The 144,179-nt window shown below is 42.4% G+C and overlaps 3 protein-coding genes across 7 annotated transcripts; 1 reads left to right on the top strand and 2 right to left on the bottom strand.

Annotated features, from left to right (window-relative positions):
- Window positions 1–14,367: 14,367 nt before the first annotated feature.
- Window positions 14,368–19,563, bottom strand: LOC115115751 (cell surface glycoprotein CD200 receptor 1-A). Its single transcript, XM_029644241.2, is given in 8 exon segments — window positions 14,368–15,993; window positions 16,088–16,121; window positions 16,227–16,335; window positions 16,722–16,940; window positions 16,943–17,005; window positions 17,170–17,475; window positions 17,841–17,921; window positions 19,080–19,563. Coding segments are annotated over 8 exon segments (975 nt in total). The 5' UTR covers window positions 19,150–19,563; the 3' UTR covers window positions 14,368–15,900.
- Window positions 19,564–48,382: 28,819 nt separating this feature from the next.
- On the top strand, window positions 48,383–66,890 carry nr1i2 (nuclear receptor subfamily 1, group I, member 2). 3 transcript variants are annotated; one of them, XM_029644234.2, is made up of 9 exons: window positions 48,383–48,602; window positions 53,701–53,873; window positions 55,358–55,488; window positions 56,849–57,015; window positions 57,110–57,495; window positions 57,582–57,727; window positions 63,394–63,510; window positions 64,143–64,248; window positions 64,395–66,890. In XM_029644234.2, the coding sequence occupies exons 2-9, from the start codon at window positions 53,707–53,709 to the stop codon at window positions 64,540–64,542; spliced, it is 1,368 nt and encodes a 455-aa protein (XP_029500094.1). In that variant the 5' UTR covers window positions 48,383–48,602; window positions 53,701–53,706; the 3' UTR covers window positions 64,543–66,890. The 3 variants fall into 3 exon arrangements, with proteins under 3 accessions (XP_029500094.1, XP_029500093.1, XP_029500095.1); XM_029644233.2 differs by having other exon boundaries at window positions 48,383–48,731; XM_029644235.2 differs by having other exon boundaries at window positions 48,383–48,731; window positions 64,180–64,248; window positions 64,395–64,483.
- Window positions 66,891–67,401: 511 nt separating this feature from the next.
- Window positions 67,402–143,922, bottom strand: LOC115115749 (glycogen synthase kinase-3 beta). Of its 3 annotated transcripts, none has more exons than XM_065014853.1 (11): window positions 143,002–143,906; window positions 116,162–116,355; window positions 91,891–91,974; window positions 76,422–76,532; window positions 76,193–76,323; window positions 75,900–76,006; window positions 75,643–75,740; window positions 75,124–75,231; window positions 71,310–71,496; window positions 70,988–71,086; window positions 67,402–70,818 (listed from the first exon to the last, which is right to left on the bottom strand). In XM_065014853.1, exons 1-11 carry the CDS (start codon window positions 143,087–143,089, stop codon window positions 70,748–70,750), a joined length of 1,278 nt encoding a protein of 425 aa, XP_064870925.1. In that variant the 5' UTR covers window positions 143,090–143,906; the 3' UTR covers window positions 67,402–70,747. The 3 variants fall into 3 exon arrangements, with proteins under 3 accessions (XP_064870925.1, XP_064870929.1, XP_064870932.1); XM_065014857.1 differs by having other exon boundaries at window positions 75,136–75,231; window positions 143,002–143,905; XM_065014860.1 differs by lacking the exons at window positions 67,402–70,818; window positions 70,988–71,086; window positions 71,310–71,496; ... (4 more) ...; window positions 76,422–76,532; window positions 91,891–91,974 and adding an exon at window positions 112,678–115,601 and having other exon boundaries at window positions 143,002–143,922.
- Window positions 143,923–144,179: the final 257 nt, after the last annotated feature.

Genomic DNA, 144,179 nt, shown 5'->3' with positions numbered 1-144,179 from the left:
AAAACGAGTCAAAAACTCGTCCGTGCACGATTTTCCAGCGTACTACTTCCAGGCACAGAGAGGGATATTTTAGATCCGGCTCGAAGGACCAAATTGATAGAGGAATTCTAAATTCCTTTATGCTTTAATTGCCAAAATCAATTAGCACTCATTTCTAATTCATTAATGAATTGTAAGTTCATTAATTATGCATGAAGTAGATCGAGACCAGTCTTAAAAGCCAGGTAAAGAGCGTTTAATTCCAGAGAGTACTGACCCAAAATACAAAGAACATTACATTTTAAAGAAAGATAACATAAAATGACGTCATCAGTTTCACACCCTCTCCCAGCCTTACAATGGCTTAGTATTCAGTCCTGGAGATAGTTTCACTCCCCTCATAAACTACATTCCAACCTGTCTAAAGGATATACTTCTCTCCACTAATGGAATCCAACCAAAACATTCTTATCTGTTTGAAAAACTATCTTATTCCGCCTTCTTAAACTCTCCCAGGAGACACAGACAATTAATTCATTTCTGCTTACATTTTCAGTAACAGCTCAACTAAAAACCCATACTTTTCAAATCATAACATAATAGTATTAGAATAAATGGTTCTAATCATTAATGTATACATAATTGATCATCTAAACTATAATTTCCTCTAACAGAAACAGAACCGATCTGTCTCAGTATGTGTAGCCCATGTATCTGATGCTGCCAACCAGAAAGTATCTAGGAAAACGAAGGTTATCAGTAGTGGTGTAAAATCACTGAGGAGGCCAAACCAGTAAAAAAGCCATATTACAACGTATGTTGTGATAATTGCGTAGTTTCCTCTATAACCCATTTGTTCATACTAGGGTTGAATGGCGGGAACCCGGTTACCAAGATTTACCAGGATTTATCACCCTAAACCACTCCCTTTTCCAAGGATACATTTCTGCGAGAAACCGGTAAATTATAATAAATGATTTATATGAACAGCATGGCGTGAAATGGAACTGTTAAATGATATGTGATGTCCAAATCTGGCTTCTCTACGGCCTCTGCATGATGAATCATCAACGCTCAGGCTGGGGACAGACAGCCCATCTCAGTATGGAGCGCAGTTCACAATACATGTAGACCTATCATCTCATCATGGTTACTTTTTTTCTTGTGGCAGGTACAGTGGTTCCTCAATTAAAGGTTTTGAGATTATGCCGTGGGATTTAGGAGATAATTCGTGGTTTAGTACATTACCCTGCGTCACTACATTGCTCCTGACCACCGCAAGGGAGAGTTAGAGCACTGATTATGCTTTTGGGCACCAAGGCACTAATGTGTCTCTACCAGATTGAATGCTGTCAATAAATGGGCGATATAAACCAAATAGAAACTGATAATTGTGCACGACTTCAAAATTCAATTTCAATGAACTGAATGATGAGGATGAAGAAGGTGATTGAATTTTGAACACTAGTGTAAGAATTACTATTCCTCTGTCTTTGCACGCACACCCGAAAAAATACACATATTTTTTGGTTTCTACTTGGTCAGAAGAAGCTGGAACTGGACTGTCGCGTATTACTTCCTAAAACTGTTGTTACACTAAGGTTTTTCATCTAAGAGAAAAGAAAATGTTCTATTATATTCCATGATATTCTTAATTAAGATATACAGTTGAAGTCAGTAGTTTACATACACCTTAGGAAAATACATTTGAACTAATTTTTTTCACAATTCCTAGTAAAAATTGTAGGATCACCACTTTATTATAAGAATGTGAAATGTCAGAATAATAGTAGAGAGAATGATTTAATTCAGCTTTCTGGTTGTTTTTTTTTGATCGACCAGTGGGTTCAATGGACAATTATAGTCTCCTCCTCAAACACAGAATGGTGTCTGTAAATTGATCCCAGCTGGACATGCTTGCCATACAGGAAGTCAGTAAAAATAACATATCTACCTTCAGAATCTATAAAAAATCTTATCCAGTGTGTAAGGGATATTTTTGTGGATAAGAATGGTAGCCCCTCTGCTTTTCTAATTATACGACGAATAAAAGACTTTGAATATTCAGTCTCACTTTCATTTCTAATGTTCCAAGTTAGTCACATGTGTCTCCTCTAGAAGTGAAATCTATACCTTTTCTCTTTTAAGCTGAGACAATATTTGTTAACGTTTGAATTCTTCTTCAAATCTTTCAAATGAATTGTAGTTACCTTTAAATCACTCATGGAGGTTTGTCGTTGTTACAAGATTCGCAACAAGCAATGAAAGAGCAATGAGATCCATCTGAGAAAATTTCACACAAACTATACAAAGATAATTATATAAATAATGACAGTAAAAAGTTTTGGAGCACCTTAAATTACATTTTTGGCAAAAATGCAAACTCAGCTCCATCATTCATTGAATCAGATGGCTCATTCATCACAAAACCCACTGATATTCCAAACTACTTTAATTATTTTTTAATCTGCAAGATTAGCAAATTTAGGCATGACATGCCAGCAACACACGCTGACACTACACATCCAAGTATAACTGACCAAATGATGAAAGACAAGGATTGTAATTTTGAATTCCGAAAAGTGAGTGTGGAAGAGGTGAAAACAATATTGTTGTCTATCAATAATGATAGGCCCACCTGGGTCTGACAACCTGGATGGAAAATTACTGAGGATAATAGTGGACGATATTGCCACTCCTATTTGCCATATCTTCAATCTACTCCTACAATAAAGTGTGTGCCCTCAGGCATTGAGGGAAGCAAAAGTAATTCCGCTACCCAAGAATAGTAAAGCACCCTTTACTGACTCAAATAGCAGATAAGGATTAGAGAAAAAAGGCTACCTAAATTCTACCAGAACATTCAAACATGGAAAGATGTCGGGGAATTTGGCAGAATATAAACAGTGCAGTTATTCCCTCCTCAAGGCAATCAAACAAGCGAAATGACGGTATAGGGAAAAAGTGGAGTCGCGGACTACAAAAAGAAAACCAGCCACATCACGGACATCGACATCTTGCTTCCAGACAAACTAAACCCCTTCTTTGCATGCTTTGAGGATAATACAATGCCACCGACGCTGACCGCTACCAAGGACTATGCCCCCACCCCTCTCCTTCTCCACGGCTGACGTAAGACATTTAAACGTGTTAATCCTTGCAAGGCTGCTGGCCCAGAAGGCATCCCTAGCCGCATCCTCGGAGCATGTGCAGACCAGTTGGCTGGTGTGTTTATGGACATATTCAATCACTCCCTATCCAAGTCTGCTGTCCCCACATGCTTCAAGATGGCCACCATTGTTCCTGTACCAAAGAAGGCAAAGATAACTGAACTAAATGACTACCGCCCCATAGCACTCACTTCTGTCATCATAAAGTGCTTTGAGAGACTAGTCAAGGATCATATCATCTCCACCTTACCCTGCCACCCTAGACCCACTTCAGTTTGCATACCGCCCCAACAGGTCCACAGACGATGCAACTGCACACTGCCCTATCCCATTTGGACAAGAAGAATACCTATGTAAGAATGCTGTTCATTGACTACAGCTCAGCATTCAACACCATAGTACCCGCCAAGCTCATAATTAAGCTTGAGGCCCTGGGTCTCATCCCCGCTCTGTGCAATTGGATCCTGGACTTTCTGACGGGCCACCCCCAGGTGGTGAAGGTAGGAAACAACATCTCCACTTCGCTGATCCTCAACACTGGGGCACACAAGGGTGCGTGCTCAGCCCCCTCCTGTACTCCCTGTTCACCAATGACTGCGTGGCCATGCACGCCTCCAACTCAATCGTCAAGTTTTCAGATGACACAACAGTAGTGGGCTTGATTTCCAACAACGACGAGACAGCCTACAGGGAGGAGATGAGGGCACTCGGAGTGTGATGTCAGGAAAACAACCTCACACTCAACATCAAACAAAACAAAGGAGATGATTGATCGTGGATTTCAGGAAACAGCAGAGGGAGCACCTCCCTATCCACATCGACGGGACAGTAGTGGAGAAGGTGGAACGTTTTAAGTTCCTAGGCTTACACATGACGGACAAACTGAAATACTCCACCCACACAGACAGTGTGGTGAAAATGGCGCAACAGCGCCTCTTCAACCTCAGGAGGCTAAAGAAATGTGGCTTGTCATGTCATAGGAAGGCCAAAAAGATCATCAATGACAACAACCACCCGAGCCACTGCCTGTTCACCCCACTACCATCCAGAAGGCAAGGTCTGTACAGGTGCATCAAAGCTGGGACAGAGAGACTGAAAAACAGCTTCTATCTCAAGGCCATCAGACTGTTAAACAGCCATCACTAACACACAGAGGCGGCTGCCTACATACAGACTCAAATCACTGTTCACTTTAATAAATTAATCAGTAGTCACCTTAAATAATGCCACGTTAATAATGTGTAAATATCTTACATTACTTAACTCATATGTATATATTGTATTTTATACCATCTATTGCATCTTGCCTATGCCGCTCGGCCATCGCTCATCCATATATTTATATGTACATATTCTTATTCCATCCCTTAACATTTGTGTGTATAAGGTAGTTGTTTTTGTGGAATTGTTAGATTACTTGTTAGATATTACTGCACTGTTGGAACTAGAAGCACAAGCATTTCGCTACACTCACGTTAACATCTGCTAACCATGTGTATGTGACCAATACAATTTGATTTGACCAATCAGCCTGTTAGCAACCCTTAGTAAACTTTTGGAAAAAAGCATTGTATTTGGGACAAATCATTCACTAAACCTCAACTAAGTGTAGTGAATGATGTGGAAATTGAGCAAGTTGAAGTGACTAAACAGCTTGGCGTAACCCTGGATTGTGAATTGTCATGGTGAAAGCATGTTGATGCAACAGTAGCTAAGAGTAAGCTGTCTATAACAAAGCACTGCTCTGCCTTTTTAACACAATCAACAAAGCAGGTCCTAGTCATGTTCCACCTGGACAACAGTCCAGTTGCATGGTCAGGTGCCACAAAAAGGGAAAATTAAAATTGGCTCAGAACAGAGCAGCATGGCTGGCCCTTCAATGTGCACAGCGAGCTAACATTAATAATTTGCATGTCAACCTCTCATGGCTCAAAGGAGAGGTAAGATATACTTCATCACTACTTGTTTTGACATATATTGACATGCTGAGCTGTCTGTTTAAACTACTAGAACACAGATCAGACACCCATGCATACCCCACAAGACATGCCACCAGAGGTCTCTTCACAGTCTCAAAGTCCAGAGATGATTATGGGAGGTGCACAGTGCTACATAGAGCCATGGCTACATCAGGTAACTGATGCAAGCAATACAATTTCACATTTCAGGTAAGACCCAAATGCAGACTGTGTGAAGTAACAATGTTTATTGTAACAACAGGGGCAGGCAAATGACAGGTCAAGGCAGGCAGGAGTCGATAATCCAGAGTAGAGGCCAAGGTACAGGACAGCAGGCAGGATCAGAGTCAGGTAGAGGTCAGTAATCCAGAGTAGAGGCCAAGGTACAGGACAGCAGGCAGGATCAGAGTCAGGTAGAGGTCGGTAATCCAGAGTAGAGGCCAAGGTACAGGACAGCAGGCAGGATCAGAGTCAGGTAGAGGTCGGTAATCCAGGTTAGGGGCAAAGGCACAGGACGGTAGGCAGAGTGGTCAGGCAGGAGGGCTTAAAGACAGGACAGGCAGAGTGGTCAGGCAGGAGGGCTTAAAGACAGGACAGGCAGAGTGGTCAGGCAGGAGGGCTTAAAGACAGGACAGGCAGAGTGGTCAGGCAGGAGGGCTTAAAGACAGGACAGGCAGAGTGGTCAGGCAGGAGGGCTTAAAGACAGGACAGGCAGAGTGGTCAGGCAGGAGGGCTTAAAGACAGGACAGGCAGAGTGGTCAGGCAGGAGGGCTTAAAGACAGGACAGGCAAAGGTCAAAACCAGGGGCGCGAGAAAACGAGAGACTGGGAAAAAGCAGGAGCTGAGACAAACCGCTGTTTGACTTGACAAACAAGACGAACTGGCAGCAGACAAACACAGAATGCAGGTATAAATACACAGGGAATAATGGGGAAGATGAGCGACACCTGGAGGGGGGTGGAGACAAGCACAAGGACAGGTGAAACAGATCAGGGTGTGACAACTTATGGAACAACGGTGACTGTGAAGACACAAGCCACAAAGACACAGAGACATGCATACACATGATAACACACTCACTCTACACACATACACATAGATTTTGTATTGTAGATATGTGATAGTAGAGTAGTGGCCTTAGGGCACACACTTAATGTGTTGTGAAAAGTGTTGTGAAATTAAATGTCATGTAATATTTTTTATTGTATATGGCTACCTTAATAATGTCGCTGGACCCCAGGAAAACTAGCTGCTCAAGGCAACAGCTAATGGGGATCCTTAATAAATACACATTTGTCAAACATTAAGATGTAAACAAAACATATACATCCAACTTTACATAAGTTAAAAACACCTGACAAAGATTGAATCAGTACATGATACTGAAGCCGGCATGGAAGTGAAGTCTTGAAAATTCAAATAATTTCTCCCAAACCGTTCACTGAGCTGAGACGCATGGACGCAACCTCTCAATCCTCCCAATTCTAACCTTACATTTTGAAACCATGCATAAGGTAACCAATTTTAAAAATTTAATAAAAAGCTACAAGACATTGACCGCATCTGGAAATAAATATAACGTGGTCTAGGTCATTGTCTACTATGAGCATCTTCCATTGTGTCCAAATAAATGTTTAGATTTTATCATTAGCTACCATGTAACCATCTGCCTTCCTGGAGACATTTTCCAAAATGAAAGTGCAATTAAAACAGGTAATTTACTATTTGATAAATTAATTATAGCCTAATAATACCAATGATAAAGTCATAATAATAACATTGGGCTTGGGAGGAGAAAGGAACATGCACTATTACAAACTTCCCTCAAACAAGCAAGCTCATAGTTTAATAAGAACACAATAAAATTAAGAAAGAAAAGAGATTTGTTCATAACAGCTGGCTTCTTAATCAAATATTAGTGAAAATCCAATTCTGCTCCATACAAGTTGACAGCAGGTGCGCTCGACCCCACCCGCCTCGAGACACCGGGCATGGAGACGAGTGCAACCACAAACCCCACTCCAAAATAACATTTAAATAAATAAAAAATGACAAATAAATCAGTCAGTTATTATTTTCATCAACACAAATAATATATATGCAGTTAGCCTATATTTTCCTATTTTAATGACATGAAGAATGTGACCAGAGTGCAACAGTCACCGTTTGAATACCTCGCCAATAATTCATATCTAATTGAAGTATATAGTCGTATAACATAGAGTTGAAGTCGGAAGTTGACATACACCTTAGGCAAATACATTTAAACTCAGTTTTGCACAATTCCTGACATTTAATCCTAGTAAAATTCTCTGTCTAAGGTCAGTTAGGATCACCACTTTATTTTAAGAATGTGAAATGTCAGAATAATAGTAGAGAGAATGAATTATCTCAGCTTTTATTTATTTCATCACATTCCCAGTGGGTCAGAAGTTTACATACACTCAATTAGTATTTGGTAGCATTGCCTTTCAATTGTTTAATTTGGGTCAAACGTTTTGGGTAGCCTTCCATAAGCTTCCCACAATAAATTGGGTGAATTTTGGTCCATTCCTCCTGACAGAGCTGGTGTAACTGAGTCAGGTTTGTAGGCCTCCTGACAGAGCTGGTACAACTGAGCCAGGTTTGTAGGCCTCCTTGCACGCTTTTTCAGTTCGGCCCACAAATGTTCCATAAATCCTTTTAAGGATGTTGCGAATTTTCGCAGCTTTTTGTTAACCTCTTCAGTCGACCCTCTACTTTTTTGAACATTCTGTTAAAAATCGCGCAACATTTCAGCGCCCTGCTACTCATGCCAGGAATATAGTATATGCATTTGCTTAGTCTGTGTGGATAGAAAACACTCAGACGTTTAAAAAACTGGTTAAATCACTGCTGTGGCTTTACCAGAACGGCATTTACATCGAAAAGCACAGGAAAAACTGATCACTGAAAATGGGGAAAATATATCCTTCATGCTACTTGAACAATTGATAAACGTGAACCACAATTAAATGACTGAGGTTGCAGTACCTACAGCTTCCACAGGTTGTCTAGAGTCTTGTCATTTGTTTCAAGTTTTTTTTTTGGTCAAACACAAACAGGACACTCCTTCTAACTGTCTCCACCGGATATTTTCGTTGAGTTTCTAGACACTTTTTTCCAGACGGACAAGCTAATAATCTTTACATCGCCTCCTGATGAATTTTATCGCTTATTAACGTTTACTAATACCTAAAGTTGCATTACAAACGTATTTCGAAGTGTTTTGTGAAAGTTTATCGTCGACTTTTTGAATTTTAAAAATGACGTTACGTTTGAAACGATTTTTTTTCGTTTATCACACAGTATTCTATAACGATATCTAGGCTTTATATGGACCGATTTAATCGAAATAAAGACCCAAATAGTGTTTATGGGACATCTAGGAGTGCCAACAAAGAAGATGGTGAAAGGTAATGAATGTTTTCTATTTTATTGTGCGTTTTGTTTGCTAAGGGTAATGCTAATTATTTTGTTTACGTCCCTGTGGGTCTTTTGGGGTGTTGCATGCTATCAGATAATAGCTTCTCATGCTTTCGCCGAAAAGCATTTTAAAAATCTGACTTGTTGCCTGGATTCACAACGAGTGTAGCTTTAATTCGATACCCTGCATGTGTATTTTAATGAACTTTTGAGTTTTAACTAATACTATTAGCATTTAGCGTAGCGCATTTGCATTTCCAGAGCTCTAGTTGGGACGCAAGCGTCCCGGGTAGAAGCAACAGGTTAAAAATCGCGCAACATTTCAGCGCCCTGCTATTCATGCCAGGAATATAGTATATGCATATGATTAGTATGTGTGGATAGAAAACACTCAGACGTTTCCAAAACTGTTTAAATCACGCCTGTGGCATTTACAGAACGGGCGTTTCATCCAAAAGTGCATGAAAATCTGTTCACTGAAAATGGAAAAATATATCCTTCCGCGACTACAGGCAATTGTTCAAAGTGAACCGAATTAAATAGAGCCGAGTTTACATTGCCTACAGCTTCCACAGGTTGTCTAGAGTCATGTCATTTGTTTCGCAATTGATTATTGGTCTAACCCAAACAAGGGAACTCCTTCCCTACTGTCTCCACCCAGATTTTTGGTCGACCCTTTCCAGACATCTTTTTCTCCACGGACAAGCTAAACATTTCACATCGCCTCCTGAGGAATTTTATCGCTTATTAACGTGTACTAATACCTAAAGTTGCATTACAAAAGTATTTCGAAGTGTTTTGTGAAAGTTTATCGTCGACTTTTTGAATTTTAAAAATTGACGTTACGTTATGAAACGCGATTTTTTTCGTTAATCACACAGTATACTTAGATCGATATCTAGGCTATATATGGACCGATTTAATCGAAAAAAGACCCTAAATAATGTTTATGGGACATCTAGGAGTGCCAAGAAAGAAGCTCGTCAAAGGTAATGAATGTTTTATATTTTATTTCAGCGTTTTGGTTTGCTAAGGGTAACGCAAAATCTTTCGTGTTAGGTGACGTTGCAGTATTTTGAGGGTGCATGGTATCAGATAATAGATTCTCAGGCTTTCCCCGAAAAGCATTTTACAAATCTGACTTGGTGGATAGATTCACAACGAGTGTAGCTTTAATTCAGTATATTGTATGTCAATTTTAATGAAAGTTTGAGGTTTATCAACCTCTATGGGTGGCGCTCTTGAGCATTTCCGCTGATTGTGGTCCCCACTTCGGTACCACGTCCTTAAGAAGTTGCTTTTTCAGTTCGGCCCACAAATGTTCCATAAGATTGAGGTCAAATCAAATCAAATCAATTTTTATTTGGCACATACACATGGTTAGCAGATGTTAATGCGAGTGTAGCGAAATGCTTGTGCTTCTAGTTCCGACAATGCAGTGATAACCAACAAGTAATCTAACTAACAATTCCAAAACTACTGTCTTATACACAGTGTAAGGGGATAAAGAATATGTACATAAGGATATATGAATGAGTGATGGTACAGAGCAGCATACAGTAGATGGTATCGAGTACAGTATATACATATGAGATGAGAATGTAGACAAAGTAAACAAAGTGGCATAGTTAAAGTGGCTAGTGATACATGTATTACATAAGGATGCAGTCGATGATGTAGAGTACAGTATATACGTATGCATATGAGATGAATAATGTAGGGTAAGTAACATTATATAAGGTAGCATTGTTTAAAGTGGCTAGTGATATATTTACAACATTTCCCATCAATTCCCATTATTAAAGTGGCTGGAGTTGGGTCAGTGTCAATGACAGTGTGTTGGCAGCAGCCACTCAATGTTAGTGGTGGCTGTTTAACAGTCTGATGGCCTTGAGATAGAAGCTGTTTTTCAGTCTCTCGGTCCCAGCTTTGATGCACCTGTACTGACCTCGCCTTCTGGATGATAGCGGGGTGAACAGGCAGTGGTTCGGGTGGTTGATGTCCTTGATGATCTTTATGGCCTTCCTGTAACATCGGGTGGTGTAGGTGTCCTGGAGGGCAGGTAGTTTGCCCCCGGTGATGCGTTGTGCAGACCTCACTACCCTCTGGAGAGCCTTACGGTTGAGGGCGGAGCAGTTGCCGTACCAGGCGGTGATACAGCCCGCCAGGATGCTCTCGATTGTGCATCTGTAGAAGTTTGTGAGTGCTTTTGTTGACAAGCCGAATTTCTTCAGCCTCCTGAGGTTGAAGAGGCGCTGCTGCGCCTTCTTCACGACGCTGTCAGTGTGAGTGGACCAATTCAGTTTGTCTGTGATGTGATGTGTATGCCGAGGAACTGCTACCCTCTCCACTACTGTTCCATCGATGTGGATAGGGGGGTGTTCCCTCTGCTGTTTCCTGAAGTCCACAATCATCTCCTTAGTTTTGTTGACGTTGAGTGTGAGGTTATTTTCCTGACACCACACTCCGAGGGCCCTCACCTCCTCCCTGTAGGCCGTCTCGTCGTTGTTGGTAATCAAGCCTACCACTGTTGTGTCGTCCGCAAACTTGATGATTGAGTTGGAGGCGTGCGTGGCCACGCAGTCGTGGGTGAACAGGGAGTACAGGAGAGGGCTCAGAACGCACCCTTGTGGGGCCCCCGTGTTGAGGATCAGCGGGGAGGAGATGTTGTTGCCTACCCTCACCACCTGGGGGCGGCCCGTCAGGAAGTCCAGTACCCAGTTGCACAGGGCGGGGTCGAGACCCAGGGTCTCGAGCTTGATGACGAGCTTGGAGGGTACTATGGTGTTGAATGCCGAGCTGTAGTCGATGAACAGCATTCTCACATAGGTATTCCTCTTGTCCAGGTGGGTTAGGGCAGTGTGCAGTGTGGTTGAGATTGCATCGTCTGTGGACCTATTTGGGCGGTAAGCAAATTGGAGTGGGTCTAGGGTGTCTTAAATGTAAATGTAAGGTAGGGTGGAGGTGATATGGTCCTTGACTAGTCTCTCAAAGCACTTCATGATGACGGAAGTGAGTGCTACGGGGCAGTAGTCGTTTAGCTCAGTTACCTTAGCTTTCTTGGGAACAGGAACAATGGTGGCCCTCTTGAAGCATGTGGGAACAGCAGACTGGTATAGGGATTGATTGAATATGTCCGTAAACACACCGGCCAGCTGGTCTGCGCATGCTCTGAGGGCGCGGCTGGGGATGCCGTCTGGGCCTGCAGCCTTGCGAGGGTTAACACGTTTAAATGTCTTACTCACCTCGGCTGCAGTGAAGGAGAGACCGCATGTTTTCGTTGCAGGCCGTGTCAGTGGCACTGTATTGTCCTCAAAGCGGGCAAAAAAGTTATTTAGTCTGCCTGGGAGCAAGACATCCTGGTCCGTGACTGGGCTGGGTTTCTTCTTGTAGTCCGTGATTGACTGTAGACCCTGCCACATGCCTCTTGTGTCTGAGCCGTTGAATTGAGATTCTACTTTGTCTCTGTACTGACGCTTAGCTTGTTTAATAGCCTTGCGGAGGGAATAGCTGCACTGTTTGTATTCGGTCATGTTGCCAGACACCTTGCCCTGATTAAAAGCAGTGGTTCGCGCTTTCAGTTTCACGCGAATGCTGCCATCAATCCACAGTTTCTGGTTAGGGAATGTTTTTATCGTTGCTATGGGAATGACATCTTCAACGCACGTTCTAATGAACTCGCACACCGAATCAGCGTATTCGTCAATATTTTTATCTGACGCAATACGAAACATGTCCCAGTCCACGTGATGGAAGCAGTCTTGGAGTGTGGAGTCAGCTTGGTCTGACCAGCGTTGGACAGACCTCAGCGTGGGAGCCTCTTGTTTAAGTTTCTGCCTGTAGGCAGGGATCAACAAAATGGAGTCGTGGTCAGCTTTTCCGAAAGGGGGGCGGGGCAGGGCCTTATATGCATCGCGGAAGTTAGAGTAACAATGATCCAAGGTTTTACCACCCCTGGTTGCGCAATCGATATGCTGATAAAATTTAGGGAGTCTTGTTTTCAGATTAGCTTTGTTAAAATCCCCAGCTACAATGAATGCAGCCTCCGGATAAATGGTTTCCAGTTTGCAAAGAGTTAAATAAAGTTTGTTCAGAGCCATCGATGTGTCTGCTTGGGGGAGATATATACGGCTGTGATTATAATCGAAGAGAATTCTCTTGGAAGATAATGCGGTCAGGGCTTTGTGATGGCCACTCCAATACCTTGACTTTGTTGTCCTTAAGCCAATTTGCCACAGTTTTGGAAGTTTGCTTGGGATCATTGTCCATTTGGAAGACCTATTTGTGACCAAGCTTTAAATTAAATTTAAATAAGTTTTGAGATGTTGCTTCAATATATACACATTCTCCTCCCTCATGATGCCATCTATTTTGTGAAGTGCACCAGTCCCTCCTGCAGCAAAGCTCCCCCACAACATGATGCTGCTACCCCCGTGCTTCACACTTGGGATGGTGTTCTTCAGCTTGCAAGCATCCCTCTTTTTCCTTCAAACATAACAATGGTCATTATGGCCAAACAATTCTATTTTTATTTTATCAGACCAGAGGACAATTCTCCAAAAAGTACGATCTTTGGCCCCATGTGCAGTTGCAAACCGTGGCATTTTTTATGCCAGTTTTGGAGCGTTGGCTTCTACCTTGCTGAGCGTCATTTCAGGTTGTGTCGATATAGGACTCGTTTTTACTGTGGATATAGATACCTTTGTACCTGTTTACTCCAGCATCTTCACAAGGTCATTTGCTGTTGTTCTGATTTGCACTTTTCGCACCAAAGTATGTTCATCTCTAGGAGTCTTCCTGAGCGGTATGACGGTTGCGTGGTCCCATAAATACCAGCATTCATAAAAATATATACTCCCTTGGCGTAATCAGACTTACAATATTAGCGACACATACTGTAGGCCTAAGTTACCTACACTGCTGTCTCAGTGTCTGAGCCTCCCACATAGCTGCATAGCCATATACAGATCCGTCCTCTGTGTTAGCTAGCAGATCAATTTTATGATTAAGTAATAATAGTATTATAAAAAACCAACCTTGTTAACGTGGACTGAAGGGCATCAGGTTCAGGATTATCGGAGAGCAGTTTCCGAGTGCAGTAATTTAGGGTATGTTTGAGTGGATAAAGAAGTTCCTTCTCACCATCTTCAATTGTGGTGTTGTTGCATCAAACTGACTGTACACCGATTTAATGAAAGGAGGAGCTAGGGAATTTGGCTGGTAAAATTAGCATATTAAAGAACGCGTTGAGTTAGCATGTGTAGGTGTATTTTTAGCAGCTGTAGGCGTTAATTTGGTTTGTGCAGGACCGCTTGCAGCTGTTTATTTAGCACGTTTGCACACGCTAATTTGATGCGTATAGGCGTAAATTTAGTATCACTACTCTGGACGGTCATGCTGTCAAACATACCCTCTAAAACTGACTATTCTACCGATCCCTGACTTTGGCGATGTCATTTACAAAATAGCCTCCAACACTCTAATCAGCAAATTGGATGCAGTCTGTCACAGTGCCATCTGTTTTGTCACCAAAGCCCCATAAACCACCCACCACTGCGACCTGTATGCTTTCGTTAGCTTTACACATGCAATACAACATTTACAGGAGTTTAGTAGTCTTTAGTATGATGCATAAAGACATGTAGGCTAGGCTCATTGAAGCAAATTACAACAATGTTGACTACCAACGCTCCAGACATAGGCTATTGAGTACTGGATTATTCTTTTTTTACTGTTGCTATTATTTGTTTCTTGTACGCTAAATAATAAACTGTAGTATCAATCCACAATGGACCAGAACAAAAATATTCCGTGCCCCCAGTTGAATTGGAGTTTATGACAATGCAAAGACAGTCAATAACCTACGAAACTTGAGAAAAACACATGCAGTATTAAGCCATGGAATGTGTTGATTGTCCAGTGAGTGTCCAAGCCCTCATCACACCTACAGCTTGTTTATTCATCAAAAGTCAGACCTTTTGCACCACCTCCAGCTATTGCGCTTATAATTATGGCTGTGAAAATGGCCAAAAAATATTTCTGACACATCCCTGGAAGTATAGCACTACCAATAGCACTACAGATGTCTCCTTCCATGAATCAAATGGCGCGAGCACAATGCACTGTTTGGATTCTGGAATTTTGGGGGATGAAGGTGGGCAGCCGCAAGTAGCTTACTTTTGGAAGTGATTTGTTTGACAAACAGATGACAACATGGTTGTTGTTGTGTTCATTACTATTAGGCCCAGGACCATTTTAAAAAGAGGCTCCACCGAATGTCACAGTATAATTGGTACTCTGCAACATGCATACACATTTTCTAAATTGAAAGCAACTGACTCAATTAAAAAGCTTAGTTGTAAAGTTAGTTCTCAGATTCAAAATATTCTCTCCTGAATCAAACCACAGAGAATCGGGTGTGTGCTTCACGTCCTTTTCCCATCAGCTCAGGGTGTAAGTTTCTAATGTAAATAATCTGTTGTTATTATAAAGAAATATAATAAACATGATATTTTTAAATTCAATCATAAATATTAACTCAACAAAAACAATGTAATCATGCTTCAGTGTAATATACATTTTGATTTTGATTAAACATCTCAAAATTGCACTCTTGCCCACGAGTAGCACATGATACACAGGGGTGTGGGAACAGTCAAACGTGTGTGTTATGAGAGCTGTGGTATACAGACTACACACGGTCATAGTTCTCAGTGTGCAAATTAGGAAACTGGAAAGATCCTCTCTGATCTGCCCACATGTCACTTTGGTTGTAGAAATCTCTGTAGAACTGTCTAATCTTTGGTCATCTTCTCACGTCTCCGGGATGTCATTATTATATAGTTATCTGTAAGGAAAGTTTAGGAGTTGTGAGGCAAGTTCTCAAGGTTATCATTGAGACAGAGGCCTGTGGTTCGGTAGAGATGCAGGGGGAGTGGGGGCTGTGTCTGCAGTGGTGCCACACGTCTGCTGGGTGGAATCCCTTTTCATCTGCCTCCACAGGCCGGCGTGATCTGTGAGGGTTTCCTCTCCTACCTGAAGCTCTGCGTCATGTCCTCCATTATCTACCTGTGTCATTTACTGGCTCATTGTGGCTTTTCTCAGTTTCATCAACCTCCAACTTTGTAAAGAGTGGTGTCTGTCTGTCTGTCTGTCTGTCTGTCTGTCTGTCTGTCTGTCTGTCTGTCTGCCTGCCTGCCTGCCTGCCTGTCTGTCTGCCTGTCTGTCTGCCTGCCTGCCTGCCTGTCTGTCTGCCTGCCTGCCTGCCTGCCTGCCTGCCTGCCTGCCTGCCTGCGTGCGTGCGCGTGCGTGCGTGCGTGCGTGCGTGTGTGTGTGTGTGTGGGGGGGTGTTATGTGAACAGGTCTGCAGAGGAGTTGTAGATGGAGTTGACACGCTGCACGTAGCTGGCATAGGGCTCTACTTCCTCCACATAGTCCTGTGACTGAGAGAGAAACACACACAATCATCACCATTTACAGTAAACTGCTAGCTAAGACATGAAACATAATGCAGGATATGGTGCATACTCTACATACCTGAGGAGCCTTGGACTCAGATGGTGTGGCGGGGCTGTGAATACACAGATAAAGCTCTTTATTACACAAGCAATGATATTGAAAAAAACATGTGTATTCATTAATGATGTAAAAAAAACAGAATCATTTGTATTCATACCTAATTCTGCAGAGGTGTTTTTGTGTGAAGTATAAACCACCCAGAGTAGCCATAATGACACTGATGGTTACCACGGAGATGATGACATGTAGCCAGGGTATTGAGGCCGCTGAAAGGGAGATACAATTATAAATAATAATAGTCATAATAAACCTATTATCATCCCATTGTATTTCAATTACATTCAATCTGATAAACATTGAGATTTCACTTCTAAGTCATGTTCACAGTGAAATTCACAATGCATTAATTTCAAATAATATGCCAATGCAGTAACGTCCTCTAATAGACATTTGAGAATTGGGGTTAATTATCTCTCCCAACTCCCATACTTCATAATGCCTCATAATAATAATCTGATCATTCTGACAAAAAAAAGCTATGATGTTCACTCCTATTCTAAAATACTGATATATTAGTTATACAGTAAGTATCCTTCCGCCCAACCTGCATTTTATAGACCCAAACAATGTGGTTCACAATAGCAGTCTCTACCTTCAGGGATCGGTAGTGTCACAGTATGCACCTGAACCCAGGAGGGATGTCTGACATCACAGGTCAGGTTGGCCATAGGGATGACATCAGGCAGGACCAACCGTCTCTCCACAGAGTAGGAGCCGTCTTGGTTCTGTATGGTCTTTATAGTGCCGGCTGGGGTTGAAGTAGAGTTCCATGTGTTCCTCCAGGAGATGGAGGCAGCTGGTTTCCCCCTTCAGCTAAACACACAGCCACCCTCTTGCTGCCCTCCCACTCCAGCCAGGCAGACACTGTGGGAGGAGCTACTGTTCACACAGGGGGTAGGAAGGCGGGAAGAATCAGCCCTACTGTATAGTCCTACACTACACAACACAGGCTACACTAACTTGGAATAAAAATATGACATACATCACATAATCCTAAAATCTAGGCTACAGATTAATGCATAGAAAAAACAGTTTCTTACCTATAACTGATACCTTAATGTTTGCAGAGTTGCTCCCTCCTCTGTATACTGACTCACAGTAATAGAATCCCTCATCACTGATTGAGAACTCAGGAATGCGTAGGTAAGATTCACCACTGGTTGTGTTTAGCATGACTTTTCCATCGTTGCATGAGTCAAGAGGTTGGTCATTAACACCTGATGATATTTGACACACCGTTCCACCCCGGTCTATTTTCCAGATGGTGTAGATCATTTCACTCCAAGTCTTATTGCAGCACGTTAAGATGACCTCATGGCCTAGACGAAAATGTTCACTTCTGGCAACTGGGGAAATTATGTTAAAAGACTTAAGATTGAATACAAAATCAATAAAAAGATGACTAAATGCATAAATTCATTCTATGTTATCTGAAAATCATATTTTGATACCACTGTAAAAATGTACAAGACTGGTCTACGGTATATTGAGAAGCTTGATTGGGCTATGCCGGTCTAAAAGCCTTATCTCTGAGAGTCATGCAGACTAACCGGTCTCGTCCCAGGAACAGGAAACTAATACAGATCATTTCCTTTTTCTACTCTTCTGAAAATAAAGTTCCATTCTTCTCTTAACATGAATGTGACCCCATGCCAGTTTAGGCTAATAGAGTGTCACCAGTGAAGGTTTGGTTAGACATAATGGTTTTTACCGTGCAGTCGAAGTTCTGTAGATGTAATTGTAGTGGAAGGAGGGGTAGTGTGAGAGGTCACAGAAATATGGTTGTTATGTCCTGAGAGACGGATCAATGTGCATGTTAGTGGTATACAGTAGCATGTCAGAAAAACGTTGTGGCAGGCATTAGCATACACAGTTAGTGATTTCATCAAGTGCACGAACAATCAACAATCCAGCAATCATTGAAGCATGGGACTGATAGAAGAGTGAATCAAAACAGTTGATTATAAGGCTCAGCATCAGAAAAAGTGTTGAGTAAGGGAAGTAGGTTGACTTAATTATTGACTTTACATAAATGTCCAGTGATATTATTTCGGCCATTATTGAAAAGTTAATTAGTTTGTTAGTAAAAGTATTTTAGATTTTTGTTTTTGTAAGGAAATTAAATATTACATACAGTATCTAGCTTCCAAGACATATACTGTAGGTATGCTTATAACCATACTTTCCACTTCTTAAACAACCCCCCGTGTCATACCTAAGACATGATATCATGGAAGGTTGACTGTTAGGTTACTGAACTTTCTGAAGTGTTTTCTTTTTCTGGGTCACAGCGTGCTCCTTTATTATTGTCTATGTTTACTTTCGACAGGTGCAACCTCTATGGTGGTTACAGAAAGTCACACGACCCCCATGCAGTGCCTGACTAGTAATATCACTTCCTCCTCAGAGTCCCCCCATCATGGAGAAAAGCTGTATCATTGTCTCAATCTCCTCTCAAACACAGGAGAAAACATGCGTTCCTTCCTCTGTAAAGCATGCCACCACCCACATATTCTAGTCTTTACTATGTGGCACTCTGCATTTTCCTTCCATTGGTAGAATCAAATGGAACTCTTTTTTTTAAAGGTTCCATTAGATTTTTTTCTAATCATTCGAATCTGTTCCACTGGCTTGGTTTTTAGTTTGACCTCAAAATAACAATCAGAGCAGAATTCTCAATTCATGTCGCAGTAATCGTCAGCCCTCGGAGATTCAACAAGCAGCCCACACAGTCTACAATTTAAAGCAAGGGTCTCCCTAGTCAGAGCATAGTTTTCAGCTATATTATTCAGTCATTAAATCACATTTTCACTGTATGATATTTCATCAAATCATATTAAAGCTATAGCAATGCTTTGAATGTTTTATGAATAATTTAACTCTTAACGCGGTAGTCAACAGAAACCAAAACCAGACGGATAAACAAAATGAAGTAATGAGATGCCCAAACCGGTTTCCAAACTCCAGGTAGCAGAAATAGCCAGGAGAGAGATTAATCCTATAATCCATGTGTTCCCCATCTATGTGGTTGTTCGTTCTATGACTCCTGACAGCAATGCAGTACTCATCAAGACACTGCTGCTCGTTCCACCTGTCCCCACCCCCAAAAAAACAAAAATAAACCCTAAACTCTCCCCCTGGTCCCTATACCCTTATCCCTGAACTCCAAAATGGCCTCTATTTTTGTTCAATTCGGTCTCCTCGTCTCAATGTGTTATAACTGTACGGTTTGTCATGCCTTGCCTCTGTACCCCAAACTCTAAATCTGAGTTGATCTCTCTGCTCTCATAAAACCTGTCTGTCTCTGTCCTGGTCTACACCTTTCATCCCTTTACTGACCTTACTCTACTGTAACAAGCGCCCCTAAATTAACTAAATAATCCTTCCCTCTCCCCCTTTCTCCTCTGTACATCTCTCTTTCTGACAATCTCCCACACAGGGGTGACGCCTGTTTCCTCTCGTGCCTGTCACATGACCACAGAGTACAACACAGCCTCTAAACTCTATGAAACAGCAATAACTGTTGTGTGGGAGATTCAAATAAAATCCTAGTTCTTACTGTCATTCTGTTCCAAGTCATTGAATTGAATTTGTTCAATGGGCCCTAACATGTAGAGGAAACTCTTTCTCTAAGTTATTATTACCTTCGTAATGAAATACTATTATGCATGTCATATAAATATCAGATTGGAAACTCAAAAGTGGCAGATAGGTCATTGAGGTCCTTACATTACTTGACTTGTTACTTTAAGTCAAAGTCATGTCATTTTCCTAATGTCATGTTGGCAGCTCAGAGTGAACATTGTCATGACCAGCTAATAGATGTGAAGCTGGCCTATGCTATATGTGCATAAGTGTTTGTGTTGAACACTGTCATTACCAGCTAATAGATGTGAAGCTGGCCTATGCTATATGTGCATAAGTGTTTGTGTTGAACACTGTCATTACCAGCTAATAGATGTGAAGCTGGCCTATGCTATATGTGCATAAGTGTTTGTGTTGAACACTGTCATTACCAGCTAATAGATGTGAAGCTGGCCTATGCTATATGTGCATAAGTGTTTGTGTTGAACACTGTCATTACCAGCTAATAGATGTGAAGCTGGCCTATGCTATATGTGCATAAGTGTTTGTGTTGAACACTATGCTATATGTGCATAAGTGTTTGTGTTGAACACTGTCATTACCAGCTAATAGATGTGAAGCTGGCCTATGCTATATGTGCATAAGTGTTTGTGTTGAACACTGTCATTACCAGCTAATAGATGTGAAGCTGGCCTATGCTATATGTGCATAAGTGTTTGTGTTGAACACTGTCATTACCAGCTAATAGATGTGAAGCTGGCCTATGCTATATGTGCATAAGTGTTTTTGTGTTGAACACTGTCATTACCAGCTAATAGATGTGAAGCTGGCCTATGCTATATGTGCATAAGTGTTTGTGTTGAACACTGTCATTACCAGCTAATAGATGTGAAGCTGGCCTATGCTATATGTGCATAAGTGTTTGTGTTGAACACTGTCATTACCAGCTAATAGATGTGAAGCTGGCCTATGCTATATGTGCATAAGTGTTTGTGTTGAACACTGTCATTACCAGCTAATAGATGTGAAGCTGGCCTATGCTATATGTGCATAAGTGTTTGTGTTGAACACTGTCATTACCAGCTAATAGATGTGAAGCTGGCCTATGCTATATGTGCATAAGTGTTTGTGTTGAACACTGTCATTACCAGCTAATAGTCATTACCAGCTAATAGATGTGAAGCTGGCCTATGCTATATGTGCATAAGTGTTTGTGTTGAACACTGTCATTACCAGCTAATAGATGTGAAGCTGGCCTATGCTATATGTGCATAAGTGTTTGTGTTGAACACTGTCATTACCAGCTAATAGATGTGAAGCTGGCCTATGCTATATGTGCATAAGTGTTTGTGTTGAACACTGTCATTACCAGCTAATAGATGTGAAGCTGGCCTATGCTATATGTGCATAAGTGTTTGTGTTGAACACTGTCATTACCAGCTAATAGATGTGAAGCTGGCCTATGCTATATGTGCATAAGTGTTTGTGTTGAACACTGTCATTACCAGCTAATAGATGTGAAGCTGGCCTATGCTATATGTGCATAAGTGTTTGTGTTGAACACTGCAAACAATGTAAATGTTACCTAGATATTTTTTTATATTGTAAAATAGTTTTTTGTTGTTGATCCCACTCACCAAGAAAATGCATTTACTTGTTTTGAGTTGACTTAGCTCACCCAGAATATGCATCTAGATCATTTTTATTGTTTTAAGATATTCTGACTTGTTTCGAGCCTTGTTTAGGTTAAAGTAGGAAAAATCCCTAAGATCATTTGTCTTGGTAAGATGTCTTATTAAGATCAAATAACTTGAAGATAATGTATCTTAAACAAAGCAATAATATCTGCCAGAGCACTAAGATCATTTACCTTAGTAAGACAAGTCAATGCATTCTAATGGGAAGAGATATCTATATCTATCTAGACTGTTATCTCACTCGGCAGAGATGATGTAACACTTACTGCGGTGTGTTAATAAAAGAGGGAAGATGTTGATGACTATCACATTGAGCTTTTCAGATGGGGAGATTAGCGAACATGAACAAACATTTAGCTTGTGCGGTTTTGACAGAGACATGCTGTTTTACAGGATGTGGTAACAAATACCCCTAATTAACATTCAACAGATATTAACACCATCAACAGATAGGATATAGTCTAGCAGAACAACAACCCATAACCTTTTACCCCTTGCAATCCTGTTGACATCAGCACTGTTTTTCTGAACCCCAGATAGAAGACTAAGATGTTAAGACGAGGGGGGCTTGGTTTTGTCTGTGTCACTTCTCTGTTCTTTGGAGACTTGATTGTGTGCAAGCTGGCAAAAAAAAAAAAAAGCTGATGATTATGAATCTGATGCCGAGTCTAAAACGTATGCCCTGGCCACAACCAAAATAACTTTTGGCATTGTCCATGTCACGCCCTGACTTTAGAGATCCTTTTTTCTCAATGTTTGTTAGGTCAGGGTGTGACTCGGGTGGGAAGTCTATGCTTTCTATTTCTTTGTTTTGGCCGGGAATGATTCTCAATCAGGGACAGCTGTCTATCGTTGTCTCTGATTGGGAATCATACTTGGGCAGTCCTTTTCCCCTCTTTCATTTGTGGGATCTTATTTCTGCATTGGTTGTTATTTTGCCCTGCAGAACGTCACGTTTGTATTTGTTTTGTTGTTGTCAGTGTTCATTAAATAAATAAATAGAATGAACACGTACCACGCTACGCTTTGGTCCACTTCTTCCCATGACGATCGTGACAGTCCAGTAATATCTTGTATGTGACTTGATGTTCAGTAACTCCTTGTGTTCTAACTAAGGATGGGTATAGGTAGGATTAGAGTAGAATATTAAAATATGCCTTGTGGTTCAGTGTTCAGAAATTGCACTAAACTGTTCTATAAATAAATCCATGTGTACATTATTTACATTTAGTATATTAATACATGTGGATTTGATCTCACAGTGTAATATCAAACCCCAGTCAAAGCAATTCACAAAACGTCATGCTTTCTTTCTACCTGGCAGCCACATTTTGAAAGACCTACTGCATTGGTTAGTCAGAAAGCCTGGTGGAATTGCCTTAGTGTGCCTTGCTCATAGGCTGAAGTTCATTGTTGAATGACATTCCGCACGCTTGCTAATAGTAAAGGAAGTGGAATGACGTGACGCTGGGCTGATGAGGTACAATTATGACACTACCATATAAATATCTGATATGCCTGAGGTAAAGTTATAATAATTATAATATAATAACTGCTATGCTAATGAGGTAACATCATAAACACTACCCTATAAATACTGGCTATACTGATGAGGTAACATTATAGACACTACCTTGTAAATACCTGCTATGCTGATGAGTGAGTTTTATGAGTTTACTAGATGAATGAAAAGTGAAGATCCATTTTGACCAGCCTAACTGATTGAACTTCCGTAACTACATTTAATTGAGTACAGGGTGAATGAATGACAAAGGCAGAATACAATATGTAATTTTATTGAATAGTTTGGGGTAGGCCTCATCTCTGAGGAAAGCTCCTCAGAGCCAGATGCGGATGACAGGTTACCCTATGCTGGGCAGCTGGCTTCAAAACCCCCTAAAAATAGTTAAGTTACTCACTTAGGAGGAGGGACACAGCAGAGCAAAGGTTGGATATAAAGATTGAAGATAAATAGATGTACAAGAATGTGAAGAATAGAACAAAAGTGCAATTATGCTTTAATGGAAAGTATCATATGGAATGTTTATTATTGCAATCGCGCTGAGCACAGGATGAAAATCGTGTCATGTGTTTTGTTGAAATTAGATGTCTGTGTATAAGTCTACCCAGCTATGCATGCTGGGGCGGCAGGGTAGCCTAGTGGTTAGAGTGTTGGACTAGTGACTGGAAGGTTGCAAGTTCAAACCCCCGAGCTGACAAGGTACAAATCTGTCATTCTGCCCCTTGTTCAGGCAGTTCAAACCCCCGAGCTGACAAGGTACAAATCTGTCGTTCTACCCCTTGTTCAGGCAGTTAACCCAAGGTTCCTAGGCCGTCATTGAAAATAAGAATTTGTTCTTAACTGACTTGCCTGGTTAAATAAAAATGTAAAATGCTGTAAGAGATAGAGTGGGGCAAAAAAGTATTTAGTAAGCCACCAATTGTGTAAGTTCTCCCACTTAAAAAGATAATAATTTGCAAATAAATTCATTAAAAATCCTACAATGGGATTTTCTGGATTTTTTTTCTCTAATTTTGTCTGTCAAGTCTATGATGAAAATTACAGGCCTCTCTCATCTTTTTAAGTGGGAGAACTTGCACAATTGGTGGCTGACCACACTGTATATTATTATTTGTTTCCTGGTCCTATAAGAGCTCTTTGTCACTTCCCACGAGCCGGGTTGTGACAAAAACACTCATTCTTATGTTTAATACATGTATAGTATAGTGTTTGTGTGGCAGGCTTACAATGATCAAAATGGTCAAAAAAAACAACATGTGAGAGTGAGCTGACCCTGGTGCTTGAGGGGGTATGCAGCTGGAGGTTAAATGTTTAAAGGGGTACAGGACTATAAAAAGTTTGGGAACCACTGCTCCATAGGAATGAAAGGATTTCTACAGTATTTCAATTAAATGTTTATAGGACAAAATGACATGTATTTCCGTCTTTTTTTGTTGTTGTAGTAGTGGGGACAGTAACATTAGTCATCTCTAAAAAAAATAGTTTAAAGAAGAAAAATGACACAATATAATTTAAAAGTATACATAAAGGTATTTGTAATAGAATAAATGTGGGAAAAACTCATGTAGACATAAATAAATGAATTTCTATAGCGTCCGACATGTTTTTTACAAGGGAGTGCCAAGATGGAAGCGGTGGCACAAAATGTCTTGCATTCATTTGCATACATGTGTGTGTGGAGACTGTTTCTCTGATATAGCTTGGCAGTTTCCTGTGCAGAGTCACAGTCTATTCTCAGAACTGACACAATGCCATGAGTCTGCCATGATAATCACAAAAGCCACAGGGACAATACAACTGCATGGACATGGGGAGAGTCCCCAAGGAGCTAACATAAATAGTGGCCTGATATCAGCTATCACAAGCACCTATAACTTCTGAAAATGAAAATAAGATTCAGCAAAACATCAAAAAGATTACTTCCAACCGTGGCCTTGTGTACAGACTTAGACTTAAGACATGTGCAAACTTTACCCTGATGTCCCTGACTTTCCCTGATGTTCCTGACACGATGTGTTGTCATTTATAGTAACTGCATAGCGTTTGTTGGTAGAGTGTGGTTGGAAATTATTTGTGTGTGAGTGGGTGTGTTATTCTTTTCAAAGACATGATCCACATAGGCCCTACTATGTGATGTTGCAGAGATGCGTAACCACTAATTAGTCATGTTTCCATTTGGTTGACACTGTGCCCTCCTTTCCTTTGAACATAGCTTTTTCTTGATTACTTCAGCCAAACTGTAGGAAAGACATAGGCATCCCTGACCTAAATACAACAGGCCAGAGCAGTTGTTCTATGTGAAGGAGAATTTTTTTTTTTTTAAAGTTAGGATGTTTAATTTGTTTCTTTTAGTCTTCTTTTAGTCTTCATATAATCTCAGCAAAAAAAAGAAATGTCCCTTTTTCAGGACCCTGTTTTTCAAAGATAATTTGTAAAAATCCAAATAACTTCATAAACCTTTATTGTAAAGGGTTTAAACACTGTTTCCCATGCTTGTTTCCCATGCTTGAACCAAAAACAATTAATGAGCATGCACTGGTGGAACAGTCGTTATTACACTAACAGCTTAAAGAGGGTAGGCAATTAAGGTTACAGTTTTGAAAACTTAGAACACTGAAGAGGCCTTTCTACTGACTCTGACACACACACCAAAAGAAAGATGCCCAGGGTCCCTGCTCATCTCTGTGAACGTGCCTTAGGCATGTGCAAAGAGGCATGAGGACTGCAGATAGGGCCAGGGCAATAAAATGCAATGTACTTTACTGTGAGACGCCTAAGGCAGCTCTACAGGGAGACAGGACGGACAGCTGATCGTCCTCGCAGTGGTAGACCACGTGTAACAACACCTGCACAGGATCGGTACATCCGAACATCACACCTGCAGGACAGGTACAGGATGGCAACAACTGCCTGAGCTACACCAGGAATGCAGAATCCCTCCATCAGTGCTCAGACTGTCCGCAATAGGCTGAGAGAGGCTAGACTGAGGGTGTGTAGGCCTGTTGTAAGGCATTTCCTCACCAGACATCACTGGCAACAACATTGCCTATGGGCACACACCCACCGTCGCTGGACCAGACAGGACTGGCAAAAAGTGCTCTTCACTGACGAGTCATGGTTTCTTCTCACCAGGGGTGATGGTCAGATTAGCGTTAATCGTTGAAGGAATGAGAGGTACACCGATGCCTGTACTCTGGAGCGGGATGAATTTGGAGGTGGAGGGTCCGTCATGGTCTGGGGCAGTGTGTCACAGCATCATTGGACTGAGCTTGTTGTCATTGCAGGCAATCACAACGTTGTGCGTTACAGGGAAGACATCCTCCTCCCTCATGTGGTATCCTTCCTGCAGGCTCATCCTGACATGACTCTCCAGCAAGACAATGCCACCAGCCATACGGCTCGTTCTTTCCATGATTTCCTGCAAGACAGGAATGTCAGTGTTCTGCCATGGCCAGCGAACAGCCCGGATCTCTATCCCATTGAGCACATCTGGGACCTGTTGGATATGAGGGTGAGGGCTAGGGCCATTCCCCCCGGAAATGTCTGGGAACTTGCAGGTGCCTTGGTGGAAGAGTGGGGTAAGAGTGGGGTATCTTATAGCAAGAACTGGCAAATCTGGTGCAGTCCATAAGGAGGAGGCAGTACTTAATGCAGCTGGTGGCCACACCAGATACTGACTGTTACTCTTGATTTTGATCCCCCCCCCTTGTTCAGGGACACATTATTCAATTTCTGTTCGTCACATGTCTGTGGAACTTGTTCAGTTTCTGTCTTAGTTGTTGAATCTTGTTATGTTCATACAAATATTTACATATTTACACAGTACAATAGACCAACATAGCTACTGTAGTAGGTCAACGCTGTGTGCTGGAAAGCCTTGGTAGAGCATTGGTGGAGTAGGCATTGTGGTGCTCATGTCAATTTCCTTTCTTTTATGGCTTCAGACCATTGCCTACTTCTCACTTAAAACATTGTTTTTTGTTTTTAATTTGAAATTAAGATTATGCTCAAAAGTGATACAAATGTGGCCAAAACGTAGTACTTATACTCCAAGTGGATATTCACATAATCCACATTATAATAAGGAATACCCCTCTACCACCCCAGTTGGGGAAAAAAAGTTACTTCCAACTGACCCCCAATGTAAAAGAGAGAACTTCATCTTAGATGTTTTGTTATACAGATATAACAAAGCATGCTGAAAAGCTGCTATGTTGTTGTTGATGTATGTAGATGTAACCAGGTAAAGAGTCCCCACCCACGGGTTTACAATGGTCCCACATAGGGAAATAGAACCTACGAGAAGAACACTGCTGCTTCAGGCTATTCGACGTGGGAGAGTGGGAAATGTTGGGACCCGGTGTCCAAGTAGGCAATATGTAGCTACAGTATGTGTGTGGGAAACATTTCATCACAGGCATGACATTTAACTTGTTTAGTATAGTCCATTTCTAACTCCACTCACTGCTTGTACAGTCCATTCGGAAAGTGTTCAGACCCCATTACTTTTTCCACATTTTGTTCAATTACAGCCTTGTTCTACAAAGGATTTTGTTTTCAAATGTTGACTCATCAATCCACACAATACACCATGAGCAAAAACAGGTTTTTAGAACAAATTTTAAAAAAGGAAATAACACATTTACATAAGTATTCAGACCCTTTACTCAGTACTTTGTGAAAGCACCTTTGGCAGCGACTACAGCCTTGGGTGTTCTTGGTTATAATGCTACAAGCTTGGCACATCTGTATAGGGAGTTTTTCCTATTATTCTCTGCAGATCCTCTCAAGCTCTGTCAGTTTGGATGGGGAGTGTCGCTGCACAGCTATTTTCTTGTATCCCCAGAGATGTTCGATTGGGTTCAATTCCGGGCTCTGGCTGCGTCACTCAAGGACATTCAGACATTTGTCCAAAAGCCACTCCTGCATTATCTTGGCTGTATGCTTAGAGTCGTTGTCCTGTTGGATGGTGAACCTTCGTCCCAGTCTGAGGTCCTGAGCACTCTGGAGAAGGTTTTCATCAAGGGTCTCTCTGTACTTTGCTCTGTTCATCTTTCCCTCGATCCTGCAGTTGAAAAACATCCCCACAGCATGATGCTGCCACCACCATGTATCACCGTAGGGATGGTGCCAGGTTTCCTCCAGACTTGATGTTTGGCATTCAGGGCAATCTTGGTTTCATCAAACCAGAGAATTTTGTTTCTCCTGGTCTGAGAGTCTTTAGGTGCCTTTTGGCCAACTCCAAGCGGGCTGTCATGTGCCTTTTACTAAGGAGTGACTTCTGTCTGACCATTCTACCATAAAGGCCTGATTGGTGGAGTGCTGCAGAGATGGTTGTCCTTCTGGAAGGCTCTCGTATCTCCACAGAGGAACTCTGGAGCTCTGTCAGAGTGACCTTTGTCACTCTGACAGACCTTTGTGGTTCTTTGTCACCTCCCTGACCAAGGCCATTCTCCCCCGATTGCTCAGTTTGGCCAGGCGGCCAGCTCTAGGAAGAGACTTGTTCCAAACTTCTTCCATTTAAGAAGGATGGAGGCCACTTCAATGCTGCCGACATTTTTTGGTACCCTTCCCCAGATTTGTGCCTCAACACAATCCTGTCTTGGAGCTCTAGGAACAATTCCTTTGACCTTATGGCTTGGTTTATGCTCTGACATGCACATCAACTGTGGGACATTATATAGACAGGTGTGTGGCTTTCTAAATCATGTCCGATCAATTGATTGGACAATTTACCACAGGTGAACTCCAATCAAGTTGTACAAACATCTCAAGGATGATCGATGGAAACAGGATGCAACTCATATTCAAAGGGTCTGAATACTTATGTAAATAAGGTATTTCTGTTTTCACTTTGCCATTATGGGATATTGTGTGTAGAATGATGAGGGAAAAATACATTTAGGATGTAACGTAACAACATTAGGAAAAAGTCAAGGGGTCTAAATACTTTCCGAAGTCACTGTAGCTGTATAGTCCATCCTGTTTGTGTTGTTGGTCTTGGCTTAACCAGTCGGTAGCTAGCTAACACTCACTCACGTGGCTGCTAGCACCATCATGAAACCGTGCATGGAGAAGCCATACAATATTACCTTTTTCTAAAAAGTGAGAATGCTCGGCAGCAGGCATTGTTGAAAAGTAATCTTTAGACGTTGTAGTTTTCTTAAATGTAGTTTCGTAATTAACTAAAACAAGCAGACAACAAGAACATTTCATTTGTAAAAGGTGATGTTTTTGCTGTGAGCCAATGGGGTAACAGAGATAACCATAGGTTGTTTTCCCCAAAGGCGGGCATGGCCACAACATTCTATCTAATAGTGACTGGGACTATGGGGAATACTGCCACCTGGTGATTGGTTACTCACTATTTTCTGTAAGAGGGAAACTTTGTGTTGAGACAATTATTCAAAGGGCTGCACAGATCTTCAATTTGTTGTACTTTTTCTTCCAATATTATCAATGATCAATTCAGAGCAAATTCAGAGCAATAGAGCACATGCAATTGATTTGCTGTACAGCACATCACAAATATATACATACGCACATCAAATAGGCTACATCACATGCATAAGACCCATATTAATATTAAGGGTTACTTCAGTAGTTGGATGAGCAAAAATGTCCCTTCTGCTCCTTGACTGAATTCATTCTAAATGTATAGTATGTTGTTGCTATCCTTGTGAGTCAATCCAGGTGTGCATTGGTCAGTCTGTTTCTCTGTTTTTGTTTCACAACGTTCATTGTGGAAAATGTTGCTTCACATGAATAAGTGCTGACAAAAAATGGATGTCACCTTTTGCACACACTGCTTAAGAAGTGGATACTCTGTGTCTGACACAAGGCTCTAGAAATGGGTAACACCTGATCTTAGTTCACCTTGCAATGTGTCATTGGCCTGCAGCTCCACTATCTCACTCTCTATTCCAGCACGGTCAGGACAGATAGCTGTGATGACTGGGGTCAGAGATGACACTATCTCACTCTCTATTCCAGCACGGTCAGGACAGATAGCTGTGATGACTGGGGTCAGAGATGACACTATCTCACTCTCTATTCCAGCACGGTCAGGACAGAGGGCTGTGATGACTGGGGTCAGAGATGACACTATCTCACTCTCTATTCCAGCACGGTCAGGACAGATAGCTGTGATGACTGGGGTCAGAGATGACACTATCTCACTCTCTATTCCAGCACGGTCAGGACAGAGGGCTGTGATGACTGGGGTCAGAGATGACACTATCTCACTCTCTATTCCAGCACGGTCAGGACAGATAGCTGTGATGACTGGGGTCAGAGATGACACTATCTCACTCTCTATTCCAGCGCGGTCAGGACAGAGGGCTGTGATGACTGGGGTCAGAGATGACACTATCTCACTCTCTATTCCAGCACGGTCAGGACAGGGGGCTGTGATGACTGAGGTCAAAGATGACACTATCTCACTCTCTATTCCAGCACGGTCAGGACAGGGGGCTGTGATGACTGGGGTCAAAGATGACACTATCTCACTCTCTATTCCAGCACGGTCAGGACAGAGGGCTGTGATGACTGGGGTCAGAGATGACACTATCTCACTCTCTATTCCAGCACGGTCAGGACAGATAGCTGTGATGATTGGGGTCAGAGATGACACTATCTCACTCTCTATTCCAGCACGGTCAGGACAGAGGGCTGTGATGACTGGGGTCAGAGATGACACTATCTCACTCTCTATTCCAGCACGGTCAGGACAGAGGGCTGTGATGACTGGGGTCAGAGATGACACTATCTCACTCTCTATTCCAGCACGGTCAGGACAGAGGGCTGTGATGACTGGGGTCAAAGATGACACTATCTCACTCTCTATTCCAGCACGGTCAGGACAGAGGGCTGTGATGACTGGGGTCAGAGATGACACTGGCACATGAAAGGGGTTCTCAATGAAGTTGTACTCCATGATATCCTCCATGAAATTACTTACAATCATCCAATGTTGAACAAACTGAGAATGGACCTAAGTAATGCAATAAACTCTTCTTTTGGTTGGGGATGTGAAGGGTGATATGGATCTTGGATCTTTGGATCTTGACTCAAAGTCCAACTTCAACTTTTCCAACACACGCACAAATGCATCATAGCTAAAGTGTTGCAGTATGTCTGGGTTGGATGTGGTGACTGCTCTGAGTTTTGGGAAATGAGCAAACTGTCTCTCAGGTATGAACAGTGTGGTGATTTTATTTTGAAATGCTGTGGCCACACGTAGCAGTTTTATCTTTCCCTTGGAGCTGGAGATTCACCGTGTTCAGGTGGCAGGTGATGTCAGTTAAATAAGCCAGTTTAAATATCCACTGTGGATCATCCAGCTCTGGCTCCTCTCTCCTCTTGCCTGCAACAAATTCACGGATTGGAGGGAGGAGTGAGAGAAATCTTTCCTAAACTCTGCCACGAGACAGCCATCTCACCTTATTGTGAAATATCAAGTCGCCGTATTCTGTCTGGTATTCCTCCAGCAACTTGCGGAATTGCCGATGATTAAGTGCCCTCGCAATAATCATTTTCACCACACGCACGAATTGCTGCATCACATTCTGTATGTCACAGTCATAATCACTTTCTTACCGATGTCTTCTATGTGTCTTGTTATGGTCGAGCTTGACAGTTGCAATCCTTTAATTTGCTTTAAAATAGCTTCCTTGTTTGTGAAATCAGCATACAATAAACAGGGGCCAAAAAACATTATTTGACTATCTCCACGTCTGTGAAGGCCTTCTTGCTTCTCGCGAGTATCCAAGCAATCTCATACGTTGCCTCTTGTCCTTTTCTCTGCAACAGTGCCAGATCTGTCCATTTGTTGTTGTCCTTTGAGCTGTCCTTTGAAATGTCCTTTGAGTTGCACTATGTTGTTGTTTCTGAGGTTGCTTTGTGGCGGATATGTTTTGTCAAAGTGGTTCACAATATACCTGCAATGAAGCAGCTCAACTACATCACACCAGTCATCCAACAGATTCCCATTCAGAGTGACACTCAGAAGCATCCAGGATCAATGCCCTGCTCAAGCATCAGAGGTCATTTGTGTCATAAGAGTCAAATCACACAACCGTCATTATTCTCACTGTAGCACCAGCTACCACTACAACAGAATGTCAGCAGGCCAAATCTTTTTGTATAAGAAATATAACCAGTTATAAACAGTTATTATGATTTTTGTACCAGTGTTGTGGATTTGCCTCTTTTTGAGTGTGTAGTGTCGTAAAACAGTGGCCGTGTCCAAATACCCATTCTAGCTTACTAAATAGTATGCAAGGAAAAAACACTTTTATAGTACGTGAAATTTCCAAAATAGAACTCCAAATGCTTCATCTATTGCGCGAGTGCGTTGACTCCCGCCATTGTTCATTTTGGTACAGTGCATCAATTTATCTGAGTCGAAAAAGAAGAGTGAATTCTACTAGATCAATCCACCCACACTGCCACTCAGCCAGGCAGGTACAGAACTGACTAATTAGGCACCGCCAAACATCACATCGATAGCTAAAATGCAGAGCAAATATATATTCAACCCTGCCTGGCAGGATATTGATGTTTATGAATGGTTTTGCCAGACCCAACCACGGAAATAGTGGAAGGTAAATGCACGTAGACTCTGTTTATGCACCTTTCTATTTGTGAAATTTGTCACCTTTTAATTTAGTTATTTATCGTTTACCCACTTATTGCATTCCCAGCGTTGATCAATGCTCAGAAAGCTTCTTGATCTGAGTTATAAGCTCGCCTAACTCTATGAAGGCTATGCTTGCTATGTCTGACTGCTCCCCCAGATTTGCCTTGTTTGCAACCCCACTCTGTCCAACGGGAAACTCCGTCCACAACATAGGCCGAGAGGTGAAACGAACCACCTCATCCCAGACCTAGCGGCAAGTAGCAGCTAGTATGAGGTTTCTGTGTTTTACACTATAGCCATTACCATATATATAATTGAATATTATCTGCTGTTGGCTTGTGTGGATGTATGTATGTGTTATGCAACATAGCTGACTTGAAACATTGTTAAAGTTTCAAGGCCATGGGCCTTTCTCATGATGGAAAAGTAGCATGAAGACAGGAACTGTTCAATGAGTTGGGAGGGCCCACATTCAGAGCGGGGTGTTGCGAGAACAAGCGGTCTTTTGTTAGATAACAGGAGCCAGGTGCGAGATAACCGTATGAGCGCATGGATGTTCTTCACAGCAACACTTACATCTATCAACAGAAGCGCAAAGAGGCGGGGACCCGCCTGAGCGCCTGCAATAGGCTGAGCAAGTTTAAACCACGCCCAGTCTCTACTAGGCCTCTCTGATAGGCCAACAGACGGGTTGGAACTGTCTATCACAGTATAAAGAATACTGTTTACATACATCTTGTCAGTTCTCTGTTTTGCCCTGCGAGGTGGGACAGAGAGCCCGTATATACGAAAATTGCATTCACCACTTATTGCTTAGCTAATAAAAAATAAATAGTATACAATCGGTGACTCATTGTCATATTTATCCTGATACCAGATTCGAATTGACGCAACTCTAACACCAGACGCCGCTTATAGAGGGGATTTATTTACCATCTCTCGACTCCTGCCTGTCAAAAGATATCCCCCTGACTCTGGGAGAATGAGTGTACAACTAGTAAACAGTTGCTGATGTTTCAATCAGATGTCTAGCTAATTACGTAGCTGAAGGGCTCTGGCTGTTAGCTGGTAACTAGCTATAACTAGCTGGCTAGGATAAAGTTTGAAGCTAATGTTGAATGGAGCCTGACCTCAGCAGGAGCAGTTGACAAATTAAGCTACTTATAATCAAAAGATGAGCTACTATAAGTTCTCAACAAAATATATTTTCTTTACAGAGAGTAGTGAGACAGACAATGGTGAGTCAGGCTGCAATGAAGGAGGCAAAGGAAATACACAGAGAGGAAGCATTGAAGCAAGCAGGGAGAGAGGGTAGTAGTACAGTGGTTCCCAAACATAAATGCAATATGCAACAATTTTAAAGATTTTACAGTTCATATAAGGAAATCAGTCAACTTCATCAGTACTGACTTACCACTCATGTATGTAGTAAATAAGTAGTGAAACACGTATTATTGAGTAGAACTTGTAAGGTAATGATAAATAGTAAGTCAGTTAGGTTTTTTCATTAGGTTGTGGAGATATACTGCCATCTGGTGGCTCACCTGGCCCTACTGATGGGCTTACTGAGGCAGTGAGTGGAGGTTCAGTAGGCCATGGTGGACAGGCTGGACCTCAAGTTCTTGCAGTACCAGAGTGACAAGGAGAGCAAGCTGAGGAAGATATGCAACGACTACGTCATCTGTGAGACATGACTTCAGTACATGTACAGGGCAGTAATGCATATGAGAATCTGCTTAGTGATGTTCTCCATGTCATGAATCAATGTGATATGCTCAGATAACTGTTCAAATAGCTCTAACCTTCCCTGACAATGTTTAAGCGTGTAACCCTTGCAGGGCTTCCGGTCCAGACAGTATTCCTAGCCACGTCCTCAGAGCATGCGCAGACCAGCTGGCTGGAATGTTTACAAACATATTCAATCTCTTCCTATCACAGTCTGCCGTTCCCACTTGCAGAAAGCAAAGGTAACTGAACTAAACGACTATCGCCCCGTGACACTCACTTCTGTCATCATGAAGTGCTTTGAGAGGCTAGTCAAGAATCATATCACCTCCACCACTGACACCTAGACCCACTTCAATTTACATACCGCCCCAATGGATCCACAAACGATGCAATCACCATCGCACTGCACACTGACCTATCCCATCTGGACAATAGGAATACCTATGTAAGAATGCTGGTCATTGACTACAGGTCAGCCATCAACACCATAGTACCCTCCAAGTTCATCATTAAGCTCGGGGCCCTGGGTCTAAACCCCACCCTGTGCAATTGGGTCCTGGACTTCTTGACGGGCCACCCACAGGTGCTGAAGGTAGCAAACAACACCTCCACTATGCTGATCCTCAACACAGGAGCCCCACAAGGGTGCATACTCAGCCCCCTTCTGTACTCCCTATTCACCCATGACTTCGTGGCCACACACGCCTCCAACTCAATCATCAAAGGCCTGATTACCAACAATGACGAGACAGCCTACAGGGAGAAGGTGAGGGCCCTGGCAGAGTGGTGCCAGGAAAATAACCTTTCCCTCAAAGTCAACAAAACAAAGGAGCTGATCGTGCACTTCAGGAGACAGCAGAGAGAGCATGCCCCTATCCACATAGATGGGACTGCAGTGGAGAAGGTGAAAAGCTTCAAGTTCCTCAACGTACACATCACTGACAATCTGAAATGGTCCACCCACACAGACAGTGTAGTAAAGAAGGCCCAACAGCGCCTCTTCAACCTCAATAGGCTGAAGAAATTCGGCTTGGCCCCTAAGACCCTCACAAACTTTTACAGATGCACAATTGAGAGCATCCTGTCAGGCTGTATCACCACCTGGTACGGCAACTGCACTGCCCACAACCGCAGGGCTCTCCAGAGGGTGGTGCAGTCTGCCCAACGCGTCACCGGGGGCACACTGCCTACCCTCCAGGACACCTACAGCACCTGATGTCACAGGAAGGCCAAAAAGATCATCAAGCACATCAAGCACCTGAGCCACAGCCTGTTCACCCCACTATCATCAAGAAGGCAAGATCAGTACAAGTGCATCAAAGCTGGGACCAAGAGACTGAAAAACAACTTCTATCTCAAGGCCATCAGACTGTTAAATAGCCATCAGTAGCCGGCTACCACCCGGTTACTCAACCCTGCACCTTAGAGGCTGCTGCCCTATGTACATAGACATGGAATCACTGGTCACTTTAATAATGAAAAACGAGTCACTTTAATCATGTTTACATACTGTTTTATTAATTTCATGTGTATATACTGTATTCTACTGTATTTTAGTCAATGCCACTCAGACATTGCTCATCCTAATTCTACATTTCTTAATTCCTTTCTTTTACTTTTAGATTTGTGTGAATTGTTAGATACTACTGCACCGTTGGAGCTAGGAACACAAGCATTTCGCTACACCAGCAATAACATCTGCTAAATACGTGTATGTGACCAATAACATTTTGATTTGATTTGAAGAATCGCTACCTCGACACCTAGGAAGGTCTGGGCGTGCTGATCTATGGTCAGTTTAACATTTTACATTATATTACATTATTATGTAAAATGCTGTGATGCAACTGGTTAGGACGCTCTCGATGGTGCAGCTGTAGTATCTGGTGAGGACCTGGGGCGGCGTGCCACATGCCAGGAGCAATTCCCATACCATTAGGTCCCGATACCAACAGGCTCAGAGACAGTACCTATCAAGCCATAAGACTGCTGAACACTTGAACTTGCCTCACCCCTTGCTATGATTATCTGCACCTTAGCACACTTTGTTTAACGTTGCATTTTTATTTATAAAGGGTTGGTCACCATTGACCAGTTCTTATAGCCTTTAGCCGTACCGTTATCCTAATCCAGGCCCTGTAGCCCCCAGCACCACGCCTATTCCCCAGGCGCTCTCATTTGTTGACTTCTGTAACCATAAAAGCCTTGGTTTCATGAATGTTAACATCAGATGCTTCCTCCCTAAGTTTGTTTTATTTACTGCTTTAGCACACTCTGCCAACCCTGTTGTCCTAGCCGTGTCTGAATCCTGGCTTAGGAAGGCCACCAAAAATTCTGAAATTTCCATCCCCAACGACAACATTTTCCGACAAGATAGAACTGCCAGAGGGGACAGAGTTGCAATCCTAGTGCAGAGATAGCCTGCAGAGTTATGTCATACTATCCAGGTCTGTGCCCAAACAATTTGAGCTTCTACTTTAAAAAAATCCACCTTTCCAGAAATAAGTCTCCACTGTTGCCGCTTGGTATAGACGCCTCTCAGCCCCAAGCTGTGCCCTGGACACCATATGTGAATTGATTGACCCCCATCTATCTTCAGAGTTCGTACTATTAGGTGACCTAAACTGGGATATGCTTAACACCCCGGCCGTCCTACAATCTAAGCTAGAGATGCCCTCAATCTCACACAAATTATCAAGGAGCCTACCAGGTACAACCCTAAATCCGTAACCATGGGCACCCTCATAGATATCATCCTGACTAACTTGCCCTCTAAATACACCTCTGCTGTCTTCAACCAGGATCTCAGCAACACTGCCTCATTGCCTGCGTCCGTAATGGGTCCGCGGTCAAACGACCACCCCTCATCACTGTCAAACACTCCCTAAAACACTTCAGCGAGCAGGCCTTTCTAATCAACCTGGCCCGGGTATCCTGGAAGGATATTGACCTCAGCCCGTCAGTAGAGGATGCCTGGATGCTCTTTAAACGTGCTTTCCTCACCATCTTAAATAAGCATGCCCCGTTCAAAAATGTAGAACTAAGAACAGATATAGCCCTTGGTTCACCCCAGATTGACAGCCCTTGACCAGCATGAAAATATCTTATGGCGTACTGCAATAGCATGAAATAGTCCCCGCAAAATGCAACTTTTCAGGGAAGTCAGGAACCAATATACACAGTCAGTTAGGAAAGCAAAGGCTAACTTTTTCAAACAGAAATTTGCATCCTATAGCACTAATTCCAAAACGTTTTGGGACACTGTGAAGTCCATGGAGGATAAGAGCACCTCCTCCCTGCTGCCCACTGCACTGAGGCTAGGAAACACTGTCACAGACTTACACAAATGACTGATGATTGACTGAGAGCGAGATATGTCATCATAGCACGCAACAGAACATTTTTCTGTCTACACTCAGTTTTTTGTTTTTTTAATTCATTAAATCGATTTTAATCCAAATGAAAGTTTTGTTGCTAAGGATTCCACGACGCGGTTAACCTTTACGGCTGGGACTGCAAGTTTGTGTTCCTTTTTTTGCATGGATTCCGTGAGTGCTAGCTGGCTGTACTATCATGTCCTGTCATCATCGTGGGAAAGACTCATTGTCATCTTTTCGTAAAACAACTGGTTGCAGTAAAGAGCCAACCTGGATACTAAGGACATCCTGAGGGAAATCAACGAGTACCAACAGCTTTACGCTATGGAGGAACAACATACTCCATCATGGAAAGATCCGACCACCTCACAAAATAACTTTAACCTGACAAAAAAAGAAATTAATCTACAGACACGGACGATTTACTTACCATTGAGGTAGAGGCTAGTGCTCTGGCTGGAATCCTTGCAACACTGGACAAGTTGTGTGAGGAGGCAGCAGGGCTGAGGGGGAGTTTGGAGTTCAGCCAGACTGAAATTCTCACGCTCCAAAGAGAAAACAAGACACTCACACCAAGGTAAAAATCCACAATTCCAACATGGATTGTCTACTCAGGGAAAACAGGGTGATGAAGGAGTCTCTACTAGACATACAAGGTCGTAGCATGTGTGAAAATATTTTTTTTTCTGTGATTCCTGAGGACGCATTCAATAATCCAAAGGGAGAGATCAGAGAATTCATGCAATCCGCCTTGAAACTTCCTATAGAGACTGTAAACAAGGTGGCTTTCCACCCAGTACACAGACTTGGAGCTCGGAGCGACAAGACCAAGGGGTCCCCAACCGATCATAGCAAAATTTGAACACTACCAACAAAAGGAGCTGATCAAAAGCAGGGGAAAGGAGCTTAAAGGGACCAAATTTGGTCTCAATGACCAATTTCCAACAGAGATAAACAAATGTCGTAAGAGACTGTATCCGGTACAAAGACAACAAAGAGGGAATGGTAAGCGTGGCTTTATCATGTGGACAAACTCTTTATAGATGGACAGCTATTCTGAGAGCTCCATAACACCGTGGCTGTACAACATTCTACAGGGACTTCAGGTTACGAAAAAAAAGAAGATATGGGAACTGTAAAAATATCTGAACATTATGACGTGGATATGAACACACACGTACTCATTTACATGATTGCTTACATTATACATACACACACACACCTGATCTCGCTCTCTTCTCTCACTCTTTCTTTCTCGCTTTTCTCTTCTCTCCCTCTCTCTCTATTGTCGAAAACAGTTTTATAATTTAATGTGTTTATTGTTTGTCTATCTTTTTAATGTATTTGTCTACACGTTTTTAGATGTTTACGACAAGCAAGGGGAAGAAATCAGAATAGGGGCATTGGGGAATAATAACATAACAATATTGTACAGAATACATTTGCACTGTAGTGGAGTCGTCTCTAGAGTAATGCAAGGTCTCTTTCATGATCATGTGAAACGTCATTTGCTATGGAATTGCTGGGATGTGTTTTTCAATGATGTTAAAGGTAATTATGTTGCAACTATGATGGTGATACGATATGGATTACAATTATCATCATGAATATTAAGGCTATACGCACTACATGTTACATACATAGACACTCAACCGTTAAAATTGGCAGAGTTATTATTTATTTGGACATCACACATTATAGTCTTATTCTTAGACAGACATCGTACACACTCTCACTATATCACATCCAACATCATACACATCAACCTACTCAGATTTGCTACTGTTGGGGAATAATCAGAACTGGTTGGTAACATAGGTAAGATGTTTTATATTCATCATATGTTTGTAAGTTATTTCTCATCAGAATGGTATTTTTGTATAATACTGTGGCAGGGTTGCAGTATCTGTTCTATGTCAAGACTAAGTTGCATGGGCCGCAGAGAGGGGAGAGGTCTAGGTGTCATCATGTGTAAACATATCTTTTGCTCCACTGTGTCTGTGTGCCAGTCACTCCCTACTTTTCCCATCGGGTAGAGGAGGATGGCAGTGTCTGGAATCATTCTATGCTCCCCGTGAGCTTGTCCAGGATTGGTTGTATTTAGAATTGGTTGTATCTAAATGACAATTTGATATATGCCTGTTGATATGGAGGATTGGTTTATGGTTCTGGGGTTTGAGTTTGAAGGAGACAAAGCTGAACGATTTGTTATGTCTATGCTGTCTGACTATGTGTGTTTTTTGCTATTAAAGGATCTCAGTTGCAATGTAGAAGGGGCTCTCAGAGAATTCATTGATAGACACTGAATTGATCTGAGAGTCACAGGGTTGTGATAGAGCTCATATAATTAAAGATGGACTTTGATAACTAACTCTGACTTGTGTTGTGGTTTGCTCCCATGATTTGGTAAATAGAGGAAATTTCCACGACACTACACACATACAATCTGGTCTCAATTTTCTAACATCTGTGGTATTGGCTCACAGGCAAACAGGCAAGGGAATAAAACAAATATTGCTAGAACCTAATTCTTGAATTCTAAATAGCAGACATTTGAAAGCTCTAGTTCTAACCTTCATAATACCTATAAGGACAGTAACTTTACAAGCACTAATTATAGTCAATTTAGACTGAGAATAGTATCAAGTTATGGTAAGAGGTGAAATAAGTATAGCCAGTTCTAATTGTAACGGTTTAGCAGATTATAAAAAAGATCCGTCTTTACAAGGCTAAAATATACGGTTTACAGGAAACTCACTCTACGTCCTTAGAAGAAGTTGTATGGAAAAAGGAATGGGGTGGTGAAATAGTTTTCTGTCATGGCCAAAGGAACTCAAAGGGTGTGATGATATTAATTAACAAATATTTTGATCTGAATGTGCAAACAGTCAGGAATGATCAGCAAGGAAGGTGGATCCTTTTGAATATGAAAGTGGATGAAAAAAAGATTTGGCTCATTGATCTATATGGTCCAAATCAGGGTGATCCACACATCTTCAAAAACAATTATACCAATTAATTGAACTTTCAGGCAACAAATGATCTAATCATTATGGTAAAAGACTACAACACAGTGTTAAGGACCTCAATGGACAGTGAAGGTAATCACTCTACAGACTATCATCACCGTGGCCTTAAGGAAATCACAAATACTATGGACCCATTAGAAATAGTGGATATTTGGAGACTAAAAAAATCCGACCGAGTGAGATATACATGGAAGAGACTTAATCAAGCTAGTCGTCTTGACTACTTTCTTGTCTCTTTCTCTCTTGCATCAAAGGTTAAAAAAGTTTTAATAGGAGACAGAATGCGATCGGATCATCTAATTGGAATTCACAGAATTATTATAGATTTTCCACATGGACAGGGATATTGGAAATTTAATCAAAGTTTATTGGAGGACAACTATTTTTAACTAAGACAAAAAATAAATTCTAACTGAATTTTTCCAGTAAAATATAGGTTCAGCAAATCCCCTTATTGTTTGGGATACCTTTAAATGTACCTTCAAGGGTCATTCACTTCAATATTCATCAATAATTTTTAAAAGCAGTTACTGGCAATAGAGACAAGACTAACAAGGGAAATCCATGAACTAATAGTACAGGTAGAGAGCAATAAAAACGATACTACAGAGATACAAGGGAGGTTAAGAGGAAAAACAAAAAGAACTGGAGGAACTTATTCAAGAACGATCTAATGTAATCTATTACAAAAATAAAGCGAACTGGATGGAATATGGAGAAAAATGCACAAAATTCTTCCTGAATCTCCAATACAGGAACACTAACAAAAAGTACTTGCAGAAACTCGTTACTGAAGACGGAGTCATCTATGATTCTCCGAATGATATTTTAAAAGAGGAAGCTAATTATTTTAGGCAGATGTTCTCTTTTCCGTCTCATCCTCTCCCACTGAACGAAGATTACGGTAAATAATTATTTCCAAATAATATAAAAAATGGAAAATTAACAAATGTACAGAAAGATCAGTGCAAAGGCCAAATTACAGAGGAACAACTTTTTGAGGTTATTAAATCCTTTCAGTCTGTAAAAACCCCAAGGCTTGATGGCTTACCGGTCGATGTATATCAAGCCTTTTCTGATATTCTAAAAGCTCCATTGTTAGATTGTTTTAACTACTCCTATAGAAATGGTTGTCTGCCAGGTAGTCAGCAGGAAGGTTTGATTTCTCTATTGTTAAAAAAGACCTAGATGGCAAATATAAAGTGGAGGCCCCTTACACGTCAGTGTTGTCAGCAAAAATACTAGCAAAATGCGTAGCACTCAAAATTAAAAGGGTTTTACCAGGTATTGTTCATCCTGATCAGACAGGTTTTGTACATGGACGATACATTGGAGATAATATACGACAACTACTAGAAAAAATAGAACATCATGAAACATATAAGAAGCCAGGAATGGTATTTATAGTGGATTTTATAAATGCCTGGATTTTTTCTATTTCAATTTCTGTAATGTATATCAACCCCAGGTGGAAAATACTCAGAGATACTCAAAACTCAGAGAGTTTTGAATTGTCAAGAGGAGTTCAAGTGTGTCCGCTGTCACCATATCTATTAGTAATGGCCATTGAAATGCTATTAAAATCAGATCCAATAACAACATTAGAGGATTAGAACAAAGGTGTCCATGTATGCCGATGACTCAAGTTTTATATTTAGTCCACAAGCCAGATCCCTGCAATGTCTCATTAAAGATCTAGATAACTTTTCTGTACTCTCTGGACCAAAACCGACTTATGAGTGTACAATATTATGTATTGGATCCTTAAAAAATACAATTTTTACATTACCCTGCAGTTTACCTATAAAATGGGCTGATGGTGAAGTAGACATACTCCGTATTCATATCTCAAAATATATAAATAAGCTCTCCACAATGAATTTCAATAGAAAACGTGTATAAATAGACAAGATCCTGCAACCATGGAGAGGTAAATACCTGTCTATTTATGGAAAAATTGCCCAGATTAACTCCTTAGTCATATCTCAGTTTACTCACTTACTTATGGCGCTGCCTACTCCTGATGATTCGTTTTTCAAATCATATGAGCAAAAAATATTTTGCTTTTATCTGGGACACTAAACCAGACAAAATAAAACATGCCTATTGATATAATGAATAGGGTGGGTTGAGATCATTAAATATAAAAGCACTAAACCTCTCTAAAAGCTTTACTCATTCAATAGTTTTACTTGAACCCTAAATGGTTCTCAAGTAGATTACTAAGAAAAACTCATCCATTGTTTAAAAATGGCCTTTTTGCCTTTGTGCAGATTGCCATGTCTCATTTTCGATTAATTGAAAATTATACTTTTTTTCAAAGTATCTCTCTTTTTCAAACAAGCATTGCAGAGCTGGCTATAATTTAAATGTCACCCACCTGAAAATATAGAACAAATATTACAACAAATATTATGGCTGATCTCAAATGTGCTGGTTGATAAAATACCTGTATTTATGGGAAAGATCTTTCAAAAGGGTATTTTGTTCTTAAATGATATTGTAAATTGGAATAGTAGAGTTATGTCCTTCATTGAGTTATCAGAATTGTATGGGAAGGTCTGCTCAATCCAAGAGTACAACCAATTGATTACAGCATTACCCCAAAAATGGAGGCGGGTGGCAGCGGGAGGAGGTAGGAACTGGTCTGTCTGCCCAATATAAGGGATCAAAACTGGCAGAGGAATAAAAACAGCATAAATAGGAAAGTATACCAGTTTGTTGACAACTGTGCCATACAGATTGCAAAATAGTTGGGAAGAGATTTTTTATGTACCCGATTCCATGGTACAGGGTGTATGAGTTGATATATAAAACAACGCAAGATTCAAGACTTTGTGCTTTTCGACTAAAAGTATTACGTAGAATTCTTGCCACCAACAAAATGTTGAAGATTTTGTTGTGAGGATACAGAATCAACAGACCATTTATTTTGGTATTGCCCTCAGGTAGCCTGTTTCTGGTCTCAGGTTCAGGAATCACTGAAAATGCATAGCATTGATCTAAAATTGACCCAGAAGTACTGTTATGAGATCTGGAGAGGTCAATTACAAATATACCAATACTCTTAGTAAAAGTATTTATCTTCAAATCACAATCTGTGGATACTGTTAGATTAGATAGATTGAAATTGTACGTTAAACATCACAGCATAGTTGAAAGGTATGTGTTGCGTAGAATCCCGAAGTGGGTGGCCAGCAGAGATAGATGGGATGTACTGAGGGAAGCTGAGGGTTGGTATGTGGAATTGGAGACAAGTGGGAGTGGAGTTGCTGTGTGAGAGAGAGAATGATGGTCAAAAGATAGAAGTAAACATTTAAATATATATATATATATTTTTTAACAAAATAAAAAGTACATTTGAACACTAAGTGGCAGTGTTTTTACAACTAATGCCGGTTTGCCTGAGGCTGATGCAGTGCAGGTGTTTGTACACATGCATATACACACACTCTCATTCAAATAAACACATACAAGAACACACACATACATATAATAGTGCCAGACATGCACACAAACATATACAGTTGGCATTGCTGTTATGATTTTAGTTGTCCTTGATGTCCTTTGTTTTAAATGTATTATTTTGTTTTTACAATTTTGATTTTTTTGTCCGCCTGTTGTGAATGCGTTTGTGCCTGTGGATTACTGAAGAAAACACACTAACAAAACGGAGGTTTTCGGATATAAAGAGAGACTTTATCGAACAAGGATAATTTATTGAATAAATTAATGTCTTCTGAGTGCAACCATATGAAGATCATCAAAGGTAAGTGATTAATTTTATCTCTATTTCTGACTTGTGTAACTCATCTACTTGGCTGGTTACTGTTTGTAATGATTTGTCTGCTGGGCTATGTTCTCAAATAATCGTAAGATATGCTTTCACCGTAAAGCATTTTTGAAATCTGACACCGTGGTTGGATTCACAAGAAGTTAATCTTTAATTAAACCTATGTAAAATAGTTGTATATTTTCTGAATTTTTATAATGAGTATGGAGTACTGGATGTTGGCCAGGTGGGACGCTAGCATCCCACATACCCTAGAGGGGTTTTTAACAAGAAATGTGTGGAGTGGTTGAAAAATGAGTTTTAATGACTCCAACTTAAGTGTATGTTAACTTCTTACTTCAACTGTATAATGGGAAACTTGCTCATTTTGGGCTCAATGTGCAAATATGCAGGTCATCAGAGTCAATATTACGAGACCTAGAGAACAACATAAACTTGGTTTTATTAGCATTTAGCACTAGTTTAAGATCAGTAAGCAATTGTTTAATTCAGTCAAAACCATGCTGAAAGTCATAAATGGCCTGCTGTACTGAGTGGGCACATGAGTAAATAACTGTATCATCCGCACAGAGATGAATGTTACAGGTTTTAACAGGTCAATATTATTTATAGAAATAGTGAAGAGAACAGTGCCCAAAATCTACCCCTGTGACACACATAATGTAATATCGAGGAAACTTGATTTGATATCGTCACATTGTGTTCTGCCCGTTCAGTAGTTATTGAACCAATTGCAAGATGCCTGATCTAGGCCTATTTCAGACAACCTTTGAAGAAGTAAGAAATGGTCAACCATATCAAATGCCTTCGACAGGTCAATAAATAAGGCAGCACAATGATTTGTATTCTCTAAAAAATATAACACATCATCTAAGACAAGTGTAGCTGCTGAAACAGTGCTGTGTCCAGGTCTTAAACCAGACTGGTGCTCATTAAGAATAGAATGAGAAGTAAAAAAAGTTCTAAACTGAGAGTTCGCCAGGGACTCTAAAACTTTGGCGAGGTAAGATTGCTTGGATATTAGACGGTAGTTGTCAAAGTCAGAAGGATCTTCGCATTTGTTTAGGGGGAGGAATGCTGCCGTTTTACAGATCTTAGGGATAACCCCAGAAACAATTGTCAAGTAAAAAAAAAAGAGTGTTTTACTTGACAATCAATGATTCTGCAACTCGGCATTTAGCCTTGATACTGTAGACAGCATAACTAATAAACCTGAATTACTAATACAGTGCTTTTGTTGTATTCAACTTTTGAGGCGTTAATGTCAATTAAACCTAGGTTAAAAAAAATATTATTGTCATCTTCAACCTAGAGCGTAACCAGGAAGTGAGTGGGAGCGTGGAGACGAGGGAATCTTTGGTGTGGAGGAGTGCGCTTCTCAGTGAGTGATTCTTGATAAACACTTTCACTTGAAAGTCGCAGCTACAATGTTTTCTTCAAAGTAGTCATGATTAAAGTCAGAGACAGGGGTGGGTTGTCTATCCCCACATCACAATAATAATAGACCATAGCACAGTAACACAGTAATAACATAATATTACCTACCCTCTCTCTCTTTCCTTCTCTCTCCCCTCCCCTCCCATTTTCTTCTCTCTCGCCCTCTCCCTCCATCCCTGCTAGAAGTTGACACGGGAGTGAAAATCAATTCATGTCTTGTCTTGTCCTGTCAGTTTTTCCCCGTATTGTCCTGATCCTGCAACAGTTCTATAACATTCCTGTCCTGTCCCGATAAGAATCACTCCCCTCCCGTGCTCATTTTTATGCGCAGAAATCAGAAATAATGTATTATGTTAGTTGCTCGTCTGTCTGTCCCCCGCTCTGCGTGTGAGTAGCCATAGCAACTGCTGCATTGGGCTGCTGCTCATGGTTCACTAGACAGTAAAAAACAAAGGGATCTTTATATACTTGGGAGAGTGATTCTGTCCAAGGCAGAGGAACTGTCTCGCTTTGTGTACACCTCGTTATCTTTATTTGTAAATCCCTCTGCCTGTAAAGAGATCAACAAGGCCTTTGACTTCATCTTGAAAAATAAGTCTCACAAACTAAAGAAGTCAGTCCTCTCAAATAAAAGCGCTGAAGGAGTTCTGAAGCTGTTGGATTTTGTTGTTATAAATAACACTTTCAAGATCAATTGGTCGAAAAGATGTTTAGTTCAATACAGAATCAATTTGTATTTCATTCCAAACCTTGTGTTTAATAGGTTGGGAGGTCTTCAGTTTTTACTGTAATTATATTCCTGAAAGATCACCAGCTAAATTGGCTTGGTTTCATCAAGCTTGTTGCTTTAATTGACCAGAAAACATGTTTCCTGTACAATTGTCCCCCACATAAAGCTATTTTGTGGAATAATTCAGACATACTTGTAAGGAATCAGTCATTGTTCTACCCCAGCTGGCATGAGAGGAATATTCACTTTTTTTGACAACAGGGGTAATATTCTTGAATATGAACAATTTCTAACATTGAATGAGTTTCCAATAACTTTAAGAGAGTTTATTTGTGTGATCAAAGCCATTCCCAGTGGTCTAACTACAGCTTTGGTGATGTTCACAGAGCGTATCCAGAACTCAGTTTGGGAGGCGTGGGCTTACTTGACAAATCTTGTTGTAATAAATACATAACACAAATGTTCCATTCACGGAACCAACTTTAATTAGAGGAACAGTTTTCTGGAACTTGCTTATTCCTAACATTGTTTGGAAAAAACTGTTAATTAATGCCCTACAAATATTGTATACCTAACAAATTGAAGGAAGTGCACTTTAAAATTCTACATAAGCCATATCCATATAATTCTATGTTGTCCAAATTTGTGGCTATTGATGATATCTGCATTTTTTTGTGAAAAAGGTGAAAATCTGACTCACTTGATCTATGAATGTACATTTGTGTTAGAAATTTGTGAAAACCCTGCAGAATACTTATTTACCATTTTGAACACTACCCATGTTTTTGACATGAAGGATATAGTATAATAGTATATTAATATTGCAATGATAACAAGACCATTGAAATGATTGTGATTGTTTTTATTTATTGTTGCCAAAAACTTTATACACAAACAACAATTCCATAATTCCATACCAATATTAAAATGATTTTTGATTGAATTGAATCATCTTGTTAAGACATTATGAATGAATAACACTAAGAATAACGTCTTCCTAAATCATTAATGAGATACAGTGAATACAATTGCACCCAAATTGTATTTATTTATTATTATTAATATATATATATATATATATATATTGTATGTATTTAGTATTTTCATGTTTATACCTGTGTTTAGTTTTGTTAGACGTTTGATGTAGTGATGTAAATGGTTGATCATTTTGTATTATGAATAATAATAATAAATAAAAAATGTTTTTAAATAACCTCCAGGCAGCTCAGCAGATCATTGGGGTTGGCTTGTTTTTCTCGTGCTGTGCTTGAAATTGAAGTGAATTGATTCGAATTCTATACATTCTGAGATTTCATGGGTCTACACGATCTTTCTTGTATAGGTCGTGTTACTACAGTTACTATTACAGGCTACTACAGATGTAGGATCTTAATTCGAGCCAGTTTGCTACAGCAGGGATTTAATCCTGCAAAAAAGGAAATGTGAAATATTATGTGGATTATAATTAATGGACATGTTTGTAGGGGTGAATGAAAATCAAGACTGAAATTTCAAAGCGGAAATTACAATCTTCAGAAGACTATTAAACTTCAAATACACTACAGGTTTAAAATATCCTGTTTTGCAGGAAATTTCTCCTGCAACAGGGTGATTCTACATATGTACAACACGTCATCCTCCTATCACGAGTATAGTGTGTGGGAAAGCCTGCATGTGGATAGGCCATTGGCTGAGAAATCAGTCCGTCTCATGTTGCGAGAGCTCGGCATTTAGCCTTGATACTGTAGACAGCATAACTAATAAACCTGAATTACTAATACAGTGCTTTTGTTGTATTCAACTTTTGAGGCGTTAATGTCAATTAAACCTAGGTTTAAAAAATTATTATTGTCATCTTCAACCTAGAGCGTAACCAGGAAGTGAGTGGGAGCGTGGAGACGAGGGAATCTTTGGTGGGGAGGAGTGAGCTTCTCAGTGAGTGATTCTTGATAAACACTTTCACTTGAAAGTCGCAGCTACAATGTTTTCTTCAAAGTAGTCATGGCCCACGGGAAGTCGCCTTCCAAGACCCGGGGATTATGATATTAGTGCTGTAATGTCTTTGTAAGTAAATCAGTCTTTCATGCTTTATGTTGCCTCTAAAAAGAAAAACCGTAGGATAGGGTCGTGCTCTACTCCGTGTATACACAGGATTCTTTGTAGTGAAATTCACTGCTTGGATCGCTCACGGCTGCAGTAATAATTGTCATATTTTTTGCAACATTCATTCACTGGTAAAATGCAAGGTTTTGGCTATTGCTACGTTTGTGAAGTGGACTATTTTGTGTCACTGCAATCAGTGTTCATGCCAAAGTACCGTAGGCTGCCAAACCACCTGCTTGTCTCTGTTCAGAGAACTGTTTCAAACGTTTACACAGAACTTTGGACCCGAGCCTTGGCATAGAAGTGTGTGTGTGTACGCACATGTGCTTTGTCTTTGTATCTGTGTGTGTGTGGCAATTGTGTCATAGTTATACCATTGTTATTCTCACAATGGTAGGACCTGGATTACGAGTCCAGATTCCAGTTGCTGTTCTCTCTCTCTCTCTCTATGTCTCTCTCTGTGTGTGTACTGTTATTCAGAACACTAATTTATTTCCTGTCTACATGTAATTTTATTCATATCACAAGGTGGCACACTGACATTTTTCAACATGAATGAAGTCCTAGATAGGGAGAGCACTGAAGGCCAAGTAGAGAACCAGTGAAAGTTAAATTACACTCTTTGAGTGACCTGTCCCCATAATGTGTTGGTAATGGTACTATGTAATTAAAGTACATTAAACAAAGGCACTAAAAGGGTTGTGATTGGCAGAAGGTCTTGAGCAGACCACCCCCACCAACCTGGTCTCATAGACTAGACGTAACATAGTAAACTTAAATCCTCAATACCCAAATTAGTATGATATGTTACGTTTGGCATGGTTACGTAAGACAGATGGTTACTTAATGTAAAATGTATGGTTGTTCGAGGTGGGGGGGTTGTTCGAGGTGGATGGCTAGGCGTATAATCCGAACGTCTAGCAACCTAAAGGTTACGAGTTCAAATCTCACACAGACAACTTTAGCATTTCAGCTAATTAGCTACTACTTTTTATCTGCTTTGAAACTACTTAATATGTTAGCTAAACCTAATCTTAACCCTTTAAGCTAACCCTTCCCCTAACCTTAACTCTTTTAGTTAACCCTTACCTAAACCCTTTAACCTAACATATCATACATTTGGCAAATTCATAACACATTTTGCAAATTCGTAACATATAATACGAATTTTAATTTGTAACATATGATACGAAATGGGTAATGGACAAATTAATACTTACTGTTAGGTTCTAATTATAATAGTAAGAACTCAGTTTATTCTTCCCAAAGGATCGAACAGCTGAATCAACGAAAACATATTCACACGAGCACTAGTATTTAACCATTTCTCCTATGCTGAGTCTCCTACACATCTGTACAGCCAATGCATCTCTGTTGCTAGACAGAAACTCTAGTGATATCTGTTCTTCCTCACTTCATCTGACCTGACCTCTGCCCCAAAGTGTTCACTCCACCCCAACTCACAGCTGTCATGGTGACTGGTACCAGACTGTGTCTCTTCTCCTCCCAGAGGATCCCTGATCCCTGGCTAACAATAACATATCCTGACACAATGAAACATTATACATTACCCTCTCTCCCTCAGTGACATGAACAAGTATATTTCCTATTCTCAGAACCCAACGATACCATACAAAATGTAACACATTGAATTTACATACAGAATATTACAAAATGCTCTGAAACCAAGTGTACCCCACTTCAATCTCTGTTTCTCGCACTCACTCACTCACCCACACACACACTGGACACCAACATAATGTCATTAACCTCAGGTTATTACACAATATCAATTACTTGTCATTACATTCCCTAATATATTGCTATTACAGTTTTGTTACAAAGCAATAAAATAATTCTGTGTCAGAGAGTCATCCGTGGTGCAACATATAGGTACTCTCATGCAAAGAGTGAGTTTTTCTCCATCTCTCCAGCTCTTAATTTTGCCTGACATTGGAGCTCTCTGTCCTTCGGACAACAACTATGAGCGAGATTGAGAAGGAAGAGAACTGAATCAGAAGAAAAACATAATCTGGTGAAATTAAAATAAAAACACTTTCTCTACATATATCTTTGACCTTCCCACTGCTGTTGTGTGTTTGTCTGAATTTGACTGTGTGTACATGTGTGTGTTGTTACAAAACCAATAACTAGCCTATTGATTTTTCTTCTCTCCTTATGGCTAGGGGTTGTAGGCCTAGCTACATGGTACAGTTTACATACACCTTAGCCAAATACATTTTAACTCAGTTTTCACAATTCCTGACATTTAATCTGAGTACCATTTCCCTGTCTTAGGTCAGTTAGGATCACCACTTTATTTTAAGAATGTTAAATGTCAGAATAATAGTAGAGATAATTATTTATTTCAGCTTTTATTTCTTTCATCACATTCCCAGTGGGTCAGAAGTCTACATACACAATTAGTATTTGGTAGCATTGCCTTTACATTGTTTAACTTGGGTTAAATGTTTTGGGTAGTCTTCCACAAGCTTCCCACAATAAGTTGGGTGAATTTTGGCCCATACCTCCTGACAGAGCTGGTGTAACTGAGTCAGGTTTGTAGGCCTCCTTGCTCGCACACACTTTTTCAGTACTGGCCAAAAATATTCTATAGGATTGAGGTCAGGGCTTTATGATGGCCACTCCAATACTTTGACTTTGTTGGCCTTAAGCCATTTTGCAACAACTTTGGAAAAATGCTTGGGGTCATTGTCCATTTGGAAGACCCATTTGCGACCAAGCTTTAACTTCCTGACTGATGTCTTGAGATATTGCTTCAATATATCCACATAATTTTCCTCCTTCGTGATGCCATCTATTTTGTGAAGTGCACCAGTCCCTCCTGCAGCAAAGCACCCCCACAACATGATGCTGCCACCCCTGTGTTTCACGGTTATGATGTTGTTCTTCGGCTTGCAAGCCTCCTCCTTTTTCCTCCAAACATAACGAGGGTCATTATGGCCAAACAGTTCTATTTTTGTTTCATCAGAACAGAGGACATTTCTCCAAAAAGTACAATCTTTGTCCCCATGTGCAGTTGCAAACCATAGTCTGGCTTTTTTATAGCGGTTTTGGAGCAGTTGCTTCTTTCTTGCTGAGCGGCCTTTCAGGTTGTGTAGATGTAGGACTCGTTTTACTGTGAATATATAATATTTTGTACCGGTTTTCTCCAGCATCTCCACAAGGTCCTTTGATGTAGTTCTGGGATTGATTTGCATTTTTTTATACTTACGTGCTACCATCAGGCATTTGGAAATTGCTCCCAAGGATGAACCAGACTTGTGGAGGTCCACATTTTTTTTCTGAGGTCTTGGCTGATTTCTTTTGATTTCCCCATGATGTCAAGCAAAGAGGCACTGAGTTTGAAGGTAGGCCTTGAAATACATCCACAGGTACACCTCCTATTGACTCAAATTATGTCTATTAGCCTATCAGAAGCTTCTAAAGCCATGACATCATTTTTAGAATTTTCACAGATGTTTAAAGGCACAGTCAACTAAATGTATGTAAACGTCTGACCCACTGGAATTGTGATACAGTGAATTATAAGTGAAATAATCTGTCTGTAAACAATTGTTGGAAAAATTACTTGTGTCATGTGAAAAATTACTTGTGTCATGTGTAAATAGTGTTTCAATCGGTGACGTCACTTGCTCTGAGACCTTGAAGTAGTGGTTCCCCTTGCTCTGCAAGGGCTGCGGCTTTTGTGGAGCGATGGGTAACGATGCTTCGAGGGTGACTGTTGTTGATGTGTGCAGAGGGTCCCTGGTTCGCGCCCGGGTATGGGCGAGGGGACGGTCTAAAGTTATACTGTTACAGATGCACAAAGTAGATATCCTAACCGACTTGCCAAAACTATAGTTTGTTAACAAGAAATTTGTCAAGTGGATAAAAAACAAGTTTTAATGACTCCAACCTCAGTGTATGTAAACTTCCGACTTCAACTGTATGTAACCTGATTTGATGTGTGCATAAATGTGGGAAGTAAGTGTGTGTGATCACTAGGTGTTGAATGTGTGCCCAGGAGACAGCCACCTTAACTTAGGTCCAGGGCCAGCTCCGTCTTGACCACTTGGTCGGTCAGTCCAAACAGATGTGTTCAGATGGTGACGAAACATAAATATGTACGTAAAGTAAAAATACAAAAAGGCCCAAACTAAAGACCCAATTACAAAGGTATTGTGTGGGACTGGGATTGTGTTGGTTTCAGTAGCTGTCAGCTGTGTATTTTTTGACAGGGTCAGTAGATGGATTAGTTATCTCCAGTTTGATTGATAGTTGATTTCAAATGTTCAGTTTTCTTTAGACATTTAGACGTATTGTCAGTCTGTCTGATTTTGATGTGACTTTCAGTTTATTAAATGATTGGTTTTGTGTAATTGTTAATTTGCCCCATCTAATGTGAAGCTGTGTCCCTGTTCTGCATGCTGCAATTAATAGAAATGCATTCTATAGAACTGACAGAGAAGTGCATGTCTGTTCATTCTATTATTATATATAATTCAGAACATTATGTAACAGACATGTAGGACAGACTCTTTCAAGACAGAAACCCATGAACCACCTGTTTACTGCCTGACCTTCTAAGAAGCAGGAGACAATTTTATTTTCCATCATAGATCTAATGACTGCTATATTTAGATAAACCGACTGACCCTTAAATTTGTAAATAAGATCACACCAAAGCTCTTATAATAGAAATGTTGATCTGTTTTGACCTGATAAGACTGTGATGTTTACCTGAAATTGAATATTTGAAAAAAATGTTTACTTCAATTACTTAAAAATGATATTCCTCTCAAATTGAATAGTCAGTAGTTGGTCTAATTGGAATAGATTGGATAGGATTTATTAGCAGTAGTGTATCAAATCTATTCCATTGTCATTAGTACCATTGCTGAGGGCTCTGTTATAACACCTCCCTCAGGTCAGAATGAGTAAGGAGAACCTCAGCGACTGGCCCCCTTCCCAGACCTCTACAGAGGAGGAAGAGGAGGAGGAAGATGATGGGGAGCCCAAGGTGTGTCAGGTGTGTGGAGATCGGGCTACAGGCTATCACTTCAATGCCATGACATGTGAGGGCTGCAAGGGATTCTTCAGGTAAGTGAAACAGACACACTCAATAATTCAGTGCTGTGTTAGCATAAACAAGGAAGTGAGTGTTTGAGAATGTTTGTGTTTTACAAATCAAGTGGTTAATACATTGTGGCCAATAGGTTCTCACAGGTGAGAGCAGTAGATACATCTCCGGAATTATGTGGAATATAATTAATGGTTGATATAGTTTTCATTTGGGAAATCTAGTCTGACATTTTAAAGTGGAAATTACAAACTTTTAGAGCTCTTTTAAAGCTGCAATATGTACCTTTTTGGGCGACCTGACAAAATTCACATAGAAATGTGAGTTATAGATCTGTCATTCTCATCGAAAGCAAGTCTAAGATGTTGTTAAAATGTTTTGTTTTTGCACATTTACTTTTGGTTTTGTACACCAACTTCAAATAGCTCAAAATACAATATGTTTGGTTATGGAAAATATATTTCACAGCGGTTTAGATGGTACAATGATTCTCTACACTATACCTGCTTGTTTTGTCACATAAACTGAAATTAGGCGTACTACTAGAATTCTAACAACCGAGAAATGGCGGAGCGATTTCTGCAGAGTGCACCTTTAAACCTTCTCTGTGCCTTTGCATTTCCTTGCATTTTCCACATTTGGATCTGTATACTACTCTGACTCACTCCATATATACTCTCTTTGTTGCTGGTTGACATGATTGCTCTTTGTTGCTGGGCAGTGTTGCTTGTTTGAGACTCTCTATGGGCTGGCTATCTGAGCTCTGTATTCTGTATGCTCCAAGTCCTCATTAGCGGTAAATAGGCATGTCTATCAGTGGTATTCATTGGCGATGAAGATAAGCAGACATCAAATTAGCTCATTAAAACACACACACGATCTCTCTCTTATAAACACGCACGCACATGAATTTTCTTAAAAAGCATAGTTAAGATAATAACTGAGTCCATGTAATTGTCACACCCTGATCTGTTTCAGCTGTCTTTGTGCTTGTCTCCACCCTCCTCCAGGTGTCGCTCATCTTCCCCATTATCCCCTGTGTATTTACACCTGTGTTCTCTGTTTGTCTGTTGCCAGTTCATTTTGTAAAATCTACCAGAGTTTGTTCCCCTGCGCCTGTTTTCTAGTCCTTCCCGGTTTTGACTGTTCTGCCTGCCCTGACCCTGAGCCTGCCTGCCTGCCATTCTATACCTTGCCCCACCTCACTGGATTATTGACCCCTGCCTGCCCTGACCCTGAGACTGCCTGCCGTTCTGGACCTTTTGCACCCTCTCTGGATTACTGACCTCTGCCTGCCTTTGATCTGTCGTTTGCCTGGCCCTGTACTAGAAATAAACTGTTGTTTCTTCAACACTGTCTGCATCTAGGTCATACCTGAAACCTGATAGGAATTATGTTTAAATCTGTGGCTGAAACTCACCTCTTCCACATACAGTATAGTATATTTAGTATATTTACAGTATATTTATAGTATGTGTATCATGTGCCTCTGATGTTGTGCCAGGCGTGCCATGAAGCACCCCACTAAGTTCTGCTGCCCGCGGCAGGGTGTCTGTGTCATCACCAAGAACAACCGCCGCCAGTGCCAGGCCTGTCGACTCCACAAATGCCAGTCCATAGGCATGCTGAAAGAGTGTGAGTTCACACACTAACACAAACACACTTACGCCCATACACTGGGTTACCGTTGGCTTTTTAATCTTTCTGTAGTGACATGCAGACCTGGGTTCAAATACGTGTTATTTAAATACTCCTATTCTTTGTATTTGAGTATTTTCAAATAATGCAATGCTGAATCAACTACTTCTACTACAAGTATTTGAACATATTTTCTAATAATTTCCTATAAATAGGCTGCTATTTGAAAATATTTTCTAAGATGTACTTCCAAATACATTATTTCAAATAACCCTAGGACCAATCAGACCAGGGTTCAAATGCATGGAGTATTTCAATATTTGTGTTCAAATACATGCCAATACATTCCAAGTGTATTTCCATATATACTGTGTGTACACAACTTTAGGAACACCTTCCTAATATTTTGTCCTCAGAACAGCGTCAATTTGTCGGGCGTGGACTCTACAAGGTGTCGAAAGCGTTCCATAGGGATCCTGGCCCATGTTGACTCCAATGATTCCCACAGTTGTGGCAAGTTGGCTCTATGTCCATTTGAGGTGGTGGACCAATCTTTATACACACGGGAAACTGTTGAGCTTGAAAAACCCAGCAGCCTTGAAGTTCTTGACAGAAACCGGTGTGCCTGGCATCTACTACCATACCCTGTTCAAAGGCTTTTACATTTTGTGTCTTGCCCAATCACTCTCTGTATGGCATACATACACAATCCATGTCGCAATTGTCAATCCTTTTATAACCTGTCTCCTCCCCTTCATCTACACTGATTTGATGTGGATTTAACAAGTGACATCAATAAGAGATCTGTAACGATCATGGTAGGTGGAAGAAGGAGAGGACCAAGGTGCAGCGTGGTACGTGTTCATGATCTTTTAATACACTGAACACTAGAACAAAAATAACAAACGATACAGTTCTGTCCGGTACAGAGATAGAGACAGAAAACAATCACCCACAACCAAAATGGGAAAACAGGCTACCTAAGTATGGCTCTCAATCAGAGACAACGATAGACAGCTGCCTCTGATTGAGAACCATACCAGGCCAAACACATAGAAAAAGAAAACCTAGACCTACAACATAGAATACCCACCCACATCACACCCTAACAAAACTAAAAATAGAAACATACAAAGCAATCTACGGTCAGGGTGTGACAAGATCATAGCTTTCACCTGGATTCACCTGGTCAGTCTATGTCATGGAAAGAGCAGGTGTTCTTAATGTTTTTTATATACTTAGTATTCCAATATATTAAACTTCTTCTTCGAACTTAAAAATGTAGGTAAAAGTAAGTGAAATAGTATTTGAACCCAGGTCTGCCGTGGTGGCAAAGCGTTTGTCTCTGTTGCCATAGTGATCATGTCAAAAGAGGCTGTGGAGAAGAGGAGGAGTCAGATCAGGAGGAACAGGATGGTTGAACAGCCCCCGGTCCTCTCGCCACAACAGGAAGCTGTCATACAGGAACTGTTCAACGCCCATGAAAAGACCTTCGACATCACCTTTTCCCACTTCCAGTTCAGGGTGTGTGTGTGTGTGTGTGTGTGTGCATTTTTGTTTTGTGTCCTGTGTTGCATATTGGGTGGATGATATCTGATTGAGTTTGTGTCTGTTTCAGCCCATCGACAGAGACCTCAACCCCATGTCTGTGTGGAACCAGACTGCCAGTGGGCAAAGTGTAAAACAGACTAGAAGAATGGATAACTTGTCATCATCTTACTCCACATCCACCTCCACCAGCTTCTCCTCTTCCTCCTGTTCTTTAGAGGATGAGGAGAAGGACAGGAATGATGGAGGGAAGAATACGGTTTTCACCACTCTGCCCGATGTAGCTGACCTTACCACCAACATGGAGGAGAAGAAGGAGGAGGAGAAGGAGAAGAAGGAGGACAGGAGTGATGGGGGGAAGAATACGGTTTTCACCACTCTGCCCCACATAGCTGACCTCACCACCTACATGATCCAAAACATCATCAACTTTGCCAAAGGACTCCCCTCCTTCAGGTGTGTGTGTTTGCATATTTGTGTATGTCCCCCCTTCTCTCTATCGCTCTCTTACCTGTGAGGGTGTGTGTGGGTGTGTCTGACAGGGCCCTGGCCATAGACGACCAGATCTCTCTGTTGAAGGGGGCCATGTTTGAGATGATGCAGATCCGCTTCAACATGATGTTCAATGTCAAGACGGGCATCTGGGAGTGTGGTCCCCTGACGTACTGCATGGACGACGCTGTCCGGGGTGAGTGAACCTTCATACTACATAGCCACACTTACATACATAGCATACATAGCCATGCTGAATACGGAGCGCCAAGTGGTAGAATGTCCTGCATTGAAGGCCCATTATAAACTAGTCACACAGTTCATGGCTGAGAGGGGTGACTTACTGCAGGTTAATTAGCTGTACGGGGCTCACTATGGAACCTCTCTAACTAGAAGGAGGAGAAGAGGTGGATATGGTGGATATGCAGGTACGAGGAGAATAGAGGAGGTGGAGGAGAGGGAGGTGTGTCAGCAGGTTTAGTTATCTCTGGTGGGAGTTGGAGGAGAGGGAGGTGTGTCAGCAGGTTTAGTTATCTCTGGTGGGAGGTGGTGGAGGAGAGGGAGAGGGAGGTGTGTCAGCAGGTTTAGTTATCTCTGGTGGGAGTTGGAGGAGAGGGAGAGGGAGGTGTGTCAGCAGGTTTAGTTATCTCTGGTGGGAGGTGGAGGAGAGGGAGAGGGAGGTGTGTCAGCAGGTTTAGTTATCTCTGGTGGGAGTTGGAGGAGAGGGAGGTGTGTCAGCAGGTTTAGTTATCTCTGGTGGGAGGAGAGGGAGAGGGAGGTGTGTCAGCAGGTTTAGTTATCTCTGGTGGGAGTTAGAGGAGAGGGAGAGGGAGGTGTGTCAGCAGGTTTAGTTATCTCTGGTGGGAGGTGGAGGAGAGGGAGAGGGAGGTGTGTCAGCAGGTTTAGTTATCTCTGGTGGGAGGTGGAGGAGAGGTAGAGGGAGGTGTGTCAGCAGGTTTAGTTATCTCTGGTGGGAGGTGGAGGAGAGGGAGGTGTGTCAGCAGGTTTAGTGATCTCTGGTGGGAGGTGGAGGAGAGGGAGAGGGAGGTGTGTCAGCAGGTTTAGTTATCTCTGGTGGGAGGTGGAGGAGAGGTAGAGGGAGGTGTGTCAGCAGGTTTAGTTATCTCTGGTGGGAGGTGGAGGAGAGGGAGAGGGAGGTGTGTCAGCAGGTTTAGTTATCTCTGGTGGGAGGTGGAGGAGAGGGAGAGGGAGGTGTGTCAGCAGGTCTAGTTACCTCTGGTAGAGGTCGACCGATTATGATTTTTCAACGCCAATATCGATTATTGGAGGACCAAAAAAAGCCGATGCCGATTAATCGCCCGATTTATTTGTATTCTTATTTGTAATAATGACAATTACAACAATACTGAATGAACACTTATTTTAACTTAATACAGTATAATGCATCAATAAAATCAATTTAGCCTCAAATAAATAATGAAACATGTTCAATTTGGTTTAAATAATGCAAAAACAAAGTGTTGGAGAAGAAAGTAAAAGTGCAATATGTGCCATGTAAGAAAGCTAACGTTTAGGTTCCTTGCTCAGAACATGAGAACATATGAAAGCTGGTGGTTCCTATTAACACGAGTCTTCAATATTCAGGAAAGACATTTTAGGTTGTAGTTATTATAGGAATTATAGGACTATTTCTCTCTATACGATTTGTATTTCATTAACCTTTGACTATTGAATGTTCTTATCCTGTTGAAGCTATGGGGGCGCTATTTCATTATTGGATAAAAAAAATGTGCCCGTTTTAAGAGCAATATTTTGTCACAAAAAGATGCTCGACTATGCATATAATTGACAGCTTTGGAAGGAAAACACTCTGACGTTTCCAAAACTGCAAAGATATTATCTGTGAGTGCCACAGAACTGATGCTACAGGCGAAACCAAGATGAAACTTCAAACAGGAAATGAGCAGAATTTTTGAGGCTCTGTTTTCCATTGTCTCCTTATATGGCTGTGAATGTGCCCTGAATGAGCCTACGCTTTCTGCCGTTTGCCCAAGGTGTCTGCAGCATTGTGACGTATTTGTAGGCATATCATTGGAAGATTGGCCATAAGAGACTACATTTACCAGGTGTCCGCCCGGTGTCCTTTTGTCGAAATTGGTGCGTAATCTCCAAGCTGCACGCATTCATCCATGTGATTCAGGGGAGAGAGGAGACTTCCACGAACGATATATCATCGAAGAGATATGTGAAAAACACCTTGAGGATTGATTCTAAACAACGTTTACCATGTTTCAGTCGATATTATGGAGTTAATTTGGGCAAAAAAGTTTGGCGTTTTGATGACTTAATTTTCGTTTTTTTTTGGTAGCCAAACGTGACGCAGAAAACACAGCGATTTCTCCTAAACTAATAATCTTTCAGGAAAAACTGAACATTTTCTATCTGAGAGTCTCCTCATTGAAAACATCCGAAGTTCTTCAAAGGTAAATGATTTTATTTGAATGCTTTTCTGGTTTTTGTGAAAATGTTGCCTGCTGAATGCTAACGCTAAATGCTACGCTAGCTATCAATACTGTTACACAAAAGCTTGTTTTGCTATGGTTGAGAAGCATATTTTGAAAATCTGAGATGACAGTGTTGTTAACAAAAGGCTAAGCTTGAGCATATTGATTTCATTTCATTTGCGATTTTCATGAATAGTTAACGTTGCGTTATGGTAATGGGCTGGAGGCTGTAGTCACGATCCCGGATCCGGGATGGCTCGACGCAATAAGTTGTTCTTATAGGCACTTTAGTATTGCCAGTGTAACAGTATAGCTTCCATCCCTCTCCTCGCTCCTACCTGGGCTCGAAACAGCAACACAACGACAAGAGCCACCATCGAAGCAGCGTTATCCATGCAGAGCAAGGGGAACAACTACTCCAAGTCTTAGAGCGAGTGACGTTTGAAACGCTATTAGCGCGCATCCCGCTAACTAGCTAGCCATTTCACATCGGTTACACCATCCTAATCTCGGGAGTTGATAGACCTGAAGTCATAAACAGCGCAATGCTTGAAGCACTGTGAAGAGCTGCTTGCAAAACGCACGAAAGTGCTGTTTGAATGACTGCCACTAATTTAGCGACTAACCTCTGCCAATAGTTTTGTAGTTGTAAAAAACAATTCTGCGAGCAAGCAGCAGAGAAAAACACAAGCTCTTGTAGACAGGGATTATTCTGACCAATCAGGTGAGGTGTTATCCTTCTTGAACGTGCTTTCACGTTTCACAGGGTTCCGGTCTGGCTAGCCTGTATCTAGTGGTTCTTACGTTGTGTAACAGAGGAATTAGTCTAGCTATCTACTTGTTATTTGGTTGAGACTAACAGTTTAGAAAATAATGATTTGCTCTATGTATATGTGGTGTGTAGTTGGTTGGCTTTGAATGTTAGCAAGCTGAGCTTCTCAAATTGGCTAATGTTAGCTAGCTTGCTAATAATATTTTGAGAAGAACAGGCGAGCTCCCTGTAGAATCAAGACAAGAGGGGTTAGGGAAGGAGATTAGCTAGATGTGCAGTTGCTTCACCTGTTTGAAGCAGTGCCGAGGCGAGATGAGAGCTAACTGCTGCTGTGGTAAAAAGGTGAGATCTCCAGGGCCATTTAAAAATAAATCTGGCCCTGGACACGACCTTTGGCTTTTTTCAGTCCTCAACAAATCTATTTTGTTTATGGAAGTCATAGCTATCATAGTCCTGTTTTATATGCAGCTACAGAAAAACTATTATATATATATCATTATTCCTCCTCCACCAAACTTTACAGTTTGCACCATGCATTCAGGCAGGTAGCGTTCTCCCGGCATACAGTTTGTACCTGTACAGAGTCAATGTACGGGGGCACCAGTTAGTCGGGGGAATTGAGGTAATATGTACATGTAGGTATAGTTAAAGTGACTATGCATAGATGACAAACAGAGCGTAAAAGAGGTTGGCGGGGGGAGGGACACAATTCAAACAGTCCAGGTTGCCAATGTGCGGGGGCACCGGTTAATCGGGGTGATGTATCACACACACACACACACACACACACACACACAAAGTAGTAATGCTCTTTACACATTGTAATCTACATCGTGAGGATATAGTAACTGTAGAAGGAAAATCAAATCGCACTTTTGCCTATAAAGTGAACTACTGTTGGCTAATCCACATTGTGCATTATATCCAGAATATGAATATGTTCATGTGGATCCCAGGATGAACTGTATGTTAATACCAGATGTAATGCTAATGGGGTCAGAGAGACAGACAGTTGCATGACAGAGTTGACATACTTTCTATGAATGCTGCTGTTCGAATCAGAATGTGCCTAAACCCGTTCTTATTACCAACTAGTGTTGTAACTAGATGAAGCTCAAATTGGACTCAGGCATTCACAGCTTCTGCTGTGTCTGCTTTCCGTTGAAGTGGATTCAATCCCAATATCTTGTACTTGAATCAAATTTTTGTCTGTCTACAATTGTTTATCATTAGGCTGACTGGCCCACCCAGGCCACAGTTTACCAGCACTGGTAGTCATTGTTCAATAGAGACTAGTCTCTGAGCTCTACAACTGACGAAGCTACATGGAGCCAGATCGTTACTCACCTGACTAGCAGCCTCATTGCTGCTGCTAATTTATAGCCGTCGCTAATAAAAGCTGGTAATAAGAATATAAGAGCTTTATGTTTTCTTTTCACTAATCCCTAGGGGACCTTAATGAGCCCCTCCCATTTCAACAGGTGTTGCCCATCTGTTTGTTTATGTCTCTGTGGCTGTGTTTACACAGGCAGCCAAATTCTGATATATTGCCCAATTATTTGCAAAATATCTGATCTGATTGGTCAAAAGAACCATTGTTACATTATAGATAGAATGCTGTGATTAGGGCACCAGGCTTTCCTGTTACCGTTGCCATTGATGACCAGCTGGAGGAGCAGCTGTATGATATCTTATGTTTCACAATCTGGAAAAGTGGTGTCCACTTGAAAGGAAATAATTGGCCAATCAGTGACCCCTTGTAACTGTCAGAGTAAGGATACTGTCAGGATAATGTGATGAAGGTTTCTCATGTAATCAAATAAGTAGTGTCAGATAGATAGTAGATATAATCAAGGTAGATGAACAGCCTGGTGAGGTTACACAATGGTCAACTTTCATTTCAGTGTGTGGTGCTGTTATTACTGGATGTTTCTATGGTTCCGTGTAGACTTGTCCTTGACCTAGCTGTTAATGGATGTTGGTATAAAACACTGTTCCCTGTTGTTTTCCCTGTAGGTGAGGGTTATTAGATTTATTTAGTTCCTTTATCACATCACATGACTGTAGACGATCATCATCACCCTGTCTCTCTCTCGTTATCACCCTGTCTCTCTCTCGTCATCACCCTGTCTCTCTCTCGTCATCACCCTGTCTCTCTCTCGTCATCACCCTGTCTGTCATCACCCTGTCTCTCTCTCGTCATCACCCTGTCTCTCTCTCCTCATCACCCTGTCTCTCTCTCGTCATCACCCTGTCTCTCTCTCGTCATCACCCTGTCTCTCTCTCCTCATCACCCTGTCTCTCTCTCGTCATCACCCTGTCTCTCTCTCGTCATCACCCTGTCTCTCTCTCCTCATCACCCTGTCTCTCTCCTCATCACCCTGTCTCTCTCGTCTCTCCCTTTTACCCCATCCCCCACACTTTTCTCTATCTCCTTAGACACAACACCCTCTCAATTCTCTATACCGCATCTCTCTCCTCTATCTTCCCTCTCCCCTCTCTCACCCTCCTCACTCCCACCCATTCCCATATCTTCCTCTCTTTTCCCTCCCTCCCTCCCTCCCTCCCTCCCTCTCTCTCTCTCTCTTTTTACTCCCTCCCCTCATCCCCCTATCTCTGTTGTAGCTGGGTTTCAGCGCCACCTGTTGGACCCTCTGATGCGGTTCCACTACACCCTGAGGAACCTACAGCTGCAGGAGGTGGAGTATGTTCTCATGCAGGCCATCTCCCTCTTCTCTCCAGGTAACATTAAGCCACACACACACAGACTCCATACCACGCTCTGACTTTGCTTCATTCTTCCTGCTTTCAATACATTTAAAGGCCCAGTGGTGTCAAAACGTGATATTCATGTGTTTTATATTTCCACACTATGAGATTGGAATAATAATGTGAAATTGTGAAAATGATAATGCCCTTATAGTGTAAGAGCTGTTTGAAGATGTTCAGCTGGTTTTGGTGGGATGGAGTTTTGGCCTGCCTGGTAACATCACCAGGCAATACATTTGTTAATAGACCAATAAGAAAGAGCTTCAAACCTTTCTGCCAATAACAGTTCGTTTTCAGTTTTCCCTTCCCCACTCAGACCACTCCCAGACAGTCCTAGCAAAAGTACTGCTTGATAAATGTCTCTTTACCCAGAAGCTATTTTTGTTTCTTTTTGACCATTCATTTCAAAACAATTACAGTATGGTCCTTAATTGTTACCAATAAATTATTTGATATTGAGATAAAAACAGCTACATTAGACCTTGAAATATATCTGCACTTCTGAAGAAAGACTGTTGAAATTAGTGTTAAATGACTTCGTGAGACAGTGGTAGTTGGCTCCCCAAATGCTTATGTGGTTGAAAATGTTGAGTCCTGATTGGCAGATCGTCCGGGTGTGATCAATCATGGTGTGATTGATAGTCTGCAGGAGAAGCTGGCTATTGCGCTGAAGGTCCACATCGACTCCAAGAGGGCCAAGCCTGAGAAACAGTGAGTCTGTCTAAATATTGAATTTCATTGTCGTAAGGCATGACGTTGGATAATGTGCCTAGGAATACTGTCTTCATAGTGACCTCTTTGGCCCTAAATCACCTGTCTCTCTTGTCCCCCTGTCCCTGTCCTCCCTGTCCCCCCAGCCTGCTGTACCCTAAGATTCTGGCGTGTCTGACGGAGATGAGGACTATGAATGAGGAGTATACCAAACAGGTTCTGCAGATTCAGGACATCCAGCCAGGCAACTCATTTGACCCACTCATCCTGGAGGTGGTCAGCAAGGACCCCTGAGACAGACACACCAAGACAGGCAGCAGCAGGGATGCCTAAATCACTTTCCGTCAGGTTTCAACAAGGACATCTAGGGAGAATCTCAATGACATGCTCCTTGTGTCCTCTCTCCTCGACTCCTTCTCAAAACCCATTGGATGAAAGAGCCAGAGGTCCCTCCCTTCCGACCTTCTCTTCCTATGGGTTTTGAGAAGGAGGCGAGAAGAAAGGACGCAAGGAGTATGTAATTGAGAAAAGGACCTAAATCACTTTCAGACAGGTTAATCCACTTTCCTCAGCCCGATATACAGAACGGATGCCTAAATAATTGTGACAGGCTTCAACAGAGACATGTAAAACTGCCTATGGGGTGATTGAATCATTTTCCCTCTCAAAATATATCAAAATATATCAAAAGAGCTATACGTAGTTTTTTAATGTGTGCTTGCTTGTATGTTTTTTTCTTTCATCATTCAATTATGCATATTGCCAACGCAAAATGATTGTCAGAGACTCAGACAATTGTTTTTAAAGCACTAATGCAAAATGATCTTATACAGGACTGAACGAGGGGATGTCCCCTATGGTTCTACAGAGGTTTAAGGAGTGATTTTGTTTTCTGTGAAAAACACTCTTTGGCTGATGTATTTCCTAAAGCTGGTCAAGTGCCTCCTTAAGTGTGAGACAAAATAAATCTTGTACATATCAATTTATCCTCATCACAGACATGTCACAGGTGAAAAGAACAGTACAATCAGAATCTACATGTGATATACATCATCTTATATGTATTGTTAACGTTACAAATGATGCAGGTACCTGTATTCTGTGTTTTAGTGTATTTGTGTTTTTGCCTTGTTACGTGAATGTTTGCTTGTTTTTTTTCTAGACATGTACAGGCGTGTGTTTGGCTGTGTGAGCGTTGGGTCGTGGTTGTCGTTGGTGTTTTCTGCCTTAAATATTTATCTTTCTGTGTGCTGTAACACTAGTAGACACACAGGACCTCCATGGCTAGAACTTTATGACCTTTGAACTTTGTTTTGACCTACTAGTCCTACCTCCCATGAGCTCAGGTCTACAATTCCTTAGGCTTTCCTCCTTCTATTAGTGTACGGCCACACAAAGATTTGGTGTCTGAAATGTATGGATTGAGACAATAGTTTTTCAATGGACGTCATCAGATAATGCAGCCTGGTCTCGTAGACTAGATGTAACATATTAAATACGGGACACTCAAATGAGTATGATAGATTACATTTGGTATGGTTGCATAAGACAGATGGATACTTCAGGCAAAAACAAAAGGTTGAGAGTTCGAATCTCATCACGGACAATTTTAGCTAATTATCAACCTTTCAACTACTTACTACTTTTTAGCTACTATGCAACTACTTAGCATGTTAGCTAACCCTTCCCCTATCCCTAATCTTAACCCTTCCCCTAACCCTTTAACCTAACTCATAAACTTAACCTTAACCCTAACACCTAGTCTAGCTAATATTAGCCAGCTAGCTAACGTTAGCCATCTACCTAGAATTCGTAACATATTGTACAGCATGCAAATCCGCAGCACATTGTACGTTTTTCTAATTTGTAACATATTATACGAAATGGGTGATGGACAACCACAAATGAATACATATCATACTAAATGGAGAGTCTCAGATTTATGTACAGAATAATAAGAAATACTTTGCAACCAGGTTGGATAATGGATGATAATCTGTAAAAAAAACACTCATCTACGCACCTGCTGTCTCTAACTCTGAATGATCGGCCTTGCATGTGTATGTAACTCATCCAGAAAACAGTTGAGTAGAATGGTGAATGCATTTGCATTTTCATGTCTCAACTGAAAATCTCACTTTTTAAAAGTTCATATTCTGTTAACTCATGTGTCATACCCAAATAATGTTGTTGACTCATCCTATACAAAGCATAAATTGGAGAGAAACACTTCAAACGACCCACCTCAAACTTGTATCTCAAACAGTGTTTGTTTGAGGTGGTCCTATGTGTCTCAGTCAATAGAGTATGGTGTTTACAAGGGTTGTGGGTTTGATTCCCGCTGGGGCCACCCATATGTAAAATGTATGCACGCATGACGTAAGTCGCTTTCGATTAAAATGTCTGCTGAAATGTTATATTATCAGCAGTCTACTCACATGCACTTTCTGAATGACCGGTATACGCCCACTCCATTCCAACACAGAAAATATGCTTTTTAACGTAAGTAATTACCATTTTTGGGAAAGAAAACTATTTCACTCATTGTAATTAATTATAGGTCATATTTCATAGAAATCTGGAAACACTGGACAGTTATTTTAAGCTCTTTTGTATGTTAAAATAAAAGTTATACATTTAAATTATGGCTGAAGTGCTCTCTTCTATCAAACCCTCAGATCAAGAGGAATCTAAGTTTGACTATAACAGAACCATGTAGAACAGGGCTGGGCAACATACGGCCCATGGGCCGGAGACCATTCAGTCTGTCCCACAGGAGGTTTGAGTCATTTGGAATATTAGTATTTTGGGTAAAAAAAACACTCCAGGCTACTCTGGAACACCTAAAACTACATAAAAAGTATGTTGAAATTATAATGGACCTATACGTTTTTAAATAACTGCCTTTTTCCTGGCCCGCAAGTGGCTTTTGACGAACAAATCGATCCGAAAGCAATCCTCTGAATTTTGAAATCCCTTAATTGCCCACCCCTGGTGTAGATTGTGTGGCTGGATGAAGTGGATGGGCTGTGGCCTCATGTGGCTAGTCATCTACTGTAGTGTGTTGTTAGTCATAGCCTGCTGTTCTACTGTACATACTTCGCTCTACGACAGATGTCATAACAAGGAAAGAACACACACAGAGGTCACGGCTTGTTCATTTCCAGGCTATCCTACTCTTTATTTAATGCAAATGACAGTACCAGGAAACCAGGGAACTATTCCTCAGGGCACGCAGGGGGAAGTATTTACAGGGGCGAACATTTAGGATACCTTCACAGAACAAAAAAAAACAAACATTTAAAAATGAAATAAAATGTCACAAACCGAGGCATTCAAGTAGTAGTGGTATTGTTATACAGTTAGTTTTCCGTCCTCTTTTATTTTTTCTTTAAACTCAGTTAGCATATTCTTCTGCCACGAGTGATGATGCCACAGTCGGTATGTTATAGTCCACTATCCTTGCTTGTCTTTGTTTTGGTAACTGAAACGGTTGTGGTGTGGATTGACATGGTTCACTCTGGTTGAACTGGAGTCAGGGGAGAAAGGTGAAGTGGTCACACTGGTGGGATAGACGGCAACATGTTGATGAACGCAAATGTTACAGCAAACAGGACGGGATGGCACGGCGGGGGACATGATAAACCCCTCAGACCACAGAGGGATGGAGGTGTAAAAGAGAAGGGGTGTGTAGACAATGAGATACAATGTACTGCATTACCTCTGAGGATGGCTTGTCACAACATCAATATCATCAATTGGCGTAATGGCTTTGATACCAGAAGCATCATTTTGACTGAATACATAATGTACTCTAATGTATGTCTATGCTATGTTGACTCTGTTGTCTGTGGTGTGTGTGTGGAAGATATTTCTGTACCCTAGTGAAGCAATAACAGCCATTGATTAAAATCAAGCACAGGCCTTTCTTCAAAATCGGGACAACAATCTTGAACTATATATAGATAATGTTTTAAAAACAGATTTCTAACAAAAATCTTTAAACGTGGGGAAAAGGGAGAGAAATTCTAACGTTAAACTAACATTGGCACAACTCTTGGCTGAAACTGAGATCTGAGAGGAGGGGGGAGAAAGTAATTCAACAGCACCTAAGGAGGATGTAAGGTTATGTGATGGGAGGGGGGGAGATAACGGGGCCAAGGCGAAGGTGTATGAAAGAAAAGGCACTCCAAACTATAGATACACCATACATGACCAGGTATTGTTCCAATAATACAGCTGTCATCTACTGTAATGTACAGGTACAGATTGAACTATATGGCTGGATAAAGCATCATCATCATCTACAATATCCAACAAATAAGTCTGTTTTTTGCTTCTTTTCTCCCCCCATGTCTTTGTTTTTGCTCATAAACAGTACAGAAGTCTACATATATACTGTACATACCATGAGCACAACATAAAAACAGAAGAAACTAACAAACATAAAAAACTAAAACATGAGTCAGGATTTGGTGAGGAGCATATGAACTGTGTACATATACACAGTGTAGTTGTGTTGTCGTATTGAACCTGTGTCAATATGTCTGGGTAAGTAAGACGCTCTACTCTGAGAGACTGGAGCAGAGAGGTGCTTGTGTGGTTCAGGTGGAGAGAGATAGAGGAAAGAGAAGAATGCTAGACTAATGTTCAATTAACGTTGGACCAACATTTGATGAACATTGTACTAACACTGAGTCAGTGGTCACAATCGGAGAGCCAGCAGTGACAGAGAACTCCTCCCAATCTAGCCAGAAACAGCAGAGACCTCTCCATGGCTCCATTCCAAATCAAATGCTGAGGGGGTAGAAGCTAGGGGTTGGTTTGGAAGAAAAAGTCTTCACCTAAAGAGACAGAAAGAAGGTGTGGGGGAGACGTCCCCTCCAAAACTGACTGCATTACAACACAGTCATCTGATAGAGATAAATAAAACATAGTGTTTTTCTAGTCCTGTCTACAGCATTAACATAATAATTACATACAGGAAAACAGGGAAGTGACTGCTGAAAAAAAGTATTTTCTAGCCAAAGAAATCACACCACCTTGCCTCTTCATGTCTTTAGGCAGTAGCAAATATTGCCCCTGCTCTGTGAGTCAACAACTAACCGTTATGGATTCTGAACCATTGAAGTTAAATATACATATATCTATATCTATATATATATATATATTTGTACATAATGCAAAGTAATATATAAACTGTGTATGCATGTATACACTGAGTGTACAAACATTAGGAACACCAGCTGTTTCCATGACAGACTGTCCAGGTGAATCCAGGTGAAAGCTATCCCTTATTGATGTCTCTTGTTAAATCTACTTCTCAGTATAGAGATAAAGGTGAGGAGACAGGTTAGAGAAAGATGTTTAAGCCTTGAGACAGTAGAGACATGGATTGTGTACCGTATGTGTGACATTCAGACGTAATGGGAAAGACAAAAGATTTGAGTGCCTTTGAATGGGGTATGGTAGTAGGTGCCAGGCGCACCGGAGTCTCAAGAACTACAACGCTGCTGGGTTTTTCACATGCAACAGTTTCCCATGTGTATCATTTATGGTCTACCACCCAAATGACATCCAGCCAACTTGACACAACTGTGGGAAGCATTGGAGTCATCATGGGCTAGCATCCCTGTAGAACAAGGGTGTTCCTAATGATTTGTACATTCAGTGTAAATGTAATACAAGCACACAGAACCATAGACATCTGACATGTCAATCTAAATGATCCCACCCACCCTAAGCCAAGGGAATATCAAATAAAAACAGAATAAAACTGTTCGCTAACCGTTTAAAAACAACCCCGAGCAAACCTCTGACAACATCAAAACCTCCCTTCTGATTGGACTGTCCACATATAGCAGGACCTTCATGCATCGGCGTGTGTTGGTAAGAATGTATGTGTGTGTGTGTGTATGTGTGCCTCATGCCTAATTAGCAGAAGTGTGGACGTCAATGCAGGGGTGAAAGGTCACTCTGGGTGCTCCTAACTATACTCAGGCCATGCACTACAGGAGGAGGAGCCTGGGTGGCCATCCAAACCAGGGGGTGTCAGAGGGGAAGTGAGGATATGAAGGGGTGTGGTGTAGAGAGAGGGCGAGAGGGAGGGACTGATCCTTAATGTGGGGGGGGGGGCTTCATTGTGGACAAGGAAGAGGAGGAGGGTGAGGGGACAGATAATTACTTTGATACATAGATTGTCTTCTTGGAAACATTAGCAGGCTAGTATTGTGTATATATGGTACGTTTATATATGAATACTCTTATATTTCATCATCCTCCCCTGCCCCCACCACTCCCTCCCTCTAACAGACCATAAAGATGTCCTCAGTGGAGTAGGTTGCAGAAATCAAACACTTAGATGGGTGACGTAGAGGGCTCAGTTAGTTGCGTTGTTGTTGTCATCTGTTTTAAACCCTGCCATGTCATCATTCTTACAGCTGGCACCCAGGTGCACCCCTGAATGGGGCGATGTGGGGGGAGGTCAGAGAGGGAGGGTTCAGGAGGTGGAGTTGGAGGCAGAGGCTGAGGCGGTAGTGGTGCTGGGGCCACGATCTGTGCTGTTACCATCTAGAAAGGAGGACAGGAGAGTAGGGGGAGGAAAATGATTCACTCATTTACACAATGAGTAAACAGGTGTTTTTTATAAGACATTTTCCTGGGAGAGAGAGACAGAGAGAGAAAATAGAGAGAGAGAACATAGACAGAGTTGGAGAGGGATGGAGAGGTGTGGGTTAACCTGTGGTGACGGTGGCGTTGGTTGGGGTGGAGGTGGTGACCTGAGAGCGGGCGTGGGCGGGGATTAGGATGTTGGCCAGCGAGGGATTACTGGACAGCTCTATGAGAGAGACACGGTACACCAGATTACAGCAGATCACATCCACCACAGATAAACACATCCAAACACAACTCACACATAGGTCACACACACATATTACAGCAGGTAGCATTAGTACAGAGACTGACAGAGAGAGACCACATCATTATACATGTAGGGGAAGAAACTCTCCGTACCGCAGATAAAACAGACAGGCAGACAGTGTATTGACAAGGTGCTGTACCCTGGGTGGTGAAGTTGAAGAGAGAGGGTTTTTCTCGCCCGTTGGGCAGCTTGACATTGGGGTCCCTCAGCTCGTCGAAGAAGGAGTGTGCACACGCCTCCAGGGGGGTGAGGCGCGAGGTGGGCGTGTACTCCAGCAGCCGAGAGCACAGGGCAATGGCCTCCGGGGGCGTGCGCGGCCGGAACACCTAGCAGCCAATCCAACGCAATGACGAGTCAGGGGGCCAATCACAAAGGCGAGACTAGAATCAGTAAACCAATCAATTTCAAACTAGTATCATGAATACAATGATGTATGCGGTCATGATAGCAGGTGTGAGAGAGGAGGATTTCAGTTTCTGCTTATAGATATGAAATGGAGAGAGAATGTAATTATTATTATTATTATGAATGTTACAGATATTACCTAACTCGACACAAAGGTGAGGGTGATATACATAGAAAAATACATGACCGTTCAAAATTTGTGTCACTTAGAAATGTCCTTGTTTTTGAAAGAAAATACATTTTTTTTCCATTAAAATAACATAACATTGATCAGAAATACAGTGTAGACATTGCTAATGTTGTAAATGATTATTGTAGTTGGAAACAGTTGATTTTGTTATGGAATATCTACATAGGCGTACAGAGGCCCATTGTCAGCAACCATCACTCCTGTGTTCCAATGGCACGTTGTGTTAGCTAATCCAAGTTTATAATTTAAAAGGCTAATTGATCATTAGAAAACAATTTTGCAATTATGTTAGCGCAGATGAAAACTGTTATCCTGATTAAATAAGCAATACAACTGGCCTTCTTTAGACTAGTTGAGTATTTGGAGCATCAGCATTTGTGGGTTCGATTACAGGCTCAAAATGTCCAGAAACAAAGACCTTTCTCCGGAAACTCATCAGTCTATTCTTGTTCTGATAAATGAAGGCAATTCCATGCGAGAAATTGCCAAGAAACTGAAGATCTCGTACAACGCTGTGTACTACTCCCTTCACAGATCAGAGCAAACTGGCTCTAACCTAAATAGAAAGAGGAGTGGGAGGCCCCGGTGCACAACTGAGCAAGAGGACAAGTATATTAGAGTTTCTAGTTTGAGAAACAGACGCCACACAAGTCCTCAACTGGCAGCTTCATTAAATCGTACCCGCAAAACACCAGTCTCAACGCCAACAGTGAAGAGGAGACTCCGGGATGCTGGCCTTCTAGGCAGAGTTCCTCTGTCCAGTGTCTGTGTTCTTTTGCCCTTCTTAATCTTTTATTGGCCAGTCTGAGATATAGTTTTTCTTTGCAAGGCCAGCATCCCGGAGTCGCCTCTTCACTGTTGACGTTGAGACTTGTGTTTTGCGGGTGCGATTTAATGAAGCTGCCAACTACTTTTTTTCTTTCAAAAACAAAGATATTTCTAAGTGACTCCAAACTTTTGAACGGTAATGTACAGTCGTGGCCAAAAGTTTTGAGAATGACACAAATATTAATTTTCACAAAGTTTGCTGCTTCAGTGTCTTCAGATATTTTTGTCAGATGTTACTATGGAATACTGAAGTGTAATTACAAGCATTTAATAAGTGTCAAAAGCTTTTATTGACAATTACATGAAGTTGATGCAAAGAGTCAATATTTGCAGTGTTGACCCTTCTTTTTCAAGACCTCTACAATCCGCCCTGGCATGCTGTCAATTAACTTCTGGGACACATCCTGACTGATGGCAGCCCATTCTTGCATAATCAATGCTTGGAGTTTGTGGGTTTTTGTTTGTCCACCTGCCTCTTGAGGATTGACCACAAGTTCTCAATGGGATTAAGGTCTGGGGAGTTTCCTGGCCATGGACCCAAATTATCGATGTTTTGTTCCCCGAGCCACTTAGTTATCACTTTTGCCTTATGGCAAGGTGCTCCATCATGCTGGAAAAGGCATTGTTCGTCACCAAACTGTTCCTGGATGGTTGGGAGAAGTTGCTCTTGGAGGATGTGTTGGTACCATACTTTATTCATGGCTGTGTTCTTATGCAAAATTGCGAGTGAGCCCCACTCCCTTGGCTGAGAAGCAACCCCACACATGAATGGTCTCAGGATGCTTTACTGTTGGCATGGCACAGGACTGATGGTAGCGCTCACCTTGTCTTCTCCAGACAAGCTTTTTTCCCGGATTCCCCAAACAATGGGAAATGGGTTTCATCAGAGAAAATGACTTCACCCCAGTCCTCAGCAGTCCAATCCCTGAACCTTCTGCAGAATATCAGTCTGTCCCTGATGTTTTTCCTGGAGAGAAGTAGCTTCTTTCCTGCCCTTCTTGACACCAGACCATCCTCCAAAAGTTTTCACCTCACTGTGCATGCAGATGCACTCATACCTGCCTGCTGCCATTCCTGAGCAAGCTCTGTACTGGTGGTGCCCCGATCCCGCAGCTGAATCAACTTTAGGAGATGGTCCTGGCGCTTGCTGGACTTTCTTGGTCACCCTGAAGCCTTCTTCACAATAATTGAACCGCTCTTCTTGAAGTTCTTTATGATCGATAAATGGTTGATTTAGGTGCAATCTTACTGGCAGCAATATCCTTGCATGTGAAGCCCTTTTTGCGCAAAGCAATGATGACGGCACGTGTTTCCTTGCAGGTAACCATGGATGACAGAGGAGGAACAATGATTCCAAGCACCACCCTCCTTTTGCAGCTTCCAGTCGGTTATTCAAACTCAATCAGCATGACAGCGTGATCTCCAGCCTTATCCTTGTCAACACTCACACCTGTGTTAACGAGATAATCAGTGACATGATGTCAGCTGGTCCTTTTGTGGCAGGGCTGAAATGCAGTGGAAATGTTTTGGGGGGATTTCAAATCATTTGCATGGCAAAGAGGGACTTTCCAATTAATTGCAATTCATCTGCTCACTCTTCATAACATTCTGGAGTATATGCAAATTGCCATCATACAAACTGAGGCAGCAGACTTTGTGAAAATTTATATTTGTGTCATTCTCAAAACTTTTGGCCACGACTGTATATTTGAACTTTGTGCGTCTGTTAAAACCACGAGGAGGGCTCATTGTCCATAGATTGTCCTCTGTATTTGTCCAGTTCAAGTGTAAAGAGTGCAGCCCTACAGGAGCAGGGTAGGAGACTCTAGGCCAGTAATGGGCAACTCCAGTCCTCGGGGCTATCAGTCCCTAGCAAACACAGCTGATTGAACTATTTGCATTTTAAACTGAAGATAAGGATTAGTTGATTATTGGGTGTCAGGTGTGTCAGCTGGGGCTCAGGCAAAAGTATGACAATAATCAGAACCCGAGGACTGAAGTTGTCCATCCCTGGTCTAGACAGGCAGCACAGAGACTGGGTGGCTAGAAGATGCAGTACTAGAGAACAAGCACAAGGTGGAGTCTAGGGAGACACCATGAGGACCTGCTCTACAACACTGCTCATTTGCCATTTGACTTGGGCCCTGTTTAAATACTGTGACAATGTCCTCTTTGCTAACTCCCTTTCTTGAGGTTATCACCAACCTGACCTGAGGACTTCTTCATGTGCCCTTGCAGATTAGAAAGAATCTGATGGTTGTAAGAAATATGGTAGAAACCCCAGCTAGCCTACCAGGAAGCTAGTGGGGCTAGACGCAACTGTTACCATATAGCTTACACCTATCCAATCCTTACAAATCTAGGTGGGGCCCATCATGATGTGTCTAGGTGAAGGGGTTTATTTAGGATATTAGGGAGTACAGATATATGGGATGGCAGAGATAAATGCCTGGCATGCTGGCGAGGAGAGCACAGAGAGATGATGCTAGGGGAGGGAGTGGATTGTAGAGTAGTAAAATAGTTCCTGTACCTGTTGACTCACCTTAGTCCATGCGTGTGCCTTAATCTGGGGGAATTTGAACTCAGTGTAGTTGGGGTTCATCTCTCGGATCTGCTCCCGTGTAGGGGTCCCCAGAACCTACAGCACAGAGACAGGAGAGGAGAAGAGAGGGGAAAGGAGAGACAGAGAGAGGGGGAGGGAGAGACGGAGAAAGAGAGGGGGAAGAGAGGGGAGGTAGGGAGAAAGAGAGAAAGAGATGGACAGAGAGAAGAGGGTGAGGGAGGGAGAGACGGCGAGAGAGCGGAGGTAGGGAGAGACAGAGAGAGAGGGGAGGTAGGGAGAGACAAAGAGAGATGAGGAAGAAAGGGGAGGAAGAGACGAATGAGGGGAAGAATATGACAAAAAGAGGAGAGTGCATGAGCAGTGAAGAGATTTAGAGACAATTTACAGCGAGAGAGAGAGAGACAGGTGAGAGTGTGCCAACTTTCATTCGATGAAATAGAGAGAATTGGTTGACAGACATCCTAACTGACAGGCTAGTATCAGTACCTTGATGATCTCCACCAGCTGATCCACTCCACTGTCGCCAGGGAAGATTGGTTGCCCTAGCAACAGCTCTGCTAGCACACATCCAGCTGACCACACATCTGTAGAGGGGGCGGAGCATAAACAGGAAGATGTCGTGATTAGCATACCTGCTCTAGAGGTGTAGTTTGACTTTAAACGGTTAGCATTTAGCCTATATATGCTTGGTTTTATAAGAATTTCAATGGGGTTTAGCTGTACACGGTTAGCTGTTAGCTCACCTATGCTGGAGGTGTAGTCGGTGGCACCAAAGATGAGCTCGGGGGCTCTGTAGTAGCGAGAGCAGATATAGGACACGTTGGGCTCTCCACGTACCAGCTGCTTAGCACTGGAGACACAACATCACCACACACTGTCAGTCACATACACTCCTCATCAATCATCATCATCATAGTTATCAATATCATAGTCATCTTCATGATCATTAACATCACTGCCATAATCATCCTCATCCTCATCCTAGCCAATCAAAGCTAATGCGAACTGCAGATTCTTTCACATAGTTCAAACTGACCTGCCGAAGTCACAGAGTTTGAGCACAGCCGTCTCGGGGTCCAGTAGCAGGTTCTGGGGTTTGATGTCCCGATGGCAGATCCCAAACGAGTGGATGTAGGCCAGACTCCTGAACAACTGGTACATATATAACTACAACACACACACACACACACATTAGAAATGGAAAGCAGAGGATACACATGATGGCAACATAGTGTGCACACACACAGGCACTCACACACACACACCTTGACATAGACTATGGGCAGAGTCTGTTTGGCTCGGCTGTAGTGTCTGGCAACTCTGTAGACTGTCTCAGGAACATAGTCCAGAACCAGGTTTAGATACACCTCATCCTTCTGTTACAGAGAGAGAGAAAGAGAAAGAGAGCGAGAGAGAGAGAGAGAGAGAAAGAGAGAGAGGGGAGAGAGGTTAGGCAACACACACAGACAATGTAACTTGTTTGACGATCAGTGACACTTCACTCTGGCATGCCCATGTCCATCTCATAGACTGTCTGCCAATTCTTTACTCCCTCCATGTCTCTGTTTTGTCTTGTCTTCTCCCTCTCTCTCTCTCGAAAGCATTGGTTGCTGTGGTGACAGCGAGGAAACAGCCTGTTTGTGTGATGATATCACTGTGTCTGCACTGTGCTCCATTGTGTAGTGTTTCCCCCGAGGGCAGGAAAAGCACGCCTGCGTCACCAGCCTCTTGACGTGACGCACCACCGCAGACAGTGATGTAATTTCCTGCCAAGGGCACAAGGGGGCTGGGTGGAGACAGGAAGTGCTCGTCTGGCCTCAGTGACCCCTAAAGGATGTAATTTGTCCCCGTAATGCACCCCACTCCTATACCAAGCCTACCACTCGATTCCTCTTCCTTTTCCTATGATCTGATTAGTGAAGGTCGATGGCCTGCCATAACGTCACATGCCATCAGTTCTTCATCTTTGAGCTCAGACTTTACCAACAATTCCTCTGGATATGCCCAAAGAAGGTTGTAGTGAAACGGCAGGTCTATGAGTGTACCTTCTTTCCCAACTCAACCTTTGCATTCTACTCCCTCTGTTCCATTTGCTAGCAAAGACAGTTAGCAAACTAACCGGAGCAGACAGAGTGTAGCGTGAGAAGCTAGCTGGCTGTTCAGGTGAGCTAGTGTTATCATGGATTCTGGTAAGAAGAGGGGCGGGGGGGGCACATCGACACATCGATGGCCCTGAACAAACTTTATTTGACTCTATGTAAACTGGAAACCACAGAGGTTACATTCATTGTAGCTGGGGATTTTAACAAGGCTATTCTGAAAACAAGACTCCCTAAATTCTATCAGCATATAGATTGTGCTAACAAAGCTGGAAAAACCCTGGATCATTATTCTAACTTCCGCGGCGCATATAAGGCCCGCCCCGCTCTCCTTTCGGAAAAGCTGACGACTCCATTTTGTTGCTTCCGACCTACAGACAGAATCTAAAACAGGAAGCTCCTGCGCTCAGGTCTGTTCAACGCTGGTCCGACCAATCTGATACCACGCTTCAAGACTGCTTTGATCACGTGGATTGGGATATGTTCCGCATTGCGTCCAACAATAACATTGACAAATATGCTGATTCGGTGAGCGAGTTCATTCGAAAATGCATCGGCGATGCTATACACACAGCAACGATTAAAACATTCTCAAACCAGAAACCGAGGATTGATGGCTGCATTCGCGCGAAACTGAAAGCGCGAACCACTGCTTTTAACCAGGGCAAGGTGACAGGAAACATGACCGGATACAAACTGTAGCTATTCCCTCCGCAAGGCAATCAAACAAGCTAAGTGTCAGTATAGAGACAAAGTAGAGTCGCAATTCAACGGCTCAGACACAAGGGGTATGTGGCAGGGTCTACAGTCAATCACGGATTACAAAAAGAAAACCAGCCCTACAATTAACTAACCACTACATTACATTTACATTTAAGTCATTTAGCAGACGCTCTTATCCAGAGCGACTTACAAATTGGTGCGTTCACCTTAAGACATCCAGTGGAACAGCCACTTTCATTTCACTACAATTTGCTTACCGCCCAAATAGGTCCACAGAAGACGCAATCGCAACCACACTGCACACAGCCCTAACCCATCTGGACAAGAGGAATACCTATGTGAGAATGCTGTTCATCGACTACAGCTCAGCATTTAACACCATAGTACCTTCCAAACACGTCATCAAGCTCGAGACCCTGGGTCTCGACCCCACCCTGTGCAACTGGGTACTGGACTTCCTGACGGGCCGCCCCCAGGTGGTGAGGGTAGGTAACAACATCTCCACCCCGCTGATCCTCAAAACTGGGGCCCCACAAGGGTGAGTTCTCAGCCCTCTCCTGTACTCCCTGTTCAACAACGACTGCGTGGCCATGCACGCCTCCAACTCAATCATCAAGTTTGCGGACGACACTACAGTGGTAGGCTTGATTACCAACAACGATGAGACGGCCTACAGGGAGGAGGTGAGGGCCCTCGGGGTGTGGTGTCAGGAAAAAACCTCACACTCAACGTCAACAAAACAAAGGAGATGATTGTGGACTTCAGGAAACAGCAGAGGGAGCACCCCCCTATCCACATCGACGGGCAGTAGTGGAGAGGGTAGTAAGTTTTAAGTTCCTCGGCGTACACATCACGGACAAACTGAATTGGTCCACCCACACAGACAGTGTTGTGAAGAAGGCACAGCAGCGCCTCTTCAACCTCAGCAGGCTGAAGAAATTCGGCTTGTCACCAAAAGCACTCACAAACTTCTACAGATGCACAATCGAAAGTATCCTGTCGGGCTGTATCACCGCCTGGTACGGTAACTGCTCTGCCCATAACCGTAAGGCTCTCCAGAGGGTACTGAGGTCTGCACAACGCATCACCCCCCGAACTACCTGCCCTCCAGGACACCTACACCACCCGATGTCACAGGAAGGCCATAATGATCAGCAAGGACAACAACCACCCGAGCCACTGCCTGTTCACGCCACGATCATCCAGAAGTCGAGGTCAGTACAGGTGCATCAAAGCTGGGACTGAGAGAGTGAAAAACAGCTTCTATCTCAAGGCCATCAGACTGTTAAACAGCCACCACTAACATTGAGTGGCTGCTGCCAACACACTGACTCAACTCCAGCCACTTTAATAATGGAATTGATGGAAATTGATGTAAAAATGTATCACCAGACACTTTAAACAATGCCACTTAATATAATGTTTACATACCTTACATTACTCATCCCATCTCATATGTATATACTGTACTCTATCATCTACTGCATCTTGCATTCTTTATGTAATACATGTATCACTAGCCACTTTAAACTATGCCACTTTTATGTTTACATACCCTACATTACTCATCTCATATGTATATGTATATATTGTACTCATATAAACTGCATCTTGCCATCTTTAGGTAATACATGTATCACTAGCCACTTTAAACTATGCCACTTTATGTTTATATACCCTACATTACTCATCTCATATGTATATACTGTACTCGATACCATCTACTGCATCTTGCCTATGCCACTCTGTACCATCACTCATTCATATATCTTTATGTACATATTCTGTATCCCTTTACACTTGTGTGTATAAGGTAGTAGTTGTGGAATTGTTAGGTTAGATTACTCGTTGGTTATTACTGCATTGTCTGAACTAGAAGCACAAGCATTTCGCTACACTCACATTAACATCTGCTAACCATGTGTATGTGACCAATACATTTGATTTGAACAGACTGGCAGTCTGAAACAGTTCTGTCCACTAGAATAGACCCGTCTGGACCCTTTTCTCTTTCTCACGCAGAGTCTATAGACACACACACACACACACACACACACACACACACACACACACACACACACACACACACACACTCTATTTGTGGGCGCCGATTTGCCTTTTTTCTTTCTTTACACCTTTATTTAATCTTTATTTAAAGTCAGTTAAGAACACATTCTTATTGTCAATGACCTAGGAACGGTGGGTTAACTGTTCAGGGGCAGAAAGACAGATTTTCACCGTGTCAGATTTTCACCTAGTCCAACGCAATAACGACCTGCCTCTCTCTCGTTGCACTCCACAAGGAGACTGCCTGTTACGCAAATGCAGTAAGCCAAGGCAAGTTGCTAGCTAGCATTAAACTTATCTTATAAAAAACAATCAATCATAATCACTAGTTAACTACATATGGTTGATGATATTACTAGATATTACCTAGCGTGTCCTGTGTTGCATATAATCTGACTGAGCATACAAGTATCTAAGTATCTGACTGAGCGGTGGTAGGCAGAAGCAGGCGGGTAAACATTCATTCAAACAGCACTTTCGTGCGTTTTGCCAGCAGCTCCTCGTTGTGCGTCAAGCATTGCGCTGTTTATGACTTCAAACCTATCAACTCCCGAGATGAGCCTGGGGTGACCGAAGTGAAATGGCTGGCTAGTTAGCGCGCGCTAATAGCCTTTCAAACTTCACTCGCTCTGAGCCTTGGGGTGGTTGTTTCCCTTGCTCTGCATGGGTAACACTGCTTCGATGGTGGCTGTTGTCGTTGTGTTGCTGGTTCGAGCCCAGGGAGGAGCGAGGAGAGGGATGGAAGCTATACTGTTACACTGGCAATACTAAAGTGCCTATAAGAACATCCAATAGTCAAAGGTTAATGAAATACAAATGGTATAGAGGGAAATAGTCCTATAATAACTACAACCTAAAACTTCTTACCTGGGAATATTGAAGACTCATGTTAAAAGGAACCACCAGCTTTCATATGTTCTCATGTTCTGAGCAAGGAACTGAAACGTTAGCTTTCTTACATAGCACATATTGCACTTTTACGTTCGTCTCCAACACTTTGTTTTTGCATTATTTAAACCAAATTGAACATGTTTCATTATCTACTTGAGGCTAAATTGATTTTATTGATGTATTATATTAAGTTAAAATAAGTGTTAATTCAGTATTGTTGAAATTGTCATAATTACAAATACATTTTTTATATTTTTTCAAATTGGCCGATTAATCGGCATCTGCTTTTTTGGTCCTCCAATAATCGGTATCAGTATTGAAAAAAATCATAATCGGTCGACCTCTAACACACACACACACACACACACACACACACACACACACACACACACACACACACACACACACACACACACACACACACACACACACGCAAAAGACATGTCATCCAGCCTGGTTTATACAGGTTAAAGGTGATGGTGTTCACACCTCTTCCACATACTTTATTGCTAACAGTAGGATTTACAGAGAAAGGGAGACTCCGTCCTGCTGTTAGTGTAGCGCCCAGCAAGCTATATTTAGCCTAACAGCAGTGATGACTCACTTCCTGCTTCACTACAAAGGCACTTCCTCTCAATAACACAGCTAAACCTTGCACCTTTACCAGCTAATACAGAGACTTACTTAACTCACTTAATCCTCTTGGTTCCTGGAGGAACATAGAGCCTGTACTAAAGTTTCCCAACATTGGTGGTAATGCATATTATAAGTATTGTAACGAACCCCAGGGTAGGGAAGCAAACCCAGGTCACTGGCGTGAAAGGCAAACACACTACACATCGCGCCATTATGGTTAACCCACTTGGTGGGATTTGTAATGTGGCTCATATAGTGAGGATTGCTACAGTATTCAAGTGACCAATCTTGCATGTGAGTGAGGGAAGGGAGAGAGAAAGATGAGTCAGAGAGAGAGAGAGAAAGGAGAGATAAAGATGAGAGTCAGAGAGAGAGAGAGAGAGAAAGATGAGTCAGAGAGAGAGAGAGAGAGAGAGAGATAACTAGCACTCATTGAGAGCGCTTTTATTCACACTAGAACATACGTCAGAACACTGGGTACATAATCATCTCGGAAGACTAGAGCACTGTTAAAAAGCATACGCCTGGTATACTGTCAAAGACATGTAAAGATATTGGCACTGCCAACCAGCTGCAGACTGGTACCCGTCTGCACAACCTCTCCTCCCCCATTCTCTGTACCAGGGCACTGATCACACACACACCTCTCAGTCATCCTGCCAACTGTACACGAGACACGGCTTAGCCAAACCTAGAGGCATGCCGTGATCTCACAGTGCCACTGTGTGCTAGAGCTCTTAAACTCGCACTGTGTTTGACGTGTGTTGTGTAAGTACGTAAAGAGTGAACTGGAACAGTGTTTAATCAGTCCAGACTCCAGACCTTACATAACTCCACATAACTCTAATTGCTATTACTAATTGCTATTGCTAACACTATTGTTACTGCTAACACTATTGATACTGCTAACCCTATTGCTACTGCTAACACTATTGCTACTGCTAACACTATTGCTACTGTTAACACTATTGCTACTGCTAACACTATTGCTACTGTTAACACTATTGCTACTGCTAACACTATTGTTACTGCTAACACTATTGCTACTGCTAACACTATTGCTACTGCTAACACTATTACTACTGCTAACACTGTTGTTACTGCTAACACTATTGCTACTGCTAACACTATTACTACAGCTACACTCCTGGTTAGAACCATCGCTGCTGTTAAAAGCTACCACTACTGTTAACAGCTAACATAGCTCCTAGGCTGCTAAAAGCAGACAAATGTTAACAGCTAACACAGCAACTAGGCTGCTAAAAGCTAACAACTGTTAACAGCTAACACAGCTACTACTAACAGCTAACACAACTGTTAGTCTGCTACTACTGGCACTGCACTCTACACTAGACATGAGCCATCTGACCAGGACCCATCTTCAGACCTGACTGGTATTTTGCATACACACTCTCTCTCCCTCTCTGCCTGTCTTTTCCCCTCCTACGTGTCAGCAGAGCTATAATCCCCATACCAATCACACTATGCCAGCTATCCACAATTAGAACAGAGTGAAGGGGGTAGGAGGAAAAGACGTCAGAGAGGAGAGAAAGAGGAGAAGAGTGAGGCTCACGAGAGGCCCTCTTGCACGTGGTGGTTCCTAAAATGATCAAGTGGCCTTTGGTCAGGCAACCCCTTTACTCAGTGCCCTCTGCCCCAGCCTCTCTCCCTCAGCCTCACACATGGGCATCCCAAACCAAGTCCAGACTAGGTTTCCTGAGTGGGAGTATCCATTACTGCAGTGTCATGGCCCTGGCACTGTGCATGCTGCATACGTGCACTCTGACATATTGGGCACATGAGTGTGGTCTATATTTGCCAGTTATCCTCCTGCCAGCATGTGAATGACAGATTCTACGAACTGAATCATTCATGTGTTATGAATATTCAGAATACTCAGAGAGGGAACATGACAGACAGACAGACAGACAGACAGACAGACAGACAGACAGACAGACAGACAGACAGACAGACAGACAGACAGACAGACAGACAGACAGACAGACAGACAGCAATACGGAAAGACAGACAGCGATACAGACAGACAGAAGGACAGGGAAACAGACACACAAGACAGACAGACAAACAGCGATACAGACAGGCGGATGGACGGACACACAAGACAGACATTAGACAGAGAGACAGACAACGATACAGACAGGCGGATGGACGGACACACAAGACAGACATTAGACAGACAACGATACAGACAGGCGGATGGACGGACACACAAGACAGACATATAGACAGAGAGACAGACAACGATACAGACAGGCGGATGGACGGACACACAAGACAGACATATAGACAGACAACGATACAGACAGGCGGATGGACGGACACACATGACAGACATATAGACAGACAACGATACAGACAGGCGGATGGACGGACACACAAGACAGACATTAGACAGAGAGACAGACAACGATACAGACAGGCGGATGGACGGACACACAAGACAGACATTAGACAGACAACGATACAGACAGGCGGATGGACGGACACACAAGACAGACATATAGACAGAGAGACAGACAACGATACAGACAGGCGGATGGACGGACACACAAGACAGACATATAGACAGACAACGATACAGACAGGCGGATGGACGGACACACATGACAGACATATAGACAGACAACGATACAGACAGGCGGATGGACGGACACACAAGACAGACATTAGACAGAGAGACAGACAACGATACAGACAGGCGGATGGACGGACACACAAGACAGACATTAGACAGAGAGACAGACAACGATACAGACAGGCGGATGGACGGACACACAAGACAGACATTAGACAGAGAGACAGACAACGATACAGACAGGCGGATGGACGGACACACAAGACAGACATTAGACAGAGAGACAGACAACGATACAGACAGGCGGATGGACGGACACACAAGACAGACATATAGACAGAGAGACAGACAACGATACAGACAGGTGGATGGACGGACACACAAGACAGACATATAGACAGAGAGACAGACAACGATACAGACAGGCGGATGGACGGACACACAAGACAGACATATAGACAGAGAGACAGACAACGATACAGACAGGCGGATGGACGGACACACAAGACAGACATATAGACAGAGAGACAGACAACGATACAGACAGGCGGATGGACGGACACACAAGACAGACATATAGAGAGAGACAGACAACGATACGGAAAGACAGACATAGTGTCTTCGGAAAGTATTCAGACCCCTTGACTTTTTTCACATTTTGTTATGTTCCAGCCTTATTCTAAAATTGATTAAATAAAGAAAATCCTCAGCAATCTACACAAAATACCCCATAATGAGGAAGCGAAAACAGTTTTTTTTTTTTTTTTGCAAATGTATAGGTAACAGTATAACTTTAGACCATCCCCTCGCCCATATCCGGGCGCGAGCCAGGGACCCTCTGCACACATCAACAACAGTCACCCACGAAGCATCGTTACCCATCGCTCCACAAAAGCCACGGCTCTTGCAGAGCAAGGGAAACAACTACTTCAAGGTCTCAGAGCAGAGCTATTTAGTGCGCACCACCACTAACTAAGCTAGCCGTTTCACATCCGTTACATATACAAATTAAAAACAGAAATACCTTACTTACATAAGTATTTTTGATTGGAGTCCACCTGTGGTAAATTCAATTGATTGGACATGATTTGGAAAGGCACACACCTGTATATATAAGGTCCCACAGTTGACAGTGCATGTCAGAGCATAAACCAAGCCATGAGGTCGAAGAAATTGTCCGTAGAGGTCCGATACAGGATTGTGTCAAGGGCCAGATCTGGGGAAGGGTACCAAAACATTTCTGCAGCATTGAAGGTCCCACAGAGGCCTCCATCATTCTTAAATGTAAGAAGTTTAGAACCACCAAGACTCTTCCTAGAGCTGGCTGCCCGGCCAAACTGAGCAATCGGGGGAGAAGGGCCTTGGTCAGGGAAGTGACCTGACAGAGCTCTAGACTTCCTTTGTGGAGATGGGAGAACCTTCCAGAAGGACAACCATCTCTGCAGCATTCCACCAATCATGAATTTATGGTAGAGTGGCAAGACGGTAGCCACTGCTCAGTAAAGGCACATGACAGTCCGCTTGGTGTTTGCCAAAAGGCTCCTTAAGACTCTCTGACCACGAGAAACAAGATTCTCTGGTCTGATGAAACCAAGTTTGAACTCTTTGGTCTGAATGCCATTGTCACATCTAGAGGAAACCTGGCAACATTCCTATGGTGAAGCATGGTGGTGGCATGTTTTTCAGTGGCAGGGACTGGGAGACTAGTCAGGATCGAGGCAAAGATGAACGGAGCAAAGTACAGAGAGATCCTTGATGAAAACCTGCTCCAGAGCGCTCAGGACCTCAGAATGGGGCGAAGGTTCACCTTCCAACAGGACAATGACCCTAAACACGCAACCAAGACCATGCAGGAGTGGCAAGTCTCTGAATGTCCTTGATTGGCCCAGCCAGAGCCTGGATTTCCACCCAATCGAACATCTCAGAAGAGAACTGAAAGAAACTGTGCAGCGACTCTCCCCATCCAACCTGACAGAGATTGAGAGGACCTGCAGAGAAGAATGGGAGAAATTCCCCAAATACAGGTGTCGTGTCTTTGGCTATGCTGGATTAAGTGATATGACATGCTATTCTATAAAATAATTTCTCCGTAATTAATATTACCTGATTGAGCTAATCATGTAAATGTAATTAACTAGAGATTCGGGGCACCACAAAATAATATTTATAGAGCTCTTATCTTCTGAATAAACTCTTAACCTCTTGCCTCTAGTTGGGACGCTTGCGTCCCAACTAGAGCTCTGGAAATGCAAATGTGCTACGCTAAATGCTAATAGTATTAGTTAAAACTCAAAAGTTCATTAAAATACACATGCAGGGTATCAAATTAAAGCTACACTCATTGTGAATCCAGGCAACAAGTCAGATTTTTAAAATGCTTTTCGGCGACAGCATGAGAAGCTATTATCTGATAGCATGCACCAATACACTACAACAGAAAAGCACAGCAGGGGACGTAAACAAAATAATTAGCATTTCGGCGTTACACAAACCGCACAATAAAATAGAAAACAGTCATTACCTTTCACCATCTTCTTTGTTGGCACTCCTAGATGTCCCATAAACACTATTGGGTCTTTATTTCGATTAAATCGGGCCATATAAAGCCAAGATATCGTTATATGTAGACTGTGTGATAAACGAAAAAAACAGCGATTTCACAACGTAACGTCATTTTTTAAAATTCAAAAAGTAGACGATAAACTTTCACAAAACACTTCGAAATACGTTTGTAATGCTACTTTAGGTATTAGTAAACGTTAATAAGCGATAAAAATCATCCGTAGGCGATGTATATATCATTAGCTGTCGTCTTGGAAAAAATTTCAGGAGAGAGCTCTTCCGGAATGATCTGGGCGGAGACCGGAGGTAAGCGGTGCCCCTCTTTCGGTTCAACCAAGAATCAAAGATGATTAAATTCACAAGATACTCGACTACATGGGGATGCTGTGGGAGTTGAATGCTCGGTCTTATCTAATTCGGCTCACTGTTAACAATTGCTGGAAGTGGCGCAAGGATATTTATTTCCATTTTCTGTGATCAGGTTTTCCTGCGCTTTCCGATGTAACGCACGTTATGTAATAGCCACAGTCGTGATTTAACCAGTTTTAAAAACGTCCGAGGGTTTCCTATCCACACATTCTAACCATATGAACGTACTATATTCCTGGCATGAGTAGCAGGGCGCTGAAATGTTGCGCGATTTTTAACAAAATGTTCAAAAAAGTAGAGGGTAGGAGCAACAGGTTAAAGACCTAGTAATATTTGACATCAATAGCAGTCAATATTAATCGTCACCTTAATTCAGTCTCTTCTGAAAGTTGTAAATTCTTGGTCTTCACGAACCCTGGCAAACAAGTTGAATCAGCAATACAAAATTGGGTTTAATTATTTATTTACTTAATCCCTAACTAATCACACAGAATTACACATACACATAATTAATCATAACTTGATTACAAATTACATCATAAAGGAAAACGTCCCTAGCGGGCAGAACAGATATAACAGCTTGTTACACAAAAGAAAAGGGCTGAGTTTGAGTGAAAGAACGGGAAGACTGAGGAACAAAGGGTGAAGCTGTGCTATCGTAAATATAGTATCTTATGCATTCTAAATTACCACACATTTGGAAAAGGAAAATGCAATAAATATTTACTCTGAGCTGCGCTTCGGTAGGTTGATGGTAGATGGAAGGCCGTGTTGCCCAACCGAGTCCTTTGTCCTTTGAAGAATGTCTCTGCTGGTATATTGGATACGTTGTAGTAGCGTCGTTGTTTTGTGGTAGACGGGATACTCTGTCTGTTCCTTCCTAACCTGCGTTTGCAGCTGCTGTTGCTAACTCAACGGCTAGGAGGTGTCACTTCTGTAGTGAATGAGAGTTAAAAGTTCATACCATTCGCAACCAAAGCTTACGCTGATGTTGGCTTCGTTCTGTAGTTATTATCTGAACCATTCTGACATCGGACTGTCGTCCTCACATCCTCGGAACAGGAGGTTATATTGTCAAGGCTTTATATAGGAAGGGAGAGGAGGGCGTGTTTGACATTTTTTATAGCCCATGTCCCTTCACAGGGGCGGACCACTGATTGAGCAGAGCCCTACCTTATGAAAACCCAAATCTCACATTTAAGAAGCTAAAATCATATTTCATCCCATCACGAATAATTTCATATTCAAACATTTAAATTGAACAACAATTCCATGTGAATCCGATAACTCTGATGTGTAGACTTTCCACTGTAGAGTTTATGTCATCTTATCATTGATGAGAATGTCTCAGATGGCAACCGAACTGACATCATATTCATTAAGTACCACCGCATATGTTCAATTGGTCGGATTACCAGAATATAGTTCATTTCCCCCCACCTTCTGATGTTCCCAGAATCTCTATGTTAACCAAGGGTTTTGCAAATGTAACATCAGTAGGGTAGAGAGAGGAAAAAGGGGGGAAGAGGTATTTATGACTGTCATAAACCTACCCCCAGGCCAACATCATGACACAGGTGTGCCAAGCTTGTAGCGTCATAACCAAGAAGACTCAAGGCTGTAATCGCTGCCAAAGGTGCTTCAACAAAGTACTGAGTAAATGGTTTGAATACTTATGTAAATGTGATATTTCAGTTGTTACTTTTTTTCCATAAATTAGCAAAAATGTCTAAAAACCTGTTTTTGCTTTGTCATTCTGGGTTACTGTGTGTAGATTGATGAGGGGGAAAAAACTATTTAATCAATTTTAGAATAAGGCTGTAACCGAACAAAATGTGGAAAAAGTCAAGGGGTCGGAATACTTCCCGAAGTCACTGTACAAGACAGACAGACAGACAGAGAGACACAGACAAACAGAGAAACAGAGACAGGCATATGGACGGACAGAGAGACACAGACAGACAGACACAGACAGACAGACAGAGAGACAGACATATGGACGGACAGAGAAACAGAGACAGACATATGGACGGACAGAGAGATAGCGACAGACAGAGAGACAGAGACAGACATATGAACGGACAGAGAGACAGACAGACAGAGAAACAGAGACAGACATATGGACGGACAGAGAAACAGAGACAGACATATGGACGGACAGAGAGATAGCGACAGACAGAGAGACAGAGACAGACATATGGACGGACAGAGAAACAGAGACAGACATATGGACGGACAGAGACAGACAGAGAAACAGAGACAGAGACAGACATATTGACGGACAGAGACACAGACAGACAGAGAAACAGAGACAGGCATATGGACGGACAGAGAGACACAGACAGACAGACACAGACAGACAGAGAGACAGAGACAGACATATGGACGGACAGAGAAACAGAGACAGTCATATGGACGGACAGAGAGATAGCGACAGACAGAGAGACAGAGACAGACATATGAACGGACAGAGAGACAGACAGACAGAGAAACAGAGACAGACATATGGACGGACAGAGAAACAGAGACAGACATATGGACGGACAGAGAGATAGCGACAGACAGAGAGACAGAGACAGACATATGGACGGACAGAGAAACAGAGACAGACATATGGACGGACAGAGACAGACAGAGAAACAGAGACAGAGACAGACATATTGACGGACAGAGACACAGACAGACAGAGAAACAGAGACAGAGACAGACATATGAACGGACAGAGAGACAGACAGACAGAGAAACAGAGACAGACATATGGACGGACAGAGAAACAGAGACAGACATATGGACGGACAGAGAGATAGCGACAGACAGAGACAGAGAAAGACATATGGACGGACAGAGAAACAGAGACAGACATATGGACGGACAGAGAGACAGCGACAGACATATGGACGGACAGAGAAACAGAGACAGAGACAGACATATGGACGGACAGAGAAACAGAGACAGACATATGGACGGACAGCGAAACAGAGACAGAGACAGACATATGGACGGACAGAGACAGACATATGGACGGACAGAAAGACAGAGACAGACATATGGACGGACAGAGAGACAGACATATGGACGGACAGAGAGACAGAGACAGACATATGGACGGACAGAGAGACAGAGACAGACATATGGACGGACAGAGAGACAGAGACAGACATATGGACAGACAGAGAGACAGAGACAGACATATGGACGGACAGAGAGACAGAGACAGACAGATGGACGGACAGAGAGACAGAGACAGACAGATGGACGGACAGAGAGACAGAGAGACAGAGACAGACATATGGACGGACAGAGACAGAGACAGACATATGGACGGACAGAGAGAGACAGAGACAGACAGATGGACGGACAGAGAGACAGAGACAGACATATGGACGGACAGAGAGACAGAGACAGACATATGGACGGACAGAGAGACAGAGACAGACATATGGACGGACAGAGAGACAGAGACAGACATATGGACGGACAGAGAGAGACAGAGACAGACATATGGACGGACAGAGACAGACATATGGACGGACAGAGACAGAGACAGACATATGGACGGACAGAGAGACAGAGACAGAGAGACAGAGACAGACATATGGACGGACAGAGAGACAGAGACAGACATGGACGGACAGAGAGACAGAGACAGACATATGGACGGACAGAGAGACAGAGACAGACATATGGACGGACAGAGAGACAGAGACAGACATATGGACGGACAGAGAGACAGACATATGGATGGACAGAGAGAAAGAGACAGACATATGGACGGACAGAGAGACAGAGACAGACATATGGACGGACAGAGAGACAGAGACAGACATATGGACGGACAGAGAGACAGACATATGGACGGACAGAGAGACAGAGACAGACATATGGACGGACAGAGAGGCAGAGACAGAGACAGACATATGGGCGGACAGAGAGGCAGAGACAGAGACAGACATATGGACGGACAGAGAGGCAGAGACAGAGACAGACATATGGACGGACAGAGAGGCAGAGACAGACATATGGATGGACAGAGAGACAGAGACAGACATATGGACGGACAGAGAGGCAGAGACAGAGACAGACATATGGACGGACAGAGAGACAGAGACAGACATATGGACGGACAGAGAGACAGAGACAGACATATGGACGGACAGAGAGACAGAGACAGACATATGGACGGACAGAGAGGCAGAGACAGACATATGGACGGACAGAGAGGCAGAGACAGACATATGGACGGACAGGACAGAGACAGACATATGGAGGACAGAGACAGAGACAGACATATGGACGGACAGAGAGACAGAGACAGACATATGAGGACAGAGAGACAGAGACAGACATATGGACGGACAGAGAGACAGAGACAGACATATGGATGGACAGAGAGACAGAGACAGACATATGGACGGACAGAGAGACAGAGACAGACATATGGACGGACAGAGACAGACATATGGACGGACAGAGAGACAGAGACAGACATATGGACGGACAGAGAGACAGAGACAGACATATGGACGGACAGAGAGACAGAGACAGACATATGGACGGACAGAGAGACAGAGACAGACATATGGACGGACAGAGAGACAGAGACAGACATATGGACGGACAGAGAGACAGAGACAGACATATGGACGGACAGAGAGGCAGAGACAGAGACAGACATATGGACGGACAGAGAGACAGAGACAGACATATGGACGGACAGAGAGACAGAGACAGACATATGGACGGACAGAGAGACAGAGACAGACATATGGACGGACAGAGAGGCAAACGGACCTTGTCTCCGCTGGAGTAGAAGAAGTAGCGCAGGCGAACGATGTTGCAGTGGTCCAGTTTCCTCATGATCTGCAGCTCGCGGTTCTGACAGGGAGAGAGACAGACAGTCAATACTATTTACTGTTACAACAGGATACAGCATGAGAGAACTACAAGACAAAGGTGGGTCAGAGAGAGAGAGAGAGAGAGAACCAGGTTAGATACAGGTCAACTACAGACAGACACAGCACAGATTTTACTCAACAAAAATCATACTTATTTGCCCTCAGTCTGAAGAACTCTAAGTCCACAGAAGACTCCAAGACTTCCCACAGAGGAAGAGTAGCCACCGACAGAGGAGGACAAGTAGCCACCCATAGAGGAAGAGTAGCCACCCACAGAGGAAGAGTAGCCACCCATAGAGGAAGAGTAGCCACCCACAGAGGAAGAGTAGCCACCCACAGAGGAAGAGTAGCCACCCACAGAGGAAGAGTAGCCACCCACAGAGGAAGAGTAGCCACCCACAGAGGAAGAGTAGCCACCCACAGAGGAGGACAAGTAGCCACCCACAGAGGAAGAGTAGCCACCCACAGAGGAAGAGTAGCCACCCACAGAGGAAGAGTAGCCACCCATAGAGGAAGAGTAGCCACCCACAGAGGAAGAGTAGCCACCCACAGAGGAAGAGTAGCCACCCACAGAGGAAGAGTAGCCACCCACAGAGGAAGAGTAGCCACCCATAGAGGAAGAGTAGCCACCCACAGAGGAAGAGTAGCCACCCACAGAGGAAGAGTAGCCACCGACAGAGGAGGACAAGTAGCCACCCATAGAGGAAGAGTAGCCACCCACAGAGGAAGAGTAGCCACCCACAGAGGAAGAGTAGCCACCCACAGAGGAGGACAAGTAGCAACCCATAGAGGAAGAGTAGCCACCCACAGAGGAAGAGTAGCCACCCATGGAGGGAGAGTAGCCACCCACAGAGGAAGAGTAGCCACCCACAGAGGAAGAGTAGCCACCCACAGAGGAAGAGTAGCCACCCACAGAGGAAGAGTAGACACCCACAGAGGGAGAGTAGCCACCCACAGAGGAAGAGTAGCCACCCACAGAGGAAGAGTAGCCACCCACAGAGGGAGAGTAGCCACCCACAGAGGAAGAGTAGCCACCCACAGAGGAAGAGTAGCCACCCACAGAGGAAGAGTAGCCACCCACAGAGGGAGAGTAGCCACCCACAGAGGAAGAGTAGCCACCCATAGAGGAAGAGTAGCCACCCATAGAGGAAGAGTAGCCACCCATAGAGGAAGAGTAGCCACCCATAGAGGAAGAGTAGCCACACACAGAGGAAGAGTAGCCACCCACAGAGGAAGGGTAGCCACCCACAGAGGAAGAGTAGCCACACACAGAGGCAGAGTAGCCACCCATAGAGGAAGAGTAGCCACCCACAGAGGAAGAGTAGCCACACACAGAGGAAGAGTAGCCACCCACAGAGGAAGAGTAGCCACACACAGAGGAAGAGTAGCCACCCACAGAGGAAGAGTAGCCACCCACAGATGAAGAGCAGCCATCCACAGAGAAAGAGTAGCCACCCACAGAGGAAGAGTAGCCACCCACAGAGGAAGACAAGTAGCCACCATCAGAGAAAGAGTAGCGACAGAGTAAGAGTAGCCACACACAGAGGAAGAGTAGCCACGCACAGAGGAAGAGTAACCACACACAGAGGAAGAGTAGCCACCATCAGAGGAAGAGTAGCGACAGAGGAAGAGTAGCCACACACAGAGGAAGAGTAGCCACCCATAGAGGAAGAGTAGCCACCCACAGAGGAAGGGTAGCCACCCACAGAGGAAGAGTAAGAGGAGAGTAGCCACCCACAGAGGAAGGGTAGCCACCCACAGAGGAAGAGTAGCCACACACAGAGGAAGAGTAGCCACGCACAGAGGAAGAGTAGCCACGCACAGAGGAAGAGTAGCCACCCACAGAGGAAGAGTAGCCACACACAGAGGAAGAGTAGCCACGCACAGAGGAAGAGTAGCCACGCACAGAGGAAGAGTAGCCACGCACAGAGGAAGAGTAGCCACCCACAGAGGAACAGTAGCCCCACACAGAGGAACAGTAGCCACGCACAGAGGAAGAGTAGCCACCCACAGAGGAAGAGTAGCCACCCACAGAGGAAGAGTAGCCACCCACAGATGAAAAGCAGCCATCCACAGAGAAAGAGTAGCCACCCACAGAGGAAGAGTAGCCACCAACAGAGGAAGAGTAGCCACCCACAGAGGAAGAGTAGACACAGGCAAGATATCTACTCATGTTTCAACCATGAAGGAGAGAATCTCCCCTCGTTCTTATGGAAACCATTTCATAAGACGAGAGAGGGGGAGAGAGAGAGAGGGAGAGAGAGAAAGAGAGAGAGAGAGAGCGCGAGAGAGAGAGAGAGAGGGAGAGAGAGAGCGGGAGAGAGAGAGAGAGAGAAAGAGAGGGAGAAGAAGAGAGAGAGAGAAAGAGAGGGAGAAGAAGAGAGAGAGAGAGAGAGAGAGAGAGAGAGTGAGAGAGGGAGTGAGAGAGAGAGAGAGGGAGAGAGAGACACACAGGGAAAGCCAGGAGTGTTGAAAATAGAACTCCAGGAATGTTTCTAGGATACACAGCCATTTCAGAGTGACTGGGAGTGGAGGTTGGGAATGACTTGAATATAACTCTGTCACTAAGGACGAACAGGGCCGCTGAGCTGTTAGTGCACTGACAGAGACAAACCATCTTTTACTCTTACAAACAACCAAAATGAACATATTACTGTATGCATGGACACAAATGAGCAACTTTAGCCTACTACTTCAATCTCGTCTACCAATGAGACACCCCCTCAACTTGCCAGTGACATCACCATCCTCCAATGTGGTTTCCAGTGTCTCAGTGTCTCGGCAGACCAGCATGCATTGTAGTAAGGCAACGCCCTCTTTCCCACCGCCAGGGAGAGAAGAGGATGGTAGTGCCATATGGAGCAGAGCAGAGCAGCAGACAGCACTGCACTCATTACTGCTGACCTGTCATATACTGCAATGGGACAGAGAGAGAGAGAGAGAGAGAGAGAGAGAGAGAGAGAGAGAGAGAGAGAGAGAGAGACTACTTTCCCCAACGCACAAGTGGTTATCTCCACCCTGCTACCACGAAAAGACTTCCACCCTGCCACAATACAGCGGGTAAACGCAAGTATTTCCCGTGACTGTGCCTCAAAACCAAATGTTTTCCTGGCCCACCACTCCACCCTGGACTTGAACAGCCTCTATGACCAGGTCCACCTCTACAAGGCAGCAGTGCCCACCTTTGCCCGAACTCTAAAGGACATCGCTCTCAAACGTATCCCCTACACTTCACACAGGAGCAACAGATCAATAGACACCCCACCCAGACCAGCGAGACACCCTCCCAGACCTGCAGGACCCCCCCGGACCTACACATAGAGGACCCACGCCAAGAGGAATTACATCCAGACCACAGTACACCCAGACACATCCACACCCCAACCAATCAACACCCCCCCACGTCAACCATGCCCACACCCCATTTAGGCCCCCTCAGATCAGACCTATGCCACTCCTGCCCACCCCATGCACCCCACCCCCGCAAAGAGGGCCTCAACATGGAAGCCACACATACGCCTAGGTAGTGAGCGGGCAAACAGTCCCAACCCCCACTCTTACACTCGCCCAAGCCAATGGCATGTACCAGATGCTCAGCAGGCTCTGCTCACACTTACTGGCCTGAGGCCAAACCACGACCAATAACATTGGACACTCTATAGAACAAAAAGCCTTCACTATATCATCCTGGAATATCCAAGGCCTGAGGTCATCTGCCTTTGGCCTAAAGAGCAGAAACCCGGACTTCACCAAAGAAATCGGTAATACAGACATTGTCATCCTGCAAGAAACCTGGTATAGAGGAGACGGACCCACTGGTTGCCCTCTAGGTTACAGAGAGCTGGTAGTCCCATCCACCAAACTACCAGGTGTGAAACAGTGAAGGGACTCAGGGGTATGCTAATTTGGTATAGAGCAGACCTAACTCACTCCATTAAATTAATCAAAACAGGAACATTCTACATTTGGCTAGAAATTCAAAAGGAAATTATCCTAACAGAGAAAAATGTCCTCCTGTGTGCTACCTATATCCCCCCACTAGAATCCCCATATTTTAATGAAGACAGCTTCTCCATCCTGGAGGGGGAAATCAATCATTTCCAGGCCCAGGGACATGTACTAGTCTGTGGCGACCTAAATGCCAGAACCGGACAAGAACCTGACACCCTCAGCACACTGGGGGACAAATACCTGCCTGGAGGTGACAGCATTCCCTCCCACATATGCCCCCCTAGGCACAACTATGACAACATAACCAACAAAAACGGGTCACAACTCCTGCAGCTCTGTCGCACGCTGGGTATGTACATAGTCAACGGTAGGCTTCGAGGGGACTCCTATGGTAGGTACACCTATAGCTCATCTCTTGGCAGTAGTACTGTAGACTACTTTATCACTGACCTCAACCCAGAGTCTCTCAGAGCGTTCACAGTCGTCAGCCCACTGACACCCCTATCAGACCACAGCAAAATCACAGTCTACTTAAACAGAGCAATACTCAATCATGAGGCATCAAAGCCAAAGGAACTGAGTAACATTAAGAAATGCTATAGATGGAAGGAATGCAGTTTGGAAACCTACCAAAAAACAATTAGGCAACAACAAATTCAATCCCTTTTAGACAATTTCCTGGGTAAAACGTTCCACTGTAATAGTGAAGGTGTAAACTTGGCAGTAGAAAATCTTAACAGTATATTTGACCTCTCAGCTTCCCTACCAAATCTAAAAATCTCAAATAGAAAGCGGAAGAAAATTAACAATAATGACAAATGGTTTGATGAAGAATGCAAAAATCTATGAAAGAAATTGAGAAACCTGTCCAACCAAAAACATAGAGACCCGGAAAACCTGAGTCTACGCCTTCACTATGGTGAATCACTAAAACAATACAGAAATACACTACGGAAAAAGAAGGAACAGCATGTCAGAAATCAGCTCAATGCAATTGAAGAATCCATAGACTCTAACCACTTCTGGGAAAATTGGAAAACACTAAACAAACAACAACACGAAGAATTATCTATCCAAAATGGAGATGTATGGGTAAACCACTTCTCCAATCTTTTTGGCTCTATAACAAAGAATAAAGAGCAAAAACATATACATGATCAAATACAGATCTTAGAATCAACTATTAAAGACTACCAGAACCCACTGGATTCTCCAATTACATTGAATGAGTTACAGGACAAAATAAAAACCCTCCAACCCAAAAAGGCCTGTGGTGTTGATGGTATCCTCAATGAAATGATAAAATATACAGACAACAAATTCCAATTGGCTATACTAAAACTCTTTAATATTATACTTAGCTCTGGCATCTTCCCCAATATTTGGAACCAAGGACTGATCACCCCAATCCACAAAAGTGGAGACAAATTTGACCCCAATAACTACCGTGGAATATGTGTCAACAGTAACCTTGGGAAAATCCTCTGCATTATCATTAACAGCAGACTCGTACACTTCCTCAATGAAAACAATGTACTGAGCAAATGTCAAATTTGCTTTTTACCAAATTACCGTACAACAGACCATGTATTCACCCTGCACACCCTAATTGACAACCAAACAAACCAAAACAAAGGCAAAGTCTTCTCATGCTTTGTTGATTTAAAAAAAGCCTCCGACTCAATTTGGCATGAGGGTCTGCTATACAAACTGATGGAAAATGGTGTTGGGGATAAAACATACGACATTACAAAATCCATGTACACAAACAGCAAGTGTGCGGTTAAAATTGGCAAAAAACACACACATTTCTTCACACAGGGTCGTGGGGTTAGACAGGGATGCAAGGGTTATTGTACTTCCGGCGCCGACAGAGATGGCCGCCTCGCTTTGCGTTCCTAGGAAACTATGCAGTTTTTTGTTTTTTTTACGTGTTATTTCTTACATTAGTACCCCAGGTCATCTTAGGTTTCATTACATACAGTCGAGAAGAACTACTGAATATAAGATCAGCGTCAACTCACCATCAGTACGACCAAGAATATGTTTTTCGCGACGCGGATCCTGTGTTCTGCATTTCAAATAGGACAACGGAATGGATCCCATGCAGCGACCCAATAAAACGACTCCGAAAAAGAGGGAAACGAGGCGGTCTTCTGGTCAGACTCCGGAGACGGGCACACCGTGCACCACTCCCTAGCATTCTTCTTGCCAATGTCCAGTCTCTTGACAACAAGGTTGATGAAATCCGAGCAAGGGTAGCATTCCAGAGGGACATCAGAGACTGTAACGTTCTTTGCTTCACGGAAACATGGCTCACTGGAGAGACGCTATCCGAGGCGGTGCAGCCAACGGGTTTCTCCACGCATCGCGCCGACAGAAATAAGCATCTTTCTGGTAAGAAGAGGGGCGGGGGCGTATGCCTTATGGCGAACGAGACATGGTGTGATGAAAGAAACATACAGGAACTCAAATCCTTCTGTTCACCTGATTTAGAATTCCTCACAATCAAATGTAGACCGCATTATCTACCAAGAGAATTCTCTTCGATTATAATCACAGCCGTATATATCCCCCCCAAGCAGACACATCGATGGCTCTGAACGAACTTTATTTAACTCTTTGCAAACTGGAAACCATTTATCCGGAGGCTGCATTCATTGTAGCTGGGGATTTTAACAAGGCTAATCTGAAAACAAGACTCCCTAAATTTTATCAGCATATCGATTGCGCAACCAGGGGTGGAAAAACCTTGGATCATTGTTACTCTAACTTCCGCGACGCATATAAGGCCCTGCCCCGCCCCCCTTTCGGAAAAGCTGACCACGACTCCATTTTGTTGATCCCTGCCTACAGACAGAAACTAAAACAAGAGGCTCCCACGCTGAGGTCTGTCCAACGCTGGTCCGACCAAGCTGACTCCACACTCCAAGACTGCTTCCATCACGTGGACTGGGATATGTTTCGCATTGCGTCAGATAACAATATTGACGAATACGCTGATTCGGTGTGCGAGTTCATTAGAACGTGCGTTGAAGATGTCGTTCCCATAGCAACGATTAAAACATTCCCTAACCAGAAACCGTGGATTGATGGCAGCATTCGCGTGAAACTGAAAGCGCAAACCACTGCTTTTAATCAGGGCAAGATGTCTGGTAACATGACCGAATACAAACAGTGCAGCTATTCCCTCCGCAAGGCTATCAAACAAGCTAAGCGTCAGTACAGAGACAAAGTAGAATCTCAATTCAACGGCTCAGACACAAGAGGCATGTGGCAGGGCCTACAGTCAATCACGGACTACAAGAAGGAATCCAGCCCAGTCACGGACCAGGATGTCTTGCTCCCAGGCAGACTAAATAACTTTTTTGCCCGCTTTGAGGACAATACAGTGCCACTGACACGGCCTGCAACGAAAACATGCGGTCTCTCCTTCACTGCAGCCGAGGTGAGTAAGACATTTAAACGTGTTAACCCTCGCAAGGCTGCAGGCCCAGACGGCATCCCCAGCCGCGCCCTCAGAGCATGCGCAAACCAGCTGGCCGGTGTGTTTACGGACATATTCAATCAATCCCTATACCCGTCTGCTGTTCCCACATGCTTCAAGAGGGCCACCATTGTTCCTGTTCCCAAGAAAGCTAAGGTAACTGAGCTAAACGACTACTGCCCCGTAGCACTCACTTCCGTCATCATGAAGTGCTTTGAGAGACTAGTCAAGGACCATATCACCTCCACCCTACCTGACACCCTAGACCCACTCCAATTTGCTTACCGCCCAAATAGGTCCACAGACGATGCAATCTCAACCACACTGCCCTAACCCATCTGGACAAGAGGAATACCTATGTGAGAATGCTGTTCATCGACTACAGCTCGGCATTCAACACCATAGTACCCTCCAAGCTCGTCATCAAGCTCGAGACCCTAGGTCTCGACCCCGCCCTGTGCAACTGGGTACTGGACTTCCTGACGGGCCGCCCCCAGGTGGTGAGGGTAGGCAACAACATCTCCTCCCAGCTGATCCTCAACACTGGGGCCCCACAAGGGTGCGTTCTGAGCCCTCTCCTGTACTCCCTGTTCACCCACGACTGCGTGGCCACGCACGCCTCCAACTCAATCATCAAGTTTGCGGACGACACAACAGTGGTAGGCTTGATTACCAACAACGATGAGACGGCCTACAGGGAGGAGGTGAGGGCCCTCGGAGTGTGGTGTCAGGAAAATAACCTCACACTCAACATCAACAAAACTAAGGAGATGATTGTGGACTTCAGGAAACAGCAGAGGGAACACCCCCCTATCCACATCGATGGAACAGTAGTGGAGAGCAAGTTTTAAGTTCCTCAGCATACACATCACAGACAAACTGAACTGGTCCACTCACACAGACAGCATCGTGAAGAAGGCGCAGCAGCGCCTCTTCAACCTCAGGAGGCTGAAGAAATTTGGCTTGTCACCAAAAGCACTCACAAACTTCTACAGATGCACAATCGAGAGCATCCTGGCGGGCTGTATCACCGCCTGGTATGGCAACTGCTCCGCCCTCAACCGTAAGGCTCTCCAGAGGGTAGTGAGGTCTGCACAACGCATCACCCCCCGAACTACCTGCCCTCCAGGACACCTACACCACCCGATGTTACAGGAAGGCCATAAAGTTCATCAAGGACATCAACCACCCGAGCCACTGCCTGTTCACCCCGCTATCATCCAGAAGGCGAGGTCAGTACAGGTGCATCAAAGCTGGGACCGAGAGACTGAAAAACAGCTTCTATCTCAAGGACATCAGACTGTTAAACAGCCACCACTAACATTGAGTGGCCGCTGCCAACACACTGACACTGACACTGACTCAACTCCAGCCACTTTAATAATGGGAATTGATGGGAAATGATGTAAATATATCACTAGCCACTTTAAACAATGCTACCTTATATAATGTTACTTACCCTACATTATTCATCTCATATGCATACGTATATACTGTACCCTATATCATCGACTGCATCCTTATATAATACATGTATCACTAGCCACTTTAACTATGCCACTTTGTTTACATACTCATCTCATATGTATATACTGTACTCGATACCATCTACTGTATCTTGCCTATGCTGCTCTGTACCATCACTCATTCATATATCCTTATGTACATATTCTTTATCCCCTTACACTGTGTATAAGACAGTAGTTTTGGAATTGTTAGTTAGATTACTTGTTGGTTATTACTGCATTGTCGGAACTAGAAGCACAAGCATTTCGCTACACTCGCATTAACATCTGCTAACCATGTGTATGTGACAAATACAATTAGATTTGATTTGATTTGAGCTTAAGCCCCACCCTCTTCAACATATATATCAACGAATTGGCGCGGGCACTAGAAAAGTCTGCAGCACCCGGCCTCCCCCTGCTAGAATCCGAAGTCAAATGTCTGCTGTTTGCTGATGATCTGGTGCTTCTGTCACCAACCAAGGAGGGCCTACAGCAGCACCTAGATCTTATGCACAGATTCTGTCAGACCTGGGCCCTGACAGTAAATCTCAGTAAGACCAAAATAATGGTGTTCCAAAAAAGGTCCAGTCACCAGGACCACAAATACAAATTCCATCTAGACACTGTTGCCCTAGAGCACACAAAAAACTATACATACCTTGGCCTAAACATCAGCGCCACAGGTAACTTCCACAAAGCTGTGAACGATCTGAGAGACAAGGCAAGAAGGGCATTCTATGCCATCAAAAGGAACATAAATTTCAACATACCAATTAGGATTTGGCTAAAAATACTTGAATCAGTCATAGAGCCCATTGCCCTTTATGGTTGTGAGGTCTGGGGTCCGCTCACCAACAAAGACTTCACAAAATGGGACAAACACCAAATTGAGACTCTGCACGTAGAATTCTGCAAAAATATCCTCTGTGTACAACGTAGAACACCAAATAATACATGCAGAGCAGAATTAGGCCGATACCCACTAATTATCAAAATCCAGAAAAGAGCCGTTAAATTCTATAACCACCTAAAAGGAAGCGATTCCCAAACCTTCCATAACAAAGCCATCACCTACAGAGAGATGAACCTGGAGAAGAGTCCCCTAAGCAAGCTGGTCCTGGGCAACGGCACAATTAGACCCAACCAAATCATGAGAAAACAAAAAGGCATGACACATTGGAAAGAATTAACAAAAAAACAGAGCAAACTAGAATGCTATTTGGCCCTAAACAGAGAGTACACAGCGGCGGAATACCTGACCACTGTGACTGACCCAAAAATAAGGAAAGCTTTGACTATGTACAGACTCAGTGAGCATAGCCTTGCTATTGAGAAAGGCCGCCGTAGGCAGACATGGCTCTCAAGAGAAGACAGGCTATGTGCTCACTGCCCACAAAATGAGGTGGAAACTGAGCTGCACTTCCTAACCTCCTGCCCAATGTATGACCATATTAGAGAGACATATTTCCCTCAGATTACACAGATCCACAAAGAATTCGAAAACAAATCCAATTTTGATAAACTCCCATATCTACTGGGTGAAATTCCAGTGTGCCATCACAGCAGCAAGATTTGTGACCTGTTGCCACGAGAAAAGGGCAACCAGTGAAGAACAAACACCATTGTAAATACAACCCATATTTATGCTTATTTATTTTATCTTGTGTCCTTTAACCATTTGTACATTGTTAAAACACTGTATATATATAATATGACATTTGGATTGTCTTTATTGTTTTGAAACTTCTGTATGTGTAATGTTTACTGTTAATTTTTATTGTTTATTTCACTTTATTTATTCACTTTATATATTATCTACCTCACTTGCTTTGGCAATGTTAACACATGTTTCCCATGCCAATAAAGCCCCTTGAATTGATTTGAATTGAGAGAGAGACAGAGAGAGAGACAGAGAGAGAGACAGAAAGAGAGAGAAAGAGAGAGAGAGAGAGTTTTGAGTTTTTATAAAACCTTTATTTTTTACTCAAGTGTTAACATAAATAATGACACACTGCCTTTTCAGAAATGAAACAACAAATGTAATTCCTAAACAAAAATAAATACATAACATATACATTCAACTTATTTCATCAGCAAAAAATAATTTCCCCTCCTCTACAAAACAAAGCGCTCCTTCGTAGGCCCACTTCTCCTCAAATAATAGGAGATCTTTTACAGCTGAAAAGAACTCAAAATCTACTTTTATTCTTGCTTTCACTAATCCTTTAAAAACACATCTTACATCCTTCCCATATCCCGTTTCTATCTTATGTTTCCTACTCAGAAAAATTGACATCTTAGCTTGTCCCAAAATAAAATTTAACATTTGACATTTTCTTTTCTGTTGTTTACTATATTGAAACCCCAAAATAAAAACAGTGTTATTGAAAAACTCCCCTACAGCTTTAAACAAAGATTCCAGCATTTCCAATAGAGGTTTTATCCTCTCACACTCCATAAAACAGTGAAAAATGGTTTCTCTTATATTACAAAAAGGACATCCATCTCTAACATTTGAGTTAATAACAGATACAAAAGCAGTGAACACCTTGACACACCCCCTATACAAGTCCTTCCCATTCACCTCATCCAAACCCACCTCCTCCAACCCTCTCAAATCCAGCAATAACGCCTTTCTTTCTGACTCTGGGATATTTGGTGTAATCCCTAGTCTTGGAAATGAGATGTCTTTATCTTGTACCTTCTTCTTGTGGCTACTAAACATACCCCATTCTTCCGCTGACAGAGCCTTCCTGCAGCTCCCCAGCATTTGTCCGACAATCCTTTCCGACCTCATCCCCAAATGTTCTGCCACCCGTCTTCCATCCATTAAGGCGGGCCCAGCCATGGCCATTAACTGTTTTAAGGTGATGATTTTCCCCTTCACCAGAATCTTGGAGAAATGTGGAACAGCTGCAGTTGTACAATCCAGTCTTGCCCCATACACCAGAGGTTCTTCCAACAGCCAATGCACTGACTCCGCTGAAGTTCGTCTGGACACCTTCATTATGCTCCACACTCTGAGAAGGCCTCTGTAAAACGGAGGTACTCCCTCCCTAGAAATCTGGCTACTATCAACCAGAAATAAAGCCTTCTTTAAACCTAATCCTCCAACCCGCTGTAATACAAGACCTGCCACCCCTCTCCACACCACATTTTCCGGTCCATAAAGCAACCTTTGAATAAACTGAAACCGGAAAGCAGCAACCCTACTAGCAAGATGTACAAGACCTTGTCCCCCCTCCTCTTTTGACAAATACAAAACACTTTGTGGAACCCAGTGATATTTATCCCAAAAGAAATCTACAATAATTGCCTGTATCTTAGCCAGAAGGCCAGATGGTGTTTCTAAAACTGACAACCGATGCCACAGTGCAGAGGCAATCACATTGTTAACTATAATAGTGCGCCCCCTATATGACATACGAGACAGTAACCAACGCCATCTCCTCATCCTCCCTTCCACCATTTCAACCACCCCACTCCAATTTTTTTCCATAGTCCCCTCATCTCCTAGGTACACTCCAAGAAACTTAAAACCTCCCTTACACCATTCTAGCCCCCCCTGGCAAAGCCATGATCCCTCCAGACCATTCTCCAATCTCCCACAACTCTTTTTCCAATTGACCTTTTCAGAGGATATTCCCCTAAAACGATCAACCATTAGACTCAAGCTATCCACCTCCGCTTGATTTTTCACTAACACAACTACATCATCAGCATAGGCTGAGAGATGAATAGGAGGAATATCCTCTGAAAAGTACACCCCTGCAATGTGACTTCTAATGCTATTTAGTAGTGGCTCTATAGCAATGGCATATAACATTCCTGACAAAGAACATCCCTGCCTAATACCTCTACACACTTTAAAAGGAGCACTCAAACCACCGTTAACTTTCAATACACTTTCAATGTCACCATATATCACCTTTATCATGGCAATAAAACCAGAGCTGAACCCAAACGCCTCAAACGTGTGCCATAAATATTGATGTTCAACTCGGGTCAAATGGCTTTTCCTGATCAATTGAAATTAGACCAGCATCCAACCCAATAGCCCTAGAGACGTCCAAAAAAAATCACGAATCAGAGAAATGTTATCCCCTATCTGCCTGCCAGGAACACAGTAGGACTGATCCGTATGTATGATTTGCCCCATCACCTCCCTCAGCCTGTTGGACAAAGCCTTTGACAATATCTTATAATCAGTGCACAATAAAGCCACCGGCCTCCAGTTCTTCACCTCCCTCGGGTCACCCTTTTTGGGCAGTAGGGTGAGGACAGCCCTTCTGCAGCTTATTGGTAGTAACTCTCCGGTTAAACTATCATTAACTACTTCTAACCAATCCTCTCCCAACATAGCCCAAAAAGACTTAAAAAAGTCAACGGGAAGCCCATCAATGCCTGGTGCCCTTCCATTTTCCATGCCTTTTAATGCAGTGTATAAATCCTGCAAAGACAATGGTTGCTCAAGCTCAACCTGAGCTTCTGCAGCCACCTTTGGGAGCCCATCAAAGAACTGCTGTGTCACTGTTTTATCCTCTTTGTACTCACACTTGTAGAGCTCAGCATAGAACTCTACTGCCCTCTTTCTAATTTCACTAGGGCTAGTGAGCTCTTGTCCAACAGCTGATTTGAGACATTGAATAATTTTTCTTTGTCCATTCTTTTTCTCTAAACCAAAGAAAAATTTGGATGAGGCATCCATTTCAGATATTCCCTGAAACGTACTTCTCACCAATGCCCCCTGTGCTCTGATACCCAGCAGGTCTGCCAATGCAGCTTTTCTCCTCTTGAGGGCCTGAGTATGGCCTCGATCTCCTGTGGTCTCAACCAACGTCATGAGTTCCACTATTTCAAACTCTAGGGCTTTCATTGATCTGGTGATATCCTTGGTGACATTCCTCGTGTATTGATTACAAAATTGTTGAATCTGGATTTTCCCTATATCCCACCACTGTTGAAGGGATACAAAACTGGCCTTTTGAGACCTCCACCTCTCCCAGAAAAAACTGAAACAGTTCCTGAAGTGAGCATCACTCAATAAAGTTATATTAAAATGCCAGTATGCGCTTTTGGGTTTTACATCGTTAATGAACACCACCTCTGTTATTAAACAATGATCAGAAAATCCCACTGGGGTTATCACACTTGATTTACAGACCTGAGATTGTTGCTCAAAAACATAAAACCTATCTAACCTGGCCATAGAGATGATGTTCTCTCTCACATGCGCCCAGGTGTACTGCCTTGTTCCTCCATGTTGACTCCGCCAAATATCACACAGTTCATGTGTTACAATGAGGCGTTTTAAAAAAGTCCTTGAGGCTATATGAGGTTCTTGGTGATTTCTATCTAAATCGCTAACTGTGCAGTTAAAATCCCCAGCAATAAATAAATAATCTTCTTTGTTACATTTCTCAATGGTATTTGATAATGTCTCTAAAACACATACCCTCTCAACTGTCACATTTACATTTAAGTCATTTAGCAGACGCTCTTATCCAGAGCGACTTACAAATTGGTGCTTTCACCTTATGACATCCAGTGGAACAGCCACTTTACAATAGTGCATCTAAGTCTTTTAAGGGGGGTGAGAAGGATTACTTTATCCTATCCTAGGTATTCCTTAAAGAGGTGGGGTTTCAGGTGTCTCCGGAAGGTGGTGATTGACTCCGCTGTCCTGGCGTCGTGAGGGAGTTTGTTCCACCATTGGGGGGCCAGAGCAGCGAACAGTTTTGACTGGGCTGAGCGGGAACTGTACTTCCTCAGTGGTAGGGAGGCGAGCAGGCCAGAGGTGGATGAACGCAGTGCCCTTGTTTGGGTGTAGGGCCTGATCAGAGCCTGGAGGTACTGAGGTGCCGTTCCCCTCACAGCTCCGTAGGCAAGCACCATGGTCTTGTAGCGGATGCGAGCTTCAACTGGAAGCCAGTGGAGAGAGCGGAGGAGCGGGGTGACGTGAGAGAACTTGGGAAGGTTGAACACCAGACGGGCTGCGGTCACCACTGGGGCATATACATTTATCAGACACATAGTGATGTTTTCATACCTTGCTCTAACTTTTAATAACCTCCCCTCAACTACCTCTTCAACCTCATATGACAAAGGCAAAAACCCTTTTGAGAACAAGATAACCACACCCCCACTTTTTGAGTTTTTATGACTACACACCACTGTCCCGCCCCACTCCTCTTGCCACATAACTTCATTTTCCAAATTACTATGCGTTTCTTGTAGAAAATTTATGTCACTTCCCTTTCCCCTAATTAACTCATACACCATGGCTCTTTTTTACCATCTCTTGCCCCATTTACGTTTAAAGAAGAAATCTTAAAACTGCTCATGGATGAAAAAAATATATACAGAGGAAGATACAGCCACCACATCTCTTTACAGAGTTAAAACTGCAACTGAACTCTTTCATTTTCTTTAGAATTTACATCACTTATCACTCTCGTGACCACTTTCTTGAGTCTAGCAATTTCAGGGCTTTTCAAACTTCCCCCTGTAATTTTTGACATCAGAAACTTTGCTGATTCAATAAACAATTCACGTTCAGGGAAAAAATCAGTTACATTGTAATCCTGCATATATTCCTTCCCTTTTGTCAACTTCAGAAATTGACGTATCTTCTCGATCCCATACCTCCCTTCCACCCCATTTATCTCACTATATTGTTGTGACGCGTCAGATGACTCACTCTCGCTATCCTCCCCAGAAGAAAACTCCACCATCTCTACAACTTGTTCATCTTCAACTGATTTATCAATCTCTACCTTTCTCTTAGAATTAGACCCTTCACCACCCCTTAAATTCTTCCTTTTACTCCTCGGTATTTTGAAAACATCCGCTTCCTTTTCCGTTATTTCAATCTCCTCTTGACCTCCAATTTCATTTTCCAGCACCACCTCAGCGACGGCAGTCGCAATCTCACCTACTGTTTCCCCTCCCTCTTTGTTCTGATCTTCCATAATTGCCCCAGTATCCACAATGCCTTCCTCTCCTACTTTTCCAACCACATCTGCCCACCTTCTCCCTTCCCCTGCACCCTTAGCATGTTCATCCCTTCGCGGTGTTTCGTTAGTTGCACCAGCACTAGAGCTACTACCAGGCTCAGCGCGCTCATTCTCGGGACAACTACGCACTAAATGCCCCTCTCTTCCACAGCCAAAGCATTTCATTGATTCAGTAGATGCATAGAAGACATACTCAAATCCATCAATCTTAAAACTGAATGCTAAATTCAGTTCATCTCCGTCCTTTTTTAAAATCATATGCACTTGTCTCCTATGAGACACGACATGTTTCAACAACGGAGATTTGCATCCAAAAAGAACCTTCTTTATTGTAGATACGATTTGACCATGGCGAGATAACTCTCGCTCTAACACTTCATCTCTAACAAATGGTGGCACGTTAGAAAGTATAATTTTCTTCGCCGGATTCATAAGCGGAAATACCGGCGTCTGTGTCTCCCGCAACACAACACCCCTCTCAACTATCTTATTCACCTTTTCAATTGAATCTAAGAATATCGCTACAGCGCTATTCATCCTTGAGGCTGATTTGATGCTATCATACCCAATGATAGCACCCACAGCCAAGCTACATTCTTCCACTGAACACCCGGCCGCAGCAGGAATCTTTACTCCATGCCTCCGACTAAGTTTTTCAAACTCTACACTTCCGCGAGTGGCCATTGCAACCAGCCCCACCCGCTGGTTGTGCCCTCGCGAAAAACCAACCTCAAAGATCCCACCACCCCTATACGTGCTTAGTGATAGTTAAACAAGATACCCTTAAAACAACTAAACTAATCAATATATATATATACATACCAAAACCCAATAGAGTGAAAAGAAATTCCATTCGCTCTCACAATCACTCCTGCTTGACGACTCACTCCCAGCATGCACTCCGACGAGAGAGAGAGAGAGAGAGAGAGAGAGAGAGAGAGAGAGAAAGAGAGAGAGAGACAGAGAGAAAGAGACAGAGACAGAGAGAGAGACAGAGAGAAGGAAAGAGAGAGAGAGAAAGAGAGAGAGAGAGAAAGAAAGAGAAATAGAGAGAGAGAAAGAGAGAGAGACTTTTGTTCATTATCTATTTCACTTGCTTTGGCAAGGGTAGCCTAGTGGTTAGAGCGTTGGACTAGTAACCGGAAGGTTGCGAGTTCAAACCCCCGAGCTGACAAGTTACAAATCTGTCGTTCTGCCCCTGAACAGGCAGTTAACCCACTGTTCCCAGGCCGTCATTGAAAATAAGAATTTGTTCTTAACTGACTTGCCTGGTTAAATAAAGGTAAAATAAATAAAAAATATGTTTCCATGCCAATAAATCCCTTAAATAGAAAATGAAAATAAAAGACTGGTAAACCACAGTGACATCATGACACCATCACCATGGATGGTGTCATACAGACAATGGCCCTATCAGGATGGTGGAGCAGAGCACACTCCACAAAGAAATGGATGGAAAAGATCAGACGCTCTGAGCTATCAGACCAAGAAAAAGCTACAATGCACAGGGCTCTAAAGGCTTATACGCCAAAATATTTCGCTGTGTGACCTGGAGTTCAGCGGCTGAGATCCTTTAAACGCATAAATTCAGACAGCCACGCTTTCGTCACCCTCATGCTGATGCTAGTAAGCAGGCTAGGTAGTGCTAGGTATCAACAACCAATCCAGTAGGGGCTGGAAACTATAGTGAACTTCGATTGGTCAATAGCAATGCGATGTCACGGAGTACACAACAAAAGTGAATATTTTCTCAACTTTGGTCCCGCCCTGTTCACGCTCCCTCGCCCATGATCACGTCGCCCAACGGTCCACCCACCCACTTCGCTTCCTTCATTGAAAATGAATGGGCTTCCGCTGTTTCATCACCCCCAACGTGCTATATGGAGCTTGTGTGAATTTGGGAGCACCGTGAGACAAAACAAATTCCAATATATATAGTACCAGTCAAAAGTTTGGACACCTACTCATTCAAGGGTTTTTTACTATTTTTACTATTTTCTACATTATAAAGTAATAGTGAAGTCATCAAAACTATGAAATAACACATATGGAATCATGTAGTAACCAAAAAAAAGTGTTAAACAAAGTATATTTTAGAATTTAGATGAGATTCTTCTTCTTGCCACCCTTTGCCTTGATGACAGCTTTGCACACTACTCTGTGTCTCACAAAGTCACAGCGGTTGGAACTAAAAATCTCAAATTTGGACTACCTCATGAAGCTGGTTGAGAGAATGCCAAGAGTTTGCAACGCTTTCATCTTGGCAAAGGGAGGCTACTTTGAAGAATCTCAAATATAAAATATATTTACTTTTTTGGTTACTACATGATTCCACATGTTATTTCATAGTTTTGATGTATTCACTATTACTCTACAATGTAGAAAACAGGAAGAAATTAAGAAAAATCCTAGAAATTCTTAATTTTTTTATTTAACCTTTATTTAACTAGGCAAGTCAGTTAAGAACAAATTCTTATTTACAAAGAAGGCCTACCCCGGCCAAACCCTAACCCGGGCGATGCTGGGCCAATTGTGCGCAGCCCTATGGGACTCCCAATCACGGCCAGGTGTGATACAGCCTGGAATCAAACCAGGGTCTGTAGTGACGCCTCTAGCAATGAGATGCATTGTCTTAGACTGCTGCGCCACTCGGGAATGAGTAGGTGTGTCCAAACTTTTGACTGGTACTGTATAGACAGTGGCAAGAAAAAGTATGTGAACGCTTTGGAATTACCGGGAAATTTACAAAAACTTGGTCATCAAATTTGATCTGATGATCTCAGTCACAACAATAGACAAACATAGTGTGCTTAAACTAATAACACAAAAACGATTGTATTTTTCTTGTCTATATTTAATACATCATTTAAAAATGAACAGCGTAGGTTGGAAAAAGTATGTGAACCCCTAGGCTAATGACTTATCCAAAAGCTAACTGGAGTCAGGAGTCAGCTAAGCTGGAGTCCAATCAATGAGACAAGATTGGAGATATTGGTTAGGGCTGCCTTGCCCTATAAAAAACATTCACAACATTTTTGTTCGCTATTCACAAGAAGCATTGCCTGATGTGAACCATGCCTCGAACAAAAGAGATCTCAGAAGACATAAGATTAAGAATTGTTGACTTGCATAAAGCTGGAAAGGGTTACAAAAGTATCTCTAAAAGCCTTGCTGTTCATCAGTCCACGGTAAGACAAATAGTCTATAAAAGGATAAAGTTCAGCACTGTTGCTACTCTCCTTAGTAGTGGCCATCCTGCAAAGATGACTGCAAGAGCACAGCGCAGAATGTTCAATGAGGTTAAGAAGAATCCTAGTGTCAGCTAAAGACTTACATAAATCTCTGGAACATGCTGGAACATGCTAACATCTCTGTTGATGAGCCTACGATACGTAAAACACTAAACAAGAATGGTGTTCATGGGAGGACTCCACGGAAAAGGCCACTGCTGTCCAAAAAAAACATTGCTGAACATCTGAAGTTTTCAAAAGTGCACCTGGATGTTCCACAGCACAACTCGCAAAAAATTCGGTGGCCAGATGAAACTCAAATTGAGTTGTTTGGAAGGAACTCATAACACTATGTGTGGAGAAAAAAAGGCACAGCACAACAACATCAAAACCTCATCCCAACTGTAAATTATGGTGGAGGGAGCATCATGGTTTGGGGCTGCTTTGCTGCCTCAGGGTCTGGACAGCTTGCTATCATCGAAGGTAAAATGAATTCCCAAGTTTATCAAGACATTTTGCTGGAGAATGTAATCTGTCCGCCAATTGAAGCTCAACAGAAGTTGTGTGATGCAACAGGACAACGACCAAAAACACAGAAGTAAATCAACAACAGAATGGCTTCAATAGAAGAAAATACGCCTTCTGGAGTGGCCAAGTCAGGTTCCTGACCTCAAACCGATTGAGACGCTGTGGTATGACCTCAAAAGAGTAGTTCACACCAGACATCCCAAGAATATTGCTAAACTGAAACAATTTTGTAAAGAGGAATGGCCCAAAATTACTCCAGACCGTTGTGCAGGTCTGATCCGCAACGACAGAACATATTTGGTTGAGGTTATTGCTGCCAAAGGAGGGTCAACCAGTTATTAAATCCAAGGGTTCACATACTTTTCCCACCCTGCACTGTGAATGTTTACATGGTGTGTTCAACAAAGACATGAAAACGTATAATTGTTTGTGTGTTATTAGTTTAAGCAGACTGCGTTTGTCTGTTGTGATCTAGACGAAGATCAGATCAAATTTTATGTCCAATTTATGCAGAAATCCAGGTATTTCCAAAGGGTTCACATACTTTTTCTTGCCACTGTATATATATTTATTTTTATTATAATTATGGTAATGATTAGGCTTTGATGTGCCATTGTTTCCCAAGCGCAGATTCGTTAGCGTCATGCTTGCACCATTAATACATCGAAAACAAACAGTTCAAACGATCAGGCCTGGTCGCATAAAACATCTTAAGTGTTTCCCTTAATGATTTACCTTAAGGAACCATTTCTTCTTACCTAAGGAAATGGTTTAAGGGTGCTGCAGAGAGCCCCTCAAAGCACCTTAAGGGGTTTAACGGTAGTTTGAAGGCATGTATGGCAGAAAGTCTCTGGTTACCATGGAGATGACCTGATTCACTGATTGAACTTCTCCTCAAAGATTTCACATTTATTTTGTGAGATCGCAAAATAGAATGTCTTCATTCAAAACAGCAGAAAAAAATGGATTCAGAATAAGTTTATTTGAGTTACTTTTTTACATTCATAAACCATGTCATAGGCCATTCACGGGCCGCCTTTGTTTTACACTTTGTTCAGTCATATTTGTTCCCTCATTAGCTAGCTAGCTAACAACCTGGTGACTTAACCAGTATAACACGTATAACATGTGGGGGCACAGAAAGAAAGGAAAGGGGATAGCTTCTTCAGGAGATCACTGGTCATAGCAATGAATGAATGACAGATATCTTGCATGTCCTCATCACAAATTTGCTCTTAAAGAGACGGGGTACAATTTTCAGTGCAATGCATCTCAATAGGAACGAACATTGTGCTTTTCCACAAAGTAGACACCTAATATTCCACAAATCTTTTTAATTTCAATGACAGGTATTTGTATCAACATTTTAGTTTTTATATTAAACTAATTCATTTACTGTGTTAAATATTAGTTTCTAGGGCACAACATGTGCTTCAGGAGTAGCTAGAATTCATATAGGCTATATATCTTATTTTATGGTGTTAGTAAATGTTATATTGTGCTCCTAACGTTTTAAAGCTGGGAGCAATATTATTTTTCATTTATAGCCCTGAGTACAAGCACACACACTCTATACTTACACACTATGGGTATTACACTGTAATTCTTCCACTGGGCTGAAATATGATCCCTCAAAAAAGTCCAGAGGGACATATCCCAAGATACACTGGGAGAAGCCTGAGCCCACCCAGCGCCTGACACTAGAACACACACAGTTACTTTAGCCAGCTGCATTATGGTACAGAGCCTGCTCACGTGTGTATGTGTGTGTGCGTGTGTGTGTGTGTGCACATGTGCCGACTGGTCACAAAGCTCCCAGCTTATGTCTCACTCCTTGTGTGAGGCACACTGCAGAAAGAGAGAGAAACAGAGGAGGAGACAAAGATGTTGGTGTGTATGAACTGTTCGCATGTGTTTGCGTGTGTGTGCAGCAGTCATGTGAGGAGACTTAGCGCTCAACACTCATTGAGTTCATTCTTCATAACAGTCCACACATAGAGAGAGAAAAGAAAAAGAGGGGGGTTGGCTGCTATAAAGGAAAAACAGAACACCCAAACCTCTACATCTGACTCGGGCTGATTTTATACAGGCTGCCCAATTCTGAAAAAGATCTAATGTGATTGGTCAAAAGACCAATTAGTTGAAAAAGATCAGAATTGGGCTGCCTGTCTAAACGCAGCCTAAGAACCCATCTGCAAGTAACTGATTTGAAAATGATTAAACAGACAGAAGGCAGTGTGTATTTACTGATGGTGTTGAATCCAGTTTTCTGGACATAACAAAGGGTGTCCCCATAAGGATCGATTCTTGGTTCTGTTCTTTTTACTATTTACATTAAGAATATTGGTTTATCTTTAAGAAAAATATATTTCACCTGTATGCAGATGACACTTGTGTATGCTATTGCCTTGCAGAACTGAAATGGGTACTTAATGCAGGTAAAATGAAGTATATGTTATTTTCCAAATCAGGTAAGAAATGATCTGATAATTTATGCATGCGTACATTGGATGGTGGCCTCATTGATCGTGCTCCTGCTCATAGGCATCTGGATTGAGGATAGGCTTTCCTTCAAAAAGCATTTTAATGAATTAGTTAAGAACTTAAAAAAGGTAGACTCATCGATGACGTAGATGCAGAAAATAATTTCCACAACAACTAAGAGCGTTGAAACTTCCCTGGCTACCTCACTGTGAACAGTGTGAAGTGAACCCGTGCACATACTGTGTGTGACTGTCACGCCCTGACCTTGGCCATTTTATTTCTCTATTTGGTTAGGTCAGGGTGTGATTTGGGGTGGGCATTCTTTGTTGTCTATTTCTTTGTTTTGGCCGAGTGTGGTTCCCAATCAGAGGCAGCTGTCTATCGTTGTCTCTGATTGGGAATCATACTTAGGCAGCCTTTTCCCCACCTGTGTTTGTGGGTAATTATTTTCTGTTTCGTCTCTGTTACCTGACAGAACTGAGCTTTCGTTTTGTTACTTTGTTCGAGTGTTTTTTTGGATAATAAAATAAATCATGAACACTTTTCAAGCTGCGCTTTGGTCCACTCCTTCCTTCCGACGACGACGACGACGTGACTGTGTGTGATTGTGTGACTGTGTGTGACTGTGTGAGACTGTGTGTGACTGTGTGACTGTGTGTGACTGTGAGACTGTGTGTGACTGTGTGTGATTGTGTGTGACTGTGTGTGATTGTGTGAGACTGTGTGTGATTGTGTGACTGTGTGTGACTGTGTGAGACTGTGTGTGACTGTGTGACTGTGTGTGACTGTGAGACTGTGTGTGACTGTGTGTGATTGTGTGTGACTGTGTGTGATTGTGTGAGACTGTGTGTGATTGTGTGACTGTGTGTGACTGTGTGAGACTGTGTGTGACTGTGTGACTGTGTGTGACTGTGAGACTGTGTGTGACTGTGTGACTGTGTGTGACTGTGTGAGACTGTGTGACTGTGTGAGACTGTGTGTGATTGTGTGACTGTGTGTGACTGTGTGTGACTGTGTGACTGTGTGTGACTGTGTGTGACTGTGTGTGATTGTGAGACTGTGTGTGATTGTGTGACTGTGTGTGACTGTGTGAGACTGTGTGTGACTGTGTGACTGTGTGTGACTGTGAGACTGTGTGTGACTGTGTGTGACTGTGTGAGACTGTGTGACTGTGTGAGACTGTGTGTGATTGTGTGACTGTGTGAGACTGTGTGTGACTGTGTGTGACTGTGTGACTGTGTGTGACTGTGTGTGATTGTGAGACTGTGTGTGACTGTGAGACTGTGTGTGACTGTGAGACTGTGTGTGACTGTGAGACTGTGTGTGACTGTGAGACTGTGTGTGACTGTGTGAGACTGTGTGAGAGTGAAGCCTTGCATCTCACTCATCTCAATATCTGTGACCTAACAAAGACAAAAGCAACACAACAGTCAGTCCTATTCACAGCCCCACATTGAGATAGTGATGGTATCGTCAGTCCTAGGAGAAATTGGGTTAACATGGCGACAATCTGGACCTTGACACGCGCACGCACACACACGCAAAACACAAAGCTACATTGCACAGCCATCTGTGCATTCACTGCTACTACTGAGCAGATGTAGATGTAGGAGTTTGTTTCTGTAGTAGTGGAACTAGACTAGAGTGGCAGGGAACTGAGGGACACCTGTATAGTGTGTGTGTTTGTCTCACTCTTTGTTCTACTAACAGAGTGTGGAGCCTGTAATCCATTCACAAAAGACCAGAGAACAGTAGTGTGAATGGAAGGATTCATCCTTTATAGTAGAACCCACTCTGAAAGAAAGTCATCCGTTACAAAGAAAGGATGGAAGAAAAAGACTTCAACAGAAAGATGAATGAAGGATGTTATCTTTGAAAAGACAAGAATGATGTAATCGTTTCATGAGATCAGAGAAATGTGCGTGCGTGTGTGTGTCTGCGAGCACCCTGCAGTCTCTCTCACCTTAAACCTTTTGTCCTGCAGAACCTTCTTGATGGCCAGCAGCTCTCCAGAGTCACACAGCTTGGCCTGGTAGACCACTCCGAAGGAGCCGTTCCCAATCACCTTGGTGTCTGTATAGCTGACCTCTTGGGGCCTGTCGGGCCCTTGGCCTGGGGTGGCCATCACCGTTGTCACCTTACTGCCATCCTTGTCCCCTGCAGGAGGTACAGAGAGGATGAGGGTAGAGAAGGGGTGAGATAGTCTTCAGTGACCTTAAGTGAAGAGTGTGTCTAATGACAAATAAACAAGCGAGACTAGATGACAGACACACTCACAGGATCACACTGTCAGAGTTATATTACGAAGCCTGACACACTCACAGGATCACACTGTCAGAGTTATATTACGAAGCCAGACACACTCACAGGATCACACTGTCAGAGTTATATTACGAAGCCTGACACACTCACAGGATCACACTGTCAGAGTTATATTACGAAGCCAGACACACTCACATGATCACACTGTCAGAGTTATATTACGAAGCCTGGCACACTCACATGATCACACTGTCAGAGTTATATTACGAAGCCTGGCACACTCACATGATCACACTGTCAGAGTTATATTACGAAGCCTGGCACACTCACATGATCACACTGTCAGAGTTATATTACGAAGCCTGGCACACTCACATGATCACACTGTCAGAGTTATATTACGAAGCCTGACACACTCACATGATCACACTGTCAGAGTTATATTACGAAGCCTGGCACACTCGCTAACTTTTAACTTTTAACACGTTAACGTTTAACGCCGTGTCTCCGGCGTGCTAGCGTAGTAACGACTACCCCGATGCTTCCCTGTTCCATCTATTGCTGTTCACTGGACCCTATGAGCACTTGGCTTCATAGCTGATGCCTGCTGGTGTCATGCTCGTTTGAATGATTGGACCAAGGCGCAGCGTGCGTAGAATTACACGTTTAATAAATATGAAACTCACCAAACAAAACAGAAGAAAAATTAAACGTGACGTTCTGGGCTGCTCACAGGCAGCTACACACAAACAAGATCCCACAAACAACAGGTGGGAAAAGGCTGCCTAAATATCATCCCAATCAGAGACAACGATAGACAGCTGCTTCTGATTGGGAACCATACCAGGCCAACATAGAAAACGAAAAACTAGAATGCCCACCCTAATCACACCCTGACCTAACCAAATAGATAAATAAAAAGGTTCTCTAAGGTCAGGGCGTGACAGCTGGACTGTTCATTAATCACGGTACTCCATTTTGTTTATTTTTTGTTTATCTGTTGGCCCCAGCCTCGAACTCAGGCCCTGTGTGTAGTTAACCGACCCTCTCTGCCCATTCATCACCATTTTACCTGTTGTTGTTGTCTTAGTTGATTAGCTGTTGTTGTCCTACCCTTTGTTGTCTTAGCTAGCTCTCACAATCATCACCTGTGATTGCTTTATGCCTCGCTTTATGTCTCTCTCAAATGTCAATATGCCTTGTACACTGTTGTTTAGGATAGTTATCATTGATTTAGTTTACTGCTGAGGCCCTAGTCCCACTCAACATGCCTCAGATATCTCCTTTGTCCGACTTCCCACACATGCGGTGACCTCACCCAGCATAACTAGCCCGTCCAGAGATGCAACCTCTCTTATCATCACTCGGTGCCTGGGTTTACCTCCACTGTACCCACATCCCACCATATCCCTGTCTGTACATTATGCCCTGAATCTATTCTACCACGCTCAGAAATCTGCTCCTTTTATTCTCTGTCCCCAATGCACTAGATGACCAGTTTTGATAGCCTTTAGCCATACCCTCATCCTACGTCTCCTCTGTTCCTCGGGTAATGTGGAGGTTAACCCAGGCCCTGCGTGTCCCCAGGCACTCTCAATTGTTGACTTCTGTAACCGAAAAGGCCTTGGTTTCATGCATGTTAACATCAGAAGCCTCCTCCCTAAGTTTGTTTTACTCACTGCTTTAACACACTCCGCAAACCCTGATGTCCTTCCCGTGACTGAATCCTGGCTTAGGAAGGCCACCAAAAATGTCCATACCCAACTGCAAACATTTTCCGTCAAGATAGAAATGTCAAAGGGGAGGAGTTGCAATCTACACCAGAGATAGCCTGCAAAGTTATGTCATACTATCCAGGTCTATGCCCAAACAGTTCGAGCTTCTAATCTCTCCAGAAATAAGTCTGTCACTTTTGCCGCCTGTTATAGACCCCCCTCAGCTCCCATCTGTGCCCTGGACACCATATGTGAATTGATTGCCCCCCATCTATCTTCAGAGTTCGTTCTATTAGGTGACTGGGATATGCTTGACAGCCCGGCAGTCCTACAATCTAAGCTAGATGGCCTCAATCTCACACAAATGATCAAGGAACCTACCAGGTACAACCGCAAATCCGTAAACATGGACCACCTCATAGATATTATCCTGACCAACTTGCCCTCCAAATACGCCTCTGCTGTATTCAATCAGGATCTCAGCAATCACAGCCTCATTGCCTGTATCCGCAATGGGTCCGCGGTCAAACGACCACCAATCATCACTGTCAAACTCTCCCTAAAACACTTCTGCGAGCAGGCCTTTCTAATCAACCTGGCCCGGGTATCCTGGAAGGATATTGACCTCATCCCGTCAGTAGAGGATGCCTGGTCGTTCTTTAAAATACATTTCCTCACCATCTTAAATAAGCATGCCCCATTCAAAAAATGTATAACTAAGAACAGATATAGCCCTTGGTTCACCCAGACCTGACTGCCCTTGACCAGCACAAAAACATCCTGTGGCGGACTGCACTAGCATCGAATAGTCCACGCGATATGCAACTTTTCAGGGAAGTCAAGAACCAATACAGGCAGTCAGTCAGGAGAGCAAAGGCTAGCTATTTCAAACAGAAATTTGCATTCTGTAGCTCTAACTCAAAAAAGTTTTGGGAAACTAAAGTCCATGGAGAATAAAAGCACATCATCCCAGCTGCCCACTGCACTGAGGCTAGGTAACACTGTCTCCACCGATAATCGAGAATTTCAATAAGCCTTACTCTACAGCTGGCCATGCTTTCCTCCTGGCTACCCCAAACCCGGCCAAGAGGTCTGCACCCCCCGCAGCTACATTGGGGCAAAAAAGTATTTAGTCAGCCACCAATTGTGAAAGTTCTCCCACTTAAAAAGATGAGAGAGGCCTGTAATTTTCATCATAGGTACACTTCAACTATGACAGACAAAATTTGAAAAAAAATCCAGAAAATCACATTGTAGGATTTTGAATGAATTTATTTGCAAATTATGGTGGAAAATAAGTATTTGGTCAATAACAAAAGTTTATCTCAATACTTTGTTATATACCCTTTGTTAGCAATGACGGAGGTCAAATGTCTTCTGTAAGTCTTCACAGGGTTTTCACACACTGTTGCTGGTATTTTGGCCCATTCCTCCATGCAGATCTCCTCTATAGCAGTGATGTTTTGGGGCTGTTGCTGGGCAACAAGGACTTTCAACTCCCTCCAAAGACTTTCTATGGGGTTGAGATCTGGAGACTGGCTAGGCCACTCCAGGACCTTGAAATGCTTCTTACGAAGCCACTCCTTCGTTGCCCGGGCGGAGTGTTTGGGATCATTGTCATGCTGAAAGACCCAGCCACGTTTCAACTTCAATGCCCTTGCTGATGGAAGGAGGTTTTCACTCAAAATCTCACGATACATGACCCCATTCATTCTTTCCTTTACAAGGATCAGTCGTCCTGATCCCTTTCAGAAAAACAGTCCCAAAGCATGATGTTTCCACCCCCATGCTTCACAGTAGGTATGGTGTTCTTTGGATGCAACTCAGCATTCTTTGTCCTCCAAACACGACGAGTTGAGTTTTTACCAAAAAGTTATATTTTGGTTTCATCTGACCATATGACATTCTCCCAATCTTCTTCTTGATCATCCAACCGCTCTCTAGCAAACTTCAGACGGGCCTGGAGATGTACTGGCTTAAGCAGGGGGACACGTCTGGCATTGCGGGATAGGAGTCCCTGGCGGCGTAGTGTGTTACTGATGGTAGGCTTTGTTACTTTGGTCCCAGCTCTCTGCGGGTCATTCACTAGGTCCCCCCGTGTGGTTCTGGGATTTTTGCTCACCGTTCTTGTGATCATTTTGACCCCATGGGGTGAGGTCTTGCATGGAGCCCCAGATCGAGAGAGATTATCAGTGGTCTTGTATGTCTTCTATTTCCTAATATTCCTAACCAAGTTGCTTACCTATTGCAGATTCAGTCTTCCCAGCCTGGTGCAGGTCTACAATTTTGTTTCTGTTGTCCTTTGACAGCTCTTTGGTCTTGGCCATAGTAGAGTTTGGAGTGTGACTGTTTGAGGTTGTGGACATGTGTCTTTTATACTGATAACAAGTTCAAACAGGTGCCATTAATACAGGTAACGAGTGGAGGACAGAGGAGCCTCTTAAAGAAGAAGTTACAGGTCTGTGAGAGCCAGAAATCTTGCTTGTTTGTAGGTGACCAAATACTTATTTTCCACCATAATTTGCAAATAAATTCATTAAAAATCATACAATGTGATTTTCTAGATTTTTTTTCTCATTTTGTCTGTCATAGTTGAAGTGTACCTATGATGAAAATTACAGGCCTCTCATCTTTTTAAGTGGGAGAACTTGCACAATTGGTGGCTGACAAAATACTTTTCTGCCTCACTGTACTTGCCCATGCCTCCCCAGCCTGTCCTTCACCCAAATCAAGATAGCAGATGTTCTGAAAGAGCTGCAAAACCTGGACCCGTACAAATCAGCTGGGCTAGACAATCTCTTTCTAAAATTATCTGCCGCCATTTTTGCAACCCCTATTACCAGTCTGTTCAACCTATCTTTCGCATCGACCGAGATCCCCAAAGATTGGAAAGCTGCCACAGTCATCCCCCTCTTCAAAGTGGGTGACACTCTAGATCCAAACTGTTATAAACCTATATCCATCCTGCCATGCCTTTCTAAAGCCAAGGTAATAAACAGATCACTGACCATTTCGAATCCCACCATACCTTCTCCGCTGTGCAATCTGGTTTACAAGCTGGTCACGGATGCACCTCAGCCACGCTCAAGGTACTAAACGATATCATAACCGCTATTGATAAAAGACAGTACTGTGCAGTTGTATTCATCGACCTGGCCAAGGCTTTCGACTCTGTCAATCACCATATTCTTTTCGGCAGACTCAACAGCCTTGGGTTCTCAAACGACTGCCTCGCCTGGTTCACCAACTACTTCTCAGACAGAGTTCAGTGTGTCAAATCGGAGGGCCTGTTGTCCGGACCTCTGGCAGTCTCTATGGGGGTACCACAGGGTTCAATTCTCAGGCCGATTCTTTTCTCTGTATATAGCAACGATGTCGCTCTTGCTGTGGGTGATTCCCTGATCCACCTTAACGCAGACGACACCATTCTGTATACATCTGGCCCTTATTTGGACACTGTGTTAACTAACCTCCGAACAAGCTTCAATGCCATACAACACACCTTCCGTGACCTCCAACTGCTCTTAAACGCTAGTAAAACTAAATGCATGCTGTTCAACCGTTCACTGCCCGCACCCACCCGCCCGACTAGCATCACAACTCTGGACGGTTCTGACTTAGAATATGTGGACAACTACAAATAACCCGGTGTCTGGTTAGACTGTAAACTCTTCTTCCAGATTCATATTAAACATCTCCCATCCAAAATTACATCTAGAATCAGCTTCCTTTTTTGCAACAAAGCATCCTTCACTCACACCGCCAAACATAACCTCGTAAAACTTACTATCCTACCGATCCTTGACTTTGGCGATGTCATTTACAAAATAGCTTCCAATACTCTACTCAGCAAACATTACATTTACATTTAAGTCATTTAGCAGACGCTCTTATCCAGAGCGACTTACAAATGCAGTCTATCACAGTGCCATCTGTTTTGTCACCAAAGCCCCATATACCACCCACCACTGCGACCTGTATGCTCTAGTCGGCTGGCACCTCACTACATATTCGTCGCCAGACCCACTGGCTCCAGGTCATCTATAAGTCTATGCTAGGTAAAGCTCTGCCTTATCTCAGCTCACTGGTCATGATAACAACACCCACCCGTAGCACGCGCTCCAGCAGGTATATCTCACTGGTCATCCCTAAAGCCAACACCTCCTTTGGCTGCCTTTCCTTCCAATGATCTGCTGCCAATGACTGGAACAAATTGCAAAAATCGCTTAGCTGGAGACTTATATTTCCCTCACTAACTTTAAACTTCAGCTATCAGAGCAGCTAACCGATCGCTGCAGCAGTACATAGCCCATCTGTAAATAGCCGACCCAATCCACCTACCTCATCCCATACTGTTTTATTTACTTTTCTCCTCTTTTGCACACCAGTATTTCTACTTGCACATCACCATCTGCTCATCTATCACTCCAGTGTTAATTTGCTAAACTGTAATTACTTCGCTACTATGGACTATTTATTGCCTTACCTCCTCACGCCATTTGCACACACTGTATATATACTTTATTTTTTTCTCTATTGTGTTATTGACTGTACGCTTGTTTATTCCATGTATAACTCTGTATCATTGTTTGTGTCGCACTGCTTTGCTTTGTCTTGGCCAGGTCGCAGTTGTAAATGAGAACTTGTTCTCAACTAGCTTACCTGGTTAAATAAAGGTGAAATAAAAAATGACAAAATTTGAGTTATATTATGAAGCCTGACACACTTGCATGATATTACGCAATCATACACATTATAACAGTAATTCTTTACTAAACATGAATGGGACTGGGTTTGAATATCAGCCAGCGACTTGCATGGTTTAGATTTTTAAACACATGATTGTAGTTCAGTCAAGACCCATAATGCTGCAGTATGAGCTAGGCACTTAACCCTAATTGCTCATGTAAATTGCTCTGGATAAGAGCATCTGCTAAATTACTAAAATGTTAAATGTAAATCTGAGAGCCTGGCCAACCTAGACGAAATATCTATATATATTATTATATTATATTATATTATATTATATATTTTCACATACAAGCTTTCTCCTCCTCCTCCTCGAAATGTCCCCCTCTCCTCTAGTTCCTTCCTCTACAGTAAATTGCACGGCATGCCTTTCCTTTAGGATTAATGAGAACGCCTACTCCTGTTTAAGTGGGTTTAAACTGAAGTGCACTAGAGAGTGTGTGTGCGTGCGTGTGTGTGCGTGCGTGCGTGCGTGCGTGTGCGTGTGTGTCTATGTCAGGGTTAAAGTCTCTGTTATCTTCTTGTTAAAGGATAACCAGAACTGCCTAGCATACTGTGTGTGTCGCATGTCATGGTGCATGCTGCAGCCATACCACCACTATACATCCCCGGACCAAGGCCCCAGCCCTGTTACCACACCTACCTCAACCCCAAAACTGCACAGCACCCACCCCAACCACCAACTGCAAATCAAGCTATGAATGAAATCTGTTCATATTATAATCATCCATGAATGTCAATGCCTATGTAAAAAAAATGGACAGCTCTGGCGGCCATACTGCCTAACTCTCACTCACACTTGACATCTATACACACTGTATCTCCCTCCCACTCAAATCTAGAAACTCACAGACTCTCCCTAGCCAGCTAAAATACTAAACCTCTGTTTAAAGTTCTCACAGACTCTCCCTAGCCAGCTAAAATACTAAACCTCTGTTTAAAGTTCTCACAGACTCTCCCTAGCCAGCTAAAATACTAAACCTCTGTCTAAAGTTCTCACAGACTCTCCCTAGCCAGCTAAAATACTAAACCTCTAAAGTTCTCACAGACAGCCAAGTCACATTTACATTATCCATCCCTTACACAAGACCCAGGGAAAGTAGATTACACATTAACTAAAATAAATAAAATAAATAATCTTCAATATAAGGCTTCCATTCCATATTCCATATCATCCAACCTGAATGTGTTGAGACAGTACACAGAGATGTTCTATCACGGACATGGACCACTGTCAGCCCACACACGCACTGCAGTGAGACCACAGTAGCAGCTGCTCCTGTGGTGAGTGTAGATGCAGTGCTGACAGGCGGGCAGGCAGTGAGAAGTTCAGCTGGATGAGTCTGATGTGTATTAATGCTGCTGAGTCAACACTAACCTGACCCAGTCTAGTCTCTATGGCCACGATGCAGAGGAGACAGTGAACTAGGCCTAAAGCCTTGACACTGACTGAGCACCAAGAAACAAGACTTATTACGACTGAATGCCTACTTACAGCTTCTGAACCTGACCAAATGAGACAGTGGATAAATGCTGTACCGGAAAAGGAAAACATTCATTTGGTTGATGGTGTGTGTGTGTGCCAGAGGAAAGGTTAAGCAGCAGTATTACTCCAGCAGCCCTGCAGTGGTGCAGTCTTTAACCCCAATCAGAGACAACACTCACACACTCAGCAATTAGACCTGCTCTGGATGTGACTGAGCCACCTGCGGAAACACACACATGCACCCACACACACACACACTGCATCACTGAAGCTGGAGATTCCCATCTCCCTCACTAGCTTTAACTGTCAGAGCAGCTCACAGATCATTGCACCTGTTCATAGTCCATCTGTATACAGCCCATCTATCTACCTCATCCCCATACTGTATTTATTTATTTGGCTCCTTTTGCACCACAGTATCTCTACTTGCACATCCATCTTTTGCACATCTACCATTCCAGTGTTTAATTGCTGTATTGTAATTACTTCGCCACCATGGCCTATTTATTGCCTTAACTCCCTTATTTGACCTTATTTGCACTCACTGTATATAGATTTTTTTTCTTTTTTTCTACTGTATTATTGACTGTATGTTTTGTTCATTCCATGTGTAACTTCTGTGTTGTTGTATGTGTCGAACTGCTATGCTTTACCTTGGCCAGGTCGCAGTTGCAAATGAGAACTTGTTCTCAACTAGCTTACCTGGTTAAATAAAGGTGAAAAAATAAATAGAAATCTCTTCCTGACTGGGTGTGCAGGAAAAGAAGTCGGGTTCTGTGACACAAAAATGACCAAAATAGACTTCACAAACAAGAAAGGGAGAAAAGAAAGAAACTAGAGGAGGGAGGGAAAGAGAGAGAGAGAGAGAGGTTGGAAGGGTATAGAACTCTGCTTATACCATCCAGCGGGATTGTTTCATCCACAAACACCCACACACAAATACACAAGCAAACACACAACCTTAGCCCTTACCTCCACATCGCCTGTTTCTGCATTTCTGCCAAAAGTGATGCCGTCATGAATTAAAAAGCATGTTGTGTCTCAACCTATGGCGTGCAGCACACAACACCAAAAAAAATGTATTATGTAAAATAAGGTCTAAACTACAGCAGTTGCCAATATGAAAAAAAAATCTGAGTTTACGAGCTTTTATAAAATTGAAATTAAAGGTAAAAAAAATTGTTGCCAGAAAATATGAAATTGTTTCACAGCCCTCTTTGTATATTTAAAACCAAATACTTTTAGACTTTTACTCAAGTAGTATTTAACAGGGTGCCACTAACTTAGTCTGGCTTTAATTCCATTTTGTCTACAAAATAAGAATTAACATCTCCATCTCAAATAAAAATCTAAATTAAAACATTAGGACTAAATCAAATCAAACTTTATGTATAGTGCATTTAAAGTTTAATTTGATTTAGTCCTATTTTTTTACTTACATTTTTGGTTGAGATGGAGACGTCCATCCAACATTTCAATTATGAATTGTAGACAAACTGGAATTAAAACCAGACTAAGTCAGTGGCACAGATTGAACTATCCAAGCAGAAGATAAATCTCCTTACAAATGTTGGTTGCGTTGACCACCAAACACAATTCAATAACACTTTTGAAATACAATAAATAGCCTATTAACTTGTCGAAAAGTCAACAAATGATTTGTTGGATTTGCGTCTCCAACTCAACCCAGATTTTTTTGTTAAAGAATGGGATTAAGCCACTGGCTCATATAGAACTACCTAAACTGTAAATACATAACCTTTAAATGTTGATATTTGTTTGCATTGTCAACCACAATTCAATATTATGTTTGTAATATAGTAAATAGCCTAAAGTTAAAGGAAAACAATTTTTTGGTATTTCTTTCATTAGTCCATTGTTGACCCAGTCCCTAAATGTGACTTGTTTCAGGAAACTAGGTGTATGTCGCACATCACTGCTTCACAGGAGAGGCATTTGAAAGTGAACATTTATTTATTTATTAATTTTTTGGCAGAAAAGCCTTCTGTAACATGTGAACTTGCATGTGCCTTAATAATAAAGTGCTCCTACACCATCACAACTCCTCCTCCATGCTTCAGGGTGGGAACCACATGCGGAGATCATCCGTTCATCTACCCTACTCTCTGTCTCACAAAGACACGGCAGTTGGAACCAAAAATCTCAAATTTGAACTCATCAGACCAAAGGACAGATTTCCACCGGTCTAATGTCCATTGCTCTTGCTTGGGCCATGTCCAAGTCTCTTCTTATTATTGGTGTCCTTTAGTTGTGGTGTCTTTGCAGCAATTTGACCATGAAGACCTGATTCAAACAGTCTACTCTGAACAGTGTCTGTTACTTGCCAAAAGTGTGCAAAGCTGTCATCAAGGCATATTTGAAGAATCTCAAATATATTTTGATTTGTTTAACACTTTTTTGGTTACTACCAAATTCCATATGTGTTATTTCATAGCTTTGATGTCTTCACTATTAATGTACAATGTAGAAAATAGTTTAAAAAAGAAAGAAAAACGCTTGAATGAGTAGGTGTGTCCAAAATTTTGACTGGTACTGTATATTTTATTATTTTGTCAGAAAGTCATTTTCATTGCAAGTTAAAGCTAGCTAGCTAATGTTAGCTGGCTGGCTCGCTAGCTAACGTTACGTGTATGATCTATGTAGTAATATTATTTGTATCTCAGAATCATTTGCATTGCTAGTTATAGCCTAATGTTAGCTTGCTAGCTAGCTAACATTGAACCTAAGTTAGATGGTTAGCTTTAGCTATGCAGGGTAGTAACGTTATGAGTTGGGATTATGGTTAATTGTTGTTTAGCTAGCTAGCTACATATCTAAACAAAAGACTCCACTATGCAAGTAACCATTTCCCTGTACCGTTTACACCTGTGCATGTGACAAATACACACTATTTGATATAGTGTGTGTTTACCAGAGACGGTAATGTGAAGAACAACATGACCTGCACCAAAGTTAAATTCTCCAGTAGAATGCTCTGCTTTTATTTCATCACACTCACAACCGTAAGCTATTTTCTGTCATTGTTGTGAGTTTACTTTCCTGTAATTATGAATACAAATTAGTTAAGACATCTTCAGCTATATGATATGGTTATTACTTGAACAAAAGCTAGCTAACAAGCTAGAAATGAATCAAAACATTGTTTAGAAAGTTGCTTTTAGTTGCCTGGTTTGCATTTTTAGACAGATGGGTTTATTGGTGTTAGAATACACCAGTTATGCTATTTGGAACGCCAGGCTACTGAAATCATGCAGCCTCTCGTTTTTGTTTTCATACTTTTTCACAATGTTAAGTTTGATGCCGGACGACAATAGAATGTTAATGATGTCACTGCATCAACTGTCTACAGACGTAGTAAAAACCAGCCTTTAGTCTTGAAATCGTTGGTTGTTTAGTACATTACCATACTCACTCTGTTTAGCATGTGGCCTCACATGAACCCTTAAAGAGCTGGGTGTGGCTAAGGCTTAAGAGGGTGTGAACGATGCTGTAGACAAAGAAGAGCTCTCCAGTAGTTGTACCACAACATTCAAGTGCCATTTTCTCAAAAGTGGGGTTACAAGTTTTATCAACTTTCAAAGCAGAATTACTTCCCATTGTTCCTCAACTGCAGCTTATGATATTACATTTTTTATTTGATCTTCATTTAACTAGGCAAGTCAGTTAAGAACAAACTCTTATTTACAATGACGGCCTAGGAACAGTGGGTTAACTGCCTTGTTCAGGGGAAGAACAACAGATTTTAAACTTGTCAGCTCAGGATTTGATCTAGCAACCTTTCAGTTGCTGGCCCAACACTCTACCCACTAAGAAACCTGCCGCCCCAAATATATACCATGTTCAAGCTCTGAGTCTCTACTTTTATTCAATGTAAAAAACACCATTTTAAATTTAGCTACAAAAGAGCGAATCGAGCCAGGTTGGTCATGTTTTTTTACTCATACAGGGATGGATGATTTCTGTGTGTTGAAAGTTACATATCTTGAAAACTTGATTGCTGAAAGCAAAACATTTTGGGACTATGTCAACAATGCACTAATGAAAATAATACCAAAATATATTGAAGACCTCCATAAGTCTGGTTCATCCTTGGGAGCAATTTCCAAACGCCTGAAGGTACCACGTTCATCTGTACAAACAATAGTACGCAAGTATAAACACCATGGGACCACGCAGCCGTCATACCGCTCAGGAAGGAGACACGTTCTGTCTACTAGAGATGAACAAACTTTGGTGCGAATAGTGCAAATCAATCCCAGAACAACAGCAAAGGACCTTGTGAAGATGCTGGAGGAAGCAGATACAAAATTATCTATACCCACAGTAAAACGAGTCCTATATCGATATAACCTGAAAGGCCACTCAGCAAGGAAGAAGCCACTGATCCAAAACCCCATAAAAAAAAGACAGATTATGGGTTGCAACTGCACATGGGGACAAAGATCGTATTTTTTTGAGAAATGTCCTCTGGTATGTTGAAACAAAAATAGAACTGCTTGGCCATAATTACCATCGTTATGTTTAGAGGAAAAATGGGGAGGCTTGCAACCCGAAGAACACCATCACAACCGTGAAGCACAGGGGTGGCAGCATCATGTTGTGGGGGTGCTTTGCTGCAGGAGGAACTGGTGCACTTCACAAAATAGATGGCGTCATGAGGAACGAAAATTATGTGGATCTATTGAAGCAACATCTCAAGACATCAGTCAGGAAGTTAAAGATTGGTCGCAAATGGGTCTTCCAAATGGACAATGACCCCAAGCATACTTCCAAAGTTGTGGCAAAATGGCTTAAGGACAACAAAGTCAAGGTATTGGAGTGGCCATCACAAAGCCCTGACCTCAATCCTATAGACAATTTGTGGGTAGAACTGAAAAAGCATGTGCGAGCAAGGAGGCCTACAAACCTGAGTCAGTTACACCAGCTCTGTCGGGAGGAATGGGCCGAAATTCACCCAACTTTTTGGGGGAAGCTTGTAGAAGGCTACACGAAACGTTTGACCCAAGTTAAACAATTTAAAGTCCTGTGTCATGCAAACAGTAAAGCATCCTGAGAACATTCATGTGTGGGGTTGCTTCTCAGCCAAGGGAGTGGGCTCGCTCACAATTTTGCCTAAGAACACAGCCATGAATAAAGTATGGTACCAACACATCCTCCAAGAGCAACTTCACCCAACCATCCAGGAACAGTTTGGTGAAGAACAATGTCTTTTCTAGCATGATGGAGCACCTTGACATAAGGCAAAAGTGATAACTAAGTGGCGGGGAATAAAACATCGATATTTTGGGTCCATGGCCAGGAAACTCCCCAGACCTTAATCCCATTGAGAACTTGTAGTCAATCCTCAAGAGGTGGGTGGACAAACAAAAACCTACAAATCCTGACAAACTCCAAGCATTGATTATGCTAGAATGGGTTGCCATCAGTCAGGATGTGGCCCAGAAGTTAATTGACAGCATGCCAGGGTTGTCAAGGCTGTGGGCAATTGGTGAAAGGAGTCAGGTGCAGGAGAGCTGAGATGCGTGGACAAGGTATTTAATTCAAGAAAACACAAGTACAAACACAATAAAAACAGGCGTAACAACAAAACCCGGCAACAATCATACCAGCCGTCAAATACAGACTTACAATAAAACAAACACGCACACAAACATGGAGGAAACCAGAGAGTTAAATAATGAACATGTAAATGGGGGGAATTGAAACCAGTTGTGTAGAAGACAAAACAAATGGAAAATGAAAAGTGGATTGGTGATGGCTAGAAGGCCGGTGACGTCGACCGCCGAATGCCGCCTGAACAAGGAGAGGGACCGACTTCGACGGAAGTCGTGACATGGGTGGATTGCAGAGGTCTTGAAAAAGAAGGGTCAACACTGCAAATATTGACTCTTTGCATCAACTTCATGTAATTGTCAATAAAAGCCTTTGACACTTATGAAATGCTTGTAATTATACTTCAGTATTCCATAGTAACATCTGATAAAAAATATCTAAAGACACTGAAGCAGCAAACTTTGTGAAAATTAATATTTGTGTCATTCTCAAAACTTTTTGCCACGACAGTACATGCAGACACAAATGAAGTCACAGACTCACACGTGGGTGAGCGGGTCAAGTGTCTACAGTGTATGGCTGACGTTGGGGAGCAGGGTAGTTTTTGGAATGTACAGCGAGACATCTATCCACCAGTTCTCTCTCTCCCCCTTTCTCTCTCTCCCCTCCCTTTCTCTCTCCCCTCCCTCTCTCTCCCTCCTGTCTCTCTCACTCTCCCCCTCCCTCTCTCTCACTCTCCCCCTCCCTCTCTCTCTCCTTCCCTCTCCCACCTCTCTCTCTCCCCTCCCCTCCCTCTCTATTCCCTCCTTCTCTCTCCCCCTCCCTCCCCTCTCCCCCTCCCTCTCACTCCCCCTCCCTCTCTCCCACCTCCTTCTCTCTCCCCCTCCTTTTCTCTCTCCCCCTTCCCTCTGTCTCTTAGAGTTGAGGGCCAATCGAGGACCCCTGGAGCAGTACTGTCCAATGGGTGTGGCCTGAGGCAGACACCTGACATCTGGATATTACAACACCTTGTCAATCAAAGTCATCATCTACACTTTCAGAAAAAAGGGTACGATTAGGGTACAGTACTGTTCCCAGGAGTACAAAAATATAAAAATACACATAATGTACCTTCAAAGGTACACATATAATCTCACATGGTACTGTACGGTACCTCAGAAATTGTGCGAGGGGAATGTTTTTTTTTTTTTTTAGGGTTGAGACCTCTCTTTGAAAATCCAGAAGTTGTAATGGAAGTGGGTGGCCCTTGGGGGTTGTGTGTAGCTGTACATGTGGGTGTTTGAGTGAGAAAGACACAGAGGAGAGCCAACCATCTAAAAGCACAGCCCCCTTCATTAGACACATTTTGCAGACAACATCAAAGAGCCATTCCAGACTCTGTCAGGGGGACTTCGAGAGTTAGGTGTTCGCCAGACAACATTTTTGTTCCCGATATTTTGAATCTAAAAAGGTACAATCATCACACACTCTCAAAAACCATGTAAATCATTATAATATTTCCCAGCATGCTCTATTGTATTTGTATTTTATTATGGATCCCCATTAGCTGCTGCCAAGGCTACTCTTCCTGGGATCCAATCAATTCAAAATAAAACAGTACATCACACAACACATTATTACACACTACTCTACCACAACATATCTACAATACAACACATTATTACACACTACTCTACCACAACATATCTACAATACAACACATTATTACACACTACTCTACCACAACATATCTACAATAAAACACATTATTACACACTACTCTACCACAACATATCTACAATACAACACATTATTACACACTACTCTACAACAACATATCTAACAACACATTATTACACACTACAACAACATATCTAAATACAACACATTATTACACACTACTCTACAACAACATATCTACAATACAACACATTATTACACACTACTCTACCACAACATATCTACAATACAACACATTATTACACACTACTCTACCACAACATTATTACACACTACAACAACATATCAACACATTATTACACACTACTCTACCACAACATATCTACAATACAACACATTATTACACACTACTCTACCACAACATATCTACAATACAACACATTATTACACACTACTCTACCACAACATATCTACAATACAACACATTATTACACACTACTCTACCACAACATATCTACAATACAACACATTATTACACACTACTCTACCACAACATATCTACAATACAACACATTATTACACAATACTCTACTCTACAACAACATTATCTACAACAACATATCTACAATACAACACATTATTACACACTACTCTACCACAACATATCTACAATACAACACATTATTACACACTACTCTACCACAACATATCTACAATACAACACATTATTACACACTACTCTACCACAACATATCTACAATACAACACATTATTACACACTACTCTACAACAACATATCTACAATACAAAATCTGTAATACAGCAATATAACAATATTACAATGTACGTGTGTGTAGAGTGTGTGTGGTAGCATATGTGTGTGTGTATTGCATGTGTGCCTGTGTCTCTTAACAGTCCATAAGGTGTAGTTTATCTGCTTTTCAAATCATATTTTTCTGCTTGCATGAATTACTTGATATGGAATAGGGTTCCATGTAGTCATAGCTCTATGTAGTATCATACGTTTCCCATAGTCTGTTCTGGACTTGGGGACTGTGAAGAGACCTCTAGCTGTGTGCTAGTCATTTCAACTAGGGCTGTGGCAGTCATGAAAGGTTATTGTCATGCAAAAGGCTGCCGGTCTCATGGTAATTGACTGTTAATCCATAGGTTGCATATTTAAAGCATATCTCGCCAATGCGTCAAAATACCGCTATAATATTTCCCCTGTTTCGGCGCTGTCTCGTATTGCTGCCCATATGAGAGCTTCGGTAAAGAATATGTTATCAACAAACGGTATGAGAGTAGACATGGGAAAAATGTAACAGAGTTGGTCCGCGTTGAGATATCTTGATATTTAAACAATTTCTCTACATCTCCCCGCTATTCATGAGCTGATCTGCTATCTGTATAATCATCAACTAGATTTGGTCAAATAGCAGATATTCTGTCATTCGTTAGAGGTTATCTAGTGCGAACCACTGCTTTTAATCATGGCAAGGTGACCGAAAACATGACCGAATACAAACAGTGTAGCTATTCCCTCCGCAAGGCAATCAAACAAGCTAAGCATCAGTATAGAGACAAAGTACAGTCGCAATTCAACGGCTCAGACAAGAGAGGTATGTGGCAGGGTCTACAGTCAATCACAGACTTCAAAAAGAAAACCAGCCTCGTCACGGACCCCGATTTCTTGCTCCCAAACAAACTAAACAACTTCTTTGCTCGCTTTGAGGACAATACAGTGCTACTGACACGGCCCGCTACCAAAACCTTCGGGCTCTCCTTCACCACAGCTAACGTGAGTAAAACATTTAAACGTGTTAACCCTTGCAAGGCTGCCGGCCCATACGGCATCCCTAGCCGCGTCCTCAGAGCATTAGCAGACCAGCTGGCTGGTGTGTTTACGGACATATTCAATCAATCCCTATCCCAGTTAGACAGCAAATGTTCCTTTTGTTCCATAAAGATATTTTTTACATCCAAATACCTCCGTTAGTTTGATGCGTTATGCCCAGGAATCCACCGGAAATAGCGGTCACGACAACGCAGACAAAAATTCCAAATTATATCCATAATGTCGACAGAAACATGGCAAACATTTTTTATAATCAATCCTCAAGGTGTTTTTCAAATATCTATTCGATAATATATCAACTGGGACCGTTGGCTTTTCACTAGGACCGGGAGGAACAATGGCCGCCTCTCTCTTTTGCGCAAAAATCACTCAGAGCCCCCACCTGACCACTTACGTAATGTAGTCGTTCACGCTCATTCTTCAAAATAAATGCCTGAAACTATGTCTAAAGGCTGTAGACACCTTAGGGAAGCCATAGAAAATGGAATATGGTTGATATCCCTTTCAATGGTCAATAGGGATGCATAGGAACACATAGGTTTCAAAATAAGAGTCACTTCCTGATTTGATTTTTCTCAGGCTTTCGCCTGCAATTTCAGTTCTGTTATACTCACAGACAATATTTTTACAGTTTTGGAAACTTTAGAGTGTTTTATATCCTAAGCTGTCAATTATATGCATATTCTAGCATCTGGTCCTGAGAAATAGGCAGTTTACTTTGGGAACATTATTTTTCCAAACATAAAAATAGAGAGGTTCAAGAGGTTAAGAACACATTCTTATTTTCAATGACGGCCTAGGAACGGTGGGTTAACTGCCTTGTTCAGGGGCATAATGACAGATTTTTACCTTGTCAGCTCTGGGATTCAATCTTGCAACCTTACGTACGGTTAACTAGTCCAACGCTCTAACCACCTGCCTCTCATTGCACTCCACGAGGAGCCTGCCTGTTACACGAATCCATTAGAAGCCAAGGTAAGTTGCTAGCTAGCATTAAACTTATCTAATAAAAAACAATCAATCAATCATAATCATGAGTTAACTACACATGGTTGATGATATTACTAGTTTATCTAGCGTGTCCTCCGTTGCATATAATCGATGCAACGCTGGGGGATGATTTAACAAAAGCGCATTTGCGAAAAAAGCACAATATTTGCACGACTGTACCTAACCATAAACACCAGTGCCTTTCTTAAAATCAATACACAGAAGTATATATTTTTAAACCTGCATATTTAGCTAAAAGAAATCCAGGTTAGCAGGCAATATTAACCAGGTGAAATTGTGTCACTTCTCTTGCGTTCATTGCACGCAGGGTCAGGGTATATGCAACAGTTTGGGCCGCCTGGCTCATTGCGAACTAATTTGCCAGAATTTTATGTAATTATGACATAACATTGAAGGTTGTACAATGTAACAAGAATATTTAGACTTAGGGATGCCACCGGTTAGACAAAATACCGAACGGTTCCGTATTTCACTGAAAGAATAAACGTCTTGTTTTCGATGATAGTTTCCGGATTCAACCATATTAATGACCTAAGGCTAGTATTTCTGTGTGTTATTATATTATAATTAAGTCTATGATTTGATAGAGCAAGTCTGACTGAGCGATGGTAGGCAGCAGCAGGCTCGTAAGCATTAATTCAAACAGCACTTTCATGTGTTTTGCCAGCAGCTCTTCGCAAGCACAGCTCTGTTTATGACTTCAAGCCTATCAGCCTAATGGCTGGTGTAACCGATGTGAAATGGCTAGCTAGTTAGTGGGGTGCGCGCTAATAGCGTTTCAAACGTCACTTGCTCTGAGACTTGGAGTAGTTATTCCCCTTGCTCTGCAAGGTCCTCGGCTTTTGTGGAGCGATGGGTAACGCTGCTTCGAATGTGGCTGTTGTCGATGTGTTCCTGGTTCGAGCCCAGGTAGGGGTGAGGAGAGGGACGGAAGCTATACTGTTACACTGGCAATACTAAAGTACCTATAAGAATATCCAATAGTCAAAGGTTAATGAAATACAAATGGTATAGAGAGAAATAGTCCTATAAATACTATATTAACTACAACCTAAAACCTCTTACCTTGGAATATCGAAGTCTCATGTTAAAAGGAACCACCAACTTTCATATGTTCTCATGTTCTGGGAAAAGGAACTCAAACGTTAGCTTTTTTACATGGCACATATTGCACTTTTACTTCTCCAACACTTTGTTTTTGCATTATTTAAACCAAATTGAACATGTTTCATTATTTATTTTAGGCTAAATGGATTTTTATTGATGTATTATATTAAGTTAAAATAAGTGTTTATTCAGTATTGTTGTAATTGTCATTATTACAAACGTTTTTTATTTTATTTAAAAAACAGCCGATTAATCGGTATTGGCTTTTTTTTTTAGGTCCTCCAATAATCGGTATCGGTATAAGCGTTGAAAAATCATAATCGGTGCCACAGGATCGTGTGGCGTGGTCACGAGAGAGTTAGCTCTCGTTCCATTGCTTTTCTACAGACAATGGAATTCTCCGGTTGGAACATTATTGAAGATTTATGATAAAAACATCCTAAAGATTGATTCTATACTTAGTTTGACAAGTTTCTACGACCTGTAATATAACTTTTTGAACTTTTCAACAAAACAAAAAAAGCTATTTGGACATAAATTATGAACTTTATCGAACAAATCAAACATTTATTGTGGAACTGGGATTCCTGGGAGTGCATTCTGATGAAGATCATCAAAGGTAAGTGAATATTTATAATGCTATTTCTGACTAATGTTAACTACACAATATGGATAATATATTTTTGGCTGCTTTGTTGTCTGAACGCTGTACTCAGATTATTGCATGGTTTGCTTTTTCCGTAACGTTTTTTTGAAATCTGACACAGCGGTTGCATTAAGGAGAAGTATATCTCTAATTCCATGTATAACACTTTTATTTTCATCAACATTTATGATGAGTATTTTTATAAATTGATGTGGCTCTCTGCACAATCACCGCATGTTTTAGAACTACTGAACGTAACGTGCCAATGTAAAATTTGATGTTTTTTATATAAATATGCACTTTAGCGAACAAAACATACATGTATTGTGTAACATGAAGTCCTATGAGTGTCATCTGATGAAGATCAAAGGTTAGTGATTCATTTTATCTCTATTTGTGCTTTTTGTGACTCCTCTCTTTGGCTTGAAAAATGGCTATGTTTTTCTGTGACTTGGTGGTGACCAAACATAATTGTTTGTGGTGCTTTCGCTGTAAAGCCTTTTTGAAATCAGTCACTGTGGCTGGATTATGAGAATTTTATCTTTAAAGTCTATATTTCCCAGCTGTCTAGTTTACATCTAAATATTGTGAAACATATGTGATTAAACATGAAACTATTTGTGAAAAGATGTAATGTGATGTTAACCTTCTAAATGAGTGCATGGATTTTCATATAAAGAGTAACTAGTCAGTGTACACACCCCTGTGAGCCCAGACATCACATTTGGCATCATGGACCGGCCTTTTCTCTGAAGTGTATAAAATCACCAGTGGCGAAATGTACATTTCATGCCAAAGAGACCCACGGTAAGACGGACGTCTCGCATGGTTACGAAGTCAGAGAACGCCAGGACAGGTCCCCACGTTGGAATGGCTACAATTCTATAGACCATTAGACCATACAGCTGTAGTTTGGCTACACAGCTGGAAATGGTTCAACTCTGAGACTATCAATCACTACAGAAGGAGCCAATTCTAGATTACACAAATTACTAGTCTGCAGCTAGAAATTCTGTAAACCTAGAAGGAGAATACAGACAACCGCCGCATCATCTATTCTATGAAAACATTTCCCAATGGTACTCTGAAGTATTCATTCTAACCACCGACAACCACGAAAGATATTGTGACTTCTGGGAAAGTTAACTAGAGACTCTGATGAACTTTACTAGTCCATTGAGTGTTTTCAACAGAGAGACAACAACGACATCCAGGTGTAAATATGTACATTCCAATTTCTTTCAGAATGAGCGGCCGTTCATGTGCAAAGTATTACCATTTCAATGAACATAATTATAGACTGTATGTAGGTGAATCCATGTTGTTTTCCCGCTCTTTCTCAGTCCTCACCCGTTTCCTTTTGTCATATCGGTTTAGTCCACTAGAGACTTTTCTATCATTGTTAGTAACCCATATCTACTGTTTGTGATGTATTTATGTGATTATTTAGTTAGTTAGTAAATAAATAATTAAGCCAATGTGTATATTGCTGATTCAGTATGGAAACTAGGGTTCATGCAGATAAGGTAATAACTACCACATTACAGAGTAATAACTTGGACCCCATATCTGACATCTCTCTCTATGTCTCTCTCTGACGCTCAGTCTGTCTCTGTTTCTTTCTGTTTGTTCTTCAATTTGTTCAGCTCGCTCTTATCTTTTTTTCAATCGTAAAGCGGCAATTTAAATGTAACATCATGTTCAATTTGTTAATTTGGTTCCCATCTCCATTGAGGGCGAGGGAAATAGAGGAAAAAAAGACACAGTGGGAGCTTTGAAATGCTAAACAAGATTGTTCTTGGCCAGCTGCCTCTCCTCAGAACAAAACTAGTGTGTCTGTGTGTGTGTGTGTGTGTATGTGTGTGTGTGTGTGTGCGTGGGTGCGTGCGTGCGAGAGAGAGACAGACACAGAGAGAGAAGGAACCTGGACTTCACCAAAGAAATCAGAAATACAAACATTGTCATCCTACAAGAAACATGGTATAGAGGAGATGGACCCACTGGTTGCCCTCTAGATTACAGAGAGCTGGAATCTCACCCACCAAACTACCAGGTGTGCAACAGGGAAGGGACTCAGGGGGTATGCTAGTTTGGTATAGAGCAGACCTAAGTCAATTTATTAAATTAATCAAAACAGGAACAATTTACATGTGGTTAGAAATTCAAAAGGAAATGCTCTGTCGCACGCTGGGTATGTACATTGTCAATGGTAGGCATCGAGGGAACTCCTGGGGTCGGTACACCTATAGCTCATCTCTTGGCAGTAGTACTGTAGACTACTTCCTCACTGACCTCTCTCAGAGCGTTCACAGTCAGCCCACTGACACCCCTATCAGACCACAGCAAAATCACAGTCTACTAGAATAGAGCAATGCTCAAACATGAGGCATCAAAGCCAAATTAACTAAATAATATAAGAAATGCTATAGATGGAAGGAAAGTAGTGTGGAAATCTACCAAAAACAATTAGGCATCAACAAATTAAATCCCTTTTAGACATCTTCCTGGACAAAATGTTTCACTGTAATAGTGAAGGTGTAAACTTGGCAGTAGACAACCTAAACAGTTTATTTGACCTTTCAGCTTCCCTATCAAATCTAAAAATGTCAAGCAGAAAACCTCAGAAAATTAACAACAATGACATATGGTTTGATGAAGAATTAAAAAACCTAAGAAAGGTTTCTCAATTTCTATCCAACCAAAAACATAGAGACCCAGAAAACCTGAGCCTTCACTATGGTGAATCACTAAATCAATACAGAAATACACTACGGAAAAAGCAGGAACAGCAAGTCAGAAATCAGCTCAATGTAATTGAAGAATCCATAGACTCTAAACACTTCTGGGAAAATTGAAACACACTAAACAAACAACACAAAGAGTTATCTATCCAAAATGGAGATGTATGGATAAACCACTTCTCCAATCTTTTTGTCTCTATAACAAAGAACAAACAGCAAAAACATATACATGATCAAATACAAATCTTAGAATCAACTATTAAAAACTACCAGAACCCACTGGATTCTCCAATTACATTGAATGAACTACAGGACAAAATACAAAACTTTCCAAACAAAAAGACCTGTGGTGTTGATGTCATCCTAAATGAAATTATAAAATACACAGACCATAAATTCTAATTGTATATACATAAACTCTTTAACATCATCCTTAGCTCTGGCATCTTCCCCAATATTTGGAACCAAGGACTGATCACCCAAATCCCTAAAAGTGGAGACAAATTTGACCCCAATAACTACCGTGGGATATTCGTCAACAGCCACCTTGGGAAAATCCTCTGCATTATCATTAACAGAAGACTTGTACATTTCCTCAGTGAAAACAATGTACTGAGCAAATGTCAAATTAGCTTTTTACCAAATTACCGTACAAAAGAAAAGGTATTCAACCTGCACACCATAATTGACAAAGAAACAAATCAAAACAAATGCAAAGTCTTCTCATGCTTTGTTGATTTCAAAAAAGCCTTCGACTCAATTTGGCATGAGGGTCTGCTATACAAACTGATGGAAAATGGTGTTGGGGGGAAAACATACGACATTATAAAATCTATGTACACAATTAGGATCTGGCTAAAAATACTTGAATCAGTTATAGAACCAATTTCCCATTTATGGTTGTGAGGTCTGGGGTCCGCTCACCAACTGAGAATTCACAAAATGTGACTCTGCATGCAGAATTCTGCAAAAATATCCTCTGTGTACAACATAAAACACCAAATACTGCATGCAGAGCAAAATTAGGCCGATACCCACTAATTATCAACATCCAGAAAAGAGACGTTAAACTAAACTTTCCATATCAAAGCCATCACCTACAGAGAGACGAACCTGGATAAGTGTCCCCTAAGCAGACTGGTCCTTGGGTTCTGTTCATGAACACAATCAGACCCCATAGAGCCCCAGGACAGCAAAACAATTAGACCCAAACAAATTATGAGAGAGAGAGGCCTGGTGTCTGGCTGTGTGAGAGCCTGGCTATTGCCTGGCGATTATAGTCTGGCAATTGAAACAAGATGCCATTGAAAAAAATGGCTGGCTAGAGAAGACAGACTATGTCATAACTCTGGGTCAGGAGATAGAAAGTGAAGAACACTTTCTAATCGTTTACCACAAACATATATTACTTAGCGAGTCCTTCCTAAAATTCACATTGAAAATGTCTACACATTTTACAAAACAATCAAACAAAGATAAAATGTGTATATTTTAGGGGGGAAAGGTATGTTGTGATAGATTTGGCCTCATAATAAGTCACAGCTTGTTAAAAGTTAAGGGAGGAAACAAAATGTTTCAAATGTTCTATTGTAGAAAAAAGATATATATATAATTATATTGTACTATTTTATTATAATGATTGCATATAGACAATATAAATACCACCAATATAATATTTTTGTATTTATGGATTAGATTCTGAACGTTGACCATTATTACATTTTTGTATTAGATATTTATTTGTTTTATATACAGTACCAGTCAAAAGTTAGGACACACCTATTCATTCAAGGGTTTTTCTTGGTTATTACTGTTTTCTACATTGTATAATAATAGTGAAGACACCAAAACTATGAAATAACACATATGGAATCATGTAGTAACCAAAAAAATATTAAACACATCTAAATATATTTGAGATTTTTCAAAGTAGCCACCCTTTGTCTTGATGACAGCTTTTGAATGAGTAGGTGTGTCCAAACCTTTGACTGGTACTGTATATATATGAATTGTTGTTGTATTATAGCTACTAGAGAGATGAGGGTGTGGGAGAGAAAGGCATTCTACTGCAATGCTCGAAGTACTAAATGCACCATTGCCATACTGCTTCCTACTCCTAACTCCCATCTGCACACACATACCACACAGACACACACACTCAACTATACAATCTCCATACACTGTTTAGTGTCCATTTCAGTATGCTTAGGTCTAGTCAGTGAAAGGGACAATTGCATTGTGAAAGAGTATCTGAGATTCATTACCACAACTCTCTCTCTCTTGCTCTCTGTAGCCCACACACAGAGACTTACAGTAATGCAGAAGGTGATAGGCCTAATGGTACTGTATGTAAAGCAAGGCTGGGGTTGAAGTATGTCAACATCTGAACTCCGAGGAGCAGGTGTGTAAATGTCTGATGCATGTGTATGTGCAGGGATGCAACTTTCACTGAGGATGGGGGGGACATGTCTCCCCCACCACCACCACATTATGACATAGCATTTTTGTCCCCCCCCCAAGTTTTATCATTGGAATGTGATACAAAACGAGGCAACGGTGTGCTTCATTCAGGACCATGCAGACGCATCCGAGAGGTCGGGTATGCTATTTGGAGTGTTTATCCGGCCGGATTTTAAAAATATATATACAAAAGAAAATGTATGTTCACCCCTACTTCTAAAACCAAAGTTGCACCACTGTCTATGTGTAATAGGAATAGGCTAAATACAATTACAGGCTATTTATATACTATAGGCTGAGGCATGAGAAGGATAGGCTTTATTATTTTATTTTCACAACAGTTTAAAACACCATTAAAGTTGTCAGGAGCATATATCCTGGCTCAGGAGCGCCTTGAGGATGGCAATAATGTACCAACTTCAGTCTGATACATTGTCAAATCAAATCAAATGTTATTGGTCACATACAGGTGTTTAGCAGATGTTATTGCAGGTGTAGTGAAGTGATTGTGCTTCTAGTTGTGGCACATAGATGTCTTGACAGTGGAGTAGGCGATCTGGCTTGTGTGCTGGTGCTCGTTTTTACATTTTGGAACATTCAGTTGAACAGAAACGTTGCTGTGTTGCTGTAACGATCAGTTGAAAAACAGGGAGGGGTTGGGTTGTGTGTTCAAAATGCACCGCTGCACTTTAAATACGTCACTCATTGCTTCAAGCCACATCCTGGCACACCCACCCAATGGAACAAACCTATCTCAAAGTCTGTTCAATAATGTTTAAGGAAAACATGTCATTCAGTACAAACCGTTCCGCAATGTAGCAAACGTTCATGCGAACTGAACGCACCCCAAATTCCACGACAACTGAGTTTACACAAACTAGAAACCCGCCCCTTTATCCTGAAGCATCACCCCCCCGTCAAATTCTGCATGGGCGCACCTTCTTGTTGACAGTTGTGTAATAGACCGATCCTGTCACTTGCTGCATCTGGCTGGTAAGAAATTAATACTATCTGAGAAAACTGCTCGCAAAGCAAGCAAAATTGCATATAAATTAAGTAATATATACAAACTATCCCCATGAAATAATAATATAACAGTGTATGCCTAGTCATGACCCTAAACCAGGCGCTCCATTCGACTAGAGATCAGTAATCGGTTGAAATACATGTTGTGATCTAATGGAATGGACACCTAGAAGAATCTGTAAATGATGAGGCAAATCAGATCGTGGAACTCGGCACGATGTTGGTTTGGCTGGCTGCCAGCCCTGCCCCTCTCTCCCCCGGCGCGGCCCTCTACCTCTGTCCGCTGACCAGCCTAGAGTCGGACGTCACAGCGGTCCCTCCCGCAGAAACCAGGGTGACACTACGCCTGAGAATCTCAGCCAGTGACACAGAATGACAAGCCTGCCTGTGCTATCAGACCTGGCGTCGAGTCAACGTGCTTAACAAGGACAAAACTAGTTGAATTGATTTCATTCGCAAGGCAGGTAATTGGGCAAACTTAGTTTGAATATAAAAAATGGTAGACTTACTGCTGACTTTCATAGAGCCAAAAGCCGAGGGCTGCGGCACTGGTTTGCAGCTCTCCGCGAAGGAGGTGGTTCTGGGCCGCCCCGACATGATCCAATCCTCAAATCAAATACTGTATGCTACGTGACTGGCTTGGTAGATTTCTTTATAAACCTTTGCATTCAAAGAATGACAGTTCCTTAATCTGAATGTTAGATTATTTACAATATGATTTTTTTCTATCAACTCCTCTCCACGAGCCTTCACAGTCGATATTTTGACCTATCAATCCACCCTTTCTCGTTCCCCAATAGTCGTTCAAAGCATCCTTTCTTCTTTTGGTTCCTCGTTTTCCTTCAGTTGATAATAGGCCTTGGAGACGCGTCTTCGACTAAATAGTCATGAATCTGGCCCTGTGGCCCCCAAATGAACCCACTGCTGGTTTGATTTTTAATTTGGTCACAGTTGAGCACGCAAGTGAAACTATCAGATAATGCGGGGAATGGTTGCTGTGTATTCCTATAGATCCAGGACCATACAGATCCTCTTCATATTCCGATGGAGACTCAACGATCCGTCCGCCATGCCGGCTCCCTCGCTCTTCTACCCTACCGACGATTCAAACGGAAAAATCTGTCAGTTGCCCATTTTTTTACATTAACGATTTCCACGGTCCTGCAAACTCGTCCCAACTCCACACACGGCGACCGTCAAATCCGGTTATTCCAGTTGGCTATCGGGTCTTGTGCACTTCGTTCCTCTGGAAAGGGCAGTTCCAGTCAGACCCGACGATTCTTGTATTCTTTTTTATTCCTTCACAATCGGTTTCGGGCTCGCTGTTTTATTCACTACGAACCTTTGTAACGCTATTTGCGTAAATGGTGAGGCTTGGTTCTATGGGCAGATGCGCGTGGAGACGGGGTTACGTCAATAAACCACTGTCGAGAATCGGAGAGAAGTGCACGCGCAATGGTATCTGGGGGGTAGCCGATTCAACCAATCCGAAGCGTATCCCTTGGCGATGGGCCGAGAGCCCCATACTGTAGACCAATAAGGACGCTGTTCTTGTAGAACACATGGCATAGTTTGCTTGACACCGCCCCTGGTGTTCGGAAGCTCGTGGCCGTGCGTTATTGCGACTGGGGCAATGGGCGTTAACCGGGGGGTCGTCAGAAAGATTGATAGCAGTCTCAGCCAATCC

Source organism: Oncorhynchus nerka, linkage group LG3 (genome assembly GCF_034236695.1).
Source record: "Oncorhynchus nerka isolate Pitt River linkage group LG3, Oner_Uvic_2.0, whole genome shotgun sequence".
Classification (NCBI taxonomy): domain Eukaryota; kingdom Metazoa; phylum Chordata; class Actinopteri; order Salmoniformes; family Salmonidae; genus Oncorhynchus; species Oncorhynchus nerka.
Note: the sequence above shows the minus strand (reverse complement) of the source record. Positions and strands in the feature narration are given on the sequence as shown.

Bases quoted from the DNA above. Each gene is read 5' to 3' on its own strand.
- LOC115115749 (XM_065014853.1), bottom strand. From the start codon at position 143,089: ATGTCGGGGCGGCCCAGAACCACCTCCTTCGCGGAGAGCTGCAAACCA. The intron at 91,975-116,161 runs GTGAGAGAGACT...TCTCCCTGTCAG, and splicing joins TGCAGGACAAAAGGTTTAAG to AACCGCGAGCTGCAGATCAT. The intron at 75,741-75,899 runs GTGAGCTAACAG...CCCCCTCTACAG, and splicing joins CGACTACACCTCCAGCATAG to ATGTGTGGTCAGCTGGATGT.
- nr1i2 (XM_029644234.2), top strand. From the start codon at position 53,707: ATGAGTAAGGAGAACCTCAGCGACTGGCCCCCTTCCCAGACCTCTACA. The intron at 57,728-63,393 runs GTGAGTGAACCT...TCTCTGTTGTAG, and splicing joins CATGGACGACGCTGTCCGGG to CTGGGTTTCAGCGCCACCTG. The intron at 63,511-64,142 runs GTAACATTAAGC...CCTGATTGGCAG, and splicing joins CATCTCCCTCTTCTCTCCAG to ATCGTCCGGGTGTGATCAAT.